Source organism: Mustela nigripes, chromosome 4, assembly GCF_022355385.1.
Source record: "Mustela nigripes isolate SB6536 chromosome 4, MUSNIG.SB6536, whole genome shotgun sequence".
Lineage (NCBI taxonomy): Eukaryota > Metazoa > Chordata > Mammalia > Carnivora > Mustelidae > Mustela > Mustela nigripes.
In genome coordinates, this window is record NC_081560.1 from 156961324 (window position 1) to 157070478 (window position 109155).

Sequence of the window (109155 nt, forward strand, 5' to 3'; positions counted from 1 at the left end):
GAGTGAGGGAGTATGGGAAATGTATGGAATTTTTCCTTTTTGGTAATCTTAGGAACTGTGCCTGGTTGTAACTGCAGTGCTATTTTGGGCCTGTGGCTATTTTGAGGTGGGTCCTCCATGAGCCTGTTCGCATTCAGCTCTGTGGTAGTCACTGTGGGCCCTTTAGCCTCCATCAAGTTTCCATGGCTCCAGCCTGTTGCCTAAACCTGGCCTCTGCAGGCAGGTCATTTAATGTCTCTGAACTGCAGCACCATCAGACAATAATCCTACTCCACAGGGGTTTTGTACCCTTTGTTAACCACCTCAACTTGATGAGGACTAAACAGGACATGGTTCTCCTCCAACTTCTTGCCTTCTGCCAGGTTATATTAGCTCTCCCTTCCCGGTCCTTGACCAACAGGTCTGGAAACTTTGGGTTATAAGAGCAAATCTCACTTCCAAATACTAAAAAGTCCAGTCCAATCCAAATACAAACCCCTCCCTACCAACTCAGCTTGACTCGTGGCTCAGGGACCTGCTGGCATCCACCCTTTTTATTCCTTCTTGCTCTTCCACTCCTCTCCTGCTTCTGGATCTTCCAAGGTCAGGACAGGAGGAGGCAGAAACCAAAGAAAGGTGGCAGGATCTCTACTTCGTTGGTGCTGTTTTAACCAAGGATGCTCTCTGTCAGGACAGAAAACTGAAGCTTGGTTCCTGTGTGTGGATTTCTTGGAGGCCCCCCAAGGACCTCTGCCTTGCATAGCTTGGTGATCTTTCAGGTGGACCGTCTAAGCATCTTTTCCATTATGGTAAGCGCAGTGTTATACATCATCTGCACAAGAAATTGAAGGGACTGGAGGAGAAAGAGGCTTCTCTTTCTACTTCCGGTATACTTCCATTTCCTTCTTTTTGATCCTACAGCAAAGCCGTAGGCGCTATGCAGCGATGAACATCTGGTGATGCTCCCCAGCACCCTAGCCAAGTGCCCAGACATGCAATGCCTTGGAAATTCACACCCCTAGCCTGGTGACAACCTCACTGTGGCCCTCCGGATGGAGTAACATAGCATATGTTTTACACACACATGCTTGTGCACAGAATGTGTGCACCTGTTAGCAACCACCATCTGTCTGCTGTGGGGGAATGGGTTGCTTTTATTTTATTGTTACATAGACATCAAGAATCAAGGCCAAAGAGAAGAGATAGGAATTCTCGAATTTTACAAGATAATCAACTTTCTCCTCTCTTTTAGAAAGAAAAATTTCTCCAAGTGAGACTGGTATTTATCAGGAGCTTAACTTTGCTCATGTAAGTGCACGGAAACCATTACCTGGCACTCTTTTATTGGTTTGGACTCTATAGAAATATGCAGAAATAGAGCAATCACTTCAAGCCTATTTGCCTGCTACCAAAGACAATGGCAGCCCACCTGGGAGGATATTGTACCTAGAAAAATATGTCTTGAATTTCTTTCTTGCATTTCTTGAAACTTGGGAGGTAGGAGGAGAAATTAAAAAGAATAAGGACTGCAAGCAAATATGAGTAATTATATGTGCAAATGTGTGGTTACTTATTCATTTGGGGTGTTTCATTTTGCCCTTGCAAAGTGTATATTCTGAAACCACACAGGATGAGTAGTACATACCCTGAAACTCTACCTTAATTGCTTTGATTTTTGGTGTTCCATGAAAAAAAGCCCCAGGAAAGGCAGGGGGGTGGTATGGGAGGGGGTTGCATTTGCAGTGGTAATTCTGCTGTAATAGTTGTGAACCCCAACCTCTCTGCCCTCTTCTCTGTGGGTTAGAAAGGTTTGTCTCTACTGTCAAAGGCAATCTATTCTTTGGCATTTAGAAGAAACACTCAAGTAACATAATCTCAATGTGTTAAATCAATTTCAACTTCTGGGTTGTGTGTGTGTGTGTGTGTGTGTGTGTGTGTGTATAAATTCTTTTCCAAGTCTCTTGGATTGTGCTGATACCATTGTTATTTCTTGAGAATAGATCCTTCCTAAGTCACCCACTCATATTTTGAAATTTGCCAGGATTTGAAATAATTTGATGCATTTTCAGGGCTAAAATTATCCTTGGAGGAAAAGTTCTACACACCAAACATTCACCCAGAAAAAGGGCTCTAAAAATGTTAATTTGGGGTTGCTCATGCCAGGAATCAAGGCTGGAGAAGTGAATTCATCCCTGCCCAAGTTAGGGAGGGAAAAAAAATATCTGCGGTGCCTCTCGAAGTGCATCTCTTTCACCATCACGGCTTGGAAGCCTGTTCACCATGCTGCTGTGTGTGCTCCATCTCACTGTTGGCATTCTGATTTTTTAGCTCAACAAAATGAGGAGTGAATCCAAGATGTCCACATCTGGTGAGTAGCTGGGGTACCGGGATGGATGGACAAAGACAGAGTGAATAAATCATATTGTTGGCTGAGAAACTTTTCGGTCTTTTTAAAGCAGCTGTTGTAGTCTAGAAAATGCCGGAGTTTCTTTGAGGAAAAATCGATCACAGAAATAGTCATGTATATGAAATAAGACTGACACCATGATTTCGTGAATAATTATAGCTACTCTGATTAGGATTAGACACTCTGTGGTTTAACTAATAACTTTAATCTGGTATTAACTAGCCTCTGGCTGAGTTATTTTAGGTACAGTTAACTGTTTTTCTAAGAAGCGTCTGTTACCTGGGCTGCAAAACCCATTCCTTTCACAACATCACATCTGCCAGGCATGTAAATAAAAGACCAAAATATGGAGATCTAGAAGATTCATTTGATCACAAATATGGATTTTGTCTTGTAGACTCAATAACCTGTGTTTCCTCTTTCTGGGAAAGTCCTCTCTCTCTATCTTCACCACTCTGCCCCCTACCTCACCTTCCTCCTCTCCCCATCTCCCCAGTCCCCATGCATACTTTCTTTCATTTCCCACAAGAGAAACACTGATCCTTCCTGATTCACTTTCTGTGCCCACTTCACTTCAAAGGCCAACTTAAATCAGGTGCCCTTCCTCCATACTCCTTTGGCATCACAGCACTTACTAAGCTGAATTGTAGCTGGTTTTCTCATCTTCCTCCTTGCACCTGACTGGAGGGCTTCTGGAGGGCAGTGATTGATGCTTTGCTCCCAGCATTTTATTTGGCACAGAGTAGACTCTCAGTAAATGATGGGCAAGAGATGTCACAATGCCATGCTTCACAGAGTTGGTTGAAGAGCCAATGAAGTGAGGCAAAGGAGACAGTTTCAAATGGCAAGGCCCTTTTTAGGTGTTAGTTTTGACACAATGGAGTACGCAAAAAAATGTTCTATTGTCCTCATATTTACGCAGAAGTTTAGAACAGCTGTTGCTTGTTACAATGAATAAAGGGAGTTAGGAAGCCAACGAATCTTTACTGATCATTTTCTCTGTGCCAGATTCTTTTCACATATTCTTATTAATCCCTCCCCCAATCATGGAGGTAGATATTAACATCTCCATTTTAGAGAAGAAGATAGTGGAGCTCAGAAAGGCCCTTGCCAACATCTCACAGCTAGTAAGCGGCAGAGCCAGGATTTGATCCAGATCTGTCTGCCTCAGAACCCATGTTTGCTCCCCTACCGGATTTTACTTTGGCAAAGTAAAGAATCTTGGGTCATAGATAATTACCTTGCTCATACCTATTCTGCCCATCCCCCATTCCACAGATCTGGGGTGGGGGGGAGTGGGGGGTGCTCCAGGAGAAATTGCCTATGGCATGCAGCCCAGTGGTGGCTGAGTTGGGGATGGCCCAGGAACCTGCCCTAGTGCTGACCAGATACCCAGAAGCCAGGAAGGTGCTGCATTTTTTTTTTTTTACATAACCAAAGGGAAAGATATTGACCCACAGAGGAAGTCAGCAAATCCACAAACCACTGGAGTCTGAGAGTTAAATAAGTGTATTTTTCAAGCTGCTTTTATATCACAAATTAAGGAACATAGGACTTTTGGAAATGATGGTGAAACAAAGTCAGTATTATACATCCAAGAAGAGGAAGGTGAGAACCAACCATAGCATATATTATAAAGTAGCCTGGATTATTATTAAGAACAAAATCATTTACATATTATTATATAAATTGTATTATATTATGTTATATATACTATTATAATCATAATAGATAAAATCATGTTAAAACAAAATCTTGACTATGATATGAAGGCCTATTTAATCAGTTTGTCCCAACCTTTCAAATATAAAACCTGCAGGAAGTTTGCAAAGTGTTTTGTGGGTACACCTGGGGAGGTAGGATTATAACATCAGGCTGAAGCACATTTGAATCTCACATGGAAGGCACAGAGCCATCACGAGAACACAGTATGTATTTTAACCATTAATAAAGGACTAGCTTCCTTTACTCAGGCTGCTCCTTCAGTCGTGAAGCAATAGACACATGTTCGTGCACACACACACACACACAGCTGGAAAATTCCTATGCATTTTTCAAGGTGCTGCTCAACTGTGATGTGTTTGGAAAGCCCTTCCAGATATGCTTAGGGAGAATTAATTATTTTCTCCTCTGCATGCTCATTGATCTTTGTACATACTTCCACTGTAGTTCCTTTTCACACTATGCTGTGGCTAGTGCCTCCACTGCTGGACCAAGATTTCAACAAGGGGAAGAACCATCTCTTAACATCTCACTATTCTCAGAGGCTATCTCGGTGCTAGACAATAGATGCTCAATAAACCTGAAGACTACCTGAAAGGAAATGTTTACTGTACCTTATACCCTCTCGATACCGCTAGAGGGCAATATAATCAAGATTACCGAACACCACTGACGTAGTTCCAGATGAATAAATAGCTTCCAAAAAAAAATCTATCTTCTTTTTCAGATGTTCTTTGTATTTTTCTTTTCTTTTCCTTTTTTTTTGGGTGGGGCGCATGCCTGTTGATAAATTCTGTAGTTTGGTTTGAGCAAACATCCCACAAATATAAAAAGAACACTTCAAATAGAGGCTAAGTGCCAGAGCGCCAAGGCGTCTAGGGATTAAGTCCCTGGACTGGAGAGAAGAAACCAGCCACTACAAATGGGATTAGAGATGCTCCTTATTCCTCTCAGACATGAAGCAGGATCTGAAACATTGGTGCTCCATCTTTTCATGTTTTAAGAGGCTTGATCCTCCACATTCCTCCAACGGTGAAGTTAAACATCACCGCATTTAAGGACAAGCGGCGGGACGGGGGAGTTACATCTCAGGGGCGTGGGCTGCAGGGGCACAAAGGCTCAACTTTCCTCTAGATAATTTCTGTGTATCTCTCCCTGAGGCGTAGCCTTTCCACAGCTGGTTTTCCTTCGGTTCACATTTCAGGTCCCTGGCAGGACAAGCATTCAAGGGACAAGTTTCTAATGAGACATCTCCTCTGTAAAATGTAATAAACCTCCGAGGAAACGCCCCTCGGGGACCATTGTCTCCATGCCAGGGGACACCTCCGTGAAACCCTTCCAGCCCTTCCAGGCACAAGGAAGCGCTGTGCCCGTTTAGCTTCCCTAGTTCTTTGTTCCCCCCAGGAGCCACTCCTTTTCCCCCCTTCTCCTGCCTTCCTTCCCCCTCATACTGTGTTTTTGCAGGTACTTGCCTCTGCTCCCCTCCTAGGTGGTTACTCCTGTGGGGTCGAGACAGGCATTCTTGAAGTCCGAAGAGTATCTATTAATACCTTTCATATAGTTGGTGCTCCGTAAATTTTGTTTCATGAAACCAAATGGAAAGGAGTCCCTGTTCCACTAATTGTGAATCTAATACCTGCTTTTTAAATTTTTTTTTATTTCTTTAAAGCCTGATTTTAAAAAAAAAAAATTTTTTTTTTGGTCTATTTCCACTTTTTCACACAGCTGATTGAGCAGCAGCACTTACCAGTTTTAAACTTGGATAGACTCTTGTTTGATTAAAAAGCTTTCTATCATAAACATTTAGAACTGTTGCCATGATTTAGCTATCAGTTATATAATTGCTTAGCCTAACTAGTTCCCTCATCTGTGTCTTTAGAATGGGGTGTGGACCAAAATAGGTTTTTTTAGATTTTTAAAATTTATTTTTGCGAGAGCGAGAAATCACGAGCATGAGTGGGAGTGAGGGGCTGAAGGAGAAGCAGACTCCCCTCTGAGCAGGAAGCCCAAGGCAAGACTTGATCCCAGGATCCTGGGATCATGACCTGAGTAGATGGCAGCTGCTTAACAACTGAGCCAAGCAGGCGCCCAGTAACAGGTTTTTTTTTTAAACAAATTAATAACTAATATCTTTTTTGTTACTGTCCCCTGCCCAACAAGCCTGTGTTTTGAATGATTTGGCCAATCGAATTGCATTTCTACATACAAACAAGTTTATTATCTAATGAATTCAAAACATAATTGGCAACCGTTGAACAACTGTGGTTGTAATACAGACTGAATATAATTCTAGCCCAAATCCTTTAGCATTTATCATTTATTTGTTCTACGTTCTGTTCTTAATATTGGGCATAATGGGGATAATGTCTGTTCCAGTGGAGCTGAAAACAGAGAAGCTTTGTGGTTATCAAGATCAATTAAATCCATTTAGCAGTATTTAATAATAATAAATGTATGACTTAATGTTGGGTTTTTAAAGTTGGAAACTGCTTGTAGTTTCTGTTTCCTATGTCTAGAGATCCTCTTTGTCTAGGAAACCAGTGCACTAGAAGCATTCTGAGGTCTCCCTACCTTACTCTGCTTGCATTTGTCTCGATCATCCCCATTTTCTATTACAATGTAAAAAGTTACCACAAATTTAGGGACGCCTGGGTGGCTCAGTTGGTTAAGCCGCTGCCTTCAGCTCAGGTCATGATCCCGGCGTCCTGGGATCGAGTCCCACATCAGGCTCCTTGCTCCGCAGGGAGCCTGTTTCTCCCTCTGACTCTGCCTTCCACTCTGTCTGCCTGTGCTCGCTCTCGCTCGCTCTCTCTCTGACAAATAAATAAATAAAATCTTTAAAAAAAAAAAAAAAGTTACCACAAATTTAGTTGCTTAAGATAATACCCATTTATGATCTTATAGTTCTGTAGGTCAGAAGTCCAGGCAGGCTTTGGGTGGGTTCTCGGCTTAGAGTCTCACAAGGCTGGGGTCCAAGTGCCGGCCAGCTGGCTCGTGTGGGGAGGTTCTGGGAAGAACCCGCTCAGAAGCTCACTGAAGCTGTTGAAGTTACTTGAGCTGTGACTTCCCGGCTGACAGTCACTGAGGCCTCTCTCTCAGATCCTTAAGGCCACTTAACCTTCCTTCTTATGGCCTCCTCCATCATCAAAGCCATGATGGAGCATGAAGTCCTTCTCACTCTTTGAATCTTTCTGATTTTGCTGCCAGCTGGAGAAAGCACAACACTTTTCAGGACCCATGTGATTAGATGAGATCCACCATCGCTCTATCTTAAGGTCAGCTGTGCCACATAACCCAATCACGAGAGAGATCTCATCAGATCCGTGGTGGCTGGATATTAGGGCAGGATGTCTTTTAGGACCACTTCAGAAATTCTGCCTCTGATATTGACCAACAGAATTTCCGCCTCAAGCAGTCACTGGGAGAACTCTGTTGGCACACAGGAAGATTTCACCCAAGCCACAGATAAGGTTTTCAGAATCATATAAGGTTATCTTATTTAACTGAATGGAAGTCTTTTTTTTTTTTTTTTTTTTTTTTGAATGGAGGTCTTTTAAAAGTGCATGTTGCAGGGCACCTGGTTGGCTCAGTCAATTAAGCCCCAGACTCTTGATTTCAGCTCAGGTCATGATCTCAGGGTTCTGAGATGGAGCCTGGCATGGGGCTCTGCCCTCAGAGCAGAGTCTGAGATTCTCTCTCTGCCCGGACATCCCCCACCCCCACTCACGCACGCGCACTCTCCCTTTGTGAATAAATAGATAGATAGAAAAATAGATAAATAGATAAATAGATAGACAGATGGATAAATAGATAAAAAGATCAATCAATCAATTTTTTAAAAAAAACCACAGTGCATGTTGCAATTTTATAGAAAACATTCTAAGATTGTTTTGGTCCGTTTTTCTTCGTATCATTTCCTCAGAAAAAGATTATCTTTTTAGGAAAGTAAAAGGTTAACTACAAATACAATGAGCACCTCCAAGTAGAAAGAATATTAATATTAATGAGGCATCATTTACGGAAAGCATTTTATGCCTAATCCTCTAAGATGTGGGTAAATAAACAGTACAATTTTCTTTTGGCTATTTTAATCTGCCACTTACTAAATTTTAGCATTTCACTATCTTATCAGCAGAGTATAGATATGATGAGCTAATATCTGAAAGAGGAAGATGACAATAAATGTGTATATCAGTTTTATGTAACATTTTTTACTTTTGTGAAGTTGAAGAGTAAAAGAGTTCTCAGTTTTACTTAAATTTTCTGTTCTGACTGTTGACTGTTTGAGGTGACAGTTCAATTTTCACTAAGTAATGATTACATAAAACCCATTTTCTCCACTTCACCACATAAGAAGTATAACAATTGTCATCATTGTGGTTGCAATGGAATCATTTCTTAGGATAGCAAAGCAGAAAATATATGACTTTAAGTTTCAAGAGCTGTTATCCTTGGCAGATGTATTAGGGACAGATGACTTAAACCTTCAAAATAAAATTCATTAGATATGATTTAGTTAAACTTTTAACACTTAACCTACATATTTTCCTTAGGGGTTTTTCGAACTGTTTATGAGGCAAACACCTCTACTCTCTGAAAATGAGATCTATCTAAACATATTGACTGGGTAATTTGTCACATACTTCAAAATCACCGGGAGTATCCTGTCTAACACAAAGATTCTGGGGCCCATCTCAAAGTTAGTTTTAATTTTAGAAGATCTTCCTGGACCACCTTTATCTGGTTTATAAAATCAGTAGTTCAGTCACCAATTAGCCAACATGATTGATCTGTTACTATACAGCAGGCACCATACTGCCATGGGTGTTTAGGACACAAAAATTACCAAACCATCTCCAGGAAGTTTAGAGTATAGTTAATGGTCTTCCAACCGCAACAGCTAGGACTTATATTGTTGCAAGTAACACACACACACACACGTACCAAACAAATTTTTTCTCAAAAGAAGCAGGAATTAATGAGTCAGACAAGTTGAGGGGCTCATCACTGTCATTGGACACATTAAATAACTGGTTCCTTTTATCCCTTTCCTTTCTGCCCTCCATAGTGTCAGAGTCATTCTGAAAAAAAAAGGTGTTCCTAGCTCCCAGGGAGATTGCTTCCTCTATTACATCTTGGAAGAGAGAGGAGACTGTTCCTGCAAGTTCTCTGTGTAAGGAAGCATGCTCTCCTAAAAGTTCCCAGAAAACACCTTTTTACCTCTTGTTACCATGAGTTGGGTCATGTGCCCATTCCTGAGCCAAATACTGAGGTCAAGAGAAGGGATTGTGGCTGACTGATTCTGAGACATATGCCCACTCCTTCAGCCAGACATAGAGACATAGTCTCCTAAAATACAATGGGTAAAGATGGGAAGTACGTTTACCAAAAGGAAGAGAAACAGATATTGGGAAGACACTACAAGGCCCACTGTATATCCCAGACTCTGCAGTCACCCCAGGGGTGTGCTCGCATACCAGAAGGTACATTCCTATAGACTCTAACATGAAGACCAAACCTTTCCTCATTCCCCTACCTGATGATTCTTGCAACTTGGCAGCTCTAATCTTGGAGGAAGGCTGAAAGTCTTCATTTTAATAAGTTTCAAGAGAGTCAGTCTACTGCATATAAAAGTTTGAAGATCATTGCACTATACTATAAACTTCTTGGGGATAGTTTCATAATTCTTGTATCCTAAACATAATTCTTGTATGTTGCCTGTTATATAGTAACTGATCAGTAATGTCAGTTAATTGGTCATTGAATTACTGACTTTATCAACCAGATAAGAATGGTCCAGGAAAGCCTCCTGAAATTAAAATTTTCAAGGGGTGCCTGGGTGGCTCAGTCAGTTAAGCATCCAACTCTTGATTTTGGCTCAGGTCCTGATCTCAGGGTTGTGGGCTCAAGTCCCCAAGTCAGGCTCTGCACTCAAGAGTCTGCTCGTCCCTCTCCCTCTGCTCCTCCTCTTGCTTGCATTAGCTCTCACTCTCTGTCTCTATGTTTAAAATAAATAAATACAACCTTTAAAAAAATTAAATTAAAACTTTCAGTGGCACAACATCTATAGTGATGGATAACTGAGGACAGTGACGTTCAACCTGGCTTTTCTGGATTTGTAAGACAAGTGTCTCATCAGCAACCATGGAAATTATATTAGGGGCCATCACTAAAAATCCAGATTTGTCCCTGGAAATGGGTTTCCAAAAGAGGTTTGTAATGAGCGTAATTATAAAAGCCTATAAGTATCATGGTAGTTGTAGAACTTCTTGACTTTCACCATGAACTTCTTTACCAATGTATTACAACTTCTATGTTGAAAGCATTTTTTCAAGTAGATGTTCTAGTGCCATCTAGCATTTTGTCACTAAGCCAAGCCCCTGCATGATGAAAAGAAGGACCAGATAAAAGAAACTATGGTCCTTGATCATCAGAATGCATTAAGACAGACCCTGAAGCCAGGAACTTCTTGAAATTCTGGAACGCATCCTCTTGTTGGCAATCCTCATGTCACACAATACCTTTGCCTTGTGGCTGATGAAGTCACTCAGCTTCAGTTCCCTGTAAAGAAAAATATGGCAGGAACAGTGTTGACCTAGGAAAGTTTAATGTACCTGCTTTGTTTTTAGAGATTAACCGTGTGAGTGCTAATGCGTCTACCAAAACAGTGATACTGGGAACCTCAATTTCATATTTGTCTGCCTTTTCAAAATGAACCCTCATACCTCATGTGTTTAAATAACACAGTTTACTAAAAATCTTTCCAAAATGTCCTCTGCCACTTTCCTGATCAAAGCATGATTGTAACATAGTAACATTTGCAGAGCCTACAAAGGCAGAGTCTCTGTGAAGCATTTAACATTCATCTGTTCAATATTTGTTATTCCTGTGGGCCAAGAGGTTGCAAAAGGTTGGGGATTCTCTGTATCTGTCTCCAAAAAACTCCGGAGGCAATAGTAATTATTAGCCAAATGCTTAACGTGGATTGTCACCTCGTAAGGGTTGATTATTTTAGTACCTCTAAAAGAAATTGTTCCTTTAGGATGTTAGACAACAGAGAGGTGTTGGATAGGCCTTCAGTAGCAGTGTTTCACTATGGCCAAATCTGAGTTTACAACACCCTAAATGGTAAATAATTCAGGATTTCAAAAGAAATAAAATATAACTAGGGACGCCTGGGTGGCTCAGTGGGTTAAGTAAGCCTCTGCCTTTGGCTTAGGTCATGATCTCAGGGTCCTGGGATCAACTCCCACATCGGGCTCTCTGTTCAGCAGGGAGCCTGCTTCCCCTCTCTCTCTGCCTGTCTCTCTGCCTACTTGTGATCTCTCTCTGTCAAATACATAAATAAAATCTTAAAAAAAAAAAAAGAAATAAAATATAACTCTATTCCTGGCATAAACATTTTTTGAACTTTTCTGTATTGTGGAGTATAAAGAGATGAATTTGCACACTTTACTAGATATGATTCTTTAATTCCCCCCTCTGTACAATGGGGTTGAGTTCTGTGAATCCAAATAAAGCAAACCTTACTTAAAATGCAGTTCGTGGCCACCTGGGTGGCTCACTCAATTAAGTGTCTGCCTTCGGCTTAGGTCATGATCCCAGTGTCCTGGGATGGAGGCCCACTTGTGGCTCCCTGCTCAGTGGGAAGCCTGCTTCTCCCTTTCCTTCTGCCACTCCCCCTGCTTGTGCTCTCTCACTCTGTCAAATAAATAAAATCTTTTTTAAATGGGGGGGGGGGGAATCTGGAGGCCAAAAGGGGGAGCTCTCACACTCTACCATTTAGTCAAGCATTGACACAGACTAGGAAGAATCCTAGCTTACTACTCCTGCATGAGGGGGTAGGAAGAATTTCTCCTTGCCTAGCCAGCAAGCTCAGCCAGTAAGAAACCATCATCAGCCTGAACTGTCCATTTCCTCCAATGACCTTCAGTTCAAAGCAGTCGCTCCCAACTTTCTCCTTTTCTCTGTAAAATTTCCTCTCCTTTGGTCTTCAGACTTGCTTATGTTTTCCCACAGCTTGCATGTTCTGAATTGCAATTTCTCTGCTATTTCCAAATAAACCTATCTTCTGTTTTACTTTTTTTTTCTAAGTAGGCTCCATACCCAGAATGAAACCCAACATGGGGCTTGAACTCATAACCTTGAGATCAACACCTGAGCTCAAATCAAAAGTCAGGTGATTAACCATCTAAGCCACCCAGGTGCCCCTGCTGTTTTTCTTTTAAGGTCAACAGTTCCTATTCCATAACAATATTAAAAGTAAGGTTCCTGAAGAGAATACTTGGAGAGCTCTTAGCACAAACTTGTTACCCAGTAAGTACTCATTAGATTTATTAAAGTGTATCACAATTCACGCACCTTGGTGGCTCAGACAGTTAAGTATCTGATTTCAGCTCAGAGTCCTGGGACCCAGCCCCACATTGAGCCCTGCCTCACGCTCTGAGCTAAGTGGAGAATCTGCCTCCTCTTCTTCCCCTCCCCTTTTTCATGCTCTTTCTCTCAAATAAATAAAAAAATATTTTTTTCTAAAATGCATCGCAATTCACAAAGCACTTTGTTTCTCATTTTGACTCACAATATCCATGCAAGGATAGAGAAACTAACCAAAGACAGAGTGGTTTTGCCAAAGCCACATAATTCGTTAAAAACTGGAAGAACCAGAACTAAAAGCTAATGTTCAAAACTCCTAATTTTAGCCTTTCCAGTACTTTGAGTTGAAATACATACAGAGTCACCTTTTCTAACTCTGATGGGAAATGCTTGTACAATAGCTTGTACAAAGGTTATTGCAATTTCCAAACTATTACTCTTAGAATTAAGATGACATGTTTTACTTGATTAAAATTGTGTTTTCATAACTGAAACAAAAGTTTAAACCAGTAGTAGAAATTTAATCAATTTACTAGTTTTGGCATCAACTAAGACCAAAAAAAAAAAAAAAAAAAAACCCACAAAAAAATAACCCAAAACCCTGTGTGTGTGCCCATACATGTACACACACTGTGTGCAACAGGATTGTGCTTGGCTGCAGATGACAGAATTATCAATTAACACTAATTTAAGCAAGATAGGGATCTGTTTCACAAAACAAGAAATTCAGATTTGGCAGTCCAAGCTGATGTGTCAATTCCACAATTTCAGGAACATTGTAAATGTCTTCTGTCATTCCACCATATTGTCCTTAGTGTTTTGGCATTCATCCTCATACTTGCACCCTCATGGCTACAAGATTGTAGCACCATATCCACACATCATACACTAATTTCAGGCAGGAAAAAGGTAGCAAAAGTTTGCCTAAAACACCCAGCTTACCCCTCATTGGCCAGAATTCTCATATGGCCGTAAGAAACTATAACAGAAAAGAAATCACCTTTAACTGGGCTTAGTGCCATCTCATACTGAATCAGCAAAAGAAAGGGGAAGAATGAATAATAGTATCTGCCATTTTGACTTATACTGATGCCTTCGGCAACCTTAGAACATATCATTCCTTTTATTCCTTTTTATTTTTTTAAAGTTTCATTTATTCAAATAATCTCTACCCCCAATGTGGGACTCAAACTCATGACCCCAAGATTAAGAGTTGTACCCACTTCCGATTGAGCCAGCCAGGTGCCCCCATAGAGCTTCTTTTAACTGAGATTCATGAAAATTTTCAAATGGGTGCATCATGAAGGGGACGTTTTTGTTGTTTTGTAAAAACAAATATAAAATTGGGATTAAGATTTAAGGCAACATTTATCTACCTATATTGAGGTATCTAGGCACATGCACGTGTGTGTGTGTGTGTGTGTGTGTGTGTGTGTGTGTGTTGATACATTGATATTCCTTCGGAAATATCTAAAGAAGCCATCCCAAGCCAACTTAAAAACACATACTTAATTTTACTGCCAGTCATATTTCCTTCTACATCACACTGGGCTAAGACAAGATGTTTGTTTCATCCACAAGTGCAAAGTCCTGTGAAAACAGAATAAGAAGAAAAAAAAATAATTTAAAAAAGGAAGATATTGGGGCACCTGGGTGGCTCAGTGGGTTAAAGCCTCTGCTTTCGGCTCTGGTCATGATCCCAGGTCCTGCTCTCTGTTCAGCAGGGAGCCTGCTTCCTCCCTCCTTCTCTGCTTTCCTCTATGCCTATTTGTGATCTCTGTCTGTCAAATAAATAAAATCTTTAAAAAAAAAAAAAGAAGATATCATTGAGGTTTTTAGGCTTGTTATCAGAACTCTTTTAAATCTGCCCTCATTCTTTGGGGGAAGGTTTGCTTGCATATGTTCTAAAGAAAGAAATTAAGATACAATAAAGCTCTTTAATGAAGATGACACTAAGTTTGGGTACCTCAAAAAGACTTTTAAAAAGTTGAGATGGGACTCTAGAGCCCTGCTGTGTTCTAGGACAGCACGTGTTACATTTGGCTACTCAAATAGAAATTAACTAAAAGGAACAATTCAGTTCCTCAGACACAAGAGCCACATTTCAAGTGCTCAGTGGCCACATGTGGCTAGTGGCTATTGTATAGGATAGAACAGATAGAGAACACTTTCACCACTGCAGGGAGTTCTGACCGACAGCACTGCCCTAGAAGATCCAGGCTTTGAAGAAGCAATACCAGACCAAATTATCTGAATGAGGGCAGTCCAACACTTGGAGCATTTTTGTAGTTCCTCATTGGAAATTGTCCTCAGAGCCCTGAGAAGCCATGCCAAGAAAACATCTTATCATTTATTCTGAGCATATCAAGTGCCTCCTTAATAGTACACCCCAGGGATTCAAGGAGAAATTAGACATGCCCTTTCCTCTCTATGCCATGACCTACTGGGAGAATAAAATACTAAGATGTAAGGTAATAGGTACATAAATGGAAGTGTGTACGTTATGCTCTTGGAGCAGAGAGAAAGAAAAATGGATTCTAATTAAGAAAATGCCTGCTTTGTAAAGAATTCAGATAGATGCTAAATGAGGGGTTTCAAAGCTTTGCCTTGAAAGATCACTGACGCATTTTTTAAACAAAGGACTGACACAAAGTTATATATTTTGAAAAAGATCATTCCTGTAGGACTTGGAGCAGGTAAAACACTGAAGGTGAGATAAAATGGCAAGCTAAGGAAATAATTTGGGTTGGAGATCCTGAGGGCCTTGACTAGGTCAATGGCCTTGGGAATCCAGAGTGAAAGAACAGAGGTCTGATTCAGAATTCAAAGCTTGATGATCATCCACTCTATTCTTCAGTTTTGCCTCTACATAACATTGCACAAATTAAAAAAAAAAAAAAAAAGTCAAACTGAGGGTATTCTGAAGAATAAGTTGCACAGATTCAAACAGCGTTTCAGTATGTTCTGTTTTTTTTTTTTAAGGTTTTATTTATTTATTTGACAGAGAGAGATCACAAGTAGGCATAGAGGCAGGCAGAGAGAGAGAGAGAGAGAGAGAGGAGGAAGCAGGCTCCCCGCTGAGCAGAGTGCCCGACGCGGAACTCGATCCCAGGACCCTGAGATCATGACCTGAGCCGAAGGCAGCGGCTTAACCCACTGAGCCACCCAGGTGTCCAGTATGTTCTGTTTTTATAAAAACAAATCAAGAAACAGTATGTGTGTGTGTAGAGAGATAGATCGATTTTGTAAAGAAACAGACCAAGGTCTTGACAATGATCTGAAGTTGAGTAGGACCCAGAATTTAATATTTCCTTCATTTTGCTAATTTGTATTTTGTCTTTTTCTGTAATGACAATGTATTGTTTATTAATAAAGAAAAGCTGTTTTTAAATAATAATTTTTAAAAGCCACAGTCATTAAACCTAAGGAAGAGTTCTAACAACGTTTTTAACAATGCCAACGTGGCTAAAATAGTTTCCTTCGCCAAATTTACTACTACTTTAGGACAACACTCAGTTGAAATGTGAAAAGGATGTTTCCTTTAAAAAAAGTTTACTATTTCACAGCCATACTTGTTATACTTAAGATATTAGTTATAAAACACTCTTAAATGACCTGCCAGAACTTACTTTGCTATTGTTCACTGGATTAGTATTATTTTATGTAATTATAATAGAATGTTATCTATAATTAGAAATTCCATTACCTTGTAATTTGCTCCTTCCCCTTGTTCCATGGAAACCACCAGCTCTCTAACCTCCCCACCCCTCAAACTCCTATTCCCCATAGGTATAATTAATGAGCTTGATTTTCCATCTGGATTTGGGAAGGTGAAATGTTCTTCCACCTCACTCCCAGTTTTTCCCAGGCTAATGAGTTTATATTTGGATGCCATCACTGTTGCACTTTAGGCTGACACTTACATAGCTGAAAAGCAGCTTCACCACACCTTCATGCAGGCCAGCTGGAGCTCTCAGCATATCCAGCTTCACAACCCTCTCTCCGCCACCTGAGCTCCAGAGGCATGTTTGTGGAGGTTGGGAATGTGTTTCTCAAGGCCACTAGTTCCCAGGGGCTAACACCCTGCAGTTTTCTAGCACCCCCATCTGGACTCCAACCCCCACCCCGGAGTTCATGTGCATGAAGGAGGGATGGAGGGTGCCTGAAAAGCAATGTATTTAATAGGAAGTAAAAGAAAACATCAGTGGATTATAATTAGGGGTATGTAACTCACAGGTGAATTAATCAGTAGACTTGTTTAGAAATGGGTTATCTATACTGTGCAGTAGCAGAAATTAAAATTTTTGACTTGCCTTGTTTTGCCAATATTTAGCCATCTTGTTCTATTGAATGTGACTACATGTACAGACACACTTTTATTTAGTCTCACACATGAAAAGAGAAAGCAGAAGGCATGTAATTCAAGTGGTTTCTCATCCAAGCATTTTTATCACAAATTACTAAATCTAGTTGAAAACAGTCAGAAAAAGGATACTCCCCCCCCCCCACCCCCAGCCGGTACTCCCCACAGTATTTGTTCCACCAACCTAGCTTGGCAGCACAGAATATTTTGAATTATAGTTAAAATAAAGGTTTCCCTTTCTAAAACAACATTTGAGTTGTTGCCATATTAAAAGATCAGCAAGCTGACCTGCTAAAAATAGGATGTGATTGTAGATTCCTCTCTATAGGATGAATATTTCAGAGGTTTAAGAAGGAAAGTAAATCCTGAAAAAGAATTCAAGAAAAAAAGAAAGGAGAATGCTTTAAAGCAATGTCTGTATACATCATTTCCCTCCAAGGCTGTTTAGCACAGAAATACTTTTTCCTGACTGTATGGGCACTTCCTCCATACCTTTTACTAATTAGCATTTAAATAGGTGATGACAGCAACTGTATTAAAACTAGAAAGCCTGTCTATAAATGAAAGTCAGAATTTATAACTTAGAAATTAACTGAACACTAATTGTTATATTCATTACATTGGTTGCTTCAGATCTGCTTGCTACAGATTCTGGGTTTGAAAAACAGGCAACCTCATCTCAGGGTGCACTTTAACTAGTACTTAGTTGTGCTAATAATTCTGAATTATGTAAAACAGATAACCCAAACATCATCTTCGGCTTTGTTTCAGATATATTTTTGGTTCTTACATTTGGATCTGGGTATGCTCGATCTGAAAATGCACTCAACCTCAAACAAAACAAAGCCACAGCCTAAAACTCTGAACACTTGAAATGTCGAGAAGGTCCCTATTTTTAATAAGCGATACAGCGCATTCTTACTCTTTCCCTTCTCTTCTGCAGGTGTCTCCGCTGCTCCAGCAGACTGAGAAAAGGAAAAGGAGGGGGCGACAAGAAAGGAAAGGAAATTGTCTGTGTGCCTTGGCGGGGTGGGATGGGGGGGTGGTGTTAATATTATGATTAAGAGCTTTCCTCTTCAGTTTGAAAGTTCTTACCCATATTAATGATCTGACATTAAGGGATATGAGTCTGAGCAACAGCGGAGTTTGAGCCCGTCCATCTGTAACTTATAAAAGGAAAGGAACAAAGCAAGGATAGGAGGCAGGAAAGAGATGCAGGGAGAGCGCGAGCTGTAGGCGCGCGGGGACGGGAAGGGAGAGGCGGATTTGGCAGTCAAAGGGGGGGGCGAAAGGAACAGGAATGGAAAGTGTGGCCTGGCCGTGCAGCCCTGTGGTGGAGAAGGTGGAGCCCACGACGTCTCACTTCCCCCCACCCCCAGTTTTTTCCTTTGTAGGTGGGGGCTCCCGGCATCTGGAAAGAATTGGTCTAAGAAAGGAAAGGCTGTCGCCTGAGGATGCGCAGGCTCGAGACCGCCTCTCTTGGAGCAGGCGGGCGGGCAGGGATAGCAGGGACAATCAGTGACCCTAAGGCAGACGGTTTTGTGGGCGCTGGGGGGAAAAGGCCACCAGCCCAGTCCCACGGGTCTGAAAGCCCCAGACCAGGGCCGTCCGCGCAGGCGACGTTGCCGCGCCCACCCCGTGCCGACCAGCGCCACTCGGGCCCTCTCACTCCCGGCCCGACCCTCTGCGGGCCTCGCCTTGTCCCCTCAGTCCAGATCCTCTAGTGCAGACCCCTCCTCGCCGGGTCCGGCGACCGTCGGCAAACATGGCCGCCAGACGTCTGCCGCGGCGCCTCCTCTTCCAGACCTCGGGGGCCGAGGCTGGCAGCGGAGGGTAGCCCGACCCGCCGCCCAAGAGCGCGCGGCGGGGCGGGGGCGGCCGAGGCGAGAGGAGGGCGGGGGCCACGGGGAGCGGCGGTCGCGGGCCTGGCGCGCGCGGGGGCGACGGCAGGGCGGGGCTTTCGGGCTCGCGCGCGGGGCCGAGCGCGGGCGCGAGCGCGGGCGCGGGCGGGGGCGGTGCGGCGGCGGCGGTTGGAAGCGGCGGCCCAGAGCCCTCTCGCGGCCGCGGCGGCAGCAGCGCCAGCCCCAGCAGCCTCCCGGCCGCCGCCGCCGCCGCCGCCGCCTCGCGCTCCCGCCGCCCGGCCCGACATGAGTGAAGCGGGTCGGGTGCCCTCGCCCGCCGCGCCGCCGGAGGTGGCCGCGGCAGCTCCGGACGAGAGGAAAGGGAAGGAGCCTGAGCGCGACAAGCTGCCGCCCATCGTATCGGCGGGCGCCGGAGCTGCTGCGGTAGGTGCCAGGCGGGGGCAGCGGGGCGCCCCGACGGCGGGCGTCGGGAGGGAAGGCAGGGGGCGCCCGGCGACCCCCGAGGCCGCCCGCCGAGATGCGCCAGTCCATCCTTCCCCGAGCCGCAGTGGAGTGTGTGGACAGCCGCGAACACTTCTCGAGAATCGGAAAATGTTGGGGTGGCCGCGTCCGCTGCCTGTTCTCGGTTATTGTCTGGCTTGGAGGGGGCCCACGTTGTCTAAGGAAATGACCGGCTTTTTGGAGTCCACGTTATCATCTGTTGGGTCAGGGCAAGGTAGCAGGCAGGGGGGAGTGGGTTTTCCACCGAGGTGCCTGCCTGCTTGGGGGCGCAGAGATTCCCCCCTTGTCTTCGATTTTCTTTCCCTTCCCCCCTCGGATTGAACAGACTGTGCGGCGAGTTCCACTTAATTGTGACCTTTCCGTTGCTGTCAGGATAGTGGGAGGTAGATGCCTCAGTGATGGTTTTATTTTTCATATGGTACAGACATGTGACGTAAGGTGGGGAGGATTTTTTAACCTTTTATTTAAACTCAAGTTATCTGAGCTTGACAGGGATGATTTCCCAGCTGGATTTTCTTAAGGATTAATTGGAGAGCGCTCTAAGGCTTCAAACTACATATTGCCAGATGATGTAATGGGACAGCCCCCCTTCCCTGTTTTTACTGGTGGTTATGATTCTGGTTACTTTGGCGCGCGCGCGCGCGCACACACACACACACACACACACACACACACAAATTAATCTGATTTTTGAGATTTTTATTTGGTATAACATTTAAATACTTTTTGAAAGTTTGCTTGGGTACATTTAAAGGCCATGACTTGTCATGCATCTGTGCTTGACAAAATAGTAAAAGTTTAGAGAACATGATACATTTGCTTTATTCCTACTTGCAAACTCATTTCTTAAAACCTCCCTCTTAAATGACTAAGAAGTTACTAAAATAGCTCACTCTTTAAAGTGTTAGGAATAATGTTTTGATTCTGTAGGTTTTAAAAAAATATCTAGGGACTGTGATAACTGGAAATTGTTAGAACAAGCTCTGATCATTAAATCACTGCAGCAAAGTGTGGACAGTAATAAAATGACACACATACTAAAATATAGCTAGAAGTGAGTGGTAAATTAAAGTTGTGTGTGGTTAGAAAACACTTTGGGAGATTCTTTAAAGGAATTTGTCACAGACCCAGTTCTTATGTTGGTAACCTAGGCTTTCAGAGTTTATCCAAGACATCCTTAACTTGCAAAAAGACAGTGTTTTAAAAGTTCTTTAAATCAGTTTAAAACAATTAATTAATATGCTTATAAGAAACAGTTATATGAATGAGTTTTGGTCCTCTACTGAGCACCCTCCCCAAAACATATTTATCTCAGTGTAACTGAAAAATTGAAGGTTTGGAATAAAAACTTGGAGAAACTGATATACTGTGGACCCAGGTCTGCAGACTGTTTCCTGAAAAACTTGGAGTTTGGAGTTTGGAAATTTAGAGTTTTTCAGATTTTAGAAAGGCAATTCAGTACATATGTCATATATAATATCTTCAGTGAGGTCCTGGCCAGTTCTTCATAATTAAGCATTTCAGTAGTTCTGCAGTCAAATGTATGTGTATTCACACTATAAGAGGTAAAGTCAGTCTTAAGTATAAATAGCTTCATATCCTTTCAGATCAGGTTGGATTGTCAGAGTTCAGGTCAGGTACATGTTTTGTCACGATATGAGGTACAAAAACCTTTCAGTTTTAAAAGCTTACAGGATTTCAAAAGTGTGAATAAAAGATTATGGACTTTTACTACTAGTCAAACAAGAATAGAGTTCAATAAGTTTTTTAAAACCTTGAATTAAAGAAAATTGAATAAAATATGTGTTTGGTCCTCCAGAGGGCAGGAGAGCTGGGATGATGTCTGAGATCACCAGCAGGTGGGGAAAGCCTTGGTGTGGAGGGACACAGAAAAACGGTTTGTGGCCTGTTGGTTGTTTTTCAGCCTCCACTGTGGACTAGATGAAGTTTCTGGAGGCTTGCTTAGGAACCTGATTGCTGAAAAAACAATTTTTTCTTTGGGACACTTTAGTGATTCTTTTTGCCCTAGGTGAACAGTTCTATGTGCACTGAGTTTATGACTCAATTAATGTAACCCTATATTACTGGCTTTTTCTGAAAACCATTCTATTTCATTTTTACAGGAGTTTGGAAGTAATTTAGAGTGACAGCTCCCTAGAATAAATAGAAAGCCAGTTTATGATGCCCTAAGAAAGCTTGAAGGGTTAGGACTATATCCTGAAAGTGTAAAAAATATATACAGGGATGGGATTGAGGGTGCTGGAAAAAGCAGCCCTGAAGTGATTGATCCTAAGACCACCTAAGTGTGAAGGAAGGCCCTTCTAGCCACAAAGTCCCTAGCACAGTGGTGTCAAACCTGACTAACCAGAGTTTCCCTGGTAGCATGTTAAAATCCTGATTCCCAGATCTCACCTCAGAGCTCCGGTTTTCAAACTCTGAAGCAAAGTAAAATCACCTGGGAACTTTTAGAGCCATCATTGTCCAGTTTCAATTGCATACCAGTTAAATCCATTTCTGTGGATGGCTCTCAGACTTCTTTTAAACTCTCAGATGTAGCTAAGATTGAAAATGCATGCTTTATGTACTAAATTAAGAGCTCTGTGAAATCTGTGTTTTAACTACCTTTCTTCAAGTCTACTTAGTTTATGGAGCAGCATTTGAAATGGACTGGTGAAAGGTATGGATTGAGTCAGTGGGGCACAGCAGAAATCAAGGGTGGTGGGGTAACTGAGAGAAATGTTGGTTAAAGTGGTTCTAGTTGGAGATGCTCAAGAGGCTCAAGATAAGAGACCTCAGGAAACCATCAGGGTTCATAGTTTGGCCTTGCTGTTGTGGAGAGGTGATTCAAGTCCACAGAGTTGAGGAGACTAATGGAAGCAGGACATAGATGCAAAGGGGTGGTGGTATCAACATTGAATTTACTGAGTTTGACAAATTGGAGTGGAGGAGAATATTGTAAATTAGTTGTTGATACAATACAGAAGTTAGAAAAAAATGGTGAATAGGGAAGAAGAAAATGGCCAAAGTTAGAGCAGAAATAATAGTGGCAGAGCATATGGGTGGCTCAGTTGGTTAAGTGACTTGGTTTCGGCTCAGGTCATGATCTCAAGATTGTGAGATCAAGCCCTGCATGGGGCTCTATGTTCAGCGTGGAGTCTACTTGAGAGTCTCTGTCTCCCTCTCTCTCCCCCAGCTCACGCAAGCACTCATGCTGTCTCTCTCTCAAATAAAATAAATAAATGAAATCTTAAAAAAAAAAATAATAGTGGCAAGTGAGGCTGAGTTTGACTGTCTACTTCAACATTTAAATTCGGTGAGCGGGAAAAGAGAGGAAGTTCTCCACCAGGTAGGATAGCAAGGAACGAAATGGCTTCTAGCAAAGAATGAAATGTCTTCAAGCAAGAGCTAGATTTAATTAAGTCAGAGAGGAGAAGGGAAATGGAGGAAACCAGTTTAGGATTTCAAAGGGAAGTTTGCCCACAATGAAGGCCAGAAGACTTGTCAAGTAGGTGGAAGGTGAGGGGAAGGTTTTGAGGGAAATTTCAAAGTTATAGAGAGGATTTGATAGGAAGTCAGTATCAAGAATAAGTTCATATACATTGTGTCAGGTGTGTATAAATGGGCTTGGTGAAGCCACTAGCTAAAATGTAACTACCAATTATGGAACATCTATTATGTTTAGCTTTGGACTAGATGCTACAGAAAACACAAAAACATGGTTTAAAAAAAAAAAAAAAATGCCTGCCTCAGAGGAGGCAAGGCTTACACATGGAAACATAACAAAGCAAAGCAATGTGTATAAGTCACAATGAACCATAGAAACAATTTGCGCTATAGGAGACCAGAGAAAGGAAATCAATGTGTGCAGAACTGTGAAAAACGGCCTTGAAGTAAAGGTAATTATTTAAGCCAGCTGGCCATTGAAGGATGATGGGATTTGGATGGGCAAAAGAAAGTGGGTAAGTAATCCAGTGGAGAAAACAACATGAGCAAGACTTAAGGAAAAGCATTAGGGAGTAATACAGTGAGCCCAATGGAAGCGTGCTGGGAACTTGTGGGAGGTAAGTAAGATTGCTTGGGGGCTGGAGCCAGATCACCAGGCACAAAAGTATGGACTTTCTCCCCCGCTGTGGTTAGTGGGAAGCCACTGGAGTTGCTTAAATAGAGGAACCGATGAAGTTTTAGAATATAAGTGAGGTTCAGTGGGGTGGAGTCCAGAGTCAACAACCAAGGAAGGATTCTTGAGACGTCTTTGGTACAAATGGTGGTTTATTAAAGCACAGGGACAGGACCCGTGGGGAGAAAGAGCTGCTGCTGCCCTGGAGCTGTGAGGAATGGTCCATTATATACTTGTAAGTTAGAAGGGGTCAGGGATGGCTTAAGTCTCTAAGGGATTTTGGTGGCAAGGTTTCTAGGACCCTGAGGGGCTAGCTGTTGTTGGGAAAAGGTCACTTATTATCGTCTAATAAAACTTTAATCATGAGACCCTTCACATATATATTGGTGGGCCCTATGTTTGGGGATGATTGCCAGCATGTTTCTTGGAGGGTTTAGAGATAAAGGAATTTCTATATGTTAATATAGACTTACAGGATCCTGGTTGGGATGGGGGCTGCTGTCTGACTGAGATTGCCTTTTTCTCTTAGCACAGTATTAAGGTGGAAGTAGTTGAGTCCCTAGAGGAATGTCACTCTGCCTGTTTCAAGGATTTGTCAGTGGGCTCTGGATAGTAAGGAAATTTAATAACTTTTCTTCTGCCTCTGTTTTCCACATCAGAATGACATAATGAAATCCATGGTAGTGATTAGTGGTTAGCCTGGAGGGGGATAAGGAAGAGTACAAAGAAGGAGCTTTGAAGTTGGTACCCAAGGTAAACAGGTGCATCCGCTCAGGTGGTGGCCATGTGATAGCAGGAAGGGATGGAAGAACCCACATGATGTGGAACCTTATTAGGCAACAGAATGGAAAAGAGGGAAGATTGATATAAAAAAAGGATTCTGCAGTTTCCAGATAAGTTATCTCAGAGAAAAATGTTTACATCGAAAGGCAGTCCAGCCAGTAACATTCCAAATAAACATATGTGTGTGAACTCACATAAACTCTGCCCATCTAGGTATTTGGAACAATCTCGTACATGGAGACTCTTATGCCTTTTGTCCATTGTGTCCTAAACAAGAGGTGAGACAGGAAAGAGTGAAGGCTATGGTGCCAGAGGTTTTAAGCAATTTAATAAACCATAGATATTATAAAAAATATATATGTATATGTTTTATATATATATGTAATATAAGTAATAGCTAGTATTTGAGTACCTACTCTATGCTAAGCATCTTCCCTGTATTTCTTATTTAGTCAGATTGCAACCAAAACCAGTCACAACAACCACTATGATGGTGAGGAAGGTAGTCTCATTTCATAGAACAGGAATCTGAAAGTCAGAGAGGTTTGCTGTTCTTGCCAAAGAGTAAAATAGCAACAAGCAGAGCTTTGTTTAAAATTGAGACATTTCTGGCTCAGAAACCCATGCACTTTCCATATACTGTATCTATGGTCTGGACAGTGTGTTTCAAAGAACCTGCACCTGTAGCAATATTTGTTCTTTTTAAAAAGAGATGTGGTCTAGTGACAAGTTCAAAATTTTGTTAATCAGAGATAGAATTGTTATGGAGGAGAAAATGTGTTCTAGGATAGCTGATAGTGTCAGTTTTAATGATGGCATGAATGAATGATTTTTCTATATAAAATAAAGCAATTTCATTAAAGAAAAACAATCTGAAAGTCTTGAGACATAAAAAGCAGGGTGATAGCTAAATAAATACATATCCAGGGTGTCTCTAATTTTGAGTGGGTTGTAAAGTCTGTTTGTCAATTTTTTTTTTTAACTGCACAGCCATTATATCATTGCCTGCTTATTCTCTCATTCATAACTAATTCAGAATGTTAGGACACAAGTGCTTTGACTAAATGTAACAATTGGAGAAAAGCGGTCATTGTAAGTTGTGAGCAGGACACCTCCAAAAGTGCCCTGTAGGATAAGTGAGAAGACTAAATTGATACACATAGAGCATTTAGGAAGGAGCCTTGACAAAGTGAGCACTCAATAAATGTTTGATGATGATATTTTTATTATGTTGTTATTGTTATTTACAAACCAACTACTGCAGCTGGGGAGCTGTTTTTAAGCCAGCTCACCCTTTCTAAGTCTGTTCTATGGCTTTGGTACTTTCCTTCATAACGTTTTATATCAAGCCTCCCAACCTGGACCACCCCAACTTCCTTCTCCTTTCCTTCGGTGTGCATGCACACTGGCGCATTTATGCGCACGCACACACACATGCACACTGAATTCAAGGACATTATGCATTCTCTGAACTTTTTAGGACTGGTGTATGCCAAGGTTCATATAAAAAAATTTTTTTAAAGATTTATTTATTTATTTATTTGGCAGAGAGATCACAAGTAGGCAGAGAGGCAGGTAGAGATGGGGGGGGGGAGCAGGCTCCCCACCGAGCAGAGAGCCTGATGTGGGGGCTCGATCCCAGGACCCTGGGATCATGACCCAAGCCGAAGGCAGAGGCTTTAACCTACTGAGCCACCCAGGAGCCCCAAAAAAATTTTTAAGAGGAAAAGAAATCGAAGTAAAGGGGTACAGCCAGTGTTACCAGAGTGGCGGTGATTTAGGCATAGTGTTTGGAACTTAACTTGCTTATTTTTAGTGTGAGTTGAGGAAGAGAGAAAGATTAACAGAGGACAAGTGAGGAAGTGGGTGGAGCTGAGAAAGCTCTGGGAAGCTTTGGTTTCCCTACTTTTTTCTCCTGTTGTTGTTTTGTTTTGTTTTTCTGGTATGAGTTTACTCTGTGGGTGAAGGATTCCTTTTTGCATTGCAAAAATGTTAGGCTGCTAAGCCTTACATGAAGGATTAGTTGTTCCTAAGTTGATATTTGTAACTTAGTGACATTTTGGTAAGCAGACAAAAAACATGTTTTGGGGAATGATTGTAGTAGACAAATATGCCTTTGAAAAATAGAAATTATTGAAATTTTATTAATTCAACTGAATTGAAGTCTATCTGAAGTCTGAGCCTAGTTATTAAAGAAAGCTCTATTCCAAATTAACTTGTTTTTTATCCACATGTTCTTATTAAAGAAGAGTAAATTGGTTGAGGAATTGTGATTGCATTAATCATACAATTTAAATGTGGTATTTTACGGTATAACAATAATTTATTGATGCCATTATTTTTTTCTTTTTCTATGTTGTAAGATAAGTGAATAAAATTTCCTATGCCACCTTGCCTTCCTGTTGAGTGAACACCGAATTTTCTGTTTCAGGACTAACATTTTTTTTTTATGTTAAGTAGGGTTAGTTTCAGTAATTTATAAGATCAATTGCATTGTGACTTTTTTGGTGTTAGAATTTTGTTTCAGAATCCCAATCCTTATTTCCTATTCTCCTTTGAAACAGGTGGTTTATATCACTTAAAGAAAGCAATTCCACTTGGACTGGTGCTACTTTGTTTGGGAGGGAAGTTCACACCTTGCAAGTAGCTAACTTTTCACATCTTCCTAGATGTCTGTCCAGCAGAGTTAGCACTTCTGATTTTGTAACCCAGCATCCTAATAGGAACAGTGAAAAAAGCATACAAAAAAGAAAAACAAAGTATCTTTACCCAGTAACAGGGCCTAAAAATAGTCTCCTTTGTAGACTAAACTCAGTTGAAGCCTCTCAGCTGATATGGCCCTCCCTGGTAATTTAGGTCAGTTTCTATAAAAAGTTGGTATAGGAGGCTATCTTAGATGTTTTTTATTTTAACTTAAAACACATAAATGTACATTTGTTCATCTGTCTTTTGACACAGTAGCCTTTGCTTGATACCAGAGGAAGCCACTCAATCTTTGTAGTTTTCTGTGCATTATAAGTAGTTCCTTGACTCATTGATACTGAATGATACATACATTATGCATTATATTAGGAGCACTTAACCTATTGCTGAAATATTTATCTTTGGATTTGAAAAATGCATTTCAGTGAGGTATGGCCCAAAGTATAGATTGCTGTGAGATATTGATCTGTATCTATATAGACCTATATGTTTATCAGAAATTACCAAATCAAGACCCTCAGTCTTTATTCATTCAGGTAGCTTTTATTCTTTGTCTATAGAGTATTTTATACCATATTTAAATTCACTACCTTTCCAGCAAATCCCTTCTTCCAAAAATGATGTAAGGATACTCTCAATCTGAGTAATAATTCTGTTATTTTTCCTAAGATTGTATGCTGTATTGGATCTAGTTTAGGAAAATATGTTTTCATCTGTCTAGATCAGCTCTGCCAGGAGAAACATAATGTAAATAATATGTAATTTAAAATTTTCTAATAGCTACATCAAAAAGAATAAAAATAAAGAGGTAAAGTTACTTTGAATAATATATTTTATTTAGCCCAATATATCCAGAAATTTACCATTTCAGTATTTAATCAGTGTAGCCACTGGCTGAACTACTCTACCTCTTTTTCATAGTATGTCTTTGAAAATTGTGTATTTTACATTTACTAGGTATCTGTTTGGATTAGCACATTTCAAGTGCTCCATGGCCCCCTTAGCAAATGGCCATATTAGTGTAGATCTGGATGGTATTTTCTTGTCCTCCCCAAATTTCTTAAATCCATTCTTAGTTTTAATTATTATTTATTCCTATTGTAGCAGTCTTCAAAGTGTTATCTTCCACATCCTTATAAAAGTCCATGAGGTTGAAACTACTTTTAGGGTACTAAGATGTTATTTGTCTTGTCTTATTTCCACTCATTCTCCTGAGTATAGAGTATAGTTTTCTAAAGCATACATGACTTGCTAGTCCAACAAATTGAATGCAGAAGCAGAAGAATCCAGCTGTCTTCTGGGAAACCAGATGTTAAAATAGATTTGCAAAATGTAATGCCCTTCTTCTCACTAAGATTTTTGTTGTTGTTTGAGAAAATATATTTTCCATTATGGGTTTATTGTTATCTTAAAAGAAATTGATACATGCAATAATTTTTAAGAGTGTATAGGGATCCTGAGTCCAGAAAGTTTGAGAACCACTACTATATGTTGAATTTTGTTTGTTTGCTTTATTTTTGACATTATTGATGACAAGTATTCTACACGTGTGTATTTTCTAAGTAACCAAGTATTATCGAACATCTTAGAATGCCGAATCATTATTTATTGTATGGAGCATTTTCTAAAATACATTACATACCCCTCAAAAAGAAGATTCTGAACACAATTTAGCATGTCCTGTTGACTGGATCCCTGTGACACCTTTGCATTTAGAACTGACCTCACTACAGAGCTCTATGCAGAGTCAATTTCTAGTGTTTGTCTCTTCAGTAAGTAAAACTTCTGCCTGTTGGCCTAAATAGCTAGACTGTAATATTAATTTCCACTTGATACAGTTTAAAATGCAAGCATTTCCCAACCTGTTCACAAAACTAGTTAAATATGTTTAAAATATATTATGAATAATGAATTTTATAGATATAAGAATTCAATTTAAAATATTTTTATTTTAAGACCCTAAGGTAGTGAGATATTATGGCTTTAAAAGGTGTTTCATGATGGAACAGAGCCAGCATATTATTCCTTTATCAGTGATTAGTTTAGAATGTGAACAAAAATGCTTTATCTTATACAGCAACTTTTGGGGAATAGAGGATTAGCAAGGTAATTTTATCAGAATTTTGAATATGATAGAACTTGGTATTAAGTACAAAGGATATCATAGATATCCTTCTTATTAGCACCTGATGAAAAATATGATAAAGAAATCAGAAATTTAACTCAGGTGTAGTTTGTTCCTCAGGAATTTAAAAATTTAAAATAAGATCAACAATATCATATGTTACCAATAGCAGAGCAGATAACCTAAGTATTTATTTACATTTTTAAAAATTATTTGTGATTATATATAGTCAAAGAGACCATTGAGGTCCATGGTAGGTATTTGTGAAATATGATTTTTGATTAGTTATGTAATTACTACATTAAATTTTTTGCTACTTACTGAATCTATGGTAGCCTCTGCCTAGAGTTAAGTCTACTATTTATTATGCCAGCTTTAAATATTTTGAGTTTTTTTCCTCAATGGATTCCTGGTGTTTTTTTCCCTGTGTTCCCTATTTGTGCTGATCTTCAATCTGTAACAGCTGGTTGGGTATCCTGTTACTCTCTATTCTTCAACACATCCAGCCCACTGCTTGTGGGCTGGCCACATTCCAGGGCTTCATCCTTAGTGTTCTCCTTCTGTAGGACTCCTAGATTGCATTTCCAAAACTCCTCAGGAAACCAGATGTAATAATTGTGGTAGATCCAATTCTTAGAAGACTTATAAAGAAATGTTCTCTAACCTTTAATTTAGTCTGATGTCTGATGTCAATACCCAATAGCTTCTTGAGTTGATTCTCTAATTTTTAGTTTACCATGGCACAACATGCTGCCCTATTTTTTCTTGTGAAAGTATTAGGTTTTGTGGAAGATTTCTATTGTACAAGCTAGTGTAGGGCAATGGCTATTTTGTGAGTTTCCTTTTATTGATCTGTGGTGTACTGTCAGCCTCTGAAATTGCCGATGATTTGTATCAGGTCATTTCAAGTATTAATTATCAAGAACATAGCCATCTTAAAACAAGAGACTTGATAGACCAAGGATTTTTTTCCATGTCATTAAATTTTTTTTTTTTTTTTAATTACAAGCAACAGAAAGCTGGGCCATGTATGCTTCCCTTAGGAAAAAGGGGGATTTATTGGAATGATACATATACATAGATCAGAACCAAAAAGCAAACTGGAACAGAGATTGGCTGCTCTCTGTGCCCCTGCTATTCTTCCACTCTTGGCTGGCACTCCTTTCCGTATTCCTTCATCTAAAATCTGGAAAGACCTCCTTCTGATTACATACTAGGAAGCATCAATGCCCTTTATGCAAGACCACCCTAATGGGTAGCCACTCAGGCTACAGATGGCTGCCCTTTTGTTGAGTTCCTATCTCTGCTTCCACCCATGGCCATTCCTGCACAAAAAATAGGAACAATGCTCTAGGGACTACAGAAGCAAACACTGGATATAGCAACCATGAAACAGGCTCAGTGTATCTTCCCTCAAACCTTTACACCCTTCCAGCCACTTGCCTTTCTTCCCTTCTGTAAAGCTTCTCGACAGAGCAATCCCTGCTCATTGCCTCCATTTCCTAACTTCCCACTCATTCACTAGTCCGGTTCATACAGTTTCTGCCACCACCATTCCCCTGAATCTGTTGTCAGCCTCTGAAATTGCCGATGTGTGTCCCCAAGATTTCACAGTTATTCATTCTAGTAGGCATACTTTTGATCTAACCATTTTCCATTGTTTAACATCATTGACCACATTTTTTTCTTGAAACTTGATCCTCCCTTCATTTTTAACACCTTTTCTTGGATTTCATATCTCCTTGGCTATTGATCCTTTATCTTCTTTGTCAGCTCATATCATGCAGGCCTCAGAGATACTGCAGATTTAGTTCAGACCCCTGCAATAAAGCAAAGATTACAATAAAGCAAGTCAAAACAAATTTTTTATATCCCACTGTATATAAAATTATGCTGACACTATACAGTAGCTTATTAAGTGTATAAAAGCATAATATCTAAAAAACAATGTACATGCCTTAACTTAAAAATACTTCATTGCTAAGAAATGCTGACCACCATCAGAGCATTTAGTGAGTCATAAATTTTTGCTGGTGGAGGATCTGGCCTTGATGTTGGTAACTACTGACTGGTGAACGAGGTTGGTGGCTGATGAAGGTTGGGGTGGCTATGGCAGTTTCTTCAAATAAGACAATACAGTGTTCTTCATCAGTTGACTCTCCCTTTCACAGATGATTTCTCTGCAGCATGTGATGTTGTTTGATAGCATTTAACCCACAATGGAACTTCTTTCCAAATTGAAGTCAATTGTCTAAAACCCTGCCTCTGTTTTCTCAACTATGTTTATGTACTAATCTACATCCTCTCTTGACATTTCAACAGTCTTCACCAGGACTAGATTCCATCTCAAGACATGATCCCAGGACCCTGGGATCAAGCCCCGCATCTGGCTCTCTGCTCAGCAGGGAGCATGCTTCCTCCTCACTCTCTGCCTGCTTGTGATCTCCGTCTGTGAAATAAAAAGAAAGAAAGAAAGAAAGAAACCACTTTCTTTGCTCATCCATAAGAAGTAACGCCTCATCTGTTAAAGTTTTATCATGTGATTGCAGTTCAGGCACATCTTAGGCTCCACTTCTAATTCTAGTTCTCTTGCTATTTCTACCACATTAGCAGTTACTTCCTCCACAGTCATGAAACCTTAAAGACATCCATGAGGGTTGGAATCCACTTCTTCCAAACTCCTGTGAATATTGCTATTTTGACCTCTTTCCATGAGTCACAGATGTTCTGAATGGCATGTAGAATGGTGAATCCTTTCCAGAAGTTTTCATTTGACTCTGCCCAGATCCATGAGAAGAATTCCTATCTAGGGCAGCTACGGCCTCATGAAACATATTTTTAAAATATGACTGAGAATTCAAAATGACTCCTTGATCCATGAGCTGTGGGCATGAAGATAGCGCTCAATTCATTCTCCGTCAGAGTTCCCGAGTGACCAGGTGCATTGTCAATGAGCAGTAATATTTTGAAAGATATCTTTTTTCTGAGCAGTAGCTCTCCACATTGGGCTTAAAATACTCAGTAAACCATGTTGTAAACTGATGTGCTGTCACCCAGGCTTTATTATTCCATTTATAGAAGACAGGCAGAGTAGATCTAGCATAATTTTTAAGGGCCCTAGAATTTTCAGAATGGTCAACAAGCATTGGCCTCAACTTAAAATCACCCTAGAAAGGGAATCAGCCTATCTTTTGAAACCAGATATTTACTTCTCCTTTCTACGAAAGTTTTAGATGACTATTCCTCCAGTAGAAGGCTATTTCATCTGAAATAACACTGAAAAACCTGTTGCTTAGTGCAGCCACCTTCTTGAATTAATGTACCTAAATCTTCTGGATAACTTGCTACAGCTTCTACATTAACATTCGCTGCTTCCCTTGCACTTTTAGGTTATGGAGATGGCTTCTTTCTTTAAACCTCATGATGCAACCTCTACTGGCTTCCTACATTTCTGTAGCTTCCTCACTTCTCCCAGCCTTTATAGAATTGCAGAGAGGTAGGGTCTCGCTCTGGATTAGGTTTTGGCTTAAGGAAATGTTGTGGCTGGTTTGATCCTCTATCCAGATCTCTAAAACTTTCTCTAATATCAGTAGTAAGGCTGTTTTGTTTTCTTATCATTTGTGTGTTCACTGGAATAGCACTTTTAATTTCCTTCAAGAACTCTTCCTTTTTATTCACAACTTGGCTCTCTGGTGCAAGAGGCCTAGTTTTCAGCTTATTTCATACATCAGTATATCTCCTTCCCTAAGCTGAATCACTTCTAATTTTTGATATAAAGTGAGAGGTGTAAGTCTTGCTTTCACTTGAATACTTAGAAGCCATTATAGGGTTTTTAGATGGCCTAATTTCAATATTGTTGTGTCTCAGGGAATAGAGACTCCCATGGAGAAGGAGTGAGATGGGAGAATAGTAGGTCGGTGAAGCAGTCAGAACACACACATTTATCAATTAAGTTTGCCATTATTTATGGGTGTGGTTCTTGGTGTCCCAAAACAATTATAGTTGTAACTTCAAAGATCATTGATTATAGATCACCATAGTAATAATGATGAAAAAGTTTGAAATATTGCATGAATTATCAAAATGTGACACAGAGACACATAGTAAGCAAATGCTTTGGAAAAGTAGTGTTGATAGACTTTTTGATCCAGGTTTTCCCAAACCTTCAATTTGTAAAAATGCAGTATCTGCAAAATGCGATAAAGAGTGATAAAAGGAGGTATGCCTCTTTTCCCCACAGATCTGTCCTTCTATTAGTTTTGCACAACAGTTACTACATAACTGTGACATAATGATAACCCTGTAAGTTAGGGGGAGATCCTTTATTTTGGCATTAGAAACATGCTTTTGCCTAGTGAGTGTTGATTCCTTTTCTGGTCACTCACAGATCATATTCTTACAAAACCCAGTCTAGAATTTTCAAGTTTTTACATATTCTTAAGTCATATAACCTCTGTTTATGGTGAGATGTCAAAGTTTGCCTGTTCTCCTGAACTTGGAAATAAAACATTTTACGTTGTTTATTTTGTAGTCTATGGGAGGGTTCCGTGATTCCCATTATGCTTCACATTTAGAGCAGAAGTAGCTGTTAGATTTTGCCATTGTTTTGGCCCAGACTTCCATGAATCTTCGTTCCCTATTCCTGTTGTTGTCTTGGTTCAGACTTTGTTTCCTCTGATATAAAGGTCCTCCAAGGCCTGGTTTGACTTCTAGTTTTCCTCCCTCTAGCCTCTTCTCTACACTGCTGACAGAGTAATCTTCTAAACATCCAGATGTGATCATGTCGCTCCCTGCTTAGAAGTCCTCAGTGATTTTTCCCTTTTCCTTCCACCCAGCACATCAGCTCTGCTCCATAGCTTGAGGGCTTCGTGATATGGCTCCTGCCTCTCTTTCCAGTCTCATCTAAACTGGGCCATTCTCCATTTCTGATTTTGGTTCAACCACACTGCTTCCTAAATCCTATATTGCTCAGCCTGAGGTAACAGTTAGCTGTCTTTGACAGTTACCAGTGAAAAAAAAAACCTGCCCTTGGTAGGTTAAATTATTGAAGATATTTAAAGCTAAGTCAACATAACTTCATTCCTGGGAGGTGATTCATTGATCTCATTTTATAAATTTGTTATTTTTATTAATTACTGTGTATATATGAAATATATATATATACACGAAATATATATATAAACAAAATATATAGTGATCAAATTTGACATTCGTTCCCACTAGTATTTAAGATGTTCTATAGCACAAAACAGCCAAGCAGCAAACTTGGCCCGAGTATTTAATAAAATTCTTATTTAACTATCCTAATATTTATAGTAAGGAATGATTTACTTTTACAAATAGTTTATTTTGATTTTATTTTCCTAAATCAACATACTAGTTCTGTGAATTTGAGTGTATTGCTACAATTTACCAAGATTTTGTAACTATTAGAGATTTGAATTGATAGCTGCAAAATGGACTTTTTTTTTTTTTTTAAAGATTTTATTTATTTATTTGACAGAGAGAAATCACAAGTAGTCGGAGAGGCAGACAGAGAGAGAGAGAGAGGGAAGCAGGCTCCCTGCTGAGCAGAAAGCCCAACGCGGGACTCGATCCCAGGACCCTGAGATCATGACCTGAGCCGAAGGCAGCGGCTTAACCCACTGAGCCACCCAGGCGCCCCTGGACTTGTTGATCGAATCAGTTACTCATTATTTTTTATTATTCAGCGATTCCACAAGTGAGCTAAACAATGTTCTTTGGGACCCTCTTTTATTGAGAAGGAGTAGAGGAAGAAGTAGGAAAATAAACTATTGAGTCTTTCCTACATTGCTAGGACACCATTTCCTTAGTATACACTTAGTTTTTCTCCTTATGTTGATTTCCTCTACTTACATGAGTTGTTCCTAAAGCTATCAAATTTCATTCAGCATATATTTGTAAAAGATGAGAAGGTAATAGTCACAAAGGGTTGTTGTGGAAACAAGCTGATATGTGTAACACACCTACTGTCACAGGATAAATTCTTAATAAGTGATAGCTACTATCTTAGAGACGTTGATATATGGTGGTTTAAGGATACAGACTTCAGGGTCATTCAGAGTTTGAATTCCTACTTACCATCTCTGTGAACTTGGGCTTGGTACTTCAGTTTCCTTATTCATAAAGTGGGGTGTAAATACATATCTCATAGGAATGGTATATGAAGGTACTTAATATAGCACCAGACCTGTAGCAAGTACGCAGTAAGTGACTTGTTTTACTATGCCGCTGTCATAGGAATAGCCATTTGTTGAGCCACTCATCACATTGTAGGTTTCGTACAAGACCCTAGATGATATGGTTTGATTCTAAAACCGGATTCATATCCTACACATATAAGATGATTTTAGTTAGGCAATATATATAATAGGCTGGATCACGTAGACTAATCCTAGCAGAAATATTAACCAGTCTTCAGTGAGCCTAAATCTAGTCAGTACACAAGCAAAATTTCTACTTGTGGCCCTATGAGAATGAATCGGTTGGCCCCATTTATCTCTAGGAGAGGAGGAAATGTGGGAGAGTCAGTTCTTGGTAATCATGAATGTTTTTGCTACATAGTGTATGAGCTGATTCTGAAAAGGCAAATGGAAATCAATTCAGTGGATTAAGAAGAAGGAGAGGAAAAGGAAACTATTGTGAAAGCAAAGAAATTACATTTAGAGTAAAGGAGTGAATATTAAGGAAGAAAGTTGTATTTTTTTTAAGATTTTATTTATTTATTTGACAGAGAGAGAGAGATCACAAGTAGACAGAGAGTCAGGCAGAGAGAGAAGGGGAAGCAGGCTCCCTGCTGAGCAGAGAGCCCTCATGACCTGAGCTGAAGGCAGCAGCTTAATCCACTGAGCCACCCAAGTGCCCCAAGAAGTTGTATTTTATTAAGCATCAGTAAGCTGGTAAGAGAGCTGAGAATAAACCCTGAGGTAGTTCTATAACTGAATATTGGCCTGGTAATATTTTATTTATAATTATAAAATATAGATAAATTACATATTATGGACCTTATGGTTATTATTTTGTGAAAAGTGTGTTAATGGATAGATTCTGTGCTATAGGAAGATTGCACTGTTAGATGCACCTTGGATTCCTAAGGACTTAGTGTTATCTTTTTCTCCCCCATCACCTTTTTAACTCAAACTCATCACCTCACCCATCTCCCTTCTGCTAACCATCAGTTTGTTCTCTATAGTTAAAAGAGTATTTCTTGGTTTGCTTCTCTCTCCTTTTTCCCTTTGCTCATTTGTTTTGCTTCTAAAATTCCACATATGAGTGAAATCAAATGATGTTTGTCTTTCTCTGACTTATTTCACTTAGGATAATGCTCTTGAGCTCTATCCACATGGTTGAAAATGGCAAGATTTCACACTTTTTGTGGCTGAGTAATATTCCAACGTGTATTTATGCCACATCTTATTTATCCATTCACCAGTCAGTGGGCATTTGAGCTCTTTCCATAATTTGAATGTAGTAGATAATGCTGCTGTAAACATAAGGGTGTATGTATCCCTTTGAATTAGTATTTTTGTCTTCTTTGGGTAAATACCTAGTAATGTGATTGATGGGTGGAGTAGCTCTAGTCTGAACTTTCTGAGGAGCCTCCATACTGTTTTCCAGAGCGGCTCTGAGGAGCCTCCATACTGTTTTCCACATCCTCTCCAACACCTATTGTTTCTTGTGTTGTTATTAGCCATTCTGACAGGTACAAGGGGATACCTCATTGTAGTTTTGCTTTGCATTTCATTCATAAGTGATGTTGAGTATCTTTTCATATGTCCGCTGGCCATCTGTATGTCTTCTTTGGAAAAATGTCTGTTCATGTCTTCTGCCCATTTTTAATTGGATTGTTCATTTTTGGGTGTTGAGTTTTTTAAGTTCTTTATAGATTGGGGTACTCACCCTTTATCAGATATGTCATTTGCAGATTTCTTCTCCTATTCCATAGGTTACCTTTTAGTTTTGTTGATTGTTTCCTTTGCTGTGCAGAAGCTTTTAATGTTATTGAAGTCCCAGTAGTTTACTTTTGCTTCTGTTTCCCTTGCCTCCTGAGATGTGTTTATTAAGAAGTTGCTGCCGAGGCCAGAGGTTCCTGCCTGTGTTTTCAAGGATCTTTCATCCATTTTGAGTTTATTTTTGTGTGTGGTGTAAGAAAGTGGTCCAGTTTCATTCTTCTGCATGTGGCTGTCCAAATTTCCCAACACCATTTGTTGAAGAAACTGTCTTTTTTCCATTGGATATTCTTTCCTGCTTTGTCGCAAGTTAGTTAACCATACAGTTGTGGGTTTATTTCTCGGTTCTTGATTCTGTTCCATTGATCACATTATGTGTCTGTTTTCATGCCAGCCCCATACTGTCTTGATCACTACAGGTTTGTAATATAACTTGAAGTCTGTAATTTTGATGCCTCCAGGTTTGCTTTGCTTTTTCAAGATTGCTTTAGGTATTCAAGGTCTTTGGTATTTCCATACAAATTTTAGGATTGTTCTAGCTCTTTAGGGAAAAAAATGCTGTTAATATTTTGGTAGGGATTGCATTAAATATGTAGGTAGGTTGCTTTGGGTTGTGTAGATATTTTAACAGCATTTGTTGTTCCAGTCCATGTGCATAGAATATCTTTCTATTTCTTTGTGTCACCTTCAATTTCTTTCATTGGTGTTTTATAATTTTCAGAGTACAGGCTTTCACCTCTTTGGTTAGGTTTATGCCTAGGTAGCTCATTATTTTTGGTGCAATTCTATATGGAATTGATTCCTGAATTTCTCTTTCTGCTGCTTCGTTAGTGGTATATGGAAATGCAACAGATTGCTGTACATTGATTTTGTGTCCTGTGACTTTACTGAATCGTTTTTCAGTTCTAGCAGTTTTTTGGTGGAGTCTTTCAGGTTTTTTATGTTTACTATCATGTCATGTCCAAAGAGTGAAAGTGTTACTTCTTTGCTGATTTGGATGCCTTTTATTTCTTTGTGTTGTCTGACTGCTGTGGCTAGGGCTTCCATTACTATGTTAAATTAACAGTGGTGAGAGTGGACATTCCTGTCTTCTTCCTGACCATAGAGGAAAAACTCTCCATTTCTCCCCATTTAGGATGATATTAGCTGTGGGTTTTTCACCTATCACCTTTTATTATATTAGCATTATCTGTTTTAATCCTGGTACACCCAAAGTGTAGTCACGGTGCATAGAAAGAAATGAGCTCTAAAGGTTTTATCTTTTTACCTGAACTGCTAAAGTTGCATCAAAAGAAAAGAAAACCTTCAATGAATCAACATATGAAATTTCACATGCATGTTAACTATTGAAAATAATATTTGTGGAGCTCATAAAAATAGTGTTACCTAAACACAAATGTAAAAGAGCCATTAACATGAGTGGAGCATGTACAGTGTATGAGGGGCCATGCCAGTTACTTGATACCCATTATCTCAGAGAGACCTCATAGTAACCCCATAAGGAAGATACTATTTATATCCCTGTTTCCAAACTTTATCAATTTATAGGCATGATACAACTATTTTCATTTTATATTTAAAACAATTTGGTCCTAAAAAAGGTAAGTCAGTGTTATATATTTTATCTGTATATCATGTATCTATCATCAAATTAAAATCTCTGTTTAAGTGTTTATGATTTCTGCAATAAAATAGTTTAAATATAGCTAGTGGGAATTATACTGCAATGTTAACTTCTCTGTTTTTAGGGTTTGGACAGAGGATCCAAAGGCCAAATTTCCACTTTTAGCAGTTTTATTTCAACTGTTAACCAGAAGAAAGAAGCCGCTGAAAACAGAAGTTCACCTACACATCTTGTTTTCCCTAACATCAAGAATGGTAAAATAATAATGACTATTGAAAGTACACATAGTCTTTATATTTTGGCTGAAAAAGTATTATCAAACTATTAAAAAGTAGTTTTTTGGTAGATTAAATTAATTAATACAATATGAAAAAGAAATAAGCTATATAAATATTTACACAAAGGAGCAAAATTGTTATTTTTAGGTGACTGTTACCTAGGGTAAGGTATGAATGACATACAAAGCTTGTGAATAATAGAATTTGATTAGGCAGCCAGACACCTTACAAATATATGAAAATTCAGTAGATTTCCTTTATTTGAAGAATAATCAATTAGAAGACTTGATGGAAAATAATGAAATACTTAGAAATAAACCTAAAAGAAAGTGAGCTAAACCTGTATGAAAAACTTTATCAAAAGACTAAAAGGTCATGGGATGGAAAAACATGAAGGTGTCAGGTATACCCAGTTTACTCTCTACATTTAATACATTTTTCAGCAGTTTTGTGTGGGGGGCAGGTAGGATCTTAAGACAATGATGGCCTATGTGATCTATAAGAATCAGTGTCCAAGAAGATGCAATGTAATGAGGAAGCCCATTCCTCTGTAGTACATATATTATAAAGCTATTATATTTGCAGTGCTGCCACAAAGACAGCCAAATAGATCAGTAAAAAATGTAGTATATAAGTGGTATTCAATTATTCAAAAATGGAATTAGGATGACTAGTTAACCTATTAAAAATAATAACTTGGGATTTTTTTTTTAAACTACAGAAGTACTAGAAGAAAACACAAGAGGTTGTTTATATATATATAAAAAAATCTCTTGGCATGATAATGCCAAAAGCCATAAAACAAAAAATTGACAAGTTTGAGTATATAAGAAAATTTAAAACTTCCATGGGAACTTTTTAAAATCCTAAAGTATAAACATCTACAAATGTCATAGTCTGTGAAAAACATATCCTTGATCATAAAGACTATTAATAAAACAATAAAAGGAACATCCCAATGAAGAAAAGGCAAGGGATCTGAGCAGACTAATCAAGAGGAAATGTGAGCAATAACTACACATGTGAAAGGTTGCTCGATCTCACTTGTATTTATAAAGAAGTACAAGCTACAATAAGAAGTTAACATTTTCCTCTGCAGTTGCAGAGAATGAAAGGATTTATATCTGTGATGTTGTCTAAGGAATGTGAAAATTGGCACTTTTATGAATGGGTGGCTTGGAGTACTACACCTCTATTAAGAAAAATATGGTATGTGTATAAAGTGTCTAGAAGTGCCCACAATACACTGTAAAATGAAAAACACAAGTTACATATAATAGGTCGACGATGACTCCAGGTTTTTAAGAGTAGGGAAACATTTATACTTCTTCAAGCATATAAAGAGGTATGGAAGCATGCCCACCAGTCAGTTTAATGGTTTCCTCAGGAAAGTAGAACTGGCTGTATATTATAAATATGCTTTATTTCTTTATACAACTCTGTATTGTTTTGTCACAGGAAATTTCCATTACTTGCCTAATTTTAAGTTCTCTTGACCTGTAACAAAAAAAATCTGTGAAGGTTTAAATGTCCCTGTACCCAAACAACACAAAATAAACCTAGAAATGTTTAAGGACATAGTTTTTGGTAAATTCCTTGTGTCCGTAGCTGTGTGTGGCATAAATTATTCTCACACAGATTTTCATTTGACAGTCGATGCTCGTGCTAGACCCATATTCTGCACTTTTGCAGGTCAGTATTTACCTTATTTCATTTATCAACCTTTGCCTTTGATGACTTCTTTCTTCTCTTATTTATGCACTCATGGTGCACGCATGCTCGCGCGCGCACGCGCGCGCACACACACACATATTCTTTCACCTCAGGCTCACTCCAAGGAGCCACTAGTCAGTCCCCCAGTCCACAGCAAAACAAAGCAAAGCTGTAATTACGGTACCATTAAAGAAAGAAAGAAAGAAAGTAAGCCTATTTGATGGGGAGAGGAGTTGAGAGAAATGATACATATTTTAGACTTGTTAACTGGATAACAACTATAAGTTATATTTGTGTATTATTTGTGTATACGTTACCTTATTTGAGCCTTGCAACAATCACATAAAATAGAATAGATACTAGAATTCCTGTTCCATTCGTTTTCTATTTATATATAACAAATTACCACAAACCTAATGGTTTAAAAGCAACACCCATTTATTAGCTGATGGCTCTTTAAGTCAGAGGTCCTGGTGAGTGTGACTGGGTTTTCTGCTCAGGGTTTCACAGGGTGTTGGCTGGGCTGGACTCTGTGGGAAGAATCCTCCTCCAAGCCTCTTCAGGTTGCAGGCAATCCCTGCCGGCTGCAGCCGGGGCTGCTCTCAGCTCCTAAACAGACCATTTACACAGTCTGCCACCTCCTCCCACAGACCTTGCTGAGTGCTGTAGCTTCCTGTTGGAAGGCCAGCAGCAGGAGCCCTCGTGTTGAATCCCTTTCATGTTTCCAATCTCTCTGACTTTGTCTTTTGCAGCCAGTGGGAGAAAATTCTGTGCTTCTAAAGGTCTCATGTCGTTAGGTTTTGCCTACCTTGATAATCTCCCTATTTTAACCTCAGCCAGTTATTTATATCTACACAGTCTCTTTTGTCATGCAATATAATGTAATCCTGACAGAACACCAGAAAGCTGAGACTCATGGGGGCCATCTTAGTTTCTATTTATCACACCATGTTATAAGTATGGAAACAGGCTGAGAGAGGGTAAATTAGTTGGCTGGGGTCACTGTTAAGTGTTAGAACCAAAATCCAGTCCACATTTTGTGACAACAAAACTCTTGTTCCTCTATCTGACAGATAGAGGAAATTCCTGATTGACTTGTTTCTCTTTCCTGATTAATCATATCACATTAATCATACAACTCTAATTACATCATCTTCATACTCCCTAATGCTTCCAAAATTAAATAAAAAATTTTTACCTTGACACTCAAGGACGTTCAAAATATGACAGCTTTTCAATGTTAGCTCCCACTTTTCTCCTACATATAACTACATTTTTGCTATTCTTTTGGATGCCTCATACCTTACCTCAGAGATTTTGCCAGCTTGTTCCCACTGCCTGGAATGCACTCTTCCCTCTTTTCTACCTGACACATCCTTATCTATCCTTCAAAGCTACTTCTTTATTAAACCTTTGCTTATTCTCTCCAACCAGATATAGTTCTTCCCTTCTTTGACTTTCCAATTAGGTTTTCTTTTGTTATTACCTTTTATCAAGTCACCCAGTCTTATGTATTATCATTTGAATACTATAATCTCAGTTTGTTCCGTGAAGGAATAAAACCTTTGTAATCCCCTCAGGCTCTAGGCAGTTCCCTTGTCCAGCAGTGATTCTTAGAAGTATAGTTGACCAGTTAGCTGACTCTTGAATGACATAGGTTTGAACTGCATAGGTCCACTTATATGCAGATTTTTTTCAGTAAATACTGTACAGTACAGTGAATGTATTTTCCTTGTGATTTTCTTAACATTTTATTTTCTCTAGCTTATTATTTTAAGACTTTGTTACATACAACATACAAAATATGTGTTAACCAATAGTTTATGTCATCAGGAAGGCTTCTAGTTAATAGTAGGCTATTAGTAATTAAGTTTTTGGGGAGTCAAAAGTTATATATGGATTTTCAACTGCATGAGGGGTTGGTGCCCCTGACCCCCCACATTGTTAAAGGGTCAACTCTATTGCATAGAGCCAAACAAGAGACAACCCAGGACAGAGGAAATAGCTCTCAGAGTGAATGTGCCAAAGCAGTGACAGCAGCCACAGCAGCAGCTTCATTCAATGCTTACTCTGCCACTCATGGTTCTGAATGTGGTACATATAGGAAGGGAATTCATTTAGTCCTTACAGCCACTGAAGGATGGAATCCTTCTCCTATTTCAAAGGTAAGGAAACTTAAGCCACAGAGAGTTTTAAGTGGCTTGCCCAGAGTGAACTTACCTAGCTAATGAAATGGCAGACATAGAAAAAGGAAGAGAACCAAGGATAGTTTTGGATAATACCTTCATTAAAAGAAGAGTTGGTGAAAGAAAAGAAAGTGAGTCCTGAAGGAGGGAAATGAACAACGTTGGGCTGTAACTTAGAAATCCAGGAAAAAGCAGGGCACCTGGGTGTCTCAGTCAGTTAAGCATCCAACTCTTGGTTTCCGCTCAGGTCATGATCTCATGGGTTGTGAGATCAAGCCCCACGTGGAGCCCTGTGTCAGGCTCCAGGTTCAGTGGAAGGTCTACTTGAGCTTCTCTCCCTCTGTCTATCCCACAACGTGCACGCATGCATTCTCTCTTTTTCTCTAAAATAAATAAATCTTTAAAAAAAAAAAAAAGGGTGGGGAGAGAGAGAGACAAATCAAGGGAAAAGAAAATTTAAAGAAGATGATATAGTGTCATTGCTAAGTGAGAACAAGAAGAGTAAGCACTGAGACAACAAAGCAAAGGATTTGTTGTTAATGTGTTTATTGATGACTTTTAAGAGAATGGTTTCAGTAGGATGGTATGAGGAGAATTTAAACTGTAGAAGGTTAAGAGGCAGATTAATAGCAAGGCTATGGGGGCAATGTAGACTGCCCAGATTCAACTGAAGCTTAGCTGTACTGAAAGAAAAGCAGGGTCTTGCAGAGCAGTGTGGTCAAGGAAAGGATCTCATAAAGAGAGAGACTAAAACTGCAGTAGGAAAATAGAATAATAAAATGAACTAGTAGAATAGAGAAGTGGTATGAGGATAGAACCAAAGAAAAATGCAAAGCGTAGGGGTTGGGATGTCAGCACCAGCAAGGTTACAAGAGCTCTCATGACTCACACTACAGAATTGAGGGAAGAGAGGAAGTAGGAAGAGGAAATGGAAGTAGAAAACTCAGTTCTTCTTGCCTTGAATTCACTAATCTCCTTGGAGGGTGTATCAGTTTCTTCCTGCTGCTGTAACATAGAACACAAACTTGATAGCTTAAAACAACAGAATTTTTTCTCTTATGGTTCTGGAGGCTAGAGATCTGAAATCCAGGCATTGGTAGAATTGGTTCCTTTTGAAGGTTCTCAGAATCTGTTCCATGCCTCTGTCCTCTGGTAATTACCAGCAATCCTTGCTGTCTCTTGCCTTGTAGATGCGTCTCTCCAATCTTTGCCTCTCCCTTCACGTGGCATTTTCTCCTGTATTCTTTCTGTGTTTCCCTTTTTTTGTAAGGATACCAGTCATTGAATTAGGACCTACCCTAATCCAGTATGTCTTCGTCTTAATTTGTTTGCATCTACAAATTGTCAAATAAGGTCACATTCACAGGTCATAGGAGTTAGGACTTCAAAATATCTTCAAACATATCTATTTCACAGACACAGTTCAGCCCACAACAGTTTTAAGAATCTTAAGAACATTGAAATGACTCCTATGGAGAATGATAGTCAAAAAGAAAGTCATGACTATCTCTAACTTTTTTTGTTTGGACTCTGTTCAGATTCAATAGCTTTTGCTTCCACACTGATTCCTTTATTCCATTTTGTCTATACTGAAATCCTGATATCTGAACCAACTTGTTTGCTCACAACTTACCTGCCTCCTATTAGGTAGATGTGTGACTCTGAATGAGTCCCCACCACTTGTCTGTTTCCCTCTCATCTGTGCCGGTCTTATGGAATCTAGACTCAGCCCCAACCTGAACTTGGAGTATTTGTATATACCACTCTAGAGGAATAGCCCTCTTCGCAGACTTCTTTTCCTTTATTGGAACTCCTAGTGCTGACTTCTCCTAGCTGTTCTGTCTGGATGTCCCCTGGATTCAGGTACGACTTGGAGTTCCTATCTCAGGGCTGCTGCCTAAAGAATTCCTTTACTGAATGGGAAGTTAGACTAAGTCTTTCCAATGTAAGCATGTTTATAATTCTTTGATCTTTCAGGAAGCCTCTTTTACTTGCCAGTAAGATTGTTTCCTCAAAGATGCATCATTCTTGGCAGTTATTACAGTTTCCTCCCTCTTCTCTGGTAGCAGGACCTATGCTGGGTATTCTCTAACAGCTTGTCTTCCCATCTGATCTTCAAGTGGTATTAGAGAAGCTGCAAAAGCCCAGCGTGGGTTTACCTAACAGCTGAGGGATGCCTTTCCTCCCTGTAGATCACATGACTAGGTCTGCCTGTCGAGTTGGCTGTCCTTTTGGAGATCAGAGAAGTGTAGGAGTTTTACCTACTACAACAGCTGTTAGGGATGATACATCTTCAGAGAAACAATATAAATGGTAAGTAATGATGGAGGGGGGATTAGCACTATGTTCTCTCTTACTCTTTTGTGTCTTCTTTCTAAAGTGATTATGCCCCTGTCAGACTTCTTTAAAACATCTTTAAACAGCCCAGAACAGCTTTAAAAGAGATGAAACAGTTTCTCCCCATCTCTTGTATAATGTCTTTGCACTCTCGGTAATTCAGAAAAGCGTAGACAGGAACTCTGAGGTTTATCTCGAGGGCACTGTTTCTCTTCCAGCTCAGTGCCTTTCATGAGTTTACTCTAAAAGAGCCCTGATAGGACATCGTGAGCCCTGCAGTTTTCAGCCTAATTCTGGAGAAATACATCCCATGATCTTTGCCACTCTGAAATAGCTCATGGAAAAACAAAGTGGTCTTTAGCTCAAATGGGTGATTGGATCGGTGTGTGGTGGTGTCCTATGATTTCTACACAGGTAAAGTACCACAGAGTTTTCACAGTTCCTCCAAGAGCAACTTTAGAGGCAGACAGAAAAACAAGCTGTTAGAAGAAACCCAGCGCAGGACTTGCCATCTGGGGAGAGAAAAAGACTTGAAATAGCTGCTTTAAGAATCTTACCCTAAAAAAAAAAAAAAAAGAATCTTACCCTAGAAGAATTATCTCCAAAGCCTCAAATGACCCCATCTCCAGGTTTCTGTGGAGAATGAACTGATTTTAGACTAAATCTCCAAAATCCTTCTCTGAGTCAGAGTGAGTACCTTAGACTTGACTTTCTTAACTGTGCCAGCAGGAGAAGAATATCTACTGAGAACTTAGAGTACCCTGCTGCATTTATCTGTTCACTTATCTGTCTCTTTACTAGTCTGGAGTAAATTCTTAAGCTTCTGTTTTAAAGAGGGCAAGCGCTCTTCTTTTTATTTTTTTTATATTGAAGTTAATTTTTTGAATAGGTAACATTTGTGTGTCTCAAAGAATCAAAACTATAAATAGTGTGTTTCAGATGTCTCATTTTTATTTCTTCCCTGCTGTCTTACTATATTCTTTCTTGTGTTTCTTTATCCAGAGGAAAGCAAAAATAAATGTACATACATTCTCATTTCCTGTCTCTTCTTAAAGAAAAGGTAACTGCATATACATTGCCCTGCACCTTGTTTTTAGTGTACCCTGGATATTTTTCTATATCAGTACATAAAGAGCTCCCTTATTCTTTTTTATAATTATACATCACTCATAGGATATATTATAAATTATTTAATAAATATCCTATTAAAAGAAATGAATTGTGTCCATTCTTTTACTAAACAATGCCACAGTGAATGAATCTGTACATACGTCTTTTTGTGTTTTCTGAGATATTCCCGGAAGTAGGATTGTTGGGTCTGAGAGTAAATGCATCTACATTCTCCTTGAATTTTTAATTCATTTGTGTATCTCCAGGAGCCAGCCTCTATGGTAGGTACATAGAGTCTTTACTCAGAAAATAGTTTGCTGAATGAGGAAATGTATGGGAGACAGTTTTTCTAGATTTCTGGTCAGTTTTCTCTCCTGGAATGTCAGACCTGTCTCTGTAATAAATTCTCCAGTATAAGGCATCTGTTCCACTAGAGGTAACCTTCTGGAAAAAGGACTTTTGAATATTTTTATAACTAGACCCATAAAAGAACATTTCACCTATGTTTTTGTTGTAGTTTTACAAACATAAACATGACTGAACTTAGTAAAAAGTACATCTCCCAAAACTAATGAATCTATTACAATATATTTAGCTCTGGTGGCTAAAGTCCTGTGAGTCAGATTTTTTCCCCCTCTTTCTTCCTTTCTCTCTCCCACCTTCTATTTTATTTTTTGCCAAATGTTCAGAAAAGTCGCCCTATAGACAATGATGTAAACACCACCTGTTATGACTAATCCACTCTGGTCTTCTTGTTTCAGTTGCTGCCACTACCGACGTAGTGAGGCATCCTTCAGTTTGTAGCTCATTTATTTCCTGCCTGGCACCCACACACTCTAAATTATGATATTAAATAAGAACTGAACATTTGAGTTAATTACCACCAGTAAGTGTCATTGTGACCTTAGACATTACACTTAGCCTTCATGAGCCTTCATTTGCTCATTTATAGAATGAGGAATTGGGGCATTATGTGTTGTAAAATATCCTCTACACCAAAGTTTTATGATTTAAAGTGTTTATTTTGTTTGATCCTTGTTGAGTTGTTGTTTTTTTTTTTTTTTGACATTTCATAATTTCCCAGGTCCTACTTCCATGTAAATTTAGGATTCAGTTTTGCTACTTGTTTTTATACATGGTAGAAGGTTTGGCATTATTCGATAGTGGAAAAAACATGGGTGTTGTAACTTATCCGGATGGGTTTGAATCCTGGCTCCATAACTTACGATCCTGGAAAATTTATTTAACCTCTCTGTGCTCGTTTTTTCCATCTGTAAAATAGCATAATAAAGAAGCTGCCTCATGGGGTTGTGAGGATAAATGAAAAAAAAGCATTTAAAAGCATTCCATGCCTTATGAAATTCAGTAAATGTGAGTGATAATATTATAGGCAGCTAAGTTGTAGGGAAGGGATTGTGATGAACAGGAGTTTCTATTACTCTTATTTCATGGGTAACTGCACAAATTTTTAAAAATTTGACACCACATATATGGAATGTAATCAACAGTAATATATGGTTTTAGTAATAATAAATGGAAAGCAGAAGAAGTTGGTGCTAAAATTAAGAAAAAGAACATTATAAGCTCCTATGAACCCACCCAGTTGCATTGCCCTTTCTGTCCAGAGGTAACTCCTATTCCTTTGATTTTTAAAAAATAATAATTTTGTTATCTTTATACGTTCCTATAAACAATATACCGCTTAAATTATATGTGTAATTATATACACACACATACTGCCTGGTTTTGAAAAACAGAATGGCAAGCACAAACCTTGGATGTGTAAGGGTCAGTGCCACAATTAGGTGAAAAGATGGTCTGAACAGAGTCTCTGAATCGGATCTGCCTTCAGCTTTCGCAGGAATGTGAGTTCTTTCTGGGGAAGTCAGTGAGCCAAGGTCATGAGTGAGTCCTGGGAAACAAAGGACAACTATTGGCATATCTGACAGAGCTGTGATTTGTTGGACTATGTATGCTTTAGATGTCTGGCAGAAATATGACTCTGCAGCTGTCAGGAGTAGCCCAGGTTAAAGCAGTGAGGTGAACTAAGCACCCTCAGCTGATTCAGATAGCACAGCAAGAAATGGAGAGCATTCATCACCCCACCGGCTAGACCAGCTGAAGTATGGAGAACAGTCTGGGCCGGGCTCACCTGTTCCTTCTAACTTCAGTTAAAAAAGAAGAGTAGAAAGGTAGTCAGGATCTTGGTGATGGCAGGCATCAAAATTACTCACTCTTAGGCCATTCTGTTCTAGTGTGTGCAGAGTAATGCCCTCACCTTCCTGTCCTTTGTATAAGGTATCTGTCTCTCTGGAAGCTTGTAGAACCATCTCTTTGACTCAGACCTTCTGAAATTGTACAGAGCGGTACTTGGTGTGGGTCTAGTTTCAGCCCTTTTGCTACATGTTTCATAGGCCCTTTTCATCTAGGAATTCATGTCCTTGAATTTCGAGGAATTTCCTAGAAACTTTTTATTGATGGTTTCCTCCCATCTGTTTCTTTTATCCTTTCTTTCTGAATCTCCTATTATTCAAAAGCCAGACCTTCTGAATGTCTAGTTTTCTTCTTTTTTTAATTAATTAATTTATTTGACAGAGATCACAAGTAGGCAGACAGGCAGGCAGAGAGGGAAGGGGGAAGGAGGCTCCCCGCTGAGCAAAGAGCCTGATGCGGGGCTCGATCCCAGGACCCTGAGATCATGATCTGAGCTGAAGGCAGAGGCTTTAACCCACTGAGCCACCCAAGCACCCCTGAATGTCTGGTTTTCTTATTTTTTTTTCACTTTTGCTTTCCCTTTCTTTGTTCTTTTGCTATATATTTTTGGGCATTTCCTCAAAACCCTTCTACTAAGTATTTTGTTTCTGCTAGTATGGTTTTAATGAACAAGAATTCTTTTTTCCCCTCTCTGAATATCTCTTTATTGATAGAACCTTCTTATTTCCTGGCTGTACTATCTTTTATCCCTCTAACTAAATTAGTGATGGGTTTTATTTTTATTTATGTATGCATGTATTTTAGTCTTGAGGGTTTTGGGAGTATTGTTGTTGTTGTTTTATGCTTATCATGCCGTAAATTCATAGGAAATGGGTTCCAGCAGCCCAGGCTCCTTTCCACTGGTTCTTACAAAATGTGCTTTGCTGAGTGGGACAGGCTGGCACTTCAGTTGGACCCAAGTACCTTTCTTTTGGCGTCCTTCTCTCTCTGATCATTTTCCTTCATGAGCTTCAAGAAGCTATCTCAGCTCTTTGAGTGCTTAATATGCTCAATATATACATTAATTCTCTTGGCAAGAATCTTGCCTTTAACTTGGTTCTTTACAACAATGCCAACAGCAAGCTGGGTAACACTGTAGACTCTCCCAGTTTTGCCATCATAACATCTGTGGGGCATTCCTTTTTGAACAGTGCCTGTTTCCTTGATGGTAACAATACCATCTTTTTTGTAGATTGGCATTTATGTGGCCAAAGGAACACCTGCCTGTTTTCTAAAAGGCCTAGAGAACATACAGTGGGTGCCTTTCCCCTTCCCCTATGAGTTGATGATTTTGGCAAATTACTGGAAGATGGTATTTTCAGTGAAATGCTAGTGATGGGTTTTTACATTTTTTCCCCCTTCCCTGCATGATTTCTGACTCTTCCAGGCTGCTCTTGTTTATTTGCTTTGGTTTCTACAAAATTGGAATCCCTTGAAGTCTTGTTCATTCATACGCTGGTGATTAATGCTGGCTTGAGGCTTGGACTTTAAATAGGTTCTAGCTGGAACACCTGCTCCTGGCCTTTTCATGGACTGCTTGGCTTCCTCAGAGCATGATGACTGGATTCCAAGGCCGAGCACCCCAAAAAGAGACACCCAAGCAAAAGTTGTATTGACTTTTGTGACCTAGTCCTATAACATCACTCTGTCACAATTTTTCATTAGTGGGGATCCACTAGGGCTGGCCCATATTCCAAAGGAAAATAATTAGACTCCATCTTTTCATGGAGGAATATAAAAGAATTTATGGGCTTATTTTAAAACAACCGCATCATGTGAATGTAAAATTCTGAAAGAGAATCCAGATCTTTTCACTCTTATTTTAGAACTTTCTCTTCTATCCTGTCGTAGGACAGGAAGTCATAACTAAAATCAGGTGTTTCGATGACATATGCATGGTGAGCTTCCATGCTGCTTCAATTTCTTGATTAGACCTCCCCATATAGTTCACTCTTGAAATTTTTTTTTTAACTTTTTGTTTGGTTTTTAAATCCTATCCATTTTGTTCTTAAATAGTTGTAGAGATGGAAGTTAGAAATTATTAAACTAGTGATTTTCAAGCCTATTTTTATTTTTTATTTTCATAGCAAAATACTTTTTTGAATAGTAAATTTTTTCTTAGAGTGTCATTATATTAAGCAGAGAAAACTGAGCTGCTCTGAGTAAACCCGTCCACCAGCACCAGTCCCATGAGGCGGCCCTTGAAATTCTTTGGAACTTTGGGAACAACTGACTCTTTTATTTTATAATGTCAAAATTGAGGTTTAAGTGTTTCAGTGATATGTCTAAAGTTATGAATGTTAGTAACTGAGCCAACAACAGGAACCAACAATAATATTGACCAAGCCCCCTATTTCCAAGGCTGGTGCTTTTTGTTGTTGTTGTTGTTACCTATCTGTTATTTGCTTAATTACAAATTACTCATGATGAAGCTTAGAGTAGAGCATTTGGCAACAGTGTATCGCCAGCAGCAAACCTTTTAAAACAGCAATTCCTTTCCAGCAGTAGAGGGACAAGGAATAGGCCCAGGGTCCTCCCACTGAACATCCAACCTCCACAGAGACTCCTGTTTACCTTTGATGCTGTCACTGCCATCTGTGCTAGATGGCCAGGAACAACCTTCAGTGTCCTAATCATGTGGCCTATTTAAAATGTCAGTCTTAATTTTGATGGCTACAGTTGTGGAAAACCACATATTACTAGTTTCCAACCAGAGTCAGCTTATGATAGCTTCTTGAAAACAATGAGTAAGCTGGCAAATTTGGCTGATAATCTCACACCATTCTACATAGTTGTATTATGATCTTCACAGTTTTTTTCAATGTACTTCCAGCCCCCACCAGAACCCTTATTCTTCTTGCACTAGTTTCAAGTGCAAGTTTTACTTAATGTTTCTAAGCAACCAACTAAAATTGGCAACACTGTATTAAAAGCAATGGAAAATGATTACTGCTCATCAGTTTAGCACAGTGTTCCCAAGTATTGGCTGAATGAAACCAAAATGACAGGTTTTCACTGATAAATATATTTTGGCTTTTTTCAGTATATTTACGGTATTCTATATTGCAGAAAAACCTGCATGTGATAGAACAAAGAATTGACTATTTATAATATCCATTTGAGATTTAATTAATCTCTCATCACCACATTTATTGATTTTCTCTTTTGAATTAGATTTTAATAACCATCTGTGAGAACAGACTGAAAGTCTGTCTCTGGAAACAATGCCTTGATATTTAGGGACATGAGCGCAGCTGTGAGCTGTTGTTCTTCCTTTCTTAATAGCTGAATGTCACATCCTGTAGTTTGGCTTTCATTTACTAATGTAAGCAAAGGATCTGCCTTTCTTTCTGACTCAAGTTCCATTTACATAGTATGTTAACATTCTGTGTTACTTTTCAGTCCCAAGTTACCTTGTGATCTAAAAATAAATCCTTTCTGGGCCTCTGGTTCTAATCTCACCCTATTATCCTCTTGGCCTTAGCATTACTATTTCTCTTACATAAGATCTTCCCACTCTCAGGCTTTGCCAAAATCCAGTTCTCCTACTAACTAAAATTCACTCTTCTTCCACCTCAGCATGGTATTAATAAAAATGAGTGGGTATAAAAATGTGTATATATGCTCTGTGAGTGAATAAGTTAATTTATATTTGAATGAGTCTGTGTGTATCTAATAGTGGGTGTTTATAGCCAGGTTGGGAAAGGTGTGTGGGAAGGGATAGGAAAGGAGGGTAAGCCTGGTGAAGAGGAAGAGAGACTCTAGAGGAGCCTCAAGACAATAGTAACAGGACTACTGTTGGAGAGAGGAGACTATCATCTGTTTCTTTGCTGCTGAGATGCCCATTTCTTTAAAGATTTCCAAATATAATAAGAAACCATATGTAGAGACATCTAATTTTACTTGCTAATGAATGGAACCTCTGTCCAATAGGTAACTAAAGTAAAAATGACTAGAAATGGGATATTTCCATCTTTAATTAAAGGGTGTAAAAATCCGTTATAGCAGTGAATTAAAGAAATTTAATGTTTTATACTTTCAGCACCATTGTTCTCTCCTAATACTAAACAGTGTTTCTCAGTGTGACCCTCAGACTGGCAACATCAACATCATCTGGTAACATGTTAGATATACAGATTGTTGGGCCCCACCACAGACCTACTGAATCACAAACTTTGGGGATAGGCCTAGTAATCTGTGTTTTAACAAGCTCTACAGGTGCTTCTGATATACAGTAAAGTTCAAAAATTATAAGAAATTGGCATCTCTGTAGGATCTTCTAATATGAAAGATAATTTACTGTAAAATATACCCTAACACTAATGAAATTTATCTTAGTTTATTGAAGTTAGTGATAGATCCAAGGATAGATACTTGATGGGGAGAGTGGATAAGGAAGGAAAGACCTTATAGCTATGTTCCTACTTTGATGATTGATATAGTTATGTTTGCTTAGTTGAAAATGTATCCTGATTACATAAGAGTAGAATTAAATTCTATGTATGTACATTTGACATTGTAGAATTTAGAATATATAGAATATTCACCTATTCTATTGGTTTGGAAGTATTAATAATTGAGAAAATACAATGGCCAAATAAAATGCCTATGGATAGGCTCAACAGCAGAATGAGGAGACAGAAATAAATGAGCTGAAATATGGAGCACCTGGGTGGCTCAGTTGTTACGCGGCTGCCTTCGGCTCTGTTCATGATCCCAGGGTCCTGGGAGGGAGCCCCACATTGGGCTCCCTGCTCAGCAGGAACCCTGCTACTCCCTCTCGCACTCCCCCTGCTTGTGTTCCCTCTCTCGATGTGTCTCTCTCTGTCAAATAAATTAATAAAATCTTCGAATTTTTTTTTAATGAGCTGGAATGTAGTACAATAGAAATTACACAGTTTGAGCAATAGACAGAAAATAGACTCAAAAGAAAACTTGAATTATCTCAGAGACCCGTGGGACTGTAACAAAAGAGGTTACCTTGTCATTGTGTCTTGGAAAGACAGGAGAAAGAGGGTAGGCTGAAAAAATACTCAGAAATGACTGAAAGCTTCCTGTATTTAGCAAGAGACATAAACCTACAGGTTCAAGAAACTGAGCAAACCACATACAGGATAAACCCAGAGAAATATATGTCAAGACATATGATAATTAAACCTCTGAAAACCAGCCAGAGAAATACAATACCTTACCTTATAGAATAAGATAATCATAAACCGAGAACAGTGAAGAGATACAAAAGGTACAACTTCTATACTTCACTCCAACTGATAAAATGATAACACCAGTAGACTATGATAAGTTATGTGTATATGATATATTTCGAGCAACTTTTCAGAAACACCACAGATGAATCAAAATGGAATTCTAAAAATGTTCAAGTAACTCACAAGAAGATAGGAAAAATTAAAAAATAGAAAACAAAAAATAAAATGACAATCTTAAGCCCTAATGGATCAATAATTACATTAAATGTAAATGGTCTGAAATATATCAATTAAAAAAGATTGGCAGGGTAGATTAAAAATATGACCTAACTATATACTATCTACAAGAAACTCAAATGTAACAGTATAGGTAGATTGAAAGTAAAACAATGGGAAAAGATATATAGTAGTGGCTATTATTAATATCAGATAAAGTAGACTTAAAGAAATTACTGGAGAGAGAAACAGGGACATTATATAGTGAAAAAATTGGAGTTGCAAGGGAATAATTAGAAATATCTTTTTAAATTTTAGAAATAAAACAGAAGGAGCACAAAAGCAAACGTACATACTGAATAATGACTCAAAAGAACTAGAAGATGAAAAGAAGGAGATGTTTAACATTTTAAAAGAAATGAAAAAAGAGCTAAAAAATTGAGAGAAATTGAAATTGAAATAGGCAGGGTCTAACATCTGGGTAACTGGAGCAAGGAAGGACTTGGTAAGAGTCTATTCCTCAACTGGTTAATGGTTTCAGAGTTCTTTATCTTATAATAACTCATTAAGCCATATATTCCTTTTATAAGATTTTTCTGTATTTGTTTTGTTTTATAGTTAAAAGATTATGAAATGCAACAAAAAGGCAAACAGTGAACTGGCAAATATTTGCAAAAAAGGAAAAAATAGAAAAATTTCATGAAAATTGATTTTTAAAAACTAAAACTATAATAAATTACAGAGGATGTAAATAAACGGTTTGCATATATTCAGAAAGGTAATAAACACTAAAAGCTTTGAGTCTCTCTGAAATACTTCCTGGAAGACAACTGTCAGGAAAGAAAGAAAAGAAAGAAACTTTATATTACATCTGTGGATAACATAATTTAAGATACAGCCCAATATATGTTGTGGGTGAAGTTGGGGTTAGAAGGGGCTGGTGGCAATAGAGCCTTCAGTACGTACCATTTACTGTGGTAGGTTTTCTGTTGTATGATCTCAAGGTGAATGCAATGCAAAATAACTCCCTTGTTTTCTCTTCATGTTGAGTAAGGCTGACATTTAAAAATTTTTACTATTAATTATATTGAATGCTTTTTTATACTTCACAGTGAGAGACCTACCACCGATTTGCCTTGATGTTAGACAAAAACAGCGTGTTTCTATAGATGCATTACCATCTGAAATGAAGGCCCCAGTTCTTCCAGAATCTGTCCTTCCTAACCAGCCCAAAACTATGAAAGACTTCCAGTAAGTTTCAGCTCGTTATGGGAAGACATACAGTTATCTGCATGCCAGTACTCTATAATATTTTTGTGTGAGAAATTGATTGAACTTGTGGCTCTTTATAAGGCATTGGTCAAGAGTGAAGACCTAGGACTAGATGTCTCAAGTTCAAGGTGAAAACAAATGTATCAATAACAGGTAAGGGGTGGATAATGTTGCAGCAAAAGAAACACTAAATAAGAGAATATGAATTAAAACAGACAAAAGGAGATAAAGATGGTGATAAAATAATAAAATGTTTCCTTTTTTAAAAATATGATTTCCTCTACTATGTGACACATAAATCATTAAAGATATGTTACTACTGAAAATGAATACTTGAAGGACTAAGTGTTAATGAGAAAGTAGAGACAGAGAATGTAAAAATCTCTCAAATTTGGCTAGTAAGGGGAAAGAAAGTGTTAATTGTAAGGAGCATGTCAAGAATGACTTTTTTAAAAAGCAGGCAAATGGAAAGATGGAATTAATATCGTGATCCATTTAAGAATTATAGGTTCATAAACTATATTTATATTAACTGGAACATATTGTATTCAGCTTCAGTATTTCAAATTACATGTTTTGTGACATTTATTTTTAAAGAAGTAATGCTATTTTATCTGAATAATATTTCTACTTGCTACAATTAACATTTGTTTTCATTTTAGGGAAGATATAGAAAAAGTTAAGTCATCGGGAGATTGGAAAGCAGTACATGATTTTTATCTAGCAACATTTGATTCTTTCCCAGAACTAAATGCTGCATTTAAGGTAATAACACATAAAACACATTTTTCACTATTAGTTTTAAATTTTCCTAAAAGAATACAATAACTTAGCTTTTTTTCTACATTTATTGACGTAAGCAGCTGTTTAAACATGTATATATTAATTTCAGAAAGTATACATATCACAAATAAGTGTTACTTAAGTAACACTTAAAGTGTTTGCATTTGAAGATTGTTTGCATTTGTACTAATGATGATATTTGACTCCTTTCTTTCAGTTTTAAAAACAAAGTGATTATTCTGGCTAGTTGAACATGATAATAAAAATAAATAAATACAAAAAACAAAGTGATTAAAATAATTCTTATACATTCATTTTTATTTCTACCAACTTTGCCCGAAAGTTCTTTTTCATCACCCTACTAAAAATATTAGAAATTATGAAAGAATAGTTATGGTTCAAAATTACTAAGAACAGTCTTTTAATGTTATATACACTTAAATCATTAACTGAATTTGCAGAAAGATGCCACCGCCTCCTTTAATACCATTGAAGATTCTGGGATTAATGCTAAATTTGTGAATGCTGTATATGATGCCTTACTTAATACTGTAAGTATTAATAATGAACAGATGGAAACAGTATAATTCTTTGTTTCTTTTGTATTTCAAAAGCAGCCACACAAATATTGTAATAATCAGCTTATAATTACATAATTGTATAGTAAATTTAATTGGAATTCTCAGAAAGTTAGATATTTTTTATTTTTTTAATTAAATGAGAATTAAGCATAAAATACTTTTTTGTCCAGTCCTTTAGGATGGCTCACTGAAATAAAATCATGCTTCACTTAGGCAGCAAAGGGAGAGAAATTATTTGATTGTTTTGGCATTGTGCTGAATCTATAGTGGTTCTCAAATTTTTACTATGTATCAGAATCACAGGAAGGGCTTCTTAGAATACAGAGTTTCAGATTCAGTAGGTCTGGGGTAGAGCCCAAGCATTTGTGTTTCTAACAAGTGTCCAGGGACCACATTTTGAGAACCACTAGTGCTATAGATGAATTTGTGAGGAGTTGACTTTTTTTTTTTAATTCATAAGCATGGTATATCCCTCCAATTACTTAGATCTTCTTTAGTTTTTCTTGGTGATACTTAGTAGTTTTCTGGATATATGTCTTATACATATCTTGTTACATTTCATACTAGTACTTGATTTTTTGATGCTATTGTGGTTTTCATTTTCTAATTACTAGTATATAGAAATACTCTCATATATTTATCTTTATTTACCCTGCCAAATTCACCCATTAATTCTAATAGTGCATCAATAGATTTATTTGGATTTTCTATATAGACAGTCCTGTCGTTTGTGAAAAATGAGACTTTTCACCTCTTCAGTCCTTTTATCTTGCATGTATGGATGGATAGATGTAAGTATTTGCCTTATTGCTCAGGCTAGGACCTCTTGTAAAGTTCTAAATAAAAGGAGAAATAGCAAATATCTTTGTCTTTTTCCTAATCTCGGTACTTTACTCTTAAATACATGAAAAGGTACCTAATAATTTTCATGAGAGAAATGTAAATAACATTACACATCTGTTCAAAAGGAGTAAAAAGTTTTTAAGTACTGAATTGGCAATATTGTGGAGCAACTGGAACTTTCATACCCTAATGAGGTAAGTATAAACTAGTACAACTGCTTTGGAAAATTGCTGGCATTATTTACTAATACTAAGCATATACATATACTGTGACCCAAAATGTTCCACTCCTAGGACATTTGTCTGACCTCTTTTGACTTGGAATGATGTCAGTGTTTTATAGACACTAAAAAATTAAATCTACAACATAAGGGGAAAACTCCCTAAAATGGAAATAAGATTTTTTTTTAAGTAATTGAATTGTTAAACTGTATAGGAATGTTACTTTATATCCTTTCCAAATCCAGTAATGAATTTCATTGTACTTAATGTACTTAATAATGAATTATGGATCTACCTGCTAATTATAACTTGTTAAAGTAGTAATAAGTATATTTAATATATGCAGTCATTTTATATTGTTAAACATGCTACTCTCTGACTCATGTTCATGATTTTATCCTGCCAATCCAGGGAAAGGAAATTTTTTTCAGTTATATAAAACTGATGGTGGTCATCAAAGGGCCACCATATACATTTGTGTGGTTTGTATGCATGGAACATTCCGAGGGCATTCTAATTGTAATCTTTGTCATTGGTGCTCTAGCCCTCTCAGATGTGAAAATGATACCACCATAAGTGGCAGTCCTCAGTCAGCAAGTCTGATTTCTCTATTGAAACACATCTATAAATATAATTAACATATAAAAGTGACCTAAGCACCTAATCCTAATTATTTTATGGTTTTCTTTTCCCTATAGCCTCAAGACATTCAGAAGACAGTATTGAAGGGAATCATTAACAGCCTACTACAAGAATGGAAAGGGTAATTTTAACTAATATTTAGCTAATCAATATAGATATTAATTTCCACATCCCATACATCTTTAATATATATGCGTGCATTTTACTCTCAGAAAAGATCTTAGTTGTTTTAAAAACAGAGATCTGAAATTATAAAATATTCATGGCAAAAAAAAAAAAAGCACTTATGACAAAGCTTTTTAATGAGATTTCTGACTTCTCAGGAGGGTCTATATGTAGACCTCACAGGATCTGTGAATCCTTTAAAATTATATATAAGTTGTTATGTACAGATATATGTATGTTATAAAAATGGGATGGGTAGTTACATTAGTAACCTAGAATTAAAGCTATGGACATTAAATTTAGCTTTGGATTTCTTGGTAGCTAGAGCAAAATCTTTCTTCTTTCTAATATAAGGAAATGTAAGTTTGGCTATTGAAATATTTTTTTCCTGGAACTAAATCTTGAATCATTATATAAGGAATGATGGCAATGTAACTGATAATATTAGAATATCCCTGGATATGCAGAATACACAACAATATACTTTGAAAAGTCCATATTATCTAAATTGGTATTATTTAAGTAGCATATAACTTAAATAATAGCTTCTACTAAAGACAAAGGAATAACATTAAATTATAATTCAAGTGTTTATATTAAGCCCCATTTAAAAATAATATCAAAATTATTAAATGTTAGGGGATACCTGGGTGGCTCTGGCAGTTGAGCATCTGACTCTTGGTTTCGGCACAGGTCATGGGATCCAGCCCCACATTGGGCTCCATACCAGTGAGGATCTGCTTGAGATTCTCTCCCTCTGCCCACCTCCCATTCATGCGTACACTCTCTCAAATAAATAAATAAATCTTTTGAAAAATTATTAAATGTTAAACATACCCCATATTCTTAAATAACATTGCTCTGATTTTTAAAGAAATTCATGGTTATTACAGAAAACCTAGAAAAGTCACCACTAGTATTATAAAAAAAGTAAACATGTTAACATTTTGCCATCTTTATTTTTCTGGTCATCTTTTTGAAACAACTGAAATCATACTGTATAGTTTGATATGATTTTTTTTTTTAGATTTTATTTATTTATTTGACAGAGAGAGAGATCACAAATAGGCAGAGAGACAGACAGAGAGAGAGATGAGGAGAAGCAGGCTCCCTGCTGAGCAGAGAGCCCCATGCGGGACTCGATCCCAGGCCCCTGGGATCATGACCTGAGCCGAAGGTAGAGGCTTAACCCACTGAGCCACCCAGGCGCCCCTGATATGATTTTTAACAGTATTTTTCCTAATTTGTCATTACAGTAATAAATTCGCATTTTCCTTAAATTGTGTGATTTTGGTTGAACCCGTAGTGCTTCCCTGAAAATGAAGAGAGATTTAGAGTGTGGGAGAGCTCCTGAGAGGACGAAGCCCAATGGCCTAACCCCACCTGGGTCTGAGTCCACTCCCATAAGCACACTCTCACCGCTTTTCAACCGTGCTCCTCAGAAGTGTGCCTGAGACAGATTAAATGATAGTTCAGTGTGATTTATCTATCAAAGGAGCATGTGGTCTTTACCCAAAAAACTTGTTTTATTTTCGATTTTTTTATAACAACAAGATCTAAAGTTTACTGTTTATTATTAAGTGCTAGGCTCCTGTCTAACAATCTTCTGTGTATTTCTCATTGAATCTTCACTGCAATTTTATGAAATACGTAATATGATTATTTTCATTTCACAATGAAGGAAACAATTTACAGAATAGTTAAAGAAATTGCCCCAATTAACACAGTAAGTGCCTGAGTCAGGATTAGAACCTAAGCAGTCTGTCGAACAGCCTGTGATCTCAACCACAACTTCAATACCCAGAGCTATGTGCTACATTAAAACAGTAGTGCATGGGACAGGAACTTGGAAATTGTTATGGTATTGCTATAAAATGGAAAAAATAGGGCTCGTCTATCACTAGGAATTTTAATATTTATGAATTGCCTTGAGTTTTACAGTATTTTCAAATTGGGGCACCTGGATGGCTCAGCTGGTTAGTGTCTGCCTTTGGCTCAGATCATAATCTCTGGGTCCTGGGACAGAGCCTCATGTTAGGTTCTCTGCTCAGTAGGGAGCCTTCTTCTCCCTCTCCCTCTGCTTGTTCTCTCTCTCTATGTCCCTATCTCTCTCTCATAAATAAAATCTTGAAAATAAATAAATAAAAGTATTTTCAAATATAATTTCTAAAACGTAACGGTAGTCCCATTTAGAAAATGGTCTGACAATTATGTAGAAATTATAGACAGAAATAATTTAGATTTGATTTAAACCTGAACAGTTTAAATCATTATTTGATCAAGATAATTCTTCCACAAAGAAATGTTACTAAATATTTTTATATATGTGTGTGTATACAAATGTCAAATTTTAACACATGTTATCTATTTATATTTCAGACTATGTAGCTTTGCATTTTGTAAAGGTCATTTTGTACATTTGGGGCAGTGGTTTATGTTTTCAGATTTATTTTGTAACTATAACAGAAAAATAAGTAATCATTTGGTCATTTTATTTTCTTAAAGGAAGTAAGGAGATACTGGGAGGTGAGCCTTTTTTCCCCCAGCATTTAATTTTGAAGAATTTCAAGCCATAGAAAAGTTAATGAGAACTTTCACCGAGATTCACCAGTTGTTAATTTTATGCCACATTTGCTTTTTGCTTTTGCTCCCTGTGGGTGTGGGTGTGTGCATAATTATTTCTTTTAGTAAATGGAAGACATCATGACACTTAACCTCGAATTGCTTCAGCATGTATTTCTCAATAATCTATTCCTACATAACCATAACACGGTATCACACCAGACAAATTTAATGTTTTTTCTTATAGTACTCTCTAAAATGCAGTCCACATTTAAATTACCCCAGTTGTCTCAAACGTGTTCTTTAGGGGGCACCTGGGTGGCTCAGTGGGTTAAAGCCTCTGCCTTTGGCTCAGATCATGATCCCAGGGTCCTGGGATCGAGCCCCGCGTGGGCTCTCTGCTCTGCAGGGAGCCTGCTTCCTCCCCTCTCTCTCTGCCTGCCTCTCTGCCTACTTGTGATCTCTCTCTGTCTGTCAAATAAATAAAATCTTTAAAATAAAAAAGTGTTCTTTAATATCTGGGTTTTGGACACATCAAGGATCATGAATTGAATCTGGTAGTCATATAGGTGAACCACTATTAATTCAAGAAGTTACTTCAGGGTATTTGTGAGAGTCCATTCAATAGATCCTGAGAGGGCAAGAAAGAAACACTCATTGGCTTCGGGAATAACAAAATCTCTTGGTCAAATCTGACAATATAAAGATCCAGATTTATATGGGGAAAAAATTACAAATCAGTTACTTCTCAAAGGTATTCAAATACGAATCTAATTTCAAATTTAGACACATACTAGATGCATTTACCTTGTGATTTGATTTGCAAACATTTCTGTATCATTTCAGAAATAGATAAATACAAGCATATTTTCTTTCTTTAGTGCATCAGTATTTTTAAGTGAGAAACAGCTATCCTTTATTAAAACAAAAATATAAGTACTCTAAAATTGTTGTTTTTTTTAAAGATTTTATTTATTTATTTGATTAACAGAGATTATAAGTAAACAGGCAGGCAAAGAGAGAGGATGAAGCAGGTTCCCCGCTGAGCAGAGAGAGCCCAATGTGGGGCTCGATCCCAGGACCCTGAGATCATGAGCTGAGCCGAAGGCAGAGGCTTTAACCCACTAAGCCATCCAGGCACCCCAAAATTGTTGATTACTTATCAGGCTCTTAACTCCTTCCTGAGTTAGTCATGATATTTACCTCATAAAACATTATAGCCTATTTAATTTACCTTTCTTTTTTAAGATTTTATTTGTTTATTTGAGAGAGAGAAATCATGTGAGAGCATGAGTTGGGGGGAGGGGCAGAGAGAGAATCTCAAGCAGACCCCATGCTGATTTCGGAGCCTGACACAGGGCTCCATCTCACAACCTGAGACTGTGACCCGCGCTGAAATCAAGAGTCCTGCTTAACCGAGTGAGCCCCCCATGCGCCCCTACTTAACTCATCTTTTAGGTGTCTTCAGAACCAGCCAAGAGTAAGCACAGAAGAACCTATATTCCCAGCATACTATGAATATGTTACTGTCTAAGTAATCATACATATGAAGTCTCATTTTTGGCTTTTACCAGCTCAGTTCTCACAAAAACATGTATCATTTTTTGTTAGCTGCTATAAGATTAAATACTAATCTGTAATCAATTATGCATATTTCTTTTACAGTCCACGAACAAAAGATGATCTTAGAGCATATTTTATACTTTTACAGGTAAGAAAGCAAGAATTGAAGTTGTCTAATTCAGATCTCCATCTATGCGTGTGTTAAGGGAAATGATATCAAGTACTAAGTATTGTTTTGTGCAACATTATTGATAGTTTTTAGATTATAGTGTAACCAGAGCATTAAGGTTATAACAAATAAACAATGGGAAGCTAAATTATCTTTTGGATTAAAATTTTAATGTAGTTCTTGCCTTTCTGCTGCAGTATTCAGGATCAAGCAGAATGGAAGCATCTCTGCTTCATCCAGTCAACCTCTTATAACTAGCTTAAATGGGCTTCAGAACTTTCTTTTATTTCCCAACTAGTAGGTTTCTAACTTCTCTAGGTATTTGAAATAAATGCTTCCATTAGAATTCTAATGGAGAAATAAAGGTGGTTGCTTATGTTTGCTAAGGCAAACGTGATGAACTTTTTCCTCTTGAGAGATATAGATTCGTAGATACAAAAAAATAAGGTCTAGACAAATAATAACCAATTTTTAGTTTGTATTATTTTCTGAGAAAGAAGTATGTTATTACATAGCCAGCATACTGCTTTTGTATTAGTCTTTACAATTTACAAAAGCTGTTTGTGTATATTATTATCTCATTTAAAGGTAAAACATTATGTTAAGTAAGATGAAGTGTTTAGTTAAATATTATGTCCAATAAAAGGAAATATGCACATTAGGAATAAAAAGGGAAGAAAAGAAAAAAGTAAAAGTGGGAAAAACGCAAGTAGACACACGAGGTAGTGGAAAGATACAAGAACGGAAAGTAGAGAAGTAGGAAAGACAAAAGCAAAACGAGAAGAAAGGGAGGAAGTGTATGTAGATAGTAAAAGCTAGAGAAATGACAAGTGAAGTTCAGATTTTTTGAGTGAGTCTGTGTGTTCGCCAAAAGCTCTGCCCTTGACACTGTCTCAGGAGCACCACCAGGTGAGGCTGTCTGCCAGAGGCACTCTCTGGGTTTGAATTTGCCCTTGCCAGTAAGTCAGTTTCAAAGAATACATGGTGCTCTCTTAGCTGCCACAATTTCAGGTTATTTTTCAGTAATACTCATTTTTTCTGTGAAGCTCTGAAATGCACATAGTGATAAGAGTTTAGGTTGTAGAGATGTAACTAGAGGCTTTAAGCACTCCTTCAGTATCCCTTTGACATTTGAAAGTTGTCAGGCGCAGTGTTGTGGCTCTCTCCTTGTTCTTTGTGAGATGTGCCACTAATTCATTTCACAGTGGCAGAGGTTTCACAACCACTTCTTAATTACTTTTTCTAGCATTCTTTTTTTCTTTAATCAAGGAAGAATAGGTTTTTTTGTTTAATTGGATAATAGTGATTACCATGGAGCTAGGAGCCTTACATACATTTTCTTTTTTACTACTTAAGTAAGATAGATACTATCATTCCTATTTTAGAGATGGGGAAATTGAGACTCAAAGTTTAAGGAACATGCCTAAGTGGTAGAATCAGCCCTCAGGCCCAGATCTGTCTAAAAGCCCATGCTCTTTCTGCTATACCACAGCCAAAAATCAAAGTTTCTGTTAATTAAACAATTAAACAAATAGACTATTGTTTTACAGGTTTTCACCCAGTATTTCATAATCTCAAATTTAGTTTCCTAATTTACCACTTAGCTCATTAAGCTTAGTGTCTTTCCTTTCATGTTAACAAAATTTTAACACAATTATCTTTAATATCTTTTTCAGAATCCTCAATTTAATAATACATCTACGTATGTCATCTATGCTCACTTGCTACGACAGATAGCTACCTTAGTGGAAGCTGATCATCATTTCCTAGTTCACTGGTTTAAAAAGTAAATCATTCTATCATATTAATAAGAACTCGTATAATCGTACAGTTTCAAGTTTGATATTAGTGATTTTATAATAAACTATATTTAAATGTTTTCAGGTCTCTAGAAATGATCTTCTAATTAACAGTACTTCAAAGCCAATTATAAATATATCCTTTAGTACCACTGAGAGAATAATTAAAAATCTATGTTTAAAGCAAGTAACCATTTTGCTGGTGCAAACTGTTGTTGAGGTTTCTATCCACTGCTTTCTCTTATTACACAGCACCTGCCTGTCAGTGATTTTCTTATATCTGAAAGTGGTAACTGGATTTTCTCAGATACTGTTTCAATTTGTGTCTTTTTATATCCCATTTTTGTCAGTCAGTCTCACCATTACTTACATAGTGCCTTTTCCTTACCTAATAATGTCATCATAAACTATAGCTTAGCCATCAGTATCAATTTATAAAACAATACAGTCTGGTTTTTTCATAGAGCTGTACTCACATAAACAATGACTTTTCTCCATAATTGAGAAAATGTTAGAGGCAAAATATTTTCAGAATTAATTTTAAATACAGTCAGTTCTCATTATTCATGATATTTATGTTCTATAAAGTTACTGCTAACACTGAATTAACACATACTGAATCATTGATCCTTTAGGACATAACAGGGTTAGGCTCCTATGAGCTGCTGGTCATAGTATTCCCATCAACTGATGAATACATGATCTTATTTTTAAAGCATTGTATGTAAAGACATCTTATTTGATAGAAGTTGTGGATTCATGAGCCTTGAACTTGCGACCAACAGCACTATGACTAATGTTTGAACCAATTTTATCTGCCACAAGTTTATTCTCCATAAGGCACCTCACATTCCTCTTGTATTTGAGAACAATAGACAGAACTTTAGCACTACATTTTGGGAGCCATTTTAAAACACCAGAATTACTAACAGAAAAGCACAAAAATGTGGAAAACATGACACTAAGTAAACTGTGTAAAGAATACTCATTTATGGTATGGGAGCTAAAATAAGAAGGCAGAGTGTTTCTTTGTTTGACCTCAGCTGGGAATTATGCCCATCTGCAAATGACCATGACTGAAAGCTCCACTAATACTGATTTTGGGGTTGCAATGAAATTTTAGCAAGTAGGCAAATTTGCAAATACTGAGTCTAAATATAACAAGGGTTGACTGAATATTGAAAGCCTTAAGAATGAAATGCTTAATGCTAATGTTACAGTAATTTTGGTGTTTATTTCTTATTTAAGAAACAATACTCCAGGTAAGATTTTGCATCTTTTCAAATATTTGGCAACTTAAGAAGTAGAGTTTGGGGGGGGATATTCTAAAATTTTATATGTACAGGATACACTTTGATGTCTAACATATTGCCAAAATAGAAAATGTGATTTGATTGGAATTGTTTCAAAATCTTTACCAGATTATCCCAGAAGAGGTTCAAACAATTGGTAGAGAGATTGCTGCAATTTATTTCTTTGCGCCTGTTTCCTGCAAAGCCTGAAGAATTTCCACCTATAACAAAGTGTTCCTGGTGGATCCCATCAGCATCCAAAGTGTTGGCTTTACTTAGTAGGTTTTATTACTCTATCTTCTCTTTTGTTAGATATTAGGGACATTTCTATAGGGATCTCAGAGTACTGTAGAGGCTTTCTTAAATTTTAAAACCTTCCTTTGAAGTGAAGAGTTGTAATTTCCTGTTTTGATAATGAATTTCACATTTACTGTATAAGCATGAAAAAGCTTTATGCATTTTATTGGGCAGTATTCTGTATTCTGGAGGTTTTCTGCATGTGACTTACTAAGTAGAGACCCCTAAGAAAGCAGGAACTTGTGTTGATTCCCAAGAACTTCTAGGAGAAAACACACTGATGGGCAAGTATGTGAGGCAGTGCTCACCTGTGTACTCCCTTTACTATACTCTTCTAATCCCTACCACAAGTTTTTTTAATAAAAGTAAGAAATGATTGGCTGTTTCTGAACCACCATTTTTTTTAAACATTTTATTTATTTGAGAGAGAGAGAAAGAACATGAGCGGGGGAAGGGGCAGAGGGAGAAGTAGGCTCCCCGCTATGCAGAGAGTCCAGGTTGCAGGCTAGATCCCAGGACTCTGCTATCATAACCTGAGCTGAAGGCAGGCACTTAACCTACTGAGCCACCCAGGCATTCCCCTGAACCACAATTTAAAACTACTTCTTAAATTTGGAGCTATTGGGGTGCCTGGGTGGCTCAGTGGGTTAAATCTTCTGCCTTCGGCTCAGGTTGTGATCCTGGGGTCCTGGGATTGAGCCCCGCATCGGGCTCTCTGCTCGGTGGGGAGCCTGCTTCTCCCTCTCTCTCTGCCTGCCTCTCTGCCTACTTGTGATCTCTGTCTGTCAAATAAATAAATAAAATCTTTAAAAATGTTTTTTTGGAGCTATAGTCACTTAAAATGGGAATTTCTAGATAAAGGCTATCTGGTGAGCATTAAAATGTTCTTGTTAGAATGAATCATGCACATTTTAGAAAAGATCATTGTTAGAATTTATCTTTACAGATACTGCAAACAGTTTGGTCCATCCTCCCCTTATTCCTTATACTGATTTCTATAATTCAACATTGGATCACATTGATCTCATGGAAGAATACCACACCTGGCAGAGCTTTGGAAACTCTCACAGGTACAATCAGAAGCTCATTTTGATTACTTACCTAAATGAAATACTATTCAAAATAATGAGTGGATGTTTGTATAAATAAATTTAAGTATGCACATAACTTTGTATATAAACTTATAGTTTAGATAGCCAGCCTTGAAACATCATTATATTTCTTAAAGCATTTTCTTTTTCTTACATTTTGAATTTTTGTACATGTTAATTTGGTTTTAGTTTAACATCTTTAGAAGGGAAAAGTTCTATCTTAGTGTGCAAATTTCTTATATATTCTTCTTCTATATGCTACCATCCAGTACAGGGATCACAAACTTTCTCTGTAAAGTACTAGATGGTAAATATTTTTGGCTCTTTGGACTATACGAACTCTGGTATACCACTGTAACACAGAAACAACGTTAGACAATATGTAAATAAACAAGTATGTCTGTCTCAGAAAACCATCTGTACACAGGTGGTAGATCATATTTATCCCATGGGCCATAGTTCGCCAATGCCTGTTCTAAAACAGTAATTATACACATGCGTATATACACACGTACATTTCTCTCCTTTTCTGCTTCATTCTGTCCCTTATACACAATATAAAAAGAATGGGAGTTATAGCAAAAGGGCTTTGCCTCAAATTATTTATTATAGTAGTGTAATAGGTTTTCAAAAAGCTTGACCAAATTCTTTAATATAATGCACCCATATCCACACTCACAGTTTGGATTAAACCAGCATGACTAACCCAAACATAATTTATTCCCAGACCATGTGATACCTTGGAGAGTGTGTCTGTTCTAAAGGAGACTTAAGAGCTATGGTAGGGATATAAGTAATCTCAAAACCCCAAATTAGTTTATAAATTGGTTCAATCTGCCAGGGACTCTTTTTATCAGAATTGGCCAAAACCATAGACTGGCCTTCTAGACATATCTCCATCCATAACTGAATACTCAGAACTAAACAAGAATTGTTTCTTGGACTTTGTTCTGTCCAATGGATATTTTCTTGAGAAAGTATTTATTTTACAAGCAGACTTTTTTCTCCAACTTTAATATAATTGTAATGTTGTAGGCAAAACCACAAAACAACTCTTAAGAGTTACTGTGCATATTTTAGTGACACCTTTTAATGCAGAGCTCTTCTAACCACTGTGCCACAGGACTGGGTACCAAGAAGGGCTTTCAGAGGACTGTTGATCCTATGATCCTTTCAGTTTAGGGGAAGCCAGCCTGGACTTAGAGGGGGCCCTGGAGCCCAAGGGCAAGTCTCCTCTGGCAATGAGCAGCCACAACTGTTTATTTCAGTGTGTCACACACATAGTATTATGTGCATGTCAAGGGAAGGGTTAAGCCACACCGTTTGAAAATATGGAATATTTTCAAAATTTTTTCAAAATATGTAATAGGACCAAGATATATATAGATATAGATAGATGTATAGATAGATGATAGATAGATCTCATTTCCAAGCTTTTAGTTAGCACTTAGTGATATCAAAACTGTTACACATTAGTACTGAACAACTTTTTTAACAGTTGCATTCAGGAGAAAGTGGTTTTATTTGTGGTTCACACTAGGGCAATCTCCTTTTTCCTCATCACGCCTTCTTTGCACCCAATACTTGACTATACTTGGATGGATTCCAGCTGTAACTCATGGATTCACTGCAGCCACTTCTGATGGAGTCTGTCTCCTGAAGTGTCACTGCAACCTACTAGTTCCCCCTAAATGCATTTCTCTCTGGGTAGTTTGTGGCTTTTTTATATACCACAGGATCAGCTCTGAAGGGAGAAAGTTAGTTATTTTCTTGACCTTTGATCATAATGTCCTGTCTTTACAAATACATACCATTTCATACTACTAACCATTAAATACAATGCCAGCAGCAACATACTTTTATTTTATTGATCTTAAATTTATTACTTTGCTTTTTACTACCATAGTTATTGCTAGATTTCCTATTTCTGAAGCTTGCACATGAGAAATACCAGGTAATAATGGATTTTTATAGTAATTTCTGTGCATGAACTTTCTGTCCTAATCCTCCTTCATGAGCACTTCTGCCTCTGGGTTCTGGTGTCGGCCATATTCTCTCAGGTAATGATCTATAGGTGACTGTACATAAACTGAAATGATTTGTGTGAACCATATAAGTGGTTAGTGCATTTCCAAATGTTAGATGTAGATTCCTCTAGGAGTGAACGCACAGCACGTCTAGTAATGATATGGACTTCACAAGGCTGTGGGGATTAAAAGAAATGATGCACATAAAATCATTTTGTAAATGGTAAAACACAATACAAAAGTGATGTTTTATATTGTTAGGAGGGGTACCTTAGATATTCCCTTAGTATAATTTTGCTAAAAATACACCATTTTGCTTTTTCTGTTTTCACTTGTTGAGCAGGTTTTCCTTCTGTCAGTACCCATTCGTTATTTCTATAGCTGCAAAAAAAATCATTATTCAAAGAGACTCAGAACAACAGATGATAAGCATCGCAAGGGTAAGCCAGCTACAAAAACATTTATGCTGACTATAATCAATACAGTAAATAATTTAATAAATAAATCAAATGTCTTGTGAATTGTTCTAGCATAATCAGGAAATGTTAAAAGTAAAATTCATTTTATAACTCCCTCCAAAAGTGCTTAAACCTGTTCACGATATAGGAAAGAGATAACCCCTCATCAGGTTCTCATTATATTATAAATAGAGCAGGAAGATGAAATCCCTCTCACAGACCAAAGTACTGGGAACCTGTTGGACGTCATTCTCTGGATCTCATATTCGAACTTGATGGTAGCCAGCAGAGCACTGGGGAAGACTGCAGTGAGGGCAATTGGTGTCCTTAGAGTATACCACTCAAACCACAGCAGCGTGTTCTAGGTTTTAAGAAAATCAAATAGAAAAAAAAAAAAAAATAGAGGATATGTACAATCTTGGGAAACAGAAATATGTCCCAAAGAAGTAAAAGATGTTTTATGGATTCTTAGGAAACCAAAAGGCATGGAGACCTACAGAAACTGGGGTAGGAGTCTGACTGGCTGTAGGCAGACCATGCAGCAGGAGGAAGTTTATCTCTGGACCTGTCTTTATCCCCCTTCTCTGCCCACCAGCCCTTGTGTCTCAGCACAACTCAGGAAGTTAGGTTTGTTTTCTAAGAGATACAGACTGAGTCAGCAGTTTTTCTTTTATTAGAGGGATAGACTATACATTTCAATGCTCATATGTTTTGAGTACCTGCTTTCAGGACACTCACTATTTTAAATAGGGAAGGTTGTTAGTAATCTTAAAGAGATCCTCAGAGTAAAAAGAAATGATTTTCATGTCTTGTCCAAGAATATAAAAACATTCCTAAAGTATAAATTATAATACTTTAAAATGCTTTAAAAAATAAGAAAAGTTTATTCTTCAGTAATTCAGTTCCCAGAAGGTGAGTATTTTTTTCTATCACAGAGCAGGACAAAAGATTTGAGTGACTGGTGACATCCCAGAGTCGGCTTACACTGACTATGAGAATATTAGAAGAAACATTATTGCCTGTGTGTACCAAGGGAGTCCCAAAGCCACTCTACCTCCCTGAAAAGTAAATTTAAACAGGTATATTTGGCATCAGAATTACTACTTAATCTCAGGTAGATATTGGCTCAAAGATTAGTCTATATTGGCATTTTGGCAATTTCTGTTAGCTGCATTTGTATAATTTCATGTGCCTTTATAGAACTTTTTTACTTTGGGCTATAACTTTTTTATATTTGTAAAAAAAAAAAAAAGTCTGAAAAGCTAGAATTTTATCTCAGTTCCCCTGAGCAGTTTTCTGCCATGTCACTCACACTTAAAACAGCAAATATCTTCTTTAATGAAATTTTCTTCTAATTAAAAGGAGAGTGGCAGCTGTAGACTCTGTCACAGGCTGTCTTCCACAGAGCATGGACACAAATGAGTAGAGACTGAAGAGTTAAGTGCCATTATCTGTTCTTCTGCTTGTTGCCCAACATTTTAAGTTGTAAACTGCCACATCACTTGGAATTAATGGCTGGTGATTATTTTGTCAAAGGGACAGACATCCTTATAGGTAGTTAATGTAAACAAGAGTTTATATGGTATCTGAAGCTGCCAAAGAGATTCCCCAACCTAAAAATAACCTCCTCATCAGACTGTATCTAAATTCTACCTTTTAGCGATTATTTCATTCATTCCAAACATTTTCTATTAAATATTGCTGATGGAAGGAGTAGCCACTAAGCCTTGGCTACCATTAGCATCTTAGTATAAATTTGTTTGCTGGATATTTCCAGTGTGGTGGCTTTCCAGGAGTTAGAATATGAGTACAACATAGGAAATAAGGTTAGGACAGCAAGTCCATGCAATAGGACTATGGAGCAGTCCGAGCATCAGAGGGAGGACCCAGAGAAGGGGAAAAAATACAAAACTATTAAAAGCCTTTAGAACTGGAAATTAGAGAAATGAAGTGCTCTGAATTAGTGTTTTATTGTAGTAATCTACAAAATCATGGACATAGCCTTATACAGATTTGTAGTATTAATTTATTTAGTTAAGTCTTTTGCTGCATTATTTAAAATATCTTGAAATGTCATCTTTAGTCTACAGTAATTTTTCTTTGCTACCAAAGAAGATGAAGTAGTGTGATAGAAATTATTTAATTAAATTATATAAGTTGGAATAAATTATATAAGCATGTAGACTTCCTATGATACTTATATATTTCTAATAGGTGTTTTTAATGTGTTTTTTACATACTCATTACTTATATTTTGAAAAACCATAGATTTTTAAAATTACCCACATTTCCATTACCCGGACATTTCCATTACCCAAACATAACATATCCAAACTGTTAATATTTTAGTAAATTTTCTTTTGATATTTCTTCTCTATAATATCTTTAAAAGGCAACAGAATGAAACAGTTTTATATATATACTTTTGTTCCCTGCTTTTTTCACTTGTACCTTTCTTAAATACTTTCCATATTATTTACATAATTACAACCATCCATTTTAATAGTTGTATTATATTCCATTAGATACGTATATTATATATTTCTAAAGTGTTGCTTTTATAGCTAGTGCTGTGATGAACATCTCACTGTATATTTTTTGTGTTTAGAATTCCCAGAAGTGGAATTATTGAAACAAAGGGTATGAACATTGTTAATATTTCTAAATGTTGACAAATTACTTTCTAAAAGTAGACTGACTGTGCTTTTCCAGTAAATGCAATATCTAAAAAGCTTAAGCCAGGTTTATCATAAGTAGTATATACCTCATTTCAAGTGTTCCCACTTTATGTTTATACTTATTAAACAAAAAAGCCTTGCTATTTGAGCAATGAGTCATCTGGAAACTTGTAATTCAACTTTCTTTACTATAGAAGGTGAATTATTTTTGGTCCTCCATTTTGGACCCCCTTTCGTTACCATTGCTTCAAAATGAAAAGATACATATAATACGTATATAATAGTAATTTGTATAATTGAGTATATGAAAATATTTATATGAGAGATGGTATAGAGAAGGATATAAATGATTTTTATTATAGTGCTTAAATGTTTTAATTGAAATTAAAATAAAAGCAAAAGTGAGTATAAATACAAGTAAAAGTAAAAATGTTTGCTTTCTTTTTTAAATAGCAAAGTCTGGTGGATAAAGTATCTCGAAGACAGAGACCTGATATGAACATGTTATTTCTAAATATGAAAGTAAGACGGACACATCTGGTTAGTGATTCGCTTGATGAGGTATAGATCATTTATTCCAAAGTGGGACTAATTGATTAAAATTTTAAATAAATTCTACAATGTGGTATATTACTAAAGTCTTGGTAATCTGTTTTTCATTTTTGTATGTCAGTAAGTGTACTTCCTTATACTCTGGTGCCATTGTTAAAATCAGTTGTGTATTCACAATTAAGCCTTATGTTCATTATTTACATTTATTAATGGTTTGTTGTTAACTCCGCAGAAAAAGATTTTATATAGAACACTTAAGTGAGCATTTTTGTGTTTTTGAATGTGTAACTTAGATTCTGGACCCACCTTTGTCACTTGTTGAGTGTGTAATGAGTCATTTTAACTTCTCCAGGCCGGAGATTACTCCTCCTTAAACTTAGAGGTCTGACCTCCAGGGGATGTTGAGTGTACTTAGGCCCAAACATACTTTGGTTGTACGGAGCTTCATGTAGGTGTAGTGCTTCAGCCAGATCTTCTTGTGGCTATTATAAGATAATGGCTAATTTCATTATGTGATTTTTTAAATCAGGAATGAAAATTAAAGAAAAGGAAATTAAGTATTTTATGATATAAACTGCTAAATTAAAATCTTGGAGGCAACATGATACCAGGAGACAGTAACTTTGGGCAAGGTTTTTGACCCTCTAATTCTTTCTCTTGATCTCTACAACAAACATAATAATGTTTAATTCACATAGTAACTGACAAATTATTGGATGAACAGATGGAAGTGAGTTTTGTGACATTGTAAATAAAAATAAAGATTGCTTAATGCATTTCCCAGAATTGAAAAAGTTAATTTCCTTTTTACTGCCCTTTGTTCATCTCTACCATATAAATTTTTCAAATAGTTAACCCGGAAAAGAGCAGACTTAAAAAAGAAGCTGAAAGTTACATTTGTAGGAGAAGCTGGTTTGGACATGGGTGGCTTGACTAAAGAATGGTTCCTTCTTCTAATTCGCCAAATTTTTCATCCAGATTATGGTGAGTATTCAATTTTTATGAACAGTGTTTCTTCATAATTGTTAGATTAAGTAGGCACTGTTATTTTTAACCAGTTTATAGATTTTTTTTTGTCAACCATAAATGTTGAATAATTTAAGGATGGTTATTTACATTTTTAAAAGTAAGCAAACTGATGATTGAAATGTTCATTATCTTACTGGGAATCCTACACAATAAAGACTGAAAGTATATATTTGCAAGACTGCATCCCTGTCTTTCCTGAATAAACCAAACGCATGAAAATTTGTCATTGAAATAAAGAACATGTAGAATTTAAAAACAAGATTTTATCTTGCTCCCCACAAATATTGGAGCCTCTTTCATTAGATTTTGAGCCATTTTGATAAATAAGAATTTTTATTTCAAAGTAAGCTTTGAAATTTTATCTTATTAGAGAAAATACCTATATAATCCTTAGTATCTAATCCTTAGTGTCTATAAAAGATTTTTCTTCAAAGTGAGTTTTAAGTATTTTTCTTACTCTTTATTTTGTATATGTGTATATATAACCTCTTTCTGGCAATGGAAAATAGAGATGACATGGATAAACTAAAATTAATTTTCATCATAATTTATAAAACTATCGTTTTTATAAAAGAAAATCAACTGATTTAGTTTTCTGTTTTTAACCCATTTATACCATTGGTTCAGAATGCCAGTAAATAGTAAAATGCTCTTACACATCATTGTGCATGTATTTTATATATTTTAACATGAAAGATGGTTTGTAATGGAACTATTGCTAAAATGTCTTATTTCTAATAGAGGAGGTGGTATCTACATTTTTAGTACTTTGATTTTCTTAATCAGTCATGTTAATAAAATTGTTTCTTTTTTTTAGGCATGTTTACATATCACAAGGATTCACACTGCCATTGGTTTAGCAGTTTTAAATGTGATAACTATTCTGAATTCCGATTGGTTGGAATTGTATCCTTTAACCGTTCCACTAGGAGGTGCTAGTACACTAGAGATTTTGAATTTTATCTGAATTTTGGAAAGCTTTTCACATTAAGCCTTTTATTTGGATTTAACACTTTTGTCAAATTTACTAATAGATTTTCAGTTATTTGCAGTATCACAGCTATATGATATCACCAGACTCAATTAAAAGGAAATATAAATTTTTTATATTTTTCTCTGAAAATATCTAAATATAAAGTTATTTCTTATTTCACATGTTATCTGAATTCTCAGAAAATTAGGACATTTTTAAAATTAAAAGTATCTTTTCCATTTGTAATGAACTATTTTTCTGTTCTTTTACTTTGTGCTTGTTTTGCTTAGTTTAATAAATTGAAATTGTGGAAATTAAATCTAGGCCTTTAAAATGCCCTTGAATCCGGAAACTTCCATAAAACTTAAAACTGAATGGAATGGGGATATTTAAAGTTTATGGCATTATTGTATAGTATTTTTAAAATTATACAAATCCTTGTGCCATCCTCTGATTCCTATCAGGTTGTAGTAGAGAGTTCATTCCTGCATTGGGTAGGAGATTGGAAAAGATAACTGCCACATTAACTTTTTTAATTCTAAGAAATACAATTGTGGAAGAAAGGAGAGAATAGTAAATAAGTGAGCATGCACTGGAGATACCTAACTTAAAGGAGGGGAAAATATCCAGCTTTAAGAAGTTTACCATCTAGGGGGCACCTGGGTGGCTCAGTGGGTTAATAAGCCTCTGCCTTCAGCTCAGATCATGATCCCAGAGTCCTGGGATTGAGCCCCGCATCAGAGCTCTCTGCTCGGTGGGGAGCCTGCTTCCCTCTCTCTACTCTCTGCCTACTTGTAATTTCTCTCTCTCTGTCAAATAAATAAATAGAATCTTTGAAAAAAAAAATTTACCATCTAGCTGGGCAGATGACCACCAATTCAAGGTCCCCAGTTCCCAAAGACTCATAACTCTGACATTAAATGCTAAGGAGTTCTGAGAAAGAAAACAGTCAGTGTATTCTTCCCAGAAAAGGTAGAGGTTTAAAAATGGAACCATTCTATCTGATTAGCACAAGGCTAGAGAGAGTAGGACACAGACTGGGAGAATGGTTAGAAACCAGGCTGCAGGGACGCCTGGGTGGCTCAGTTGGTTAGACGACTGCCTTCGGCTCAGGTCATGATCCTGGAGTCCCGGGATCGAGTCCCGCATCGGACTCCCAGCTCCATGGGGAGTCTGCTTCTCTCTCTGACCTTCTCCTCATTCTTGCTCTCTCTCACTATCTCTCTCTCAGTAAATAAATAAAATCTTTAAAAAAAAAAAAAAAGAAAGAAAGAAACCAGGCTGCATTGTCCTGGACGTGGTACAAAGGAGTGTGCAGGCCCCTTGATTGAAACAGAGGGCATCCTGGGAGTTACAGAGGACATCTTCAGCAGAGGAATCAGGAGTGATCTTAGAGAGGGCTTGGAATGTTCAGCTGCATTTGTTGGAATAAATCCTGAGGAAGATATAGTAAAATTGAGAAAGTGGATAGAAGAAAGGTTAGCAGGGAGAAAACAGCACTTTAAGATGGTAAACCTAATTTGAAATTATACATATGTCGTCATGTCCAAAGGTCCAAAGCACCAAGTTCCATAATATGGAGTGCTCCTCAATTCTGAAACGTCTGTTTTTACAGTGTTATCTACAGGAATCATTTGTTGAATGTTTCAGTTTCATTGAAGGCCTGAGTCACCAATACTTCTCACTACCCTTTAAGCTTTTTGAATTCCCTGATACATGTTTGTCATACTTTACATTCTTATCACAGCTTAGATTTGGATGATTATTTTGACTTTTTAATATTTATAATGCAGTATTAAATCTTACTTAGCTTAAATCGCATTTTTAGAATATTGTTATCCATAAAATCATAAGTTTACTAATTAGCCTCCTTTGTGGTAGTCATTAGTTCCTATTCAAGGATTACCCAAGTGCTCGCTTCGGCAGCACATATACTAAAAAAAAAAAAAAAAAAAAAAGGATTACCCAAAAAAGCGAGCACATTCAGCATATTTACACATGCTGCATATTTCAAGTTAATTAATTAAATTTAAAATTAACTGATTATAACTACTATCTCATTATTATATGTATTTATCTCACATGCACACTCACAAAAAAAACTATAGAAAGTGAGATTGATACTGAAAAATCATGATAATTCACAGGAAAAATAGGATTTGGTAATGGATTATGATCATGTAAGTAGGTGATAGATCTGTCAAAAGTGAGAAATAAAAATTGAGAATGTGCATTCTCTATTGAGAAAATATAGTTAGTTCTGTATATATATTCACTTTCAGTTTCAGGACCAAAGATTTGTTGGTCTAGTAGTTCTGCCAACATTGCATTCCTAATACTTCAGTTTTAAATATAGTAAGACTTTGGAGTTTACAGGAAATGTTATGGTGAAACCTGTAATAATAATTATAAAATGTTTTAAAGATTGCATGAAGAGCCATAATATAACTTTTTTTTTTTTTTAAACTAGAAGAGCTTTTACCAAAAGGGGGATTGAAAGAAGGTTTTCAAAATCTACCCTGTTTGTACCACCCGATGCCTCAGTGGTCCAGCAGGATTGCCCCATCCTCCATCTCGTCCTTGCTTCAGCCAGCACGGACTGACTTAGTGTGAAATGAAACCTTGTAGTCTGCATATAAAGCTACCCTGTGGCAAATCATCCGCAAAAGACCTGCCTTTAGAGTTATAATTTTTTAAAAATTTTTAATGAAAAATGCTTAGAACTTGTCACTGTGGGAGATAATCATAAATGGTAACCATCATAGTATTATGGTCACTGTCATTGTAGCTATTATCACAAGTATGGAAGCATATTAGATCTCCTTTTCAGTATCTTTCCCTTGAATACACTATTCAGTTTCTGTTGATATAGTTACCTATAAAATAATATATCTGTTTATTCCTTAAGTTACTATTAACTTTCATTCTGCCTTGGCAAATTGAAATACTCATTATCTTCCAATTTTTTAAAATAATTTTCAGTAATTTATCCAGCCCATATGTTTAGATTTCCTTTTGAGCCTATAAACTTAATGACTTTCTTAGTAATTTGATATAATAATCTTTATTTCACAGCTGAAATAAAACATTTAAAACCCCTCTTTCAGCAAATGGATGACTTACATTCTACCATAAAACTAATAAATAAAATATAACTGGGCAGGGTTTATATAGACAACATCTGTAGCTTTTAACCTGAACACTTTGTGTACACTCCAAGTAATAAAGGCCTTCCAAGTATTTCCGTAAGAGAGCAATTGTCATGTTAGCCTATCAATAGCATGTGTGTGTGTGTGTGTGTGTCCGTGTCCGTATGTTTATTCAATTCAGCTCTCTTTATATAGTCTGTATTTAGTTTTAAAATAGTTAAAATGATCACCGAAATTAGAAGTGTGTTCTGCATTGAGTTCTGAATAAATTGCTTCTACTACTTACAAAATCACCATCATCATTTAAACTTAGAATAAATTTAGAAAATGTTTTCTTGTATGTCACATAATTTATGAAATGTTTGAAATTGCTGTCTGCTGTGATCTTAGATAAATTTTTCTGGAGAAATCATCAAATACTATCAACCACCCCCCCCCCCTTTTCACATGACTTGGTAATCAAGGAATTACATTGTGTAAAATAAAGGGAAGATAAAAGGAAGTATGTGGGATTAATTCAAGTCTGTGTTAGATCTGAAAGAAGTATGCAAGAAATAGACTGATGCATAATTCAAAACTCATTTGTTGTCATGGATTTTATGTTAATGCTTAACATTCAGTATGCATAGCTTATGGGACTAGCTGTTTATAACAGCATTACCTTGGATATTCGTTTCCCCCCCTGCTGTTACAAGAAATTATTGAGCCCTCCCATCATTCCTAGTGATCAAAATATACCAGTAGGCATCTGCAGTGTGACCACTGACGACTTGTGTCAAATTATGCCTGTAAGTATAACGTTATTAGCTTATTCCTTAATGCTTACTCCTTAATGATAAATCATCTCTCTTCCACCTGAAGTCTTTCTCCATCTAATGCTGTTCTTATTTTTAAGTAGAGTTTCTCTCTATCTATGTAACCCATCACCTTTTTCATCTAGTTTTCTTCTTCCTCACAGAGAGATATCACCCACTTTGCTGCCCTCCTAAGCTCTTACAGCACAGCAGAACAGACTTTGAAGGAGAGAGAAACAGATTAGAATCCAGGCCGCCATTTACTAGCTCTGTGAACTTGGCTAAGTTATTTAATCTTTTTGAGCTCAAGTTTCCTTATGTGATCAATGGGATAGCAAAACTTATATATGGGGCAATTAAATGAGATAATAAAGCCCTTAGTAATTGATTACATCTGTGGATTCTTATTAAGATGATACTATGCAGTATCAGTAACAGTATCTGCAAAAAAATCTCTAAAATAAATGCAACAAATGAATTTCGTGGTACTGTCTCTTATAACATTCTTCTCCTCAGAAATTAGATTTCTCATCATCAAATATAATCAAAGATTAAAATTTAGTAGAGGAGTGGATTCTATACATATTCTCCTGACAGTCCCCTAAAATAATGTTTTTTACAGCTCAGTTTGGTACTGTTGGTCAGCAGAAATTCTCGGTGATATCTTTAGCAAATAGCCTAGATGGGGAGAATCTCTTTTGCTAAGTATTCCTACCTAAATATCCCTGTGTTTTAATGATCCAGTGAGTTTGGTGTAGGGTTGGTGACTTCCTGTTGAGTTGAGAAATCTCTCCAGAAAATATTTGGTTAGGAAACTCTTCTTCATACTCCCCAGAGGTTTGATATCAGACACATTTTGGAAGTTGGTTTAGGATATCTTCAATTAAGGGCATAAATCTACATTTTTTAAGACTTAATAGTGGGGTGCCTGGGTGGCTCAGTCAGTTGGGCATCTGGCCCTTAATTTTGGCTCAGGTGATCTCAGGGTGATGAGATTAAGCCCCAAGTGGCTCTGTGCTGGGTGTGGAACCAGCTTAAGATTCTCTCTCTCCCTCTGCCTGCACCACCACCCCTACCCCACTCCCCCTACTCCCACCCCCTGCTGCTGGAGCATACACACTCTCAAAAAAACAAAACAAATCAAAAATGACTTAATAGTTTAAAAAAATAGTATGATATGAGAGTGCACAAGTTAACAGAGCAGGCTCTGATTAAGAAACTGAAAGTTCAGGGCGCCGGGGTGGCTCAGTCTGTTAAGCATCGATCAGGTCACAATCCCAGGATCCTGGAATTGCCCTGCAGTCAGGCTCCCTTCTCAGTGGGGAAACTGCTTCTCCCTTTCTCACTGCCCCCAGCTCATGCTCTCACTCTCTATCTCAAATGAATAAATAAATAAATAAATAAAATCTTTTTAAAAACCACAAAAAACAAAGTTCTCTTTTCTGTAGTCTTATATCTGCAACATCCTAGCTATGACTCTGGATTATTCACTTACTTTTCTTACATGTAAAATGTAAGGAATACACTAGTATCTGAGTTACCATCTCATTTTAGATTTTTGTAATTTTTTAATTGCATATATTAAATTTCTGTCAAAATTTTTACCAATTTTCTAATTTTATTACCGGTTTTTGCCAATAAAATGCCTAATTTTATGATTAAAACTATTCAAATTTGGCTCATTTAGAGCCAGCTTTTTTTTTTTTTTTTTTTTAGTTAATAATGGGTATTTTATGAATGACTACACTGAAATATTGTTTTATATTATGGAGCTGAAGATTTCACTGTGTTAATTTCATTTTCTTATGTTGGCCCTTTAGTAATAAATCAAGATTCCTATATTGTGATGCTAATAAATGCAGTAATATTCCACTGTTTCCTTAGACAAACCAGTGGGATTGTTCTGTGGCAACAATAAGAAATCTTCCCAACCACAGCTTTGTGAAAATTACACTTCAGGGTTTTAGATGAGAACAGAGGAGCCTCGAGCATATCCTTGAAGCAGCGACTATCACTCCCAGATATATTGTATTAAATAAGACCAGGCAGAGAACTCAAATGCTGTGCAAAAACTGTATTCATATATTCACACACTCTTTATTCAGTTACAGGTTTACAAAATGATAAAAAGTTTATACGGATGATTAATAGTATTTTAGAACTAACATATTATAGTTAAGAGTCTAAGATTGACAGTATAGGTAAACAAACAAACAAAAAAAACTCAACAAAAATAGGGGCTTGAAAATACAAAGTCTGGAAATAAAGGGCCTATAGTCCCAAATAAAAACAGATCTAAATATATAACTTCATAACCTATTGACTTTGTATTTTGTCTTTAAAAATTTCATCTGTGAAAGATGATGGTAAATCTGTTCCCCTGGGTTCACCTGCTAGTCTGTGGCATTCTTAAAAACTGCAAACTCCCAATTATAATTTTCAGCACTCATGATTTTTATTAATAATTGAAGCATTATGCCAACTGTGCCAGCCTAGATTTATATAAAGATTTCTGGTTTTAACAGAATGAAAAATGTATTATGTTTTTAAGTATATAAGTATATAACATTTTATGCTGTTTACCTTTTCCTCTACTAATTTAAAATAACTAAAAACTTTAATTTTTTTCATAAAACCTGAAAAATATTTTTAAATATTGGGTCAATTTTTCTGTTTGTAAATCTTTGTTCATGGATAACATGAGTTATAGGAAAATACTTCTTCCACTGTTCCCAACTTTTGGGGGAGAGAGATGGGCACTGTAACTTAAATGTAGAAACCACTTAACATGTATGAACTGTGTGTTTTTATACTTAAAAGATGAATCCTAAGACAACAGATTTTTGAAGAATGTACGTTGATAAATACTACGAATTCATAAATAATAATGTTGCTGATGGCAGTGAATTATGATGGAGACTGTGCTCTTCTCTTGCTGCATCAGAACAGATCCCAGAGTTATGCCTCTCTCATTTGAACTGGATGTTTTCCTCTTACATGACTTTTCCCAGTGAGTTTTTCAAGCCTTTCACATGGTAGAAATCATTAACAAACATTTTGTGCCCTGGAAAAATATATCCCAAATATTATCTTTAGTTCAAAATCTGAAAGAGCGTATCTACTCTATTTCACATGTGAGTTCACTATGGTAGATCTGCTCAACTATTTTAGGTAGTAATATTGGATTAAAAACACAGGTAATGTATATCTTTTCACAGGAGTTGGCCCATGGGTTAAGTGAACTCCTATCCTATGAAGGCAATGTTGAAGAAGATTTCTTCTCAACGTTCCAGGTACTGTTCAGGGCAAATAACTTTCTGTTAACCATGTATTTCATATGTGAAAATGCCATTTGTTATTCAACACCTATCATTAGAACAGATGAACAAGGATTAATCTGTGGTTTGTGATTAACACACACCTTCCCTTATCATAAGGGCTCTTAACCTGATAAAGCACAGAGAGTACAGCAGACCCATGTAGATGACCAGTGAAGGAAAATGCCTAAAGAAGCTCCCCAGGGTGCAGGTACTCTGCTAGGCACCTGTCATATGCCCTTGGCTCAGCTACTTCCTCGGAGCTTTTCAGCTTCTAAAAATAAGCCTCTCTTGTAGCTTCAGCGTAAGTTAGGAGCAGAAACTAGTGGATCAGACCAAAATGGTCTCATTTCCTCTCCCCTAACAGTAATTGGGAAATGGAAGTCAGAGTAATCCACACAGCTCCTAAGTCCTGAGTATTACCTAAATGGCCATACAAGTTGACGAACAGAAGTAAGGTATTCAACTGTGCTCAACAGAGAGGGTTAAGTCCCCGTAGTTTGTAGATTGGTGGGGGGGACCTGTTCTTAAATTTATACAAACCTGTTCGTTGAAGCCTATTATTATATTAACCATACCAATAAATATGTTGTGTTGGAATATCCCAACAGGTTTTTCAAGAAGAATTTGGAATCATTAAATCCTACAATTTAAAGCCAGGTGGTGATAAAATTCCAGTTACCAATCAAAATAGGAAAGGTAAGGAGACAGCATTTCTTTTTTAATTTATTTATTTAAATTTTTTATTTTTTATAAACATATATTTTTATCCCCAGGGGTACAGGTCTGTGAATCGCCAGGTTTACACACTTCACAGCACTCACCAAAGCACATACCCTCCTCAATGAGGAGACAGCATTTCTTAGTTGAAATGCCTGAATGTTTACCATTTACTTTTACTATCTAATGGATGTAAAATTGCCTTCCAGAATATGTGCAGCTTTATATTGACTTTCTTCTCAACAAATCCATCTATAAGCAGTTTGCTGCCTTTTATTATGGATTTCATAGTGTGTGTGCTTCAAATGCCCTGATGGTGAGTTTAAAACTAAATTGTGCTTTTGGTTAGATTTTGTAATACTTTCAGGACAAATAAGTCCTGAAATAGATAAGCTTCTAAAATAGAAGTTTTTTTACTTTTTGAAGGTAGAGCTAGAAATAAAAAATAGTTTTCTCCTTCGGCCTTAATTCTCTAATGGGAGAAAAGACCAGTCAACTCCCTTTTCCCTTCTTTGGGCTCTGTCTTATACTATGTCTTTTGGGGTTTTAAGAATTTTCCTTAAGGTTAGATGACGAGATCCCCATAGGCTCAAGGAACAAAGCACAGAAAACAGAGTTATACGTAAACTGCCTGGCCGAAGCCACAACTTCTGACTAAGGAACGTATCTATAACTGCTTCCTGCTGCAACTCTGAGTTACCTTTTGCCCGTAGGAAGTAGTTTGTCCTCAGAGTCATGATGCACGCTGGTTGGTTGGACATGCCTTAGCCATGTGAAGGTGGGTCATCTGCCATTCAGAACACTGTGTCAGAGAAAACTCAGGCAAAGTCTTCTAATGAAGCCCTGCTCTCTGCACCAGTTCTGCAGGGGGCGCTCTGTCAGGCCACGTGTATCTCCCCCTCAGTTTTAGTATGAGCGTTTGGAGTAAGGTCTTCCATTTGAGATACTATTACAGGAGAGAGCTGGTTTTAAGGTAACCTTTGTCCCTTATTTGTTGTTAAAAGCATTGCTGAAAAAGGAGCACTTTATTGAGCTCTAATTAGTTTCTTTAGTTGTGGGGGTGGAGGAGGGAAAATAAAAATGAAATGGCACAGCGTGGTCTCTGCTCTTAAGTTTTAATCTCTTTAGGTGAGAGACAACTTACGTAGGTGAAAAACCCAGTGAACTACACCAGGAGGACTATAACCAAGTACCCAGACTTTGCAGTGCACCTAGGAGGCGTGTGGGATACTGGAAGGAGGCTGGAATAGCTGAGAGTTTCAAGCAGGCTTGGGGGGGGGGGGGGGGGGGGGGGGGGGGGGGGGGGGGGGGCGGGGGCAGGGAAGAGTTCTCATTTGAATTCATGCTTAGTCATCTGCTTATTTTTCTGGCAAACTGCTAATTACTGTTTGCAAAAGGGAGAGCCTAATAGTTTGACAAGATTTATAAACTTTCAGAAGCAAAAATATCTTAACCTCAGTAGAAAACTAAAATGGAGATTTTTTTTCCTTAATAAAAATGACGATTTACTATAAAGAAGTCATGTGTCTTATCATTCGATTCAGTGAAGACAGTTCACTTTCATTTATTTAATCACTTTATATTATTATTTTTGGAAAATAATTCTTGGCAGCTGCTTCGCCCAGAAGAAGTTGAAATTCTGGTCTGTGGAAGTCCGGAACTGGACATGCACGCTCTGCAGAGAAGTACTCAGTACGATGGCTACGCAAAAACAGACCTAACGATAAGGTCAGCACATCCCGCTGCTGAGACCGAGATTGCCGGAGGGGGAATGAGAGAGTGGGGCCTGTTTGTATAAGTTAGCTGAAATATCGTAGTCCCACCCTGTCTTATTTTATCTTTAGAAAGTAACATGAGAATATTAAATATGAGAAAGCACTTGGCAATCCCCTTGGGAGAAAATGATATAAATAAGTCTCTACAAAAGTATAGAGATTTTTTTTAAATCTATTTTTAGAAAGAGATGGCAGGAGCTGGGGTGGGGCAGGGACGGAGAGAGGGAAAGAGAGAATCTTAAGCAGGCTCCACACCCAGTGCAGAGCCCAACATGAGGCTTGATCTCATAACCCTGAGATCATGACCTGCACTGAATTTAAGAGTCAGACTTACCCTACTGAGCTACCCAGGTGCCCCAAGATTTTGCTTTTTTAAAAAATGACTTCGGTTCTAGAATTTGGGGATGCTCTACTTACAAATAGCATTTTACTGGCACTGTGCTGAAAAAAATAAAAATAAAACTTGTAAATTATATAGGAGAAAAATGGCTTTTATATCATCTACTGTTTAACTACTTTTATAATTCTATAAAGATGTTACCTTTGGAGTGCCTAGGTGGCTCAGTTGGTTAATTCTATAAAGATGTTACCTTTGGAGTGCCTAGGTGGCTCAGTTGGTTAAGCATCTGACTCTTCCTCTCAGCTCGGGTCCTGATCTCAGGGTGGTGAGCTCAAGCATGGCACTGGGCTCCACACTGGGCACTGAGCCTACTTTAAAAAAAATAGGTCACTGACTATGGACTCTGAGAAACAAACTGAGGGTTTGGGAAGGGAGGGTTGTGGGGTGGTGGGTGAGCCTGGTGGTGGGTATTAAGGAGGGCATGGATTGCATGGAGCACTGGGTGTAGTGCATAAACAATGAACCTTGGAATACTAAAAAAAATAAAATTAAGATGTTAAAAAAAAATAGGTTGCTTTCATAATAATGTTAGTCAAGAATCTGATTCATATATAGAAGCTTGCCATTCCTTAACTTCACATTAAGGGCTATTGCGTATGTTTAAGGGAGTTTTATTCCTTAGAGCTTACTTTATGTTACTTTATTATGATCTGCAGAATTTTTGACAAGACATTTTATATAAATTTCCTTTGGTGTTCTCTAGATATTTCTGGGATGTTGTGCTTGGATTTCCTCTTGATCTTCAAAAGAAGTTGCTACATTTTACTACAGGAAGTGACAGAGTACCTGTAGGAGGAATGGCTGACTTGAACTTTAAAATCTCAAAGAATGAAACTTCCACTAACTGGTAAATTTCCAGATTGTAATTTTATTTTTTTAATCTGCAATCTTTGCTAATAATAACAACAACAACAACAACATATTTGTTTGAGATTAGAGGATTCTTTAGATCAGAAGTAATTTTTGTAGCAAAAATATCTTGGGAGTAAATACAACCTTGAAATGAGAGAGTAGAAAGTATATGTATTAAAGTTCTCTGTTCATTTTTGAGACTTACCAATAGTAATAATTCTATCAACTTTTTACTTTGCTAAGTCGACTGCTTTTGTAGTCTCTTTTAGAATCTAGCTGGCTTTTAGTAGTACATTGTATAATGTCATTTTTATTTAAAGGTGTTTTTTATTAAAAATATTAAGGTGAGTTTTTTGGCTTGAATTACGATTAGTACAAGAAATCCTCTAATAGTAGTCCTTCTTTTTTAAATCTAGTACACTTTGCATATGAAAGTAATAATGATGGCTTTGCTTTCTAATATTATTGATGGGTTAACACTGATCTACTTGTTTTCCCAAACATCTTATAATTTTTAAAGCTGATTTGAGTAGACGCTGCTTTTATTCGAATCATTTTTTTCTCCCACCCAATTTACTCCCTGAGCTTTATCAGCTCTTCCTTTCATTTTAGACCTGGACTCGGCCCTTTCCTTTTCCATGGCCACCACCCTGCTGGAGTTGTTTTTTGTCTCCTTCCTCGCTTTTTGAAATAGCCTTCTTCCTGGTCTACTTGCTCAGATTCTTCCTTTTTAAATTCTTTTATCTATTAAATTCATTTTCCTTAACACTGCTTTGTTCATGGTATTTCCTTGGGCCATAATAGCTTTACTGTTCTCCTTCAGTGGAGGCTCTAGAATCTAGAGCCTGTCTGATAAAGCTTTATAGTTTTCTCCCCAAGATTACATAGCAGTTTCCCTTTCTTGTCCCAGGCTTTAGTTAGCAGGCTATTTTTCTACTCCTTCAACACATTTGTCCTTTCCTTTTTTCATACTTTAAAGTGGTTCTCTTAATATATGATATTCAGTTGGGGTCTCTCTACCCAAGAAAGTTATTCCCCTCCTTAAAGATCCATTTTCACATCAACTTCCTCGGTAAAGTAAAAAATCATTGTTCCTTTGATGTACTCCTCAAATATTTTATAGAAATCATATGTCACTTAGCATCTTGTACCTTTATCTTAGTCATTTAGCCCCTCAAGGCAGAGGTCATGCCTAATACATCTTTATATTTTTCAAATAGCCACACACATACTAGGTGTTCAATTAATGTTTCTTGAATGAATATTTCAACATCAACATTATATTAAAATACAAAACAAATATTTATATACATACATATATATTATATATATATTCACACACACACATACATTAAGAAATGTCTAAATAAGATTTATAATTAAAGACCAAAAATGAAAAAAATTCAAAAGAAGCTTTTTTGGGGGGTGCCTGGGTGGCTCAGTCAGTTAAGCGGCTGCCTTCAGCTCAGGTAATGATCCCAGGGTCCTGGAATCGAGCCCTGCATCAGGCTCCCTGCTCAGCGGGGAGTCTGCTTCTTCCTCTGCCTCTGCTGCTCCTTCTGCTTGTGTTCTCTCACTTGCACTCTCTCTCTCAAATAGATAGATAAAATATTTTTTAAAAAGAAGTTTTTTAAGGGTTATAGACTTATTTATATAACAGAAATTAATTTTTCAGGATATTGAGTAACAAAAATTTTGTCAATTTAAGAAGAGTAACCTGGGGGAATGCCTGAGTGCCTCAGTCAGTTAAATGCTCCTTGATTTTGGCTCAGGTCTTGATCTCAGTGTCATGATTTCAACCCCCACATTGGGCTGTGGAGCTTACCTCACCCAACAAGGAGCCTACCTTAAAAATAAGTAAATAAATAGAGTAATGTGAGTAATGTAGTTTAATATAAAAGTGATATCACATCTAAACTTTTCCTATTGTTATTTCAGAGAGTATTTTTGTAAGCATCCATGGTTTAGTCATGAATCTTCCACAACTCTAGGATTTGCAGTAGGACATTCACATAGATGAAATATAGTTGTCCATCAAAGATATGTACATCACCATTGTAGATCCACTAGATTTTTGTTAAATAAGAATGTTAAATTTTTACATGGTAACAGTATTGATGTGAGGTCTGACTGATCTGGGTTTGATTATCAAAGGTCTACAACTTTACCAGCTCCGTAGTGTTGAACAGATTACTTAACCTGTATGTTCCCATGTTTAGTTTCCCTTATCAGTAAAATGAGGATAACAAAAAGTACTTTTTAGGTTGCTTTGAGGCTTACATGAAACACTGCATATAAAAACACTTGTTGTAGACCAAACAATAAATGCAAACTGATTATGACAGTTTTAAGTCTTTTAATCCTACAAACTTCTTTTTTCTTTTAAAAATGTTCTCCTTTTCCCTGGCACATTTCCTGTTTTCTTTTTCACTAACTTCTCTGATGGCCCTTCTGATGCTGTGAAGTTCATAAAGTCTGAAGGAGGGGCCTAGGGAAAGGGTAGTGGTCTAGAGTGAAGATAAACAGTGTCATCAGGGCCAAGACCAGGGCTGGTCCAGAAGATCTGGAGGACGAAGGCCGCATTTGCCTGAGGGTGGCGGCCCTGAAAGCATGGGCGTCAGGTATCCAGTAATGTCCTTTTTTATTATTTTTGGACAGTCAAGACTGAAATAATTATAGCAGTTGTATTATCCACCATTCTGCTGGCCATTTTATGCACATAGCTCTTTAAATCTTCTACTGAACAACCCACTTGGATAGTTGAGCCTGCCGTGGTAACAAGGACTGAGATACGGAGTCATGAAGCCACTCGGACAAGATCCCATGGCCAGTAAGTCAGGGACAGCATTCAAATTCAGATCTGCCTCCAACAGTAACGCCTCTAGGATGCAAGGTTCGCATGAGCACAGGGTAAACCCACCCCTGTGTCTAGAACAACGGTGCCGAAACATAGCAAGAACTCTGTAAGTATCTGTTCAGTGAGAATTCATGAATTCATGAGCCACCTCTTGGCAATAGCAAGCTAGGTTTGACTTGGCCGTGTTTGACAGTAGCTTAGCGCTTAAACTGTATGCATTTTGAGACTTAGTATCTCTAAAAAAAAATTTTTTCCCTAGGTTGCCTGTGGCCCACACCTGCTTCAATCAACTTTGCCTTCCTCCCTACAAGAGCAAAAAGGACCTAAAACAGAAATTGATCATTGGAATTTCAAATTCAGAAGGTTTTGGACTTGAGTAACCTAGAAGACTTGAAATATATTTTATATGTAGCATTCACTTCCCTCTTATTGTGCCTTTAACCTTTTCATGTCTCTGTCTCACAACACCTTGACAAAGCTCACCAACTTAAAGATACTGATTTTTTAAAAATCAAATATAAAATATGTTTAGTGGGGGAGGCATGATTTTCTAAAAACACAGAAATTGCTTGAGTGAAGAAAAGACCAGATGGCAGAGACAGGTGTGGGTCTAGGCCCTCTTTTTTATAGCACTTTATGATTCTCCATAGGTCGTTCTGCACAGGTGTTCCACTGGGAAAGCAAAGCCCAGTGAGGAATGCCCTACCGTGTAGTGGAGCCCAGCGGGGCCCCATGGCAGACTGTGCTGCTGGCTCACAGTGGCAAAGCACACAGCTCTGTTCTCGTTCACGTGAGGCATGTAGCCATATTTTCATATAGAGGTAAACGACAACAGTATAAATGCAGTTTACAGGGTTTTTGTTTTTGTTTTTGTTTTTGTTTTGATATACTGGCTTTGGTCCTATAAGATTCTTTTCAACTGTTGCTGAAAAGCATGTAAATAACTACATAATAGCCTGAGAATAATGGGATTTTGATAGTGCCATTTATTGCTAAAAGATTTATTTTTACAAAATAAATTCAGGGTTTTAGATGTGTATACAGCTTTTACAAATCAATAAAGATGAATGTACAAGAGTGTTAACTATTTTCAGACTAATTGGATTCGAGGTTCCGTTCTTTTAAGTAATGTTAGTCTGCATGCACATTGGCAGTAAACTAGTTACTTTGAGTATTCTGTAATATTTGTATAATGATCATTTCTTCTTAAGGGTCAGGACATTAGAGGGGATATCAGATCTAACTAACTGTTGATAAATTAAGTCAATTACAAGCACAAAAGAAAAGAACTGTTTTTATATATACTTTGATTGATGTACAAGGCTTACTTCTAATATTTTTTGAACACCAGTTGTACTGAAACACAAATTTTGGGGAAAGGCTAGGATAAGATATTTGACAAAAGTGAATACAATAATAACATCTGTATCAAAATGATGTAGCCTGGTATCAAAATAAAGTTCAGCATTTTGGCCAAAATGTTTGTATTTCACTGGATTCTGAATGTAGTAAATTCAAAAGTATTCTTTTTGGAGTTTCTCAACAAGTAGCACGTAAAAAGAAACCACGTTTTAAGTCAGGCTGTAAATGGTTTTCTTTTTATTTACAGCAAATGAAGCAGTTTTATTGGCATGGTACAAATATTTCCAAATCAAGACTTCTCTATTATATTCTGATAGCTTTCCTTCAAGAAACTCTGGAGGTACATTTGCAATAATAACAAAGCCAGCATTTAGTACCAGCATATGGTTCACAGGCAAATAATACTGTCCCCCAGTTTTTTCTTAGTTACGCTGTTTTCTTATTGCTATGCTTCCTACACCCAACCAGCAGAATTCTTTAGGGTGGAGGAATGGATCAGCTGGTACTCCTGTAATGCTTGAGCCAATTCCAAATCCTCGAGGAACAGGAATTACTGAACTTACTGTTCTCTTTGTGATGACAGTGACTCTGGTTTTCCACTAGGTATACCATGGAAAGGATTTTTCTTCTTAAAAATCTTAGAAAAGCCTAAGAGAGTTAAAGGCCTGTTGGTTTTGTTTGCTCTGTTTTTAATCCATATGCAAGTAAAACTGCTTCTCTGTTACACTGCTAGAACTAGAGCGTAAGATGTTTAATGTAGGTTACTACTTACTAATAAGCACAAATGAATCATGTATAAGAAATCAGATTTAAGTGTTTTAAATAAAATGTAAACAGAGTTTTTATTTGGTAGAGACGGAAAAATTGTGTTGGCTTGGTCTGCATGTTTAATGATGTGCTTGTATATCGGTAGCTCTGTCACTTTTAAATAAGTACACAAGCAAGCCAAATTTTTAAATGACAAAGTCCATAAGTAACTAGAAAATTATTGTTGTCTGTTGTTATTAAGTTGAAATTTGTAACCATTTATCACTTAATTACAAATTGCCTTTATTTATTTATGTTGTTTTTGGTTTACAGTGTAATAATACCTCATTTTCTTAAAAAAAAAAACCACTACTGTTCTATTTCCTTAATTTAAATAGCTAGAAAATTCATGTAGTTGCTTTTTTTAATATAATCTTTAAGGAATTCTTGATTTTTATATCTGCAACAGTAAATTAAAGCATTGTGCTGTATTTATCAGTATTTACAAAATGTCCTGTCCCTTTTAAATCTTTGCTTAATCATATTTTTGTCTGTATGATCAAAAGTTTTTAACAGTCTGTCTTTTTTGTACAAATCTGTATTGTATTAAGTTCATTTCTGGATAAAATTTTTCAAATATTAAAGTTATACAATCAGTCAGGCTTCAGCTCAATTTTTTAACCTGAGGCAATTAATTAAAACCATAAGTTTAAAATATTTTATAAAAGCACACTGTTCTCATTACACTGTCTCTTACACTAGTGCTTAGGAAAATATAGAGCTTCAAAAGATATGTGTTGATATTGATACCAAATAAAACCAATTTCTTTCACATTATTTTTAGTGTGAAATAATGTCTATCCAGTGTCTGGATGGTTACAGACCATTCTGTCAAATGAACATTATAACACCATGGAGGCCACCCAGAAAGGAACCAAGTATGACATTTCCTTGGCCAACTTCAGATCTTAAGTATTCCCCCCCAAAACCATTAGTTGAGTCTTCTTCCCCTAGCCCACATCTCCCATGCTTAAGGAAAAGAGCGAAGAGCTTATGAGAATGTAGGGGAGAATGGAAGAGAGCTGACTGATTCATGGATGATAGGCAGCTGGGTGGGAGGAAGGAAGACCAGGGTGGCAAATACACAATCAATTCTCAGTGGTAACTACACAACCAATTCACCCCGAAGGCCACACAGCCTCTGGTCCAGTGTGGTGGTTATGAACCATGCCTTGGCGCCTGACTGCCTGGGTTTGGGTTTGCTATTCACTAGCTGTGTTTCCTTGGGCCAGTAACTTACTCTCCCCCACTCCCCTGCCTCAATTACCACGTGAAAATAATTTGTAAATGGAAATAAAAACCCTCCCTATCTTGCAGGTAGGCTTGTAGGAGGATTAAGTGACTCAACGTGTGTAAAGTAGTCACAGCACGTGGCATATGGTAAACAATATGATGGGATGCAAAAGGGAGCCTGGTGCTAAGGTGACGACTTGTAAAACCACAGCTTCTGCAGCCTTCTGAAGGTCTTTGACTATCAGACACTGGGGTCAACCACAGATAAAAGACCACAAAGTGCTTCTGAGGCATTAAAATTGCGCTAGGAGAATATTTCTTATTCTAGAAACAGTGCGTTGGAATTTATCCTTGTAGGTGTTTCACTAGGCAAGGGTTTCTTTTTTCTTTCTTTCTGTTTTTTTTGGGGGGGGGGCATTAATTTCTCTGTATTTTATTTTTTATTTAAATTCAATTAATAAACATATAGTGTATCATTAGTTTCAGAGGTTGAAGTCAGTGACTCATCAGTCTTATGTAACACCCAGTGCTCATTACATCCCCTGCCGTCTTTAATGTCCATCACCCAGTTATCCCATCCCCCAACCCTAGCCCTCTCCAGCAACCCTCGGTTTGTTTCCTATGATTAAGAGTCTCTTATGGCTTGTTTCCCTCTCAATTTTGTCTTGTTTTATTTTTCCCTCTCTTCCCCTATGGTCCTCTGTTTTGTTTCTTAAATTCCACATGAGTGAGATCATACGATAATTGTCTTCCTGTGACTTATTTTATTTAGCATAATACCCTCTAGTTCTATCCAATGATAAGATTTCGTCCTTTCTGATGGCTGTGTAATATTCCATTGTGTATACACACACACACACACTACATATTCTTTATCATTCATCTGTCAATGGACATCTGGGCTCTTTCCATAGTTTTAGTGGACATTGCTGCTATAAATACTGGGGTGCAGGTGCCCCTTCAGGTTACTGCATTTGTATCTTTAGGGTAAATATGCAATAGTGCAATTGCTGGGTCATAGGGTAGCTCTATTTTCAACTTTTTGAGGAACCTCCATGCTGTTTTCCAGAGTGACCACACCAGCTTGCATTTCCACCAACAGTGTAAGAGGGTTCCCCTTTCTCCACATCCTCTGGACAAGGGTTTCTAATACTATTTTACAGATGTGTAAACGGCATAATTTAAAAACTCCTAAGTGAAGAGTTTATTTTTAATGAAACATTTCAAATACGGAGAAAATTTTCAGAGATTAATACAGTAAAAGCATTTCCCCCACTCAGATCTAATATGTTAACATTTTGCCTGACTTTATTTCAAAATAAAAAATTACAGATGGAGTTGAAGTCCCTTTTTGTGTCCTTCTGCAATCCCAAAGTACTCCGTCCTTTCTCCATTAACCCGCGGTGGTCATGAACCCTTCCAGCACAGTCTTACATCCCTCTCACCCACGCACCCATCTGTAGACACCAGACAGCGCTGCCACGGTCACATACCCTAATAGACTCTACTATGGGTACACGAGTGTCTACACCCAATATTGTCTTTCCAGGCTTAGCCCTGATTCTACATTTAGATATAATTCCCCCAGTTTAGTTGCAGAATGGAATCCTATTAACTGTATAAACACCACAGTTTGCTGACCCATCCTCCACAGATTAACATTTAGATGTTTTCACCAGTGTGAACCAGGCCATGATAGGAGCCCTCGCCCAGACTGAGTGAACTTGTATAGTCTCCCTAGATTGTAAACCCAGATGTGGAATGGCCAGAATCACAGGCTGAAATGCAGAGATTACCGTCCAGTTAGTCTCAGTATTAATCAGTATTAATTTCCACCACATTCTAAGAGTTGTCATTTCTCCACTTTCTCCTTAACACTTGATTTTACCTTACCATTGTGTTTTTTACATTTCCACAATTACTAATACAATTACTATTACCCATTTTTGTATGTTGATAGACCATTCCTATTTCTTCTCAGCATGGCTAGTTCAATATGCTGGCCTATTTTTTTTCCCTCGTTGGTTTTTAGGAGTTACTTCTTTACTCTTGATTCTGATCCTTTGTTAATCTTTCAGTGACCACGTGACTTTGGACGAATACCATCTCTTCACCTCAGTTTACTCTCAGTTCACCTCTGTAAAATAAAGAAAATAATAATACATAGCTGATAGAACTGTTAGATAAGCCTGTGTATAAGCATGTATAAGTGTGTGTGTGTCTGTATATACTTGTGTATATATGTATATATCTTAAATATATGTAATATGAAGTTAAATATGCTTATAAGTATATGTATATATGTTATATATATATTAACTAGACACATATATCTAGTTAATATATACACAAAACATGTACTTATATATAAACCTATTTAACATATATATGTGTGTAAATAAATAAGTTCTTATATTTATGCCTGAGCCATAATCATATTTGGTATTATCATTATAACTTATGCATTGCAGAGATCTTCTAGGATAAGACTTGACTTTCATAAAATGAATTTTTAAAGTTTAATGTAGTCCATACAATAAAACATTATACAGTGTTTGTTTAGATTTAACCACGTATTTACAATTGCCCTGCACACCATTCCCTCATCTGTTGTTGCTCACACTTACCTCTTGGATCAGTTTTCTATCTCCCAAATTAAAATTATTAGAAGCTCCTTGAATGTTTGTTGTTTGTGTTCACTTTTATTCATGAAAGATAGCTTTATTGGGGTGCCTGGGTGGCTCAGTTTGTTAAGTGTCTGCTTCGGGCTCAGGTCATGGTCCCCGGGGTCCTGGGATCAAGCCCCGCATGGGGCTCCCTCCTCAGCGGGGAGTCTGCTTCTCCCTCTGCCTCTGTTTCTCATTCTGCTTGTGCAGTCTCTTTCTCTCTCAAATAAATAAAATCTTTTTTTAAAAAAGAGAAAGCTTTATTAAGCATGCATTTTTATGTTGATGGTTATTTTTTTCTTAGGACTTTTAATACATTAATCCACTATCTTCAAGTTTCATTATTGATATGAAGTTAGCTATCAGTATAAACACCATTTGGTAGATAATCTCTTTTTCTCTACTTTTAATATTTTCTCATGATGCTACTGAACATCAAAGATGATATATGTTGTGTATTTTTTATCCCACTTAGAATTCATTATGGTTCTTGATTCTATGGATTTGTATCTTTCAATTTTAGAAAATGCATCAGCCATTTCCTCTTTGAATAATGCTCCCTGTTCTCTCTAATCTCTTCTGTTAAACATATATTGGAACATCTCATTCAAACATTCCATCTCTCTGTATGCCTAATCTGTTGTTTAACCAACCCACTAATTTTTTTTTTTTAATTTTCAATGGCTCTATTTTTTTTTATTTCTAGAAATTCTTTTGTTTCCTTTTCAAGCCCACCTGTCCTTTTTTTACACTGTTCTTTCCTTCATATGGTTTTATTTCTTTAATAATTTTCAGCATACTTGGGGCACCTGGGTGGCTGAGTGGGTTAAGCTTCTGCCTTCAGCTCAGGTCATGATCTCAGGGTCCTGGGATCAAGCCCTGTATCAGGCTCTCTGCTCAGTGGGGAGCCTGCTTCCCACCCCCCACCTCCGGCTTGCCTACTTGTGACCTCTCTCTCTCTCTGTGTCAAATGAATAAATAAAATCTTTTAAAAAATTTTTTTCAGCATATTTGTTTGGTACTCTCTTTTAGATGGTTCTACTCTTCAGTTCTTTTTTTTTTTAATTTTATTTATTTATTTGACAGAGAGAGATCACAAGTAGACAGAGAGGCAGGCAGAGAAAGAGAGAGGAGGAAGCAGGCTCCCTGCTGAGCAAAGAGCCCGATGCGGGACTCGATCCCAGGACCCTGAGATCATGACCTGAGCCGAAGGCAGCGGCTTAACCCACTGAGCCACCCAGGCACCCTCTACTCTTCAGTTCTTGAAGTACTAATTCTTGTATATCTTTTTTATAAAGAGTTGATTTTTTTAAAAAAAAAGTTTATTATTTATTCATGAGAAACAGAAGAAGAGAGCGAGAGGCAGAGGGGGAGGAAGAAACGGGCTTCCTGCCTAGCAGGGAGCCCCATGAGGGACTTAATCTCAGAACCCCAGGATCATGACCTGAGCTGAAGGCAGACTTTTAACTGACTGAACCACCCAGGAGCTCTATAAAGATTTAATTTTTTTTATAAAGATTTAATTTTTAAGTAATCTCTATACCTGATGTGGGCCTCAAACCCCACAATCCCAAGACCAAGAGTTGTATGCTCTGTCAACCAAGCCAGTCAGGTCCCCTAATTCTTGTATTTCTTCATCTGCTGGATCTCACAGTGATTTGTTTCCTTGTATGATTTGTGATTTTGTATTTTTGCATTTTCAGTTTACCTTAGGGTTCTGAGTTGGGCAAGTGTCCTAGTAGCATAGTTCCATGTTGTTCTCAGCCCAAGCCCTCCAGGTTTCCCACACCAACTTTTATATTAACTTCTTGGACTAGACTTCCTTTCCCACTTGTGTAAATGTATAAATAAACTTGTGTAAATAAACCCACCTGTAGTGGGTTTATGAGTAGAATTTTTCTATCCCCTTTTCATAGACATAGCAACCCCTTTATTTATTTATTTATTTTTGAGATTTTTGTTTATTTTGACCCAGAGAGAGAGCATAAGCTGGGGTAGTGGCAGGCAGAGGGAGAAGCAGACTGCTCAGCCGGGAGTCAGATGCAGGACTTGATCCCAGTACCCTGGGATCATGAACTGAGCAGAAGGCAGATACTTAACTGACTGAGCCATTCAGGCATCCCCACAGCAACCCTTTCAACTCTAGGCTTTATGAAGTGGGATCAGTTTTGCTGCTCACCTTGAATAGGCCTAAGGCATGTCTGCTGAATTCACGGGCACTTACAGAACTCATCACCCCCATGAGTCACCTAATCCTGCTTACTGCTTTCAACTTTTCATTTCTACCTCATTTCCTATAAGTGATCATTTCCCTTGCTCTCAATCTTGGACATTTATATTTTAAGATTTTTGTAGGTATGTTCCAAAAATTCATAAAATTGTATTATATTCTATGACCCTTTTCTGTTTCAGCTCAGCTTATACAAGCATGCCCCTTGGTCCTTTTTACCCCATTCTATTTGTGAAACTTTTAAATATACTGTTTCCTATAGATTATTTGCACCAAGGCTTATTAATTTTTAACTTATTACTTTCTTTCTTTTTTTTTAAGTAGGCTCCATGCTCAGTGTGGAGCCCAACACAGGACTTAATCTCACTACCCCAAGATCAAGACCTGAGCTGAGATCAAGGGTCGGACACTTAACCAACTGAGCCACTCAGGTGTCCTGTTAATTTAACACTTTTATTGAGTGACTGTTATATCAGCTAGAGGCCAATGTTTAGCTCTATACACCGTTTGTTTATTCTTTACAAACATAAGAAGCAAATGTGATTCTGAATACTTATGAAGCATTAAAATGTGTATTATAGCAGGAAAACTCCTCCAGGATTTTCATAGCAATTATACAACTCAATGTTTTCACACCATTTAGGTATTATAACTGAACCCATGAGTAGACAGACAATAGGAGCATGAATCCCCATTGAGTTTAGCTGCTGGGTTTTCCAGCAACACAACTTGGCTTTTTCCATGTGCACACATACCCACAATACACCCACACAAACATACAAATCACAATAGGACAAATCTAGGATTATTTAGTAGGATTTCTCAAGGAATGCAATCTTGTGCTGTGTTTCCACTTGTATATAATATAGGCCGCCTCTCAATCTGCCTTCCTTCCTGGTCTCTGTCACAGGCAAACTCACTCTCCTGATGGACTTGGTGTATAAATAGTGACCTCATTTCAACTTCTCTTCAAGCTCCTATCAGCAAGCTTCACCTTTATGTTTGTCTGATGTGACCCTTCTTTCTACTTCATTCCTACAGCCTCCTCCTTGGTTTAGACACTCAACCCTTGATAGTTAACCAACTCCCTGACTGTAGACTCATGCTTCCCCTGTTTATCCTAAGGCTCCTCGATTAATCTTTATAAACTTGTATTCTTCTCATGTGTCTTGCTATCAAGTATCTAAGATACAGCTGATGTTGACCTGACCACCTGCCAACTCCAGAGCCTCACATGGGTTCCGCTCTATTTTGCATTTTCCCCAACACCAAATTCTGAGAGGATAGCTCCTTTACTGAATGCCCCATCCTTGCTCAGCTTCGCACTTCCCGCTCCTCCCCCACCAACCAACTCCTCCCTCAGCTCTGCCCCAAATCAGCCCACGTCTCCTGCCCTCCATTGCCTTCCAGACCAGAATTTTCTCTCTCCTGCCAAACTTTGCTCTGAACCATTCCTACCCCTCAAACAAACAAACAAATAAACAAAAGTAGCTGGAAGGCAAATCACACTGTTTTTCACACCATCCTACCTATCTTTATTTCTCAGGTGGTGCTCAGTGTTTTCAAACTGGTATGGGATTCGATATACACGTATCAGCAGCTTGAGAACGGAGGTTAATTCCCGTGTCCCCACCTAGCACCTAGCACAGTGCTGGGTCAGTAAACTCAGATAAAATCCTATCTGACTTGTTGACTTTACTGGGCAGGTGAACAGGCATCCGGTCAGTGGAGTGAACCTAGAGAACTTAGCCCTGCTTAGGTAACATTGTTAGTCATAGCCTATTGTCCTGACTCACACAAACCAGTTCCCACCCTGGCTGTCAGGACTCCAGTGTGTCAGCCTTCTGAACCCCACCTACCGCCATATTCGCATCAGCCTGAGCCTGCCTTTCCACTCCCAGCTCCATGGAGCCTGAGCTTGCCTGCCTCCAATGACCAAGTAGCTCATTCACCAAACGAAACAAAATCAATGAGCAGTGATGGTCACCGTACATTAATGGTTGCAGGATAGTTCTGGGGTACAATCCAAATTTTGGTTATGTGTGTATGTATATTTGTGAGTGGGTGTGTGTACATAAATGTCTATATATGTGTGTGTATGTTTTGAAAGATTTATTGCCCTTTGCTAATAGTAGTTATCACTGGGATCATGCATGATTTTACATTGGTCTTTCTGCTTGTATGTTTTTAATCTCTTCGCAATGAGCACTTTGTAATAAGGAAAAATTCTTTATTTTTTAAACCTGCTATCTCACACTCTAAGCACTTCCAGAAAAAGATGCATATTTATTGATCACCTATGGTGTATGAGACATTTTTATGTACAACATCTCACATTTCACTTAGTCTTTACAACAGTATAAAATTGGTAAGAAAACTGAAGCTCAGAAAAGTCTAGACTTTTGCCCAAGGCCCACGTAGGAACTGAGGCAGAATTTGAACTCCTATCTGTCTGACTCTAAACGTCATGATTTCTCATTTCAAATGCTTCCCCAAACTAGGGAGGCTTTCCAGAAATGCCTAAGCTTAAACTATGCTGCTAGAGATGGACAAAATGTTTTCTCATTGATTGCCCCAGGAGTCAGTTAATCTGTATTCTCATCCTAAACTTGACACTTAATGGCTGTGTATGTAACCTTAGATGATTTCTTTATTTGCCTCCCTTTTGTCTTAAAAAAAAAAAAGACAAATATTCTTGGAACTTTAAAATATAGTAGAGAATAATAATTTCCTCTGGGTCAAGAAAGATATTTTGTCTATAATAATGCCTCGGGAAACCACGATAGTGAAACCTATACATCTGATCGCCTGAAATATAGGCAAAGAGTATTTGCGGGGAAACTTACAATTCTAAATATTTTTATTGTCAAAAGATAAAATCATTAATTCAACAAATAAAATTTCTGTGATGGGGCAGGGAACAGAGAAAAAGATAAAAAACCTCAATAAATAACTAAATTAAAAAACATAAAAACATCTTAATTGAGACATTAACCCAAAAGCAGTTCCCTTAAAGAGGCTGATCAATAAATCAATAAACTTCTAGCAATATTAATCAGGAAAGGGTGGAAACCACACCAGATTAGAAAGGAGAAGCAGTCACAAGCAGCAGGGGGTGCCACGGAGCCCAGGTTTATCCTGCTCAGCAGAGGCTGCAAGTCTGTTACTGTCACCATCACCGTCTGGAAGAAACCAGTGTTGATGGGACAGATGTCAGAGGCTATTCTCACAGTGCCCTCCAGAAACATGGCTGAGGAGAAAGAAACTGTACTGGACATATTCATCACAGCTGGGGAGTCCTTCCTGTTCTGCTCTGTCCTTCACCCTACCTTCTCCTCTGAACTCTGCTCCCAGATCTCAGCAGCAGCCCAACTGCTCCCCTCAGGGTCCTGACAGCTCCCCCAAAACATGGCCACTTAGATCAGATCTCAGATCCTCTCCTTCTCTTCTCATCCTCCCATTGTCCTTCATCTCCCTTCCTCCTCCACCTTTTTTCTCTGGTTCTAAAAATGACACCACCTACCTGGTCACCCCAGGTCTCCCTTGTCCGAGTTTTTGCCAAGCCCTGTCAGTTCTGTCTCCACAGTGTGTGCTTACTGGTCCAGGCCTTGACTACCTACTCAATGTTGTGCATTCCAATCTGAACTCTCTGTGGCCTCTTTCTTCCCAAATCCATCTACACCCAAGCCATCACCACCACATCACTCAGAAACCCTCAATGGCTCTCTGTTGCCCACAACACAAGGTCAAACATGGCAGTGGATTGGAGGCTTTTCATGGTTCAACCCAATCTAATCATTCTTTTTTTTTTTTTTTTAAAGATTTTATTTATTTATTTGACAGAGAGAGATCACAGTAGGCAGAGAGGCAGGCAGAGAGAGGGGAAGGGAAGGAAGCAGGCCCCTGCTGAGCAGAGAGCCCGACGCGGGACTCGATCCCAGGACCCTGAGATCATGACCTGAGCCGAAGGCAGCGGCTTAACCCACTGAGCCACCCAGGCGCCCCCCAATCTAATCATTCTTAGCACCTATGCCTCTCCTTCAGACATGCCATAATTCTCCCAAACAGCACGTGGACTTGTCAGAAAGCCTTAACAAGAGTTCTGAGGGGCGCCTGGATGCCTCAGTCAGTTAAGTGTCTGAATTCTGCTCAGGTCATGATCCCAGGATCCTGGGATCAAGCCCCACATCAGGCTCCCCACTCAGTGGGGGAGTCCGGTTCTCCCTCTCCCATTGCCCCTCCCCCTGCTTGTGCCCTCCCTGTCTCTCTCAAATAAAATGTTCCTTAAAGACTATTAGAAGTTCAGAGAGAATGTTACTAAGAAACTGTGTAGACATCCAAGTTGTTCTTTGAACAAAAAAGCAAGAAACTTTTTTTTTTTTTTTAACTAGGCTCCATGCCCAGTGTGGAGCCCAATACAGAGCTTGAACTCACCGCCCTGAGATCAAGACCTGAGCTGAGACCAATTGTTGGATGCTTAACTGACAGAGCCACCCAGGTGCCCCACAATAAACATTTTTGAGCATGCAAGAATTTAGGGAAATACCCATCTTAAACAACCAACCAAACAAAAAACTACAAAATGAAAACACAGAAGCTACAAGTAGATAAATCCTAAAAACAAGGAAAAAAAGCAAACATTTTATGGGCAAGTGAAACCCTGTGTATGGGGCAAATGAGACATGTTATTTGCCATTCTCAGCAGAGAAAGGGTAAGGAGCTAGGTTTTAAGTCCTTCCTCTGGGTTCGGACTAGACCTGGATTTGAATCCTCCTCAATTCCATACTAGTTACAGGACTATGGGGACATGCCTCAACGTCTATCGGCCTTGATTTCCTACCTATCTACCTACTTACCTGTCTATCACCATCTATCTACTGTATCTATTCATTATCTATCTCTGTACCAACACCTACCTCTCCACCTATCCTCTGTCACCTAGACTCTATCTGTCACCTATCCCCTAGCTATCTATGAATAACAGAAACAGTTAAATTATTCCATTGTTAGGGAAATCCTGCTTCTTTTTCTATATACCAACCCTGCCACACACACCAAAGGCCTTTGATTCTCTTGTCAGCTCAGGGAGTATTATAATGAGAACTTGCTTTCTCTCCATTCCCTGACTGCTTCCCCCAGGGGAGGGCAGCTGCTTTTTGATTGATGAGAGCCTAGTCTCACTGGGCCATGTCTCCATGCAGTGTGGCCCTATACACAGAAAAGCTGCCCTGGGCCTTGTTCTTCTCTCCAGTGCTCTGGGAATCTCTGGCCTAGCCGCAGTGGACACCTGAGCTTCCAGTCTCCTCAGTCAATGGCCACGCCAATGAGACACCCTCCCTCCATTCTCTAGCTCCTCCATTAGTATCTGGGGAAGTAAGAGCAGTGGAGAGAGAAGTCAGCAAAGATCAGCTAGGGTAACAAACCGATGCCCCAGACTCATGGCTTTGTAGACTAGAAGTTATTTTCTAACTCACTTAACAGTTCTGGGAGGACATTCAGTTCAGCAGGGCAACTGCTCCTGTCATCATGCCCAGGCCATTTCCATCCCCTAGGGCATCACTGATGACTGTACCCAGTGGGCTGAAGGAGAGAGCATGGCAGATCCACCCAGAAAACGTTCGTGGGCCAGGCCACACACTGCGTCTGCTACGCTGCTTTGGAGAGAACTCAGGGACAGAGAGTCACAGGCTGGATTCTCAAGAATCACTGAAGTTTAGGGGCATGCTGAAGTCATTTCGAAAACAGTGCCTGTGAAAGGAAAAGGAAAGAAGCAGAACTGGGCAGAGGGAGAAGCCAGACTATAACAACGCAATCAGACAACACAATGGCCAAGCCAGTGGGGAGCTCTGGAGCGAATATTGTCTGTCAGGATTATCCTCTCTGGGTCAAAATGGCCAGGTGTCTCTCTCATGCCTCAGGCAGTCAAGTGGGCCCTGGGAAGGATGTGACACGGGCTGAGGTGGCTCTCCGTAGCTTAAGTGGACCCTGAAGGAGCAGACAGCTGAAGACTACCCAGTGACTACATTTCCTGTCCTTCCTGGAAGGAGTGTCTGGAGGCACACCTCCATGTCGACCATATGTGGGCCACACCTAACTGCAACGGAGTCTGAAAACTATGAGCCAGCTCTAGACCCAGGAAGAGGGGAAAGCAGGGTGTGGTGACATCTAGCAGGTCGGCATGATCGCTATGTGTTCTCCACACCCAAGAGAGGCCTGAACTTGGGAGCTGATGGCACAACAGACAAAGAGTCTGATCTCCATTTAGCCACGTGTGCTTACTCCCCCTGCTACAACTCAGAGGAGCTGGGTGGTGGGCGCAGAAACCTAACCCGGACGACAATGGCTAGAAAGGACCTGAACAGGAAGTACCTAATCAGTGTGGCCTCCGTCTCCAGCTTTTCATGCTGAATTGGATTTTGAGAATATGAACAACCCCATCAGGAGCCCAGCTTATCCAGTGTTAGGGGTGATTTATTAAGTAAAAGAGGGGAGATGAAAATGGCCTCTGAATTACACAATTGCCCTAGTTTATGTGTGGGCTGATCAGCCTTGACCTCCAAGCTGCTGAGGGCCTATAATCACTTTCTAGGTCCAAGAGAGAAATCTGGAAACGTAGAAATAAATCCCCCCACTTTATACCAAATGACCTACTTTTCTCTTTTGCTGGTATTTCTGAGGTTCCAATGGTCAAAGGAAAAGTTGGGAAGTTGTCTGTGCTGGTCGCAGCTGAGGACACAGCTGCCAAGCTCTCCTCTTTGATCCATCACATGAGAACATTGGGAAATTCAAGCTAAACACAAGTTCTGGCTAGCCAGGGAGGTTGCCTGGGTTAACTCCTAGTCATCTGGAACCACATCAGGAAAGCAGCATCAGATCCCCACCTCCCTGGGCAGAGACTCTGGCAGACTTCCAGCCGAGGGGGTGAGAGTGGTAAGGTTGAAAAAGAGGGCCTGGTGGGATGGGAAAATCTGGGCCCATCCTTCCTCCTCCTGCCCCCCCCCTCAGTGGTACCCTAAGCCTGGTAAAGAGAAGAGACATGATCTGAGAACAGAGAGGAGACCATCTCAGCCCTGTTCAGGCCCTCACCTGCTCTGTGAACCCGATAGCATGAACCAGAACTTCAGGATTCTGCCTAGTCAATGAGAAACTTAGACCCTACCTCGGGGTGCCTCCTATTTTATCTCCTTCCCAATTCCTCCTTAGAAATTAGAGCTCTGTCCCCCACCATTGCAATCACCAGGAATGTAGGTCAGGTAATTAGTAACTGGGGTTGGTTTACTTTGGAAAACACTCAGTATACTCAGACAAAATAGGCCATTTCCCATTCCTCAGAAGAGACTCCTAGGGCTTTTGAGAGAAGAGAGACCCTAAAGTCACTGAAGGCCAGCCCCTCATACCCTGAGGCCCTGAACTAGGTCACCAGCTAGTAAGCAGTCGTGCTAGGGTTCAAGCTGGATCTGTGGGTTTCTGGAAGTCTTGCTCTTGCCACTTGACTGCCCCCTGGTCAACTACCAAACATGGGCCTTCCTGGGATTCCAACTTGTGCTCCAGAGAGCTGGCAGGGCCCAAATGTGCAGTAATGGTTTCTCTCTTGCCTGCCTTCACCTTGGGCTGGGACCCTGGGGAATGACCGGGACCACTGGTTACCCAAATGGCACAGAAATGCACATGTCGCAAATGGGTCAATGTTGGTTGGGGGCCAGGAGGGGCTGGGCTGCTCCTACCAGCACCATCTGTGGTAACGCAGCAGCCTTGCTTGACACTTTCCTAGGTAGCCTTTGGCTCCTTAAATGTAGAGTTTTTTAAGGCCATTTTCTTGAGTGAACTGAATATGTTATGACTCATGGACCCCAGATATGGCTCTGGCCAGTGAGAATATCAGTGCAGACAAATGGGAACAGCTTTTAAAAATCACAGAGATATTCACATCACCCACCAAGTGTCAGGTGAGCTGGAAGATTCACATGCAGAAAAGCCTGAGATCCACCCAGAGGGTCGGGCCAGGAGGTCCCAGGATACAGCAGCCTTTGTCCCAAGGCTCAGCAGTAGGCAGGAGTCTATGAAGAAAGGAGGCACTGCTGGTAGCCAGCCTGGAAATGCTGGTGGTATTTTCTTACCAGACTCTTTGCTGATGTTTTTTTTTTTTTTGGTTTTGGGTTTGTTTTTTTTTTTTTAAGGATTTATGTATTTATTTATTTAACAGGCAGAGATCACAAGTAGGCAGAGAGGAGAGGTGGAAGCAGGCTCCCTGCTGAGCAGAGAGCCCAACGTGGGGCTCGATCCCAGGACCCTGGGATCATGACCTGAGCTGAAGGCAGAGGCTTTAACCCACTGAGCCACCCAGGCGCCCCTCTTTGCTGGTGTTTGTGTGGCCACCATATTCTCCCCCAATCAAGACAAGGCATACAGTGGAAAATGCTGGGGACACATTGCACTGGTGAACAGGGCAGAGCTGCTTCTGTTTGATCCTCCAGTGTGTCACCAACCGTGAGCAAAGCCTGACCCCAGAAAGTTACTAAGCTTCTAAGGAAATGGGATCCTGGCACCGCACCCCATAGATCCAGCTACTACCTAGTTACTGTCCCTTGAAAGCTGGAAACATGAGCTTTGTTCTCAGGGTGTGAGATGAATAAGGACAGGAGCATATACTCCAACTCAGAATTCTGAAGCATCTCCTCTGGAGCCTTCTAGAGTCATTCTCATCAGTCCCAATCATTAAGGATTCACCAATGGGGAAAGACCACCAGCTGTTCTCTGTGCCAGCAGGGTGGCCCTTCTATCCAACCAAGAGGGCCTTGGGCAAGGAGCCCCCTTTTGCCTCCCCTCTGCTGCTAATAAGCCTGGTCTTCCACCTAGAATTCTATCCAGGATGGCAGGTTTGGGAGTGTAGGGCGGATGGGAGACCAGATCTCAGACATCAGGAAGCTCTATCTTCCGATGGAGGTATCCTGTTCCTTCTGAGTTCCTACGTCCAAATGCCTGGGGACTAGGAGGAAATCACTGTGTACACTAAAGAATGATTTGTTGAAGGCCTGCTTCTGTCTTGCTGCCTCACTGTGGACAGTATCATAGCCTGACAACAAGGGAAGACAAGGCCACAGGACCAGAAACCTTCTAAGCTGGGTCAGAACTCAGAGGCCACCTAGGGAGGAACACAGCCGTCCCATCAGGAGCTTTGAATGCAAGATTGAAAAGGAAATGAAATGAAGGGTCAGAGCTCTGGGGGCCAGTCAGGAGAGGGACCACTTTTGCACATCAGATTTCAGCTTTACTATCCAGCATGTGCTGGATAGCAAGACAAGGCAGATGGTCCTGTGGGGCCCCGACCACATTAGCAGTCTTCCCTCCTTCTTCTACTCTGAGGAGTGAAGTGACTCATCACAACACCCTCTTTCCCTTCCCAAGGCCTGATGATTTCCTGTCTAGGGGCAGGCTGTGAAAGGATTTGAAACAGGTCAGGGCTCAGGGTAGGAGCAGAGAAACATGGTGAGGAGAAGAGAAAAGGGAGCCCAGAGAATCAAGCACAGAAATCAGCTAAGAGAGGAGCTACTTTGTTTGACAGTGGCCCCAAGGGCCTCAGGGTTCAGGCCACCAGGCTTCTGTCATGCAATCCCTCCCCAGGCCTCTGCAAGAACCCCTCAGGCCTTCCAAAACCCTGGGGAGGAAAAGTCATCCATCCAATCTGGCCTCCTCAGGGCATGGCTGTGGGAAGAGTCCAGGGGGAGGGAAGGACAACCTGCCCCACACCAAACACATTCCTGACTGAACCCTCCAGGCTCCACCTTGGCTCCCCTGGCTCTCTTTTCAGGGTTTCTTGGAGCTCTGACAGCCCTGTCAACTTGCAACAAAGCCTGTGGTTGCATCATTGCTGACTCTAGACAGTTTACATTAAAGCTCCTCCTCGCGGTGTGGCCCAGCACTGAGGCACCAGGTGGGGTTGGAGGCTGCCCTTCACTGTCTCCCAGTCACCTTGCCTGTTGCCTGTCACCAAGCCACGGCAGGGCACTGATGAAACACTGTGTGGACAGGGGGGTCCTGGGATGGTCTTTCTGGCATCTCTGAAAGAGCAGTCCAAACAGCAACATGGGAATGATGAGTGTCTCTGAATTCCTCCCAGAAGCTTTGTCCAGACGTTTAACCCCCAAAGCGTTAGGATCCTCATCCCCTATCCCCCACAAAAAGACCTTTGTCTCAATTTACTAGCCTTTGCCCACTAAGATCCCAGGATCCTTCCAGCAAGTCTTAGCCCCCAAAATTCTACCCATGTCCTCTACAGCTAAGGTTCTCTATAATCCAGCTCTGGACTGCCTTCTCTGTTTTGGGGACACAGAAAACACAGAGACGAAATATGACCCCAGCCCCACCCTTGCTAAGCGCTCCACCTGGTCGAGAGATGGGATCTATGTGCCCTAGTCCCATAAAGGTCACCATGAGATGGTGTGTGCTGTAGGAGAGAATCCTCAAAGAGCCATGAAATCCCAGGAAGGGAGCCATCAATTCTAAGTGTAGATCTGGGATGGCTTGGGGGAGGGTCAGGAGAGTAGGATGAAGAACAAGGACTTGGGCTGGGCAGACCAGATGTAATTCCTCCACTTCCTGCTGTGGGACTTTGTGGATGCTAACCTCTCTGAGACCAGTGTCACCCATAAAGTGGGGATAATAATACTCATCTCACCAGGCTTTTGAAGGCTACTGAAGATTGGGGACTTGGTGCTTGCCCCCTTGTGCATGCTCAGAACACATTATTTCCAAGGAGGAGGAAATTCTCTGAGGCCAAAGGCTATAGCAGTGTAGATCATGGACTGCTCAATCAGAAGACCTGGGTTGAAAACCTTTGAAAGTATGTGGTCTATCTGAATTTCAGTTTCCTCATCTATAAAATGGGAACAATAATAGGACCCAACTCAGAGGATCTTTGGGGAATCAAATAGAACAAGCTTGTAAGACAATTAGTGCACTTAATAAATGCTGGCTGCTTTCACAGCTTCCAGACTCATGCAGCCTGGGCTGACTGGTACACATCAATCATTGGCACAGATCATCAGTGGTCTATAGTGGGGACAAGGGTGAGGGTCTCTCAGAGGCTACAGAGAGAGCAGCCACAACCACAAGCTTCTGATGAGGAGTCCTTTCGCCGAAAGACTGCAGGGTCACCAAGGCTTTGTGGAAACACCTGGTTGCTCAGTTGGTTTCAACACTCTGCCTGTCGGTTCTTCCTCCATCCATGAAATCTAACCTGTTTGTCTGAAACTTTCTTCCTGACAGATGTTCAATTTGAAGTAGTCGATGGTATTGTCAATAGTCCACCCACCCCTCAGTTTAGTTACTCTGAACATGAGGCAGGTTGGACTTTGATCTTTCCTCTGAACTGTTTTGCTGACACAATAGTAAATAATGTCAATCTGGATCATGCAACATCTCTGCTACACACACACACTCACTCCTCATGACCATCTGTGAGTCTGATGGGGCAAGGGTGTCTCAGCAGGTTAGGAGGAAATGGACCTCCAGTGACTGTTCCAGGCTTTCTAAACTGTCAGTGATTTGGGGGGGATTCTCTTCAAATTTGAGGTGCATGGAAGCACCCTGCTGTGGGTTGATATGTTGGTGGCTTGGGGGATTGACAGCTACCTGTGGGGACCACCAGACCTTCAGTACAATCCAATTCAACTTTCTTATTTTACAAATGGAGAACGTTGAGGCCCAAACAAGGAAAGCAACTTACCCAAGGTCATGAGATGGGAATCCTGGGAATAGGATTCCCATCTCCCAATTCCCACTTTCGTGATTTTTCTAGTAAACCACCACATTTTTGTTTGGTAGATTTTTTGGTTAGAAAAAAATCACTTTTACTTTTAAAAGAGTAGAGTGGGAAAATAAGCTTTTTAATTTTTTTACTCAACTTATTTAAACTAAAAAAAATGTTTACCCTTTTTGTTTACTGCCCCTGCCCCCACCTATTACAGCCACCAATCTGTTTTTTATATCTATGAACTTATTTTTGCCTTTTAATTTGATTCCAAGTATAAATAAAATCATATGGCATGTCTTTTCTCTGTCGGACTTATTTCACCTAGCATAATGCCCGCAAGGTCCATCCATGTTGTCACAAGTGACAAGATTTCCTTCTTATTCATAGCTGAATAATATTCCATTATGGAATATAC

The 109155-nt window shown here is 38.5% G+C and overlaps 1 protein-coding gene and 1 pseudogene across 1 annotated transcript; one reads left to right on the top strand and one right to left on the bottom strand.

Annotated features, from left to right (window-relative positions):
• The first annotated feature begins 18967 nt into the window (after positions 1 to 18967).
• HECTD2 (HECT domain E3 ubiquitin protein ligase 2) lies at positions 18968 to 91568 on the top strand. Its single transcript, XM_059395902.1, has 21 exons — positions 18968 to 19129; positions 38654 to 38783; positions 54942 to 55080; positions 55764 to 55866; positions 56346 to 56435; positions 58228 to 58292; positions 62564 to 62609; positions 64307 to 64416; positions 65851 to 65999; positions 66965 to 67088; positions 69480 to 69576; positions 72726 to 72833; positions 73676 to 73808; positions 74671 to 74759; positions 78605 to 78763; positions 81988 to 82062; positions 82698 to 82785; positions 83016 to 83122; positions 84419 to 84534; positions 85685 to 85828; positions 88950 to 91568. The coding sequence occupies exons 1-21, from the start codon at positions 18992 to 18994 to the stop codon at positions 89068 to 89070; spliced, it is 2331 nt and encodes a 776-aa protein (XP_059251885.1). The 5' UTR covers positions 18968 to 18991; the 3' UTR covers positions 89071 to 91568.
• Positions 49215 to 49705, bottom strand: LOC132015458 (large ribosomal subunit protein eL21-like; annotated as a pseudogene).
• Positions 91569 to 109155: the final 17587 nt, after the last annotated feature.

Excerpts from the sequence above, each read along its gene's own strand:
- HECTD2 (XM_059395902.1), top strand. The coding sequence starts at position 18,992 with ATGAGTGAAGCGGGTCGGGTGCCCTCGCCCGCCGCGCCGCCGGAGGTG. Across the intron at positions 62,610-64,306 it reads CATATTTTATACTTTTACAG|AATCCTCAATTTAATAATAC; the intron begins GTAAGAAAGCAA and ends TATCTTTTTCAG. Across the intron at positions 64,417-65,850 it reads CTAGTTCACTGGTTTAAAAA|ATTATCCCAGAAGAGGTTCA; the intron begins GTAAATCATTCT and ends AATCTTTACCAG.